General features: G+C 41.3%; 1 protein-coding gene and 1 long non-coding RNA gene across 4 annotated transcripts; both read right to left on the reverse strand.

Moving 5' to 3' along the window:
- Positions 1 to 6,256: 6,256 nt before the first annotated feature.
- On the reverse strand, positions 6,257 to 44,673 carry LOC140464754 (uncharacterized). The gene is made up of 3 exons (XR_011954976.1): positions 44,609 to 44,673; positions 6,606 to 6,734; positions 6,257 to 6,524 (listed from the first exon to the last, which is right to left on the reverse strand). It is a non-coding gene; the product is annotated as an uncharacterized lncRNA (long non-coding RNA).
- Positions 44,674 to 45,462: 789 nt separating this feature from the next.
- On the reverse strand, positions 45,463 to 97,854 carry LOC140464332 (complement C1q tumor necrosis factor-related protein 1-like). 3 transcript variants are annotated; one of them, XM_072559270.1, is made up of 5 exons: positions 97,742 to 97,829; positions 94,593 to 94,808; positions 84,688 to 84,915; positions 55,477 to 55,724; positions 45,463 to 47,245 (listed from the first exon to the last, which is right to left on the reverse strand). In XM_072559270.1, the coding sequence occupies exons 3-5, from the start codon at positions 84,807 to 84,809 to the stop codon at positions 46,692 to 46,694; spliced, it is 924 nt and encodes a 307-aa protein (XP_072415371.1). In that variant the 5' UTR covers positions 84,810 to 84,915; positions 94,593 to 94,808; positions 97,742 to 97,829; the 3' UTR covers positions 45,463 to 46,691. The 3 variants fall into 3 exon arrangements, with proteins under 3 accessions (XP_072415371.1, XP_072415373.1, XP_072415372.1); XM_072559272.1 differs by lacking the exons at positions 84,688 to 84,915; positions 94,593 to 94,808 and having other exon boundaries at positions 97,742 to 97,854; XM_072559271.1 differs by lacking the exons at positions 84,688 to 84,915; positions 94,593 to 94,808; positions 97,742 to 97,829 and adding an exon at positions 80,051 to 80,338.
- Between the last annotated feature and the right edge of the window lie 46,325 nt (positions 97,855 to 144,179).

Consider the following 144,179-nt stretch of genomic DNA (forward strand, 5'->3'; position numbering starts at 1 on the left):
TTGAGTTTGAGATATCTTTCCCTGGACTTTGCTGCAAAGTTTCAGGTAGTTTCCTCGTTGCCTGTCAATGTTTCATTCCAAGAGAGAAATGTGTCTCACAATGTCAAATTTGAGTACACCATGTTCAAGTCAATCTCTTTGAGATTGCACATTTGAACACCACTTCAAAATTCTTCAAATGACACAGCACTTACAAGGCCTAACCTGAACATTCTCTTGTGAAAACTGCTTTCAAACAATTCAAATCCTTCATTCAAACACTTCTTGACAGCGCGTAGGAAGTTTCAAAGTCTCGCCCATATTTTCCTGCTGCATCTGGTGATAATTGCTCTGATCTGCTACTCACTGCAAACCAAAAAACCTGTGAATCCTTCACTCTGGATTTCTATTTATGTCACCCATTGACCCAGATACTGAGAGGACACAGAACAACTTGGACACTAAAGCTTCAACATAGTCATTGAATAGTTTCACGGCATTTCTGAGAAAGGGAGCCAGCTCATTGGCTCGCCCTCATCACTGAAGTATCTTTATACTATTTTGGGGCAGCACGATGGTTCAGTGGTTAGCAATGCTGCCTCACACACCAGGGACGCAGGTTCGATTCCCACCTTGGACAACTGTCTGTGTGGAGTTTGCACATTCTTCCTGTGTCCCTACGTGGCTTTCCTCTGGGTGCTCCGGTTTCTTCCCACAATCCAAAGATGTGCTGGTCAGGTGAATTGGCAATGCTAAATTGCCCATAGTGTTAGGTGCATTAGTCACAATAAATATAGTGTGAGGAAATGGGTCTGGATGGGTTAGTCTTCGAAGGGTCGGTGTGGACTTGTTGGGCCGAAAGGCCTGTTTCCGTACTGTAGGGAATCTAATCTAATCTAATACCTTACTTACATTGGGAAAGTAATTTGTCATAGGTTTATAACATTTCAGCAATCTCTCAATAGCCATCTGGGGAGAAAGTTACCTAATCACAATGTACCTCAACAGAGTACACTGCAGCACTTCACAAACTCAGAGAATTTCAACAATTGTTGTATTCTGGTAGGAGAAATACTATAATGAGCATATACCTTGAGAATCTGGATACAGAACTGGCTCAAAGGTAGAAGACAGAGGGTGGTGGTGGAGGGTTGTTTTTCAGACTGGAGGCCTGTGATCAGTGGAGTGTCACAAGGATCGGTGCTGGGCCCTCTATGTTTTGTCATTTACATAAATTATTTGGATGCGAGCATAAGAGGTACAGTTAGTAAGCTTGCAGATGGCACCAAAGTTGGAGGTGTAGTGGACAGTGAAGAGGGTTACCTCAGATTACAACAGGACCTAGATCAGATGGGCCAATGGGCTGAGAAGTGGCAGATGGAGTTCAATTCCGATAAATACAAGGTGCTGCATTTTGGGAAACCAAATCTTAGTAGGACCTATGCTCTTAATGGTAAGGTCCTAGGGAGTGGTGCTGAACAAAGAGACCTTGGAGTGCAGAGTCATATCTCCTTGAAAGTGGAGTCGCAGGTAGATAGGATAGTGAAGAAGGTATATGGTATGGTTTCCTTTATTGGTCAGAGTATTGAGTACAGGAGTTGGGAGGTCATTTTGCAGCTGTACAGGACATTAGTTAGGCCACTGTTGGAATATTGCGTGCAATTCTGGTCTCCTTCCTATCAGAAAGATGTTGTGAAACTTGAAAGTGTTCAGAAAAGATTTACAAGGATGTTGCCAGGGTTGGAGGATCTGATCTACAAGGAGAGGCTGAACAGGCTGGGGCTGTTTTCCCTGGAGTGTCGGCGGCTGAGGGGTGACCTTATAGAGGTTTACAAAATTATGAGGGACATGGATAGGATAAATAGACAAAATCTTTTCCCTGGGGTCGGGGAGTCCAGAACTAGATGGCATAGGTTTAGGGTGAGAGGGGAAAGATATAAAAGGGACCTAAGGGGCAACCTTTTCACGCAGAGGGTGGTACGTGTATGGAATGAGCTGCCAGAGGATGTGGTGGAGGCTGGTACAATTGCAACATTTAAGAGGCATTTGGATGGGTATATGAATAGGAAGGGTTTGGAGGGATATGGGCCGGGTGCTGGCAGGTGGGACTAGATTGGGTTGGGATATCTGGTCGGCATGGACGGGTTGGACCGAAGGGTCTGTTTCCATGCTGTACATCTCTATAACTGTATGACTCTATGAATAGATAAGATTAGATTCCCTACAGTGTGGAAACAGGCCCTCAGGCTCTACAAGTCCACACCGACCCTCCAAAGAGTAACCCACCCAGACCCATTTCCCTCTGACTAATGTACCTAATACTATGGGCAATTTGGCATGGCCGATTCACCTGACCTCCACATCTTTGGACTGTGGGAGGAGGCCCATGCAGACACAGGGAGAGTGTGCAAACTCCACACAGACAGTTGCCCAAGGCTGGAATTGGCAGGGTTTAGAAGAATATGGGCCAGGTGCCGGCAGTTGGGACTAGATTGGGTTGGGATATCTGGTCAGCATGGACAGGTTGGACCGAAGGGTCTGTTTCCATGCTGTACATCTCCATGACTTTATGACTCTAAAAGTGAATCTAGTTTCCAACAGTGTTCTGATGCACATCTGTGTGCTGCCATCTATATCTTCTAAGTATGGGTTCTTTAGGGACTTCTGCGGTTCTGTGCATGCTAGGGTCGCCATCTTCAGTCAAGTGAGAAGAGTCTTGTCAGTTAAAAAGATGTGCAGTAGTTTATTGCATTACAGCAACTAATTACAGGTTATAAAAACAAGCTATGCATATCTACAAAGACTTAGTCTTACATTGGACTCCCACAAGATCCTACTTTACTCCCACCAAATTCTCAGGACATCAGCAAAGTGAATGGTACTTACTGCACTCATCCAAGTATTAAACATTTCAAACATTTCCACACCTATATGCAATATTTCCCCTGAAATGTTTTTGACACCTATGATTGTTACACATATGTTTAAATAATTACACTTCAAGGTTTTTCAAGGTGAACGTGCTGGATTCCTGCACAGTTGGAATGGAGGTTTACCTATGTTTTGAGGGTTTAAAGCAGATTCCAGCCTTTTGCATCTGTTATAGGGATTTCCCACCTTTGGCAGTTGTAATGGAGTCTCGTGCAAGAAGTTCAATATTGGATCAGAATTGTTCATTTCTTTAAATTGACCAATAGTTATCGACTCAAATCCCAGACTATGTAAGCTTTTCCCTTGGCCCTATTAATTCTTAGCTGTACATTAGGGAATGTTTATCCTTTGACAGCAAAGTCCAAACCAAAATCTTCTGACAAAATGTGGTGATTCAGTTCTTCCTTTCATCATTGCTGAAGCTAAAATCACAACAGCACAAAACAAAATCCTTTCTAGTCCTTTCAATGTTGTTGGTACCAATGTGGTTAGAGACATCTGGATCTTTTCCACCTCACTCCAAGTCCTTCTCCAGCCCTGAGGGCATGTTATTAACCTTGGCACCAGGCAGGTAACACAGCCTCAGGTCTCCCGCTAATGTCTACAGAGAACAGAATCTATTCCCTCTAATGATATTGTCCAATATCACTACTATGTTCCAATTTCCTTCCCCTGCTTGAATGGCTCTCTGTATCAAAATGCCTTGGCCAATTTGCTCATCCTCCTTTTGATGACCACTTTTGTCTGCACTGCTCACAGCTGGAGAATTGCAGAGGCCGTGGTTCCTCAAATACAACACCATTGGACTTCAAATCTGCCTCACCTATCGTCTCACCTTCCTGTTTCTAATCATGGATCAATTTTGAATGACATATTCTGAAGGGTGTGACCGCCCTCTGATCTAGGTAACACTTCCCTTCCCTGATGTGACACAATGACTGCAGCTCAAACTCCAGCTCCTCAGCTCAGATCTAAAACTCCTCAAACTGCAAACATTTGCAACAGATGCGTTCGCTTTGGATCACCTTAGTGTTCAGCAACTTCCACATGAAGCAGCAGCAACACATCAGCCATCCTGCCATCACTATTGTATTGTTTTAATGTACAGATTGATTACTGTAGATTGCCTGGACTTTACACTTTATTGTAATGATTGTTTTACTTCAAATTTTTTTAAAATCAGAAATATTAATCTTATTATGTAAGTTAGCTCACTGAGCTTGAAGGTCTGTTTTCAGATGTTTCGTCACCATGATTAGGTAACATCATCAGTGAGAGTCTCCAGTGAAGCACTGATGGTACGTCCTGTCTCTCTATTTATAGATCTTGGTTTCTTAAGGCGGGTGATGTCATTTCTAGTTCTTATTTTTATGTTTTTATTGAAGGAGTTCTGGTTAGAATGCCATGCCTCTAAGAATTCTCATGTGTGTCTTTGTTTCTGTCCTAGGATGTGTGTGACTAATGAACCTAAAGGATCCATTAGATACTACCAGCAAAACCAATGTCATTTACAAAATACAATGGAAGAACTGTAAAAAAACACTACCTCGGACAAACTAGCAGGAAACTTGCCTCAAATTGGCCACCAAAAGACATGACCCACTATCACTAGTTTCCAGTCATACAGACAAAGGAGGATACCACTTTGACTGGGACAACACACACATCCCAGGACAGGCGAAATTAAGGCACACTCGAGAATTCCTAGAGGTATGGCACTCGAACCAGAACTCCATCAATAAACACATCGATTTAGGTCCTATCTAGCTTCCCTTGAAAAAAAGACCCAGAAATAACATCACCCACCATAAGAAACCAAGACCTATAAGTAGAGAGGTGGGACATACCACCAGCGCTCCCACCAGAGACTCTCACTGATGATGTTACCTAGTATGGTGATGAAACGTCTAAGAACAAACCTTCAGGCTCAGCGAGCTAACTTATATACTTCTCATCAATCTGAGCTACCAATCTTCTCAAAAATTGCTATCAATCAAATACTTAACAGGATTTTTTAAAGGAAATGGGGAAGAAAAACAGAGAAGACATAAACACAAATTGAAGATCTTACTTTGAAGACAAGAACTCAGGATAAACAATTCACTGACTGCCCTTCCTTGGTCTTCCTCCTGCATCTCAGCACATTTTTCCCTATTCTATTCTATTATATATTCTGCATTGCACATATCTTTCTCCTCAGCATTTTGATTTGGTGACTGCAGGGATCAGGATGTACATTTGATGAGGACATAACTTATCTGGAAAGAATGGCAAATGCCTTGAATTGATACGTAGTAACAGCGTGCCATCTTGGAGCCACCCAGCCTCTAAGTGATTTTGCCAAAATTCATCTTTATATGGATAATCAGGAGCCGACAAAGTGACTCTTTCCTGTGGCTGAGCCACATGATGTTCCAAACGCTGTGAGCCAGTCAACTTTTGGAATGATGGACCTAGGGACATATGATCCCAGAACAGGCCCCAGTGCAGTTAAAGTTAGATTGTGTGACCCACCCTCATTGACGACATCAAGCTTGCTCCTTCCCAGAATGAAGTTTTCCCAAAGAGGAGAGAATTAATCATAGTTGGCATGCTCTTGAAAATGCTTTTAAGTCTACTTAAATGTTTGTTGAAAATTTTTCTTCAAAGTATTATGAAATTGTGCACCCACAGGCAATATACCACCTATTGAAAAGAAATAAATTGCATTTTTGTAGCATCTTTCATCACTTCGGGGATCCGAAAACATCTCACAGTTAATAATGTGCTTATGAATTACAGTCACTCTTCTAATCAATATTCCCTTTAAGATTTAGTCATTAAGCATGGTCAGGTCTTTTAGCCCATGGAGCCTACACATTTTCCTCTTTAATTACAACATTTAGCTTGAAAAAAGGCCTGCGGGCCATGTTCCAAACTGCGACACAACCACACATCCTTGCATCCCAACAGGAGTATTAAATGGAATTTAGGAAGGTTGCACACAGCAAAGCCCCACACTGCAATGCAATAATGACAAATAATGTTTTTTTGATGGTGTTTATCTTGGAATAAATGTTGTGCCTGAAGAATGCCAATCCTTCGGTCCAGCTAACCTACCCTACTAACCTTATGTGATGGAGACAGGCAGGATGCCGGAAGAACACAGCAAGCCACACAGCATCAGGAGGTGGATAAGTTGATATTTCAGGTATAACCCTTTTTTCAGGAAATGTTGACTTCTCCACCTCCTGATGCTGCCTGGCTTGCTGTGTTCTTCCGGCCTCCTGCCTGTCTACTTTGGATTCCAGCATCTGCAGTTTTTTTTTTAACTCTAACCTTATATGATAACAATGTGAGAGCAGATTTTATGTTGTTTTTCAAGTTTCAAGATAATTAAATTCATCAACTCAGGTCAGGGACTGTGTGTGGGATAAAACTTCATGGTCATGACAACTTCAGTGCACCATCAATTACTCATTAGCAACATTAGCTTTAGCTACAAGTCCCAAACGAATTAGATTTTCTACTTTAAGGAGCAAAATGAGACATAATTGTGCAGCAGGTTGAGTGTGGATGACTCATCCTTCCAGTGTAGGGTTTTAGCACATCTCTTTGCAGCAGAGAGACATCAACTGAAAAGGAAAGAAATGTATTTTAACAAGGACTGAAATCTGACTGGAGAATGTAAAGGTCATTTGAAAGGTGTTGCTAACCTTGATAAACTAATGTCGATCATTTTGAATCAAGCCTGGAAGTGAGTTTAATTCTGGTTGGCGTTCTCATTACTCACACTGGGCTGTGTGTTCCCGTTTTCTACCCAACAGGAATGTAAAATGGGTATTCTGAAAAAAATTCAAATAAACAGCAATTTATGCAGAGTGTCTGTGTTCCATTTGCTAACGGGACTTGAAGTCTTTAGACGTTACATTGAAGCCCTCTCCTTCCTGCCTCTCCGACCTGTGAAATTGTATCTGGTCAGGAGAGATTTATCCTCCTCTCAAACCTACTTCTGTAGATTTCAAATCTCTGGCTAAAAATGTGCCCGGGATACATGATTAAAGCATCACACGAGCCTGTGGAACTAATGGGATATCTTTGAGTTCGTGAAGATTGGCAGTCGGTAAAAATTACTCCTGATCGCCAAACTTTTATCACTTATCTTCTCCCATCCTTCTAAAAATAATTCTTCATTATTACTCCAGTGAGTACTCCTTGAAGAGCTGTGTGCTATTCGTTGTTTTACGGAATGTGGAGGCGTATTTTCCAGTGGCCTAACATCGGGATATTATATTTAAATGCATTATATAGCATTATATTTAAATGCTAAGCTGGTGCATGTTGTTGAGGTGCTTGCCAATGCAGCTATGAGCTGGCAGCCTCTACAGTCAATGACCAATTATGGAAGGAGGGCAGATTGTCAGAAGGAGGGCCAATGAGAGGTTTCACAGCATTGAAAGACCTGCAGGCTCACTGGGAGAAGTAGGTGCTGCTGAGGCAGAAAACCAAAGGCCTCTCCAAGTGGAGGCTCACTAAAGCCTGCGGAGAATTTAGAAGTTAAGAAGACTCACAGCTTCTACGGCAATGAGACTGCTGGGCAACGCTGCCATAGGAATGATGTGGCCCAAGGTTTTCAAACACACAGCTTATTCAGTGGGACAGAGAGAGGAGGCACCAGTCTGGCCTGCCCTTTCCAAGTTGTCACTGCCTTCCAGATACAATAGGGAGCTGCTCTGACTTTGGGAGAAGACATCCAAAAATCGCTTTCAAGTGAATTCTTATACATGCAATGCAACAACGTTACTATAAACTCCACAGGCTGCTCCATGCACCACACTCCCTTCACCCACTCACTAGCAATTGATATCAACGACAGCTCAAACCTCACAGCTACATGCTTTCCCTCACGCTCTGGCAACTATCACTGCTGGGAACCTCACACTCACAGCTTGCAGACACTGCCAACTTCTCAAGTGCCATGTTCAATGTACACAGTTCCCTCTCCCTTCCTGAATGAGCTGGCCCACAATAGCTTTCCAAAGGCAGCTAACCACAGTGGGTGACAAGGCTGTGTATACTCAATACCCATGGAGGAAACATTGCATGGATCCTGGTGATATGTATGTAGCCCTTCAATAGAGCTGGTCAGAAGACCTGGAGGGGGTGGAACTTGGATTTGACGAGTTGTGAACATCATCTATTAATAAAGTCTTCCTGTTCAGACTTACCATTTGTCTACCTGGTATATAACTCCTGGTTCCAACGGATCCACCAACTTAACATTCCGAACAGGTTCTGGGGAGGATATTGAAGCCCCCATTTCATGGTGTTCAGAGTTTCGAACACCTGACAGGGCCAGTGATACACAGTGAATTGTGAGATGTCACCATAACAACCACTGAACACACCGCCTTCACTCTGCTCTGAGGTTGCCAGTCCAGCTCCAAGATGTGGAACAGTTTTCTGAAGACATCTTGGTGAAATGCAGCCATTGAACATACAGGTCCTGGTTGAGGAGGCACTGGTAGGAAGACCCTGGGTCTGTAAAGCTAAAAGACTTCCTCACTCTCCCTCTCTGAACAGTTTGCCTTCTCTGCTATGTCTACCCATCTCCCTGAGGATGCAGCCCAGTTTGAACTACAACAATAGCTTTGGTGAGTGGAAACAAATGGCTTGCTCAGAGAACTTTAATAATCATACCATATCTTTCCCACTATCCATCACCACCTCCTTGCAGACAAGACAAATTTTCACAACGCCTTCAACAGCCAGCACTTTTGACTATTGCAAAAAGCAAATAGGTTGTCAAAGCAGCTAGGTAAAAACAAGGATGGTAGATGTTGGAAACCTCTGTCAAAGCAGCTAAGCAGCTGCCTGCTGACAGCTGGCCACATGGCCTGGTGTCTGTGATCAGGGTCTTAACTAAAGAAGCAAGGTCAAAAATGGCAGCTTAGTCACCAAATCAGAATTAGACACTGGCAGACAGCACAACCTGCGTATTCAGGCTGTTTTCAAAACAATCACACAACATTCTCACAACTGCCCTCCACACCACGGCAGTTAGCACAGATTGAAATGCCATTAATGCCATGCTCCAAACAAACCTGGCACACATTACACCAAATCCGCCAGAGCTAAGGAGCTGCCATCCTTCTCAGTGTTCAGAACCACACGCTGCTATTGAGCATGAAGTACTATTGGTAACCACAAGAACCTATTCTCAAGGTAAGATCAATATGTGGCCTCTGGCTCTAATTCCAGGCACTACACTGATGCATTTTGCATCCACCCTTATTTCCTGTTAATGCACAAAAAGGAACAATGTTGCCACTTAAAGTTCTGTTTCACAGTAGCTATGAATTTTAGCACTTTAAAGGCCCTTGGTAGAACACGTAATTGCTACTCTTTAAATGCTTCCTATCATCTCTCTGCTCATTAATTAAGAAACTGTCTGCAGCTAGACACAGTGGCTCTCCTTGTCATTGGTGCGACGGCTCTGTACATACAGTGAAAAAGGCAGAGCATATCCATAGTGATGTGATATATTTTCTATTACACCAGTTCCCTCCAGGCTAAATGTTCAATCCCAAAGCAGGAACTTGCAGTCAAGATTATTCCTGCCAAAAAAAACTCATTCTATTTTTCTTTCCTTTTAATCAACTTTCTGTTGGTTTTAAACAGTCCTAAAACTTTTACATAGTACCATTCTTCATGAAATTTTAAGCCTATTTAATCGAATCTTATCCTAAATTACTTTGGTAAGATCTTTCTCACCAAGCTTTGGTTGTCAATGGAATGTATTCTGTTGAACATTTTAAATTGTTTCTTCAAACCTTTTCCACTGTTTATTTACCACTCATGTTGTAGCTATTTACCCAAACAACAGCTCTCCATCCAGCTCTCCATCATAGCTCTGTCGTTGCCTTTAAAGTTAATATTCTTGTTTGTAATTGTAGTATGTTACTTTTAAACAATGTGAAATTCAATTGTATTATAATGCCTATTTCCCAACAGATCTTCTACTACAAAATTACTAATTTATCCTGTCTCACTGGGTTACTACAAAAATAAAATTACTCATCCATCTCAAAGATGTGTCAAAGAAAGTAAAGTCAGACATTTAGAAACCTTATAGTGAAGCAACTAATTCTGTGCCTGGGTTAAATAGCTGTAACTGAACCAATTTTAATTTAGCAACTCTCCAGCTTTGCAATATTTAGTTTCCTCAGAAATGCCCTTTTATTCAGACTTTGGCAAAAGGTGCTTGTGAATAATGGACATCTAGTACGATTGCAATGTCATAATCTGACTAAGGACTCTGATAACACAATAAATCACAAGAGGAAAGGCTAAATGATTTACAAGAGTCACATGAGCAACCAGATATATCACTGCCTTCTAGCCCACTCCCAATTACCTGTAACCGCATTGGATTTCATGATATTGTTCTGTCTCAGATCAATTCTTACGCTTGCCACAGCTTTTGGTCCTCTATAGATGCATCTCTATGTTCTTGGTGAATTACCCCCTACCCTTTGATGCAACAAACAACAACAAACTCCTTTTGTATGGGGCCATATCTTACCACCACTTGCCCATGGATCAGCATCGGTAGTTGCAAGAAAGTTAGGAAAATGCAGCAGGAATGAATAGATCTTGATGTCAAGAAAAGCTTTTCTCAATTTTCCCCTTAATCTTCCAATGGTGACTTCAGAATCTCATTATTGAATGATGGCAATCACCACATTTCCATGTCTTTGCAGCTCATTGTTAGGCCAACGCATGTTTTTTCCCTATGTCACCTCCAATTCTCCTCTCCTTCCCCAAGACACTAAACAGTGCAAATTCCTGACATGTAAGTTGGAGTGGTATACCTAACTGACATATCTGTATCCCCCCCAGACTTGTCACCTTTAACCTGCAGGACTGACAACCCAATCCTTGGATTACAAAGACATGGATTCCTGGTAGGTCCAAGTATCTGACTGTCTGTGGACAATGGAATTGAACAAGCCTCTTGACTGAGCGTGACTATACCCCCAACTAACATTCCCACAACTATTCCAAGGATCCCATCATGCCATTTCCACCTTTGGAATTTGTTATCGTGCATGTACCTTGGAGGTCTGCCTTAACAGGTCAGAAGAAAAAATCATTTGGAGGGAATTGACTCACCGTAGTCCTCTTGTACCCCACAAAAGGAACAATCCCCTTTGGCATTTAAGATTTGGCTTTGCTTGAAGCACATGCAGTATGTTTGCCACATCAACTGCCAGCACATGCTGCTAGTGTGGCATTGATATACCATTCTCCTGGAATATCCTACTCCTGTTTCATCCTGTACTCTTTGTTCCCTTTAGACCTAAGAACTGTGTCTGTCTCCTTGAAAAATAAATCAATGTTTTGGCCTCTACTGCTTTCTGTGGCAGAGGTTTAGCAGGCTCACCACTCTCTGGGTGAAGAAATTTCCCCTCATCTCAGTCCTACATGGCTTACCCAGTATGCTTAGACTGAACCCTGGTTCTGGACTCCCCCAGTCATTATGAACATCCTACCTCTGTCTAATCCTGTTAGAATTTTATAAGCTCCTATGAGATACCCCCTCATTCTCCTAAACTCCAGTGAATGCAATCTTAACTGATCCAGTCTCTCTTCATGCATCTCTGGAATCAGTTTGTTAAACATTTATTGCATTGCCTCAATAGCCAGAACCTTCTCCTTCAGATATGGAAACCAACACCTCACACAATGCTCCAAGTGTGGTTTTACCAAGACCCTGTACAAACTGCAGTGGGAGAATTAACATTTCAGGCATAAGCTCTTCATCAGGGCGTATGCCTGAAATGTCGAATCTCCTGCTCCTCGGATGCTGCCTGGCCTGCTGTGCTTTTCCAGCACCACACTCTTGATTCTGATCTCCAGCATTTGCAGTCCTCACTTTCTCCCTATACAACTGCAGCAAGGCACCACTTGAATCTTCTTGTAATGAAGACTAACATACCATCTACATTAATCACTGCCATTGGTGGCTTAGTGGTTAGCACTGCTGCCTCCTAGTGCCTGGGACCTAGGTTCAATTCCAGCCTTGGGTGTGGAGTTTACATATTCCCCTCATGTCTGTGTGGGTTTCCTCTCACAGTCCAGAGATGTGTAAGTTAGGTGAATTAGCCAAGCTAAATTGCCCACAATATTCAGGGATGTGTAGGTTGAATGCATTAGGCAGAGTACATGTAGGGGAATGGGTCTGCGTGGGTGACTTTTTGGAGGGTCAATGTGGGCCTGTTACCACACTGTATGGATTCTAAAACAAAAGGACAGCCACGTCAAATTACACCTCCCCCTTTCCCAATCTATTGCCATTCCCAGAATAACCTGCTTCCCTGTTTTTCTACCAAAGTGGATAACCTCACTTTTACCCACATTGTACTTCATCTGCCATGCATTCACCCACTCACTCAACTTGTCCAAATCACACTGAAGCATTTCTGCATCTTCCTGCCAGTTCACTCTCCCAGCTAGCTTTGTGTTGTTGGCAAACATGGAGACGCTTAGTTCTTTCCTCTAAAGCATTAATTTATTTATATAATGAACGTGCTGTGGTCACTGGCTGCCACTCAGAAAATGACTTATCCAGCAAGTTGATAGAAATCTTGAGGAATCTCCTTTTGACCCCTCCATCATCAGTAGTCCTTCAATGTTTCATAGTGCACATAGACTTCTATGATGTCCTGCAAAGCCAGATGGTCCTGCAGGACAACATTGAATGTGGAAAAGGCAGCACTTTGTGTACCTTTCCTTGATAGATCAAATCCTGAAGAGGGAGAATGAACATGTGACCTCTTCATTGCACATCTCCCAGCTTTGAGTGACAGTGTTATCCCTAGAAAAACTGATAGAATAAGCCTTTCCCTTCAGAGAAGTATGAAATCCCCACTCACTCTCTGCTCACTTGCACAAGATGGGTGTAAGTGTGGAATGAGGCCAGGCCAGGCCTTAGTACAATACCTGCACAGAGCATTTAGTTCAGTGTTGTTCACATCAAGGCATGATCTCCTTGACTGCAGTCAGCATCAGGGTTTAATAATCCCTGACATCTGAGGCTATCTCAATCTCAGAGCTGAGAGAGATAAGCAATATTTGGTCGTATAACATCTTTCATCCTTGCAATATCTAAAGAGGCATCTCACCTCTCATATGATGCAACATACCCAGGCCCAATAATGAAAATGATGTGACAGCAGACATGTTAAGGGGGCAAGTGAGAATGGATTTACAAAGCTGCCTGGATACTTACAAGATCATTTATGCATTACCCAGATGGGCCCTCAGTAAGTTTATTCTGTCTACTCCAGCTCACTTTGTCTCAATGCAGTTTGGATTTCCATAGCTAGGCGGGGACAGTCTGCTCTGTAGTTATCCCTGTTGGCCTGGGAGATTTCAGTAGTTGTCTTTGGGGCCATTTGGGTCTCAATGATTGAAGCCAGCTGAGAGTCTGGTTTACCCTCCTTGGTTTGGACTTCTGCAGGCCGTGATGCCACAAGCAGGAGGGAGGTGGAGGGCCCTGACTTCTTAGGAGTGTCCTGCAAATAAGTTTCTGAGGAACCTGAGTGTCACTCCTCCTCCTTATGGGAGCTTGCTGTCTCCTTGAGAGCAAAGGGCACATGGAGTAAAAGTTGAGGGCCCTCATCCACTGAGTACCTAAGCCGAGGAAAATGGAGTACAGGTATCAATGGACTGCACATATCCACCAGCCCCAATCTCTCCATTGAGAAAGCAAGACTCATACATTGCCAGCACCTGGCATTGGCAGATTCCTCTATCTTTTGATCCAGCTTATCAAGTGACTCTGGCACATCTGCTTACAATTCGTGTTCATTTGGTGAAGTGATTAATGGCCGAGACCATGGGATCATCCCATGCCTGAAGCTGAGCAGCTGCCTGGTCTGCAGTAGTCCTCTTGAGTGCCTGAGACCTGGGGTGTTTCTTCTTCAATCAGATGTGAAGATGTGTCAGTGATGCATTCACCAGATTGTCATCCTGAGTTTAATCTATATAAAGTGTCCTCTGAGGTGAAAGTCTCTGAACTGGGAGAGGATGCTGGCAAAAGCTTTGCCAGTCCATCCTCTGCGAGTGCCAGTGGCAATAGTTGACCACAAAGGAAAAGAAAACAAACAAAATCAAGCCAAATCTTTATGATTGGAGTATCATTTGTGTGACTTGAACTATTTGCTTGTACAAGGGCATAACACATCAGTTTCTGACTGATGCCTCCGTTCAGCGGCTTCAAGTACAATAAAGTGAACCACAAAGTTAAATGCTGCCTCTTAATCGATCTTAATGAATGCAATTTTACTTCCAAAAACCATTACAGTCCATTAGTGGCACAAAGCATTCTCTTTATCGATCCAAACAAACTGGAAGCCTGCCATCATATCACAGAGAGTGAGGACTTGGCTACATAAGTCAACTCTGATCAGTCACCTCCCTCGTGCAGAGATTGGGTACATTCACACGCATGGAGAAAATCCTGGGCCAAAGGGCCTGTTCCTGTGCTGCACTATTCTAAAGCAAAGAGCAGCGAGGGCAAGTGTCTCTGAAGGTAAGGAGCAACTTCACTCAGGTGTCCGTTAACACACCAAGGAAACGGGCAAGGAAATGAGGGATCTGTTGGCACCCAAATCACTCTCCAATTCAACTCATTAGTGGTAATTTGTCATTGGTTGATTTGAATGTTAATTGTCTTCTTATCCTCAAACTGGACAATGTCAGAATCCAAGATCGGAGCATGGGAACAGAAGGAGACCATTTAGTTAGATCGTGGTTTACGTATGACTCAAACTCATTTATCTAGGTTCAGTAGACCTTAATGCTTTTGCCGAAAAAAAATCTATCCATCTCAATTTCGACATTTCTAATTGACAACTTCGCCCTGGGAAACTACTCAAGATCACAACTTGAGCTCCAATGCACAGTTTTATGACATGTTTTGTCCAGAGTATATGACAGAAATTCAGCAACAGACTTCGTACAAGATTTCATCCATTTCATTTCAATGGTATGTGTTTCTAATATGCTTTCCCAATGCAAGGGTACAGTCGTCCTTCTCATGTTTCACATAATTACTGCCAAAAATTAAAAGCTATTATTTTAATTCCTGGCTTTCCTGATGAAGGACTTCTGCCCGAAACATTGATTCTCTTGCTCCTCAGATGCTGGCTGACCTGTGCTTTCCCAGCGCCACAATTTACGACTTTATTTAGTTAACATCAATCAGGCGCAGACGTAAAGCGAAAAATGTACATCTGTTTGGAAAAACAAAATTGAGTCCAGTTTTATACCCTTTTCCAAACATCTCATTCAGATCTGTGAAACGAACAAGAGATACCAAATAACCAAAGGTTTAAAGAACGTGCATTGATACAGCCCCGTCCTCAACCTTAGAATGCAACAAGTGCTTGACAACCTGAATGATTGCTGTGATTGTTGTAATGTAGAAAATTTCAAGTGAAGCAAGAAAGAATTGCATCAAACACTTAACAGATCATCAAATATCTGAACAAACAGGTTAACATTTCAAATGAAGGCCTATGATTAGAATTAAGAGCGATTATCAAAGCAACATTCAGCAATGCAGGGTTCACATTTACATTTTCTCTGCCACCCTCACCCTCTTAAAAAGGCACAATCCAATTTCACATTTAATATATGTAACAACCCGACACGTCGATTTCGAAGCTCCTTGGATGCTGCCTGGGCTCTTCCAGCACCACTAATCCAGAATCTGGTTTCCAGCATCTGCAGTCATTGTTTTTACCTATGTAACAACCTGGCAAAATGTTAGCTGCTTTAAAGATCAACATTCAAACTTTAAAGGGGAGAGGACTATTCACTTGGAAAAAAGAATGTGTTAAAGCTAAGGAAAATACAGACCAAAATTAAATCTTAGGTACAGCTGTCTTGAAGAAGAAGTTTAGTGAAATAGTTAAACCTATACCTACTCCCCTGATTTCGTAAACACAAATTCAAAAACCTCTGCAAATACACATATTGTGCCAAATTTAAGGGTCCCATTATAAAATTGACAAACTTAAGATATACCTTGAAGGAATATGAACCCAGTGATACTATCCAGTCAATAATATGTTAATTGGTGATTATAACAGGGATTTAAGTGGGACCTTGAAATGGCTGTGGAATGTGAGTGATTCTCTTCATCGACCCATTAAACATTGGCTTGAAGCTCAATTGCTGAGGATCCAGACGCACACTTTTCTCATTAAGCTGTCAACCTCTGGCTAATTTGCTGCCAGTTCTTGGCTCAGGTAGACATTCATTCTCAGCTTATCAACTGCTCTTTTGGCACAAGGATGCAACATTATGGGAACATTAAGAAGGCAAAAAGAAACTCCTGGATGGTTTGAATTAGAAGTGATGGATAACTCTGAGAATCTTCAAGATCACTTTTAAACTGTAGCAAAGGAACTAGGAGAAGTGAGCCAGAATTTAATTTGTGAGGCTCACTAACTCAATTATATGCATTTTTAAGAAGCAGCCAATGGGTATATAAGGATGGCAGCAGTTAAATAGCAATGAATATGGTTTCGTTCAGATTTGACATTCCAATCTCAAGAAGTAAATATCCATCATAAAACTTGGCATTTGACTAGATCTGGAAAATATTGAGGACCTGTGGGATAAAAGGGAGAGGTCTGAAGTCATGCTTCGATATCCCTTCATTTTACCAGTCATAGGGCCGGACATCCAGAATGACCGCACATCTTATCACTAGTAAAGCCGAAATATATAGCCTGGACTGATAGAACTCTGTTTCCCTCCCCACAGTTGCTGCTAGATCTGCTGAGTTTTTCCCACACTTCTGTTTTTATTTCAGACTTCCAGCATCTGCAGCATTTTATTTCATAGTTAGGGATCCTCTTGGAAGGAGTGATCACAGGTTGAATTTAGAACACAGATCGAGAGGGTGAAGATAAAATCCAATACCAGGGTCCTGTGTTTAAACAAGTGGGACTACAAAAGGATGAGCGAGGAGTTGACGAAAGTAGACTGGAAACAAAGACTTAATGGTGGGACAGTTGACAAGCGGTGGAGGACTTTCAAAGCAATTTTTCAAAGTCCTCAGCAAAGGTATATTCCAATGAAAAGGAAGGACTCTAAGAAAAGGGGTAATCTGCCAGGAATGTCTAAGGAAATAAGGGAGGCTATCAAATTGAAAGAGAAGGCATACAAAGTGGCCAAGAACAACAGGAAACTAGTAAACTGGGAAAACTTTAAAGGTCAACAGAAAGCACAAAAAGACCTATAAAGAAATGTAAGATAGAACATGAGAAAAAATTAGCACAGAATACAAAGACATACAGCAAAGGCTTCTATAAATATATAAAATGAAAAAGAGTGGCTAAAGGAAACAGTGATCCTTTAGAGGATGAGAAGGGGCATTTAGTTATCGGATATGATGAAATGACCAAGGCATTGAACAGGTATTTTGTGTTGGTCTTCACAGTGAAGAACGTTAATAACATGCCAGTTATTGACAAGGAGACAAAGGTAGGTGAGGACCTGGAAAACAATCATTACCATGGAAGAGGTAGTGTTGGGCAAGATAATGGAGCTAAGATAAGTCTCCTGGCCCTGATGGAATGCATCGCAGGGTAATAAAAGAGATGGTGGGAGAAATAGCAAATGCACTTGTGGTAATTTTTCAAAATTCACTAGACTCTAGGGCAGACCCAGCAGATTGGAAAACAGCAAATGTGACACCACAGTTTAAAAAGGGAGGTAAACAAAAGATGGGGAATTATAGTGGGGGAAGATGCTTGAGTCTATTATCAACGAAGAAATAGCAAGGCATCTAAATAGAAATTGTCCCATTGGGCAGACGTAGCATAGGTTCATGAAGGTCAGGTCATGCTTAACTAATTTTTTGGAATTCTATGATGAAATTATAAGCAACATGGACAACAGGGACGCAGTGGATGTGGTGTATCTAGATTTCCAAAAGGCCTTCAACAAGGTGCCGCACAAGAGGCTGCTGTATAAGATAAGGATGCATGGCATTATGGGCAAAGTATTAGCATTGATAGAGGATTGGTTGACTAATAGGAAGCAAAGAGTGGGGATAAATGAGTGCTATTCTGGTTAGCAATCAGTGACTCACCTACCTCAGAGATCAGTGTTGGGACTGCAATTATTCACAATTTATATAGGTGATTTGGAGTTGGGGACAATGTGTAGTGTGTCATAGTTTGCAGATGACACTAAGATGAGTGGCCGAGCAAAGTGTGCGGAGGGACACAATACATTGAGTGATTAGGCAAAGGTTTGGTAGATGGAATACAATGTAAATAAATGTGAAGTTATCCATTTGGGTAGGAGTAACAGTAAAAAGGATTATTACTTGAATGGTAAAAAGTTGCAGCATGCTGCTATGCAGAGGGACCTGGGTGTCCTTGTGCATGAATCACAAAATCACAGACCACAGGTTGGTCTGCAGGTACAACAAGTAATTAGGAAGGCAAATGGAATTTTGTCTTTCAACCATGATCTTATTGAGTGGTGGAGCAGACACAAAGGGCTAGGCGGCCTCCTCCTGCTCTGAGTTCTTATGTTCTTGCATATAAAAATACAACATTGCACATTTTTGAACAATTAACATCACATGTTGTAATCTGTAATCTGTTGAATGAGCATGCAGTGCTAACCATTGCCAACATGTGGTTGGGTAGATATCTGCCACGTTCCAACTACTTTGCATGGCCAACAGAGTCTAATGCACTGCAGTAATTCACTAAAGCTTCTTAGATAGCACCTTTCAAACCCCTTTCTGTCTTGAAGGACAAGGGCAGCAAATACCTTCAAGTTCCCTTCTGAGCCACTCAATACCCTGACTTGGAAATATATCACTGTTCCACCTGTGTTGATGGGTTGAACTCCTGGAATTCTCTCCTTAACAGCATTGTGGATTTGCCTACAGCACATGGGCTGCAGCGGTTCAAGAAAAGCAGCTCACCCCGACCTTCTCAAGGGCAACTGGAAACGGGCAATAAACACTGGCCCAGCCAGCAATGGCTGCATGTTATGAATTAACAAAAATAAAGTGGTAGAGGAAAACCACTAAGTAGTCTATCGGCAAGATAGCGCAGCAGGTCAGGCAGCATCCAAGGAACAGGAGAACCGACGTTTCGGGCATAAGCCCTTCTTCAGGAATCTGTGCCTGAAACGTCGATTCTCCTGTTCCTTGGATGCTGCCTGACCTGCTGCACTTTTCCAGCAACACATTTTCAGCTCTGATCTCCAGCATCTGCAGTCCTCACTTTCTCCTATTGGGAAAATACTCATGTCTTAAACTAGAAGTAGATTTTTGGATATTAGTAATGAGATACAAGTTACATAACAAAGATAAACATGATCATTAAGATGATTGGGAGACTCAGCTGGTAGGTCTGTCTCCATCAAGATCATAAGATGCTCTACCTTTTCCCATGTAATTCTTATGAAATCAGATTAGTTGGAGATTAATGCAGACTTCCATATTAACTCTTTCAGATCCATAACTTTATACAACAATCTTTCCCTCACCAAGTACCTCCATCAACCTATCCTTGATAACCTACATTGACTGATGGATCCCCAGTTTCTCCAATTTAAAATTCTTACCCTGTGTTTATGCTTTCCACCTTTGTTCTCTATCTGTAACCTCCCAACCTCCTCCAAAATTGTCTGATTCTCTCGCCTTGTGCGTGTCATCCTTCTCCATGCACTAAAACTGTATACTAGCACCAAAGCCCCCACCCCACCCACTGCCCCAGTAGCCCCAAAACCTGCCTCTAAATAATAGCTGTACTTTTGAATCCCTGGCCATGTGTCCTGGAATTACCCTCTGTTAAGATTTTCTGTAACTCAACACTGCCACTTGCCACTTCTCTTGCAGGGAAATAGGCCTTCAAGATGTTCTACATTAACTTTGAGAGGTTTCCCATCTGTTTCATTTACCTTTCTACCTCTCATGCTTTCCAATTCTGGTCATAGGTCAGCAAGTGGAAACAGTAATTGTTTCTCTCTCCACAGATGCTGCCTGGCCAGTTCAAAATCTCAAGAATTTTCTGTTTTTATTTCAAGATTTTCAATGCCCATCTTTTTTAAAACTCACTGGTTGACCTAATTTACGCTCCTGTGAAGCACCTTGGGACATTTGTTAGTGTTAAAAGTGCTGGACAAATGCAACTTGCAGTTCCTACTGAGATGAGATTGACAAACTGCTCACATTTGCCCTTTGTGACATCATTTCAATCCCTTATGTGCGTCAGCTCTGTAATAACCTCCATTAGCATCGAATTAAAGGTCAGACTGTGCTATGGAATCACACGCAGTATGACTTTGACTGACAGTGTTCAGATTGACCGCATTTGGGACTGTTAACAGTCATTACTAGAGGATGTCTGCATTCTGACCTGTTGACTTGAAATCATAGCTGTTTTCCAAAGTTGAAAGCTTTGGTGAATATGATGATTTGAAATTTAGCGTTTAACTGATCGTGTCTTGTTAATGATAAAGAATGGAACCTTTACAAATCTTTAGAAATAAAAATGTCATTCGCTTTATTGGCAGTTAGCTAAGAAGCACAGAGACATTAACATTTTGCTATCCCATATTACAACAGTGACTATAGTTCAAAAATACTTAATTTCACTGTGAAACACTTTAGGATATTCTGTAATTATGAAAAGTATGGCATAAATGCAAGATCTTACTTTATATCTTTCTTTCCTTCCTATTTTTCATGAAAATATAGAGCCCTATTTTTCTTTTATGTGTTTTCTACAGGCAACTAATGGCTTGTGGGCGGCACGGTGGCACAGTGGTTAGCACTGCTGCCTCACAGCGCCGGAGACCCTGGTTCATTTCCCGCCTCAGGCGACTGACTGTGTGGAGTTTGCACGTTCTCCCCGTGTCTGCGTGGGTTTCCTCCGGGTGCTCCGGTTTCCTCCCACAGTCACAAAGATGTGCAGGTCAGGTGAATTGGCCATGCTAAATTGCCCGTAGTGTTAGGTAAGGGGTAGATGTAGATGTAGATGTAGGGGTATGGGTGGGTTACGCTTCGGCGGGGCGGTGTGGACTTGTTGGGCCGAAGGGCCTGTTTCCACACTGTAAGTAATCTAATCTAATCTAATCTTATCTAAAGAAAGATATGCTGGCCTTGGAGACAGTGCAGAGAAGATCCATTAGGCTGATATCTGATATGGAGGGACTATCTTAAGGGAAGAATCATAGAGTCATTGAACTGAATGGCATGGGAACAGACTCTTCAGTCCAACTCGTCCATGCCGACCAGACATCTTAAATTAATCTAGTCCCATTTGCCAGCATTTGGCTCATATCCCTCAAAACCCTTCTTATTCATGTACCCATCCAGATGCCTTTTAAAAGTTGCCATTGCACCAGCTTCCACCACCTGGTCTGACAGTTCATTCCATACATGGACCACCCTCTACATGAAAACATTGCCCCTTAGGTCCCTTTTAAATCTTTCCAATCTCACCTTAAACCTTAAACCCTCTGTTTTTGGACACCCCTTACCAGAAGAAAAGAGGTTGAGTAGGCTTGGCCAATACTCATCTTCTGGATTAGTGGTGCTGGAAGAGCACAGCAGTTCAGGCAGCATCCAAGTAGCTTCGAAATCGACGTTTCGGGCAAAAGCCCTTCATCACTGCTGTGCTCTTCCAGCACCACTAATCCAGAATCTGGTTTCCAGCATCTGCAGTCATTGTTTTTACCGTCTTGGCCAATACTCAATTGAATTGAGAAGAAACATCCAAGATTCTTAGGGGACCCAACAGAGTTGATGTGGAAAGATTGTTCCCCTTGTGGGAGAGTCTAATACCAGTGGTATAACCTCAGAATAAGTGGTCACAAGAGATGAAGAGTAATTTCCTCTCCCAAGGGTCATAATTTTGTGGAATGCTTTACCACAGAGAGATGTTGAGGTTGGATTATTAAGAATATTCTGGACTGTGATAGACAGATTTTTAATCAGTAACAAAATCAAGGGTTATGTGAAAAAGGTGGATGAGTAGAGTTGAGGATTATCAGATTAGCCATGGTTTCATTGAATGAAGAAGCAGACTCGCTGGGCTGAATGACCTACTCCTATGTCATATGACCTTATGGTCTGACCTGATTGATTTTTTTGAAAGTCCTGGGCCCCACTTTGCAAGTACAAATATTGGCAGAGTAAAGTATTCCAGAGTGAAAGGTTCAACCCGAAATTTCAGGGACAAAGCCATTAAAAAGATGATACATTTTCACTGCATCAGCATATCCCAGTGCTGGACAGTCGATGAAATATTTTTGACCTGCCAACACTTCAGCAATGTGCGAAATGCTGCAGCCAATTTGTGCACAGCAATGACCTACAACAGCAATAAACTATCATGTGTTTTAGTGATATAGATTGGCCAGGACACCAAGGAGAATTCCCAAAGTAGAACATTGGATTATTTTATATCCCTCTAGCGTCATCTGGGGTCTCAGTTTAACAATTCATCCAGCAGGTGGCATTCTGACAGTGTGGCCCTCCCTCCAGTACTGACTCCAGGAATAATTACATGGATTACAGAGGAACCTTGATTATCCGAAGGACAGGGGCTGGGAGTATTTCGGTCGGTTAATTGAATGCTGGATAATTGAATGCCGGTTAACATAGTTAGCCAAGCATCGGGACCTTGCAACCTTGTTCAGATAATCTGAAATTCGATTCATCAAATGCCAGATAATTGAGGTTCCTCTGTACACGATCAAATCTCTAGAGGTGCTCAAAACATTTCAACCACATATAAAATGGTTTTGCAAAATGCAAGTCTCTATCAAGGTGGGCTTTCTGTTATAATATTTAAATAAGGGTCAGAAGCTAGAATTGACCTTCGCGTCTGGATGCTAATGTCCATTGGGACGTTAACTCACAACAGTGGTTTGTTGTTTATGGTTAAAAGCCATCTCTTTGAGTTAATATTGTTTCAGGAATAAAAAACAAATGAAGAACAATGAGTCTCCAGAGTCTGGTTCTGCATGTTTCCTTCATTACACCTTTTATTCTGTTATTGATTTGATTAGTCAAATACACTTTACAATTTGCCACCTCCACAGACAACCAAGCTAATGACATTCTCAAAGCTCTTCTCACATAATCATATTCAATCCCTTGACCAAGGGATATATCAAGGAGCAATCCGTGTGTGCAGTATTTCATGAATACAATGTAAACCGACTTCATTGCCAGAAAAATTAAGGTTACAAATTATAAGGGCCATAGTGCAAACCAGGGAGCTATAGTAATGCTCTAACATTTCCTCACATTGCTGCCAGTGATTCTATGCACAGAATGTTTCTGTAATGATATGCATTTAGCTGTCAAAATAATCTTGCTTTTATATGGAGACTGCTCTAGCTTCAGTCACAAGTATTTTGTGGTGATTCTATTCAGACAAGTATTGTTTGCTGAGTAAATGGGTATGTGTAAAGTAACCAATGGCATGCAGCAAGGCTCCACAAACAACAATGTGATTACAATCAAGCAGTCTTGTGGGCTTCTTCTTCTAAGTGATGACATTATGATGAAATGGATATCGTTTATAGATTTTAATTTGATTTCAAAATTGAAGCAGATTGGTTATTGCGGTGGAAGGTTTTCCTTTCTTTAAAAAAAAATCAGGTCAGACTCCTTCCAGAACAGCAACTCAATTCAGCATTTGAGCAGGTGACCACAAGCCCATAGATATATGAGCTGGATGAGGCCATTCAGCTCATTGAATGATGGAGGAGACTCGATCATGGCTGATATGTTTCTCAATTTTATTCTCCTGCCATCTACCCATAACCTTTGATCCATTTATTAATCCTAATCTAACAACCTCTGTGTTAGAGACACTCAATGACTTGGCCTCCATGGCCTTCTGCAGTAATGAGTTCCACAAATTAGCCACCTTCTGGCCGAAGACATTCCTCCTCATCTCAGTTCTAAAGGGTTGTCCCTTTACTCTGAGGCAGTGCCCTCAGTTCCTAGGCTCCCCTACTAGTGAAAATATCCTCTCCATGTCCACTTTAATCAGGCCTCTCAGTATTCTCCAAGTTTCACTCAGATTCTCCCCGCATTCTTCTAAACTCCATTGAGTGCAGATCCAGAATCCTCAACCCCTTCTCATATGACAAGCCCTTCATCCCCGGGTTCATTCTTGTATTCCTCCTCTGCAGCCCCTCCAATGTAAGGACATCTTTCCTTAGATACAGGGCTCAAAGTTGCTCGCAAAGATCCAAATGCAGTCTGACCGGAGCCTTATCCAGCCTCAGCAGTACCTCTCTGCTCTTGTATTCTAGTCCTCTTGAAAAGAATGTAAATACTGCATTTGCTTTCCCAACTACTGACTGAGCCCGCATGCTAACCTTAAGAGAATCTTGAACTAGGACTTCAAAGTCCCTTTATGTTTTAGATTTCTAAAGCTTTTCCCAGTCCAGAAAATAGTTCATGCCTCTATTCTTCCTGCCAAAGTGCATAACCTCACACTTTTTCACATCGCATTCCATCTGCCATTTCTTTGTCCATTTCCCAGTCTATCCAAGTTCTTCTGCAGCCTTCCCCCTTCCTCGACACAATCTGTCCCACTCACCTATCTTTGTGTCATCTGCAAACTTAGCAACAATGCCCTCAGTTCCTTCATCCAGATCATTGATGTATAACTTGACCAAGGACTATGTGATGTTAATGGAAAGATGTTTATACTGTTGCGTTTCCAAGAAGTAGGGTAAACATGTCTGGTAAATAATTTTGTTTGCAGTTCGGAAGAATACAGAATTGAGCTGGTTCATTTTGAACTTCAGTTCAGAAGATACCAAGCAAGAAAGTTTAATTTATCTCTTGAATGAGTTTAACACAGCCCGAGGAATAGTTCGCCTCCACAAAAGGTTTTAGTTTGTGAAACTATGAAACGTGGAGGGTTTGATTATGAATCTGTTCATTATTAGAACTGAGAGAGTTTAGGCTAGGAAATTTGTCAAAATCAGCAAATTTGTAAAGGATATATGAGTTACCTTCACATTGCATAGAAAAGAAACTGTAAGGAGTCAGTTAGGTATAAACTTAAAAGTTGAGATTTGGATCCAGATTTGAGTTTCTACAATGAATATTGTTGGGAAACAAGTTGAGACTTTGTTTTGCTGTGTATTTTAAAATCATTACACTTGTGTTCCATATTTAAATGGATTAGTTGGCTTTTCCTATTTTTTTCTTTTGTGCAATAAACTTCTAATCTGTTATTAAACAAAAGCTGCAGACTCATATAAATATGTCTCAATGATGTCCAAAGATGTGCAGGTTAGGTGGATTGGTCATGCTATATCATCCTTTAGTGTCCAGGCATGTATAGACTAGGGGGTTTAGTCTTGGTAAATGTGGGGTTATGGGAATAGGGTGAGGGCTGGATCTAAGTCTGGTGAGATGCTCTTCAGACGGTCAGTTTGGACTTGATGGGCCAAATGGCCCCTTTGTGCACTGTAGGGATTTTATGGTTCTGGGATGACTAACCACCACGTTAATTAACTAAACAAAGTACACATGATCTATCAAGTCAGTTTTCATTCTGGAATCTGACTTGTCCAGTAGTATCATCAGCTGGGGTCATAACAGCATAAATCTGAAAGGGCAGGTGCAGACTTGGTTGAACATCCAAAAGAGAGATTGTTAAACCATGACAGAATTGGCAGCCCAGATTTTATGCTCAAGTTTCTGAAGTGTGTCTTGATCCCACATCTGTCTGTCTGAAGGCTGAAAGATCTATCTACTGAGTCATCACTAACACCTAAAATGACAATAGCACTTAAAATAAAATTAATGCATAAACAATGACTGAATAACACCATGCAGTTAATCTACAGTGCCTAATCAGCTCATGAAAATACTTCCTTCTGCATTTCTTTAATTCATGAAGTGTGTTGTTTGGTGATAACACTTCAGAAATCTATTAAAGGAAATAAAGAACCTAGAATCCTGTGTAAATGAAAGAGGCGTGAATTTTGAGAAGCACTGACATCAAATCTGACATTGTTCTAACATTTAATGTTTTTGCAGTGAAGAAAGTGGAAGGAATCAGCACTAGCAAATTAAATCATCCGTTAACCCATGCGAGACGTTATCCCAATGATGGTCAAACTGAGATGCAGCTCAGTCACAATTAATGCAGTACAACCATCTATCGCTCAGTTAAATTATCCAGTGTGTATTATAATTCCATGGTCAGAAACATTCCAGCCATTTGGAGGTGGGTCTGGGGCCAAGCAAGGTTGGAAAGTTCAGAAATCCACAGAGGACTGGGAATGTAATGTGGCCCACCTTCTGTTGGTTTTTCCTGGTCAGACACTAGAGTCAAACAGGGAACCCCTTTGATGTTTAGTAATTTAATGGTTGTGGAGGTTATTGATATAATAATAATATTGACATACTTTAGCCTTAAATGCTGAATTTCCCAGCATGCATCTGAGCCTCCTTATCTGTCACCAAGGATCGCAGGCAGTGTTCCCTTTAATTTTCTATCTGGCTGCACAGGTCTTTGAGATCCATGTGCGGTAGAGACTTCTAGAATCGCAAGTCAATGCCATGATTGGAATGCCATTGCTGATTGTTGTACACAAAGTCTTGAATCTTAGAGAGAACATTGCTCACAGGGGTAAGTGCTCAGTGGGAGGACCTTCTTCAGTGGACAAATGATGTCTTGCACCCCACAATGGAGAAAGTGTCCACTTTGTTCCTTGCTCCTGTAGTTCCTGGTGTTGCATTGCCTGGGCCTGTTAATGGGATTCCCCGAGAAAGGTGCATATGTACCAGTATGGCTGTTCTTTTACTGGTTCCTGGATGTCTAGGGTAGATCAACTTAGCTCTTACTCTTTATAGCAGATGGCCTCAGAGATTTTTCAAACCAGCATTTCAATAATAACACTCCTGCCACCTTCTCAAGTGATCAGCAATGGCTGCCAATGATGCCCACATTACCAAGAATGAAGCGTCTATAACATGGGACATGAGGATTCATTACCTCCAACTGCTTTTTCTTGTCCAGGTGGAATTGGTGGGGGTTGAGATCCAGTTTTATCATTCGACATTCAAACTAACATCAGCTTAACTGAGGATTGTTCCCAGACCCCACAGCACTTGTTGAAACCGATTTCACACTACACTGCTGTCTCACGGAAGTGATATGAGGCTGCTCTGTCCAAAGATTTCTCGCTGTTTCAGTTACATTCTCGTGGAGTTGGGGACAATCAGGAACAGTGGGAAGATGGGAAGCAAGGATCCTAATCGAGGATTCTCGACCCCATTTACAACGTTTCCAGTTTTCGGGGGTGGGGGGGGGGGGGGAATTTAAGACTACATTCTGGCACATGACCTAGTTCTGTGCAACTCTCCTGCCATCAGGTCAGCCTTCAAAGGGCTCATGGTCCACAGCATCTCAACCATGTTAGGAATCATAGTCTCAATGGTGGAGTCTTTTGAAAGGCACATTTATAAGGGTTCTCCTTTGCCCATACAGATTATCCGCTGACTCCTGGGTTGTTCTGAAAATGGTGTGTGGTAAGATGGGGTGGAAATAGGAGGTAAGTGATGCAGAGCAGTCATTAATGAGGCAGCTTTGGAGAGACACTGCAAGACAATTTGATATGCCCTGTAGCCTCAGGTCTTTCAAAAAACTTACCTTTCGCCACTTAAGATTCAGCCTGAAGGATATATAAGAAGAGATTGTTCCCACTCATGAAAGGATCGAGAATGAAAGGGAACTGATTTAAAGTAATTAGTAAAAAGAAGCAATAATAATACAGGTGCACAATCTTTTATCCGAAATGCTCGGGACCAGCTGGTTTTCAAAATTCAAAATTTTCTGAATTTCAGAATAAGTGCCAGTTTGATGGTGAAATTTTTAAAAATCTTACCGGAGGGAAACACTCCCTTAGTAAAACAGGGCCTTAAAACAGAATTGAGGCCTGCTGGTGCTGGGCTGTGCCCTCCACGTTGCATCTGAGTGACACGCTTCGAGTGGGTGTCGATTTGGGTTAACTGTTTGCATGCCAAACAACCTTGTTAATGAGATAAAAACTTCACAAAAAAACTTTCGGACTTTGGAGCTATTCGGATTTCAGGATTCCGGATAAAGGATTGTCTACCTGTATAAGCAAAAACCTACTCATGCAACAAATGTTTAGGGCCAGCAGAGAGCTGCCTGAGAGTGTGATGGAGGCCAAATCAACTGAAAGTTTCAGAAGAGAATTAGACTGTTTTCTGAAAGGGGAGAATATGCAAAACTGGGGGGCAATTGGAACTAAGCTAATTTGTCATTCAGCAAGCTGAAGTAGAATGCTGGGGTATATGGCGTATTGTGCTGTAACCATTTTGTGATTCAGTGATTCTGTGCTGGCTAATCTGCTAACACTGCCTCCCTTGGCTCAGAATAAGGAGCTAGTCGTGGTAGAGTTTCATTAAACAGGAAGAACCACATTTAGAAGAGAACTTGAAAAAGTAACTCTATTTCTCCTAAACCCAAGGTGAATTTTGGACTTTAGCTGCTTGCCGGGTATGAGGAACTTAGCTGTTGTGTAGCAAGCAAGTGATCTTATTTTAAGATAATAATCAAGTATTTGAAGTCATAGAGTCATACAGCATGGAAACAGACCCTTCGGTCCAACTCGTCTGTACTGACCAGATATCCAATCCCATTTGTCAGCGTTTGGCACATATCCCTTTAAACCCTTCCTACTTCTTTTCTTACTGTTTGTAGATTCAGCCATACAGTTGGAAGCAATGTAATGATCATCTCAATTATTGGTTGCATTGTATTTTCTAATGGAATGCTTACCTATGAAGTTAAGGGTCAGAGATCTTGCTGAGATCAATCACTACCATGGATATCTTAGCAACTAATGTGCAGTGAATAAATGCCCACCCACATGCAACATACAAAAGTCAATGGCATTCAGTCCAAAACTTTTTCTTTCTTTCCAATATTTTCTCTTCGATTGTTTGGATATGTGTTTGTGCATTCAGTTTCCCCAGATACTTTGACCTCAAAGTTTAACTCCCTGGTGCTGGTGGTTTCAATGTTATAGGTGCTGTTCAGCAGAAAAAGAAAGTTTATGCTCTTTCCACCCAATATGTAACTAATCTCCCTCAGGTATTCTCTTATTATCTGATCTTCTTCTGTCTTTCCCTTTCCTCATGCTCCTACACAACACTAATCCAGTGGTTGCTGCAAGGCTGTGCCTTTCAGAGGTGGTAGGGGGATCTGTAGATGGCTTTACAGGATGCCTATGAGCAATGCTGGGCTTTGACGGTCCAGTTCTAGACTGCACCATCTCAACATGGACAATGGTAATCTAGCCTAAATGACTGAGAGGCAACAGCAAGGCAGAGTGACGGAGGGGAGAGCACATCTCTTGTCCCTCTGAAAGAGCACAGCAGAGTCATGCTCCACAGAGCTATTAGCATTTCCTGGGCAGTATCTTAGTAATTAGAATAATCTGTTGGATTATAGTGAAAGTCTGTAAACCCCTTTAAACATTGGTATCCACAGTCATGGTGAGAGCTTTCTGAGCTGGCTAACAGCAAGCTGTGATGTTATGGTCTTAGTTTGGATTCCAATGCAGTATCAAGATTGTCACGAATGGACAGTTATGAAACTGCATGTTTGTAAAGAAAGTTAACCCATCCTTAAAGTGGTCACAAGAAGGCTTACAAAATGGCTTCCCTGGAGGAATGAATAGCTCTTCCAATCTCACCAAAAAAATCAACAGATGACAGCCATCCAAACTAATGGCTGAGACAGCTCAAAAGGTTAAAATCTCAACTAAAAGACAATGGGTGGGTCTGTGCTCCAGAACATGGACAACCCAATACCCATTATGAAAGTACAATTCAACAATTTGGAACAGTAACTAGTTTGAAGTTTTGTTCTAGTATAAAAGTCTCACTGTGAGCTTGTGTGGAGATCTTCGGCACATAATGTGAACAGGGGGTGCATCCAAGGTGCTGTACTGAATATGGATACCAATAGCCACAACCTGTATTGCCATAAATACATACCCCTAGGACCTGTTCTGCTCAGTCCATTAGTGCGAGCAATGTCTAACTATTCAACTACAGAAGCTATCTGCAGCTGCTGAATCTGATTTCAAATTTTCAACCACTTCACTTTGAAAGAAAAATCATCAAACAAGCAGGCATGTGACGATTGTAAAGACTTACCTCATTTTCAGCTTCATATATAACTTTCTGTCTTCTTATTTGAATGACTTCCAGCCATTGTTGTGTAATAAACTAATCTTTTATCTTAAATTTAAACAAGGCTACAAATGAGCTTATACATGGCCCACTCTGAGGACATACTTCTTGTGTGGATGTGATAACATATTGAGTCTGGCTGCACTGCAGTTGGAGCTGAGGTATCGACTATAAGATGCTGCATTGTGATTGGGCCCATGAGTGGTTTGTGGAGTTGCCATTACTTGCACACCAGAAAGGTCAGGTTCCAACCTTCACACAAAGATCCAGCATAATTTCTAGAGTCTTAAAGACTTATTTGGCCATTTCTGTAGCTTTCACCTCATCTTTTGCTTTTCATCAAGCAGTTTTAGCTCCCATGTTAATTTCATCTATATTATTATTCCTGAACAATACAAATGTATCTGTTTCAGTTTTAAATTTTTCAATTGGATCCCACACAACAATTACAGGTTTTTAAGAGAGGCAGTTCCAGATTTTCATATTCTTTCATGTGAGGAATTGGTTCCTAACACTATCCCTGAATGTCCAAATTTATATTTAGTTTTAAGATTATGTGCCTTGTTCTGGACCGCCCCTCTCCTTTCTCTACCCAATCCTTTAGTCAATTTTAAATAAGAAGGTCATTAAAACCTACTTCTTTAACCAGACAACCTGTCCTAATGTCTCCTGACATTACAGCTCAACAGTAAATTTTGTTTGACAATTGTTCTTGCGTTCAAAACTGATGGCAGCAAATCTGGACATCAGTAAAACTAACAGGGATCTGTTAACTTGCAGTATCAGAGATCACAGAAAATAATAAAAGATTGAAGAAATTCAAAACAGACAACCAAGAGGTTATCTTTCTGCAGATTTTAAGTTGCAACTAAAGGTAAGTATAGAATATTACAAATATTCTCTGATCAATATTCACGCCCTAAATTAATACCGAGAATAAAAAGAATATTTGATCAATTAACAAATTCCTATTTATGGGATTGTCTACTGCGTTTCCAACATTACAACTATGACCACACTTCAAAAGTGCTTCATTGACTTTATAGCACTTGGATATCCCAAAGTTGTGGCCATTTTAAGGTATAGATGCGAATTCCTCCTTAATATGAATAGATCGAGAAGAAACATAAGGATAGTAAGGAATCGATTGATCAGAAAGGTCCATGTACAATGAATCATTAATCCATGGAATGGAGCCTTCGGCAAAAATATTGTTTCTGAAGATGTGGCATCATCTTGTCAGCTCTGGTGATATTGGTGATAGCATGTTAAAAATGTATGAGTTGGTTAATGGAAGCAGCAACAAATTTCAAATAAAGTATTAAATGGAAGCAATAATGTCTTTAAAATAAACAGGGAGCAATGGATATAAAAGTTTAAGGTAATAAATGCATATAGTAAATGACAGCAGTAACATATTCAAATTAAAACAAATTGTTTAACAAATAGAAGTCAGAATTTAGATGCATCTTTTTACAAAGCAAGTAAAGCAATGTCTTATAAATGCTTTCACCATTTACAATACTATTAACACAGAAGTAAATAACACCAAAACAATTTTTAATATAAGTAAAGTATAGGACTTGATTTATCTTTTCATCTTATTCAAATTCACTATAAATTAATGTAGGCTTGCAAAATTAATTGGAGGGGTGCAAGTCATTATAATGCATTAGAATCTTGGGATAGTTATTACATGACAAGGGCCAATATTGCTGTCATCATGGGCAGATTGTTTGAAAGAAAGAAAGCTGAACGAAGATAATATTGTTTGTTGAATTTATAAGTTAAATGTAAAACAGTGTTTACTTTGGAATGCATCAGTTAATAATCATCAGATAAAAAATCTGCAAAGCTTGGAATAATTTTAGTGTAAGCAATGAGTGTAAAATGGAAACATTGATATGGTTCATTGATGGAGAACTTATTGGTCAAATAAAAGCACTTTGGGATAGAAGTTGATTCTGGTTTGCTTTTTTAAGTGAAGGCTAGATGATGTTTGCCAGAACCTGAAGTTCTAAAGCTCAAACAAAATTATGTCCCAGATTTTATGTTAAAGACCCAAAAAGCTGTTGGCTCTTGTTGTATCTCCAGAGGCATCTCCACAGGTCATCAGGAAACCAAGACTGGCCCCATCCCTCACTGCCAGCAACCTTCAAATAAAAGTTGGTGGAGGACAGAGGAAGAAAAATGTCAGTGCAGGCCTCTACCTCACAAAGCCTCGAGTAGTCCTTAAATAAAACTGGCAGCCTGGAATGATATAAGCATTGTGTCTACTCTGTATCAGAGAGACATAAGCTCCCTAATTGTCAGGGGCCTAATGCCTGAGGAAAAGTGCCTGAGATGCCTCAAATGAATCCCTAAACAATATGGCAGTGCCAGTAAGTTGAGCACAGCTTAGGTGTGGACACCAAACCCCAAGAGTAGACCATTTTAAATGCTGCTCCAAAAACTTTCATTAGGATACTTGCAGCATTAACATAGTAAAATGAGAAGGTGCTTACGTGAGCTTTATCACACAGAAATTTGCACATTAGATCACATAAGGTGGGCAGCTGACCAAAGCTTTGACAAAGGGACCGGTTATAACGCAATTTTATAAGAGCAAGTTCAATGTGGTAGAAATATGTTTGGAGAGAATTGCGGAGTTCAGGGTCTTTAAAGTAAGGCATAGCTGTCACTGGTGGAGCAATGAAAATTTTGATTGTGCACAGGTTCAGGATTTAGAGTAGCGCGGAGAGCTTGGAGGGATGATCGGGATCAAAAATGGCCACACACAGATGTGACAACCACATGTATCTAAGATAATCTTTATATCTAAAATGAGCTTGAGAACTAGGTTCTCAATTGTGCAAGTAACAATGAATAGGACAGCTATCAGCAAACATTATTCTAATTATTTCACTACACACAGAATAACTTGTAGGCTTTGCAAAGGCACTTCTCTGTCAAAAGGCACTGTAAGCAAACAGAGTAGACAGCAGAAATACATTTTACAAAAAATTACATTTGAGTACTGGGATTGTATTATAGACCCCACAATAGTCAGAGGGAAATTGAGAAACAAACTTACAAGGAGATCTCAGCTATCTGTAAGAATAGTATGGTAGTTATGGTAGGGGATTTTAACTTTCCAAACATAGACTGGGACTGCCATAGTGTTAAAGGTTCAGATGGAGAGGAATTTCTTAAGTGTGTACAAGACAATTTTATGATTCATTATGTGGATGTATCTACTAGAGAAGGTGCAAAACTAGACCTACTCTTGGGAAATAAGGCAGGGCAGGTGACTGAGATGTCACTTGGGGAGCACTTTGGGGCCAGCGACCACAATTCTATTTGTTTTAAAATAGTGATGGAAAAGGATAGACCAGATCTAAAAGTTGAAGTTCTAAATTGGAGAAAGGTCAATTTTGACAATATTAGGCAAGAACTTTTGAAAGCTGATTGGAGACAGATGTTCACAGGTAAAGGGATGGCTAGAAAATGGGAAGCCTTCAGAAATGAGATAACAAGAATCCAGAGAAAATATATTCCTGTCAGGGTGAAAGGGAAGGCTGGTAGGTATAGAGAATGCTGGGTGACTAAAGAAATTTAGGGTTTGGTTAAGAAATAGAAGGAAACATATGTCAGGTACAGACAGGATAGATCGAGTGAATCCTTAGAAGAGTATAAAGAAAGTAGGAGTATACTTAAGAGGGAAATCAGGAGGGCAAAAAGGGGACACGAGATAGCTTTGGCAAATAGAATTAAGGAGAATCCAAAGGGTTTTTACAAATAAGTTAAGGACAAAAGGGTAGCTAAGGAGAGAATAGGGCCCCTCAAAGATCAGCAAGGCAGCCTTTGTGTGGAACCACAGAAAATGGGGGAGATACTAAATGAATATCTTGCATCAGTATTTACTGTGGAAAAGGATATGGAAGATATAGACTGTAGGGAAATAGATAGTGACATCTTGAAAAATGTCCAGATTACAGAGGAGTAAGTGCTGGATGTCTTGAAATGGTTAAAAGTGGATAAATCCCCAGGACCGGATCAGGTGCACCCGAGAACTCTGTGGGAAGCTAGAGAAGTGATTGCTGGGCCTCTTGCTAAGAAATTTGTATCATCGATAGTCATAGGTGAGGTGCCAAAAGACTGGAGGTTGGCAAACATGGTGCCATTGTTTAAGAAGGGCGGTAAAGACAAGGCAGGGAACTATAGAATGGTGAGCCTGACCTCAATGGTGGGCAATTTGTTGGAGGGAATCCTGAGGGACAGGATATACATGTATTTGGAAAGGCAAGGACTGATTCGAGATAGTCAACATGGCTTTGTGCGTGGGAAATCATGTCTCACAAACTTGATTGAGTTTTTTGAAGAAGTAACAAAGAAGATTGATGAGGGCAGAGCAGTAGATGTGATCTATATGGACTTCAGTAAGGCGTTCGACAAAGTTCCCCATGGGAGACTGATTAGCAAGATTAGGTCTCATGGAAAACAGGGAGAACTAACCATTTGGATACAGAACTGGCTCAAAGGTAGAAGACAGAGGGTGGTGGTGGAGGGTTGTTTTTCAGACTGGAGGCCTGTGACCAGTGGAGTGCCACAAGGATTGGTGCTGGGACTTCTACTTTTTGTCATTTACATAAATTATTTGGATGCGAGTATAAGAGGTACAGTTAGTAAGTTTACAGATGACACCAAAATTGGAGGTGTAGTGGACAGTGAAAAAGGTTACCTCAGATTACATCAGGATCTGGACCAGATGGGCCAATGGGTTGAGAAGTGGTAGATGGAGTTTAATTCAGATAAATGCGAGGTGCTGCACTTTGGGAAAGCAAATCTTAGCAGGACTTATACACTTAATGGTAAGGTCCTAGGGAGTGTTGCTGAACAAAGAGACCTTGGAGTGCAGGTTCATAGCTCCTTGAAAGTGGAGTCACAGGTAGATAGGATAGTGAAGAAGGCATTTGGTATGCTTTCCTTTATTGGTCAGAGCATTGAGTACAGGAGTTGGGAGGTCATGTTGTGGCTGTACAGGACATTGATTAGGCCACTGTTGGAATATTGCGTGCAATTCTGATCTCCTTCCTATCAGAAAGATGTTGTGAAACTTGAAAGGGTTCAGAAAAGATTTACAAGGATGTTGCCAGGGTTGGAGGATCTGAGCTACAGGGAGAGGCTGAACAGGCTGGGTTGTTTTCCCTAGAGCGTTGGAGGCTGATGGGTGACCTTATCGAGGTTTACAAAATTATGAGGGGCATGGATAGGATAAATAGACAGTCTTTTCCCTGGGGTTGGGGAGTCCAGAACTAGAGGGCATAGGTTTAGGGTGAGAGGGGAAAGATATAAAAGAGACCTAAGGGGCAACTTTTTCACGCAGAGGGTAGTATGTGTATGGAATGAGCTGCCAGAGGATGTGGTGGAGGCAGGTACAATTGTAACATTTAAGAGGCATTTGGATTGGTATATGAATAGGAAGGGTTTGGAGGGATATGGGCCGGGTGCTCGCAGGTGGGACTCGATTGGGTTGGGATATCTGGTCAGCATGGACAGGTTGGACCAAAGAGTCTGTTTCCATGCTGTACATCTCTATGACTCTATGACTCTATCTAGTGGGAGGATGTTATTATATTTTGGGTGCAACGGCATGGAAGATGTGAATTGTTAAGCCATCACCTGTTGGATTATATTGTATGCACTACTAATTAGTTAAACATAACAGGAGGGCTACTGATCAAAGGAAGCAGGGAAGGTGATGAAACTAAAAGCTGCAGACAATCCTCAGGAAAGGTTGAACAATAACAAATGTGGATTTTCATGTGATAATTAAATGAGAATAATGTGATATGGGAGCCACTGGGTCGGGCTGAAGGAACAGTCGGGGTAGAAACAGGATACAAACTTGAAGAGAGATCTCATGATCAAGGCATGAGGATAGGGTACCAAGAACATTCAGGGGATGTCACTCCATCACAACAAGTAGACTACCATCAGAGTTGTTCATTCAACTGTACTATCGCTAAAGAGATTGTATTAACTTTAATTATTCCATATTAATAAAGTCAACATCTTCAAACCTGCTAAATTGACAAGCATCAAAAGAACAACTGGTCTGTCAAACCTGGCCACATACGCCATGATGGTCAGAGCATCATGACTACACATGTCTTCCCTTCCTCCGCACTTACTCCCCTACTGTTCCTCACCAGAGATAAAATTCAAGGTTAACAAGGGAAATCAAACTCTTGAAACTTCCTCTGTGAACCCTGTGAATGATCAGAAATGCTTCAGGCCCATGCACCATCAGTACTTTCCTTTTGCCTCAGGCAGAAGACAAGGAATGAGAACTGACCATAGCCACATTCCAGGTGCCCAGTACTCTCTGGGGAAAAAAAAGCAGAACTGCTCAGTACCCTGTCTATTCCTAATCTTCCACACTTTGAAATCATGTCTTCAGGATTTTCCAAATCTGGGATTCTTACAGCACATCTTTAGGGAATGCATTTAACAGGTTCTGCCTCTCAATACTCAAACTGACTGCTGTGTTTGTTACATTATAGTGGTCTAATTTCAAAAGATACTTCATTGGCATTCCACTTTGGAATGTGCTCTGGTTGTAATATGTGCCATATCAATGAAAGTCTACTTTAATTTTCCAACTGAGTGCATGCACAGTATATGGCCCTGGATGATACATTTACATCACTTCATAGGGTAGAACAGAACAATACTACAACATGTCCATTATGCCTGTAATGCCTGTGCTAATTCTACTTAAGCTGGCAGAATGATTGAGAAGCTTAATCGTGATGTACTAGTAATATCTTGTTACTTAGACCAGCATAAGCTTGAGTTACTAGATTGTTTAATACTTTGGTCCAAAAATTGATGCAATCACAGATTTGGTGATGAGTGACAGAAATAGATTGTTCATATTCACTGAGGACCTTAACCTATATTTCTGCTGTGAACCACTGGAACATCAATCTGATAAAGAGCAACATCGGTGTCACATCTAGGAACGTCACTCCCAATGGCTCATGTCTGAACAATGGAAAGAGTGAAAGAAGCAGACTAAGTGGTAATGGTGCAAATGGAATGAGAGTCAAGTTACAGACAGAAAACAGCAAGGTAAAGAAAGTCAATAGACTAAGAGCGAATGAGGGGAAAAGTTACTAAAAGAAACAAAGAAATGGATGCAATGCATGGGGAAGAAGACATTGTAACCCAGTTATGTTCAGGAATCATTGTATTAGTCCTTGGAGAGTTAATGAGTCAATGACAGGTTTAGTGTGCAAAGCATATAAATGATCTTGATATCTGAAATATGGAACAAGCAGCCTTGTCCATCATAATCACGGAGAGAAACACCCAGTGAATATGCCAATACACTGCTTTCATAATCACATAACAAGTGATGAATGATAAAAGATGAAGGACCATCTCATTTACCTCCATCACCCTCGGTGGTCACATAATATAATTATAATGGAATTATTGACTATCATTAGCAATTAGTCTACAACAGAGCCAGACATGAGATGAGAAAAACTCCCAGTGGCAGTGGAGAGCTTCAGGCACCACAGATGCAAAGGTACCTTTATCCAGACCCACCTCTACAACCACCCCACCCTAAGCATGCTACACTTGCACACTTCCTGTCTCAAATTACTCAAACTGTGCATCCCAGAGTGTTACTTTTTGAAAGAAACCTATCTGATTTGCATTTCTCCCTATTACAATAGCTGTTCATCTCAAATATTATTGCCTTTCAACACGAGGGTTTGGTAGATAGCAAAGTTGGCACAAGGGAGAGTCAAGATTAATAAAAGACATATAAATTGCTGAAGTTTTCTTCAAATTAATAATCTAAAGCTACAAAGCAGCATCACTGCCCATGCAATTTCTGGTCCTCCAGCAACCAGATGCTACAGTGTTACTATTTTATAGTTTTTTTTGTCAAGACTGTTGCATTAACAAACATTAAGCAGTCAAACAGAGAAATGAAGTATCATTCAAAAATGAATTTGGAACCAGCTGAGAAATTCTGATCCAATGTCATAACTGCAATTGTGCAAAGTGAGATTTGAAAGCCTTTTGAAGCTGCAGTTAGCGTCTTTTTAATGTTAGTGAGGAATCATTCTGATTCACCCTTTACTAATATTCACAACAGGTAGCACCAGGATGCTAGTGTGTGCAGCATGTGTGCACAGAGCTACATTTACTCAAGCCAGTGTGGGAAATAAAGCTTAGCAGTTAGCTCAATTCAATCACTTGTAGCAGCAGGGGGAACAGAGAAGTTGTGAGTGGCACAGACAGGGGGAGATGTGCAATGGTGATGAATTATCAGTTAGACATTTAACCTTCAGTGATCTTGTGATTTCACTTCTTTTCCATGTCAGCCGGAATTTTGTGCATTCAATTCAGCACATAGCTGCATGTCTAGATTTCATCAGTTGTTCAATGTGTGTTTTAAGGAGGCAATTTATTGATTACGTGGTTTAGAATCTCATCCAGTTTAATCCAACGAAGGAATCTTTAACTGCCCGTGTTTTCAGTGAAAGTGGCACTGTGAAGAAATATCCCCTCCCTGAGTATTTGTAGATTATGTTGTGAAATTTTGTAGCCTCGACATGTGACTCCTAATCCACTTAAATTCAAGGATAAAAACTCCCAAACTGGAAGTGAGCAGTTTCATAGTGAAAAATCATCTCATTTGTCGGAAGCTCAACTGCTTGTTAGTTTCCCCCTGTTGTTGGGGAAGCTAAGTGTCTCACTCCTGTTCTTCTGGGCCTGAAATCTGGATCTGGAGCCTGTTTAGCAAAGTTTCCATAAAGGCTAACCCCTACCCCAGCCAGAGAAACTGGTCTTGTTCCCTTTAGAGCACTACAGCTTGTTAGGGCAAGATTTGATGGACATGCTCAAAATCATTTCACCAAAGGAGGAGAAACTATCTCCAGAGACAAATGGGTCAAACAACCAGAGGCATGGAATTGATAAAAGAATCAAAGACAAAAGAAGGAGAATTTCTTTTATTCAGTGTATTGTTGTGACCTAGTTGCAATGCCTGAGAACAATGGAGGAAATGAAATAATAACCTTCAAAAGAGAATTAGATGAACACTTGAAAGGGAACAAATTTATTTCTTGGGGAATGGAACTGACTGGATGGCTTTATCAAAAAAGCAGGAAATGCCACAATGAATTAAATTGCCTCCCTCTATATCATGGTCAATCAATGATTTTATAATTCTTTGAATGGATTATATTGGATATTTCTTTCAAAGGGTCAGAAAAGTAATAAATGACAAAATTATTTTACTTGGGAGAATCACCGATAGAGCTAGAATTCATTTGCCAATCTTAATTGCACTTGGAAATTAGTGAGCTATTATTTCAAGCCACTGTAGTTCACGAGGTGTAGATACATTGACAGTATTGTTAGGGACGGGGTTCCAGGTTTTTGATTCTGCAACAGTAAAGAAACAATGATATAATTCCAAGCCAGGATTCTGAGTATGGAGGGAAATTTGGACTTGATGGTGTTCGAATGCTGTTGCAGGTATCTGCTGCCCTAGGTTTTCTAAGGAGCAGAAGTTGAAGGTTTGCAAAGTATTTCTGAAAGCATTTTGGCACATTGCTTCACTGCATCTTGTATATGAAACACAGTGCTGTCACTACACAGTGGTGTATGTTTAATTAATGTTTAGGGTGGGTCCGATTCCATCAGGCTTCTTTCATGTTTATTGTGTTCAGCCTCTTTAGAGCAGCACCCATCAGGGAAGTGGAGAGTATTCTATCACAAGCCTGACTTGTAGGTGGTTGACAGGTTTTGATGAGCAGGAGAGGGACTAATTTGTGCAAAATTCCAAATCTCTGACCTGTTCTTATAGCCATAATATATGTCTAGTGCAGTTCGGCTTCTAGTCATTGATAACTTCTCAGGACACTGATGATGGAGGATTCGGTGATGGTAATGCCATTGAATGTCAAGGAGAGATTATTACATTTGCAATTGTTGGCAATATGTGACATTTCTGTGGTCTGAATATTATTTGTCACTTATCATCCCAAGCCTGTATTCTGTCATGCTGCATGCAGACATAGACCATTCCAGTATCTGAGGAGATGCAAATGGTGCTGAACACACTGCAATCATCAGCAATCATCCTCACTTCTGATATTATGCAGGACAGATAGCCACAGGTGAGGCTACTGAAGATGGTTGGGCCTAGGACACTACCCCAAAGAGCTCCTGTTTTTATATCTGGAGGCCTCCATTAACCACAACCATCTTATTTTGTGTCGTGTGTGATTGCAGGCAATGGAGTGTTTTGTCTAATTCTCATTGACATTAGTTCTATTAGAACTACCTAATGCCATACTTGGTCAAGTGCTACCTTGATAACAAGGGAGATTGTTACCTATCATGACCAGTAGGCATGCAGGACTTACATCTGCCTCACGGTGGAGGATAATTTATCTCTGTCCATCATCCATTGTATGGTATACATGTAGACATGTGTGATAGCTTCACCAAGTTGGCGTCCTCTTTTTAGTCATATTTGGTGCTGCACCTGTCATGCTCAAACACAGTCCTCGCCAAAGCAAACAGGATACCCTGACAAGAATGTATGCATAGAATTATTTTATCTACCTCTTCAGAGACAGCATAATGCAACTCCATGGTCATCACATCCTGAGGTGGACATGGAACTCAAACATTCTGAACCAGAGGTAGGGACATGAACATTGTGTCAACAAGACCTTTTTGGTATTAGAAGAATGGGATATGTATACACCATGAGATAATGGCTCCATAATTGTTGATGACCCGCAACACCACCTCAAGCCCAATTTGAGTTGCTGGATTTGTTCTGAGTCTATCCTATTTCAAGAGATGTTAAACATGGAGAAGGACTCATTCATCAGATGCGGCAGAGCAGAAGGAGGTTTCCTTGCCCAAGTTTAACATGACACCACGAGACTTCAAAGGATCCATAGTCAATGAGAGGATTCTCAGTGCTATTGCCTCCCAACTGATAAAACCTCTGGTGACTATGCTCTGCTGGGATAATCAAGGCTGTCGGGTAAAATTCAGCGGCATGAATCCCTGGATGTTTGAGAAGAGATCAAATGGATTTTAACCAAGTTCTGTAAAAGAGGAATAATTGGGAGAACATCAACCCCACCCATCCCACCAGCTAATTACCACCTTTTATTCTGAGAGCAGGTGAGGCAGTCTGATGAAGATGCTGACATTTTACCCATCAGTTTTGGTTTGCCATTTAACGCAATGCTGTGTGGTTTTGGAAGGACCAAGGTTAATATATTTGATGCTAATGAGGATTAAAATAAATAAGGACTTTATTGTAGTAGCTCAGCCTTTTATCTTGCCTAGAGATGGCGATAAGACAGATGGAAACTGTGGAGGAGACTGTACCAAGAAGGCAGAAGGAGTGGCAAAGCCTTGCAGTTACACTGGTCTGGAACTCAATACTTTCGCTTGAGGTTAAATGCAGCATTGACCCATGGGTGAGAGTTACCTCTTTCCGCCAACTGCACAAGTCATACATAAAACCAGGGCAGTCTCAATCCAATTGTAGTGAGTTGACATTGTTTACACTTTGTAATTGGGAGGTCACACTAAATGCTCTATTTGGGTAGGAAGTTCGGATCTGTACATATTGGATATAAGGACAGAACTTGCAGGGAAGATGTGGAGTAAAGGGCTAATGCTCAAATATGTAAAAGGTAAGCTAAATCTATAGCAGGGTATACTACCATGTGCACCTTATGTTAAGTCTAACAGTGTAAATAGTCAATAGAATATTCATCATACAGTAATCTTCAAAAGATCTTAGACTCCTGCAGCGTTTCATAAGTCATGCACAACACCAAGGTTACCACCTCAATAACAGAGGAGCATTTCATACTAGTGCATGCAGGGTTTAAATGGAGTAAAATACACAATCTTCCAAGAACTTAAAACTTGTTTATTTCTTCACGTACTTCCATCTTTTGACGACTGTCAAAATTGAATCCCAATCTTATCTATCCCTGACATGAATCAACCCTTGTTGCGAATGGTAGCTGATGAATAGGGAATGGTTTGAAGGGCTGATGACTTGCTCTTCTTCTTATGTTCTTTCCCAGTGCACACAAGATAAAAAGTCTGAATTCGTACAACATTTTTGAGTGTCTTACTAGAATAAGAAAATATATATTCTAAGGAAAGGAATTTATTTGTAGGAAATAGGAAACTTCCCACATTTTTAATTCTTTAAAAAAAATCAGGATGCAAAAGATTAAGAACATACAGTTAACTGTATGAATTTTATGAAAATAAATTTCAATGAATCACGAATAAAAATGTCTTAATGCTGTTGGGATGAATATTAATTGTCCATCATCTCAGAGGAGAAGAACAACCATGCAGATTGAATGCTTCCATGCACCTGCAGCAGTGGTCCATTCCATGAGTGAGATAGAGCTCTCATATTATATTTGCATGCTGTACATGCAAGTACTTTGACAGGATTATACTGTTGTGGTTGCACTATATCTTAGGATTCAATGTGATTTGTGAAGCCATGTGGTTTTATAACTCTAGGCTACTGTGAAGAAATGTGATTATACAATAGGAAATGTGAGTACAGTGATTAGTCATCTTTTTGCACAGTGCCAAAGCATATTATTCTGCAGTTCATCACTCATATAACTATCAGTACAAAAGGTCCAGATCAACAATTCATACAAAACCATTACTATAAGTCTGGTCTACTATCAATTATGTCTGATTATGCTCCTTTGAAGTACTTCACTCCTCTCTAGAACACTTTGACACCAAGAACAGCTACTTAAGAATCCTACTCATTGACTACAGTTCAGCCTTCAACACTATTATCCCCTCGAGACTGATTACTAAACTCAGTGATTTCAGACTAAGCCCCACCCTCTGCAACTGGATCCTCAGTTTCTTGACCCATAGGCCACAATCAGTGAAGATTGCGAACAATATTTCATTCTCACTAACACTCAACACTGGAGCACCCCCAGGGATGCGTACTCAGCCCCCTACTGTACTCACTCTATACCCATTACTGGGTCACCAGACTAATGCCATTTACAAGTTCACTGATGACACCACCATAGTTGGTCAAATCTCAGATGACGATGAAACAGACTATAGGCGGAATGTGAAAGACCTGAAAAAATGGTGCACTGAGAACAACCTAGCTCTCAATGCCAGCAAAACCAAGGAACTCATTATTGACTTTCAGCGGGATGTTACTCATTCCCCCCTAAACATTAACAGCACAGAGGTGGAACAAGTGTGAGAGTGTCAAGCTCCTCGGAGTGGTCATCCACAACAAGCTTTCTTGGATTCTTCATATGGACGCACTGGTTACAAAGGCCCAACAATGGCTCTTCTTCCTCAGGCAGCTGAGGAAATTTGGCATGACAGTGAATACCCTTGCCAACTTTTACAGGTGCGCCATTGAGAGCATTCTGTCTGGATGTATCACTATCTGGTATGGCAACTGTACCATTCAAGATCGGAGACAGTTACAGAGAGTGGTGAACTCGGCCCGGACAATCACAAAGGCCAACCTCCCATCTGTAGAATCCATCTACCAGGCCCTCTGTCAAGGAAACGCCACTAGCATTCTCAAAGATCCATCCCACCCTGGCAAAGTTTTTCTAAAACCTCTACCATCAGGGAGAAGGTACAGAAGTCTGAACACACACACCAGCCTGTTTTGTAACAGTTTCTACCCTACTGTTGTTAGAATACTAAATGGACTCACAAACTCTTAATATTCGCCTGGACCTGTGTTTTTGTTTTTGTAGTTGTTTACCTATTATTTACTTATCTATGTTACTTAACTATGTGACCTGCTTGTATTGCTCACAAGACAAAGTTTTTCATTGTGCCTCGGTACACGTGACAATAAATTCAATTCAATTCAATTCAATACTTTGGACTATTTTACCAGATTGCAGATGTTCCAGAAATGCAAGTTTTTGTTCAAATAGTTTTGCTTTAAAATTATGATTTGTTGTTTAATCCAACTTAAGAAGATTCAAATACAACAGCTAATATGCTGAAAAAGAATTTAACCTCCCTACTGTCCAATTTGGTTTTAGTAGCTAGATCTCCTTCATTTAACACCAAAAACTTTAGTTGAGCAACAAAGGAAATTGCACAATAACTTGGAGGTCTCACTTATTCTATTATTTCCTAACACAAAGCTTTATACCGTATATGTCGACACTATTTTGCTCAAAATATTACATCAGTGATTGCACAATTCCATGTTTTATTCATGGCCAGTGTCTTCACCAATCCAATAATCATAGCATTGCTTGTTAACTTCATTTACTCTGCAGTGGCTTTACTCACCTAAGTCTGAGGTTATTCTGAGGATTTCCAAAGGGTATCTTTACACATTGGCTGTCCTTCCTATTCTGTAACATTTTTAAATGACAAAGAATGACAAAATCATGTCTATAATACTTGTTAAATACCATATCATAAGCATGTTAACAAAACTGAAACCCTTGGATCAAAGGGATACAGGAGACATATATTGCATGTAATTGATTCAAGGACAGAAGGCTTTTGAAATGGTGAAAACTATGTTGTAGTATCCCTTGTGATAGTAATGAGATTAAACTTGCAGGGAAATTTAGTGATGTCCTAAATTTGGATATGGACAATATATGGCTTCTGTGAAACAAATTACAATTACCTAGATTGTAGGGCCTTTCTGTTTTCTAGGTAAAACAGCAGGCAAATTGAAACACAGGAGCACCGCAAAATAAATTAAGTTAAAGGAGCTCACATTATCTCATGGTGAATGACAAGCAGAGAACACTTATAAATTTAGTCGCTCATAGGAGCTTAGGTGATCCCACATGCTTTATAGCCGCTGAAGGACTTTTGAAGCAGTCAGTGTTGTAAATGTAGGAAAGGCGGCAGCCAGTTTATGCATAGCAAGCTCCTACAATTAAAAAAATGTGATCACAACTGGATAATTTAGAAAACAAAAAGCACATTAAGTGTAAATGGAAGGATAAGTGGTATCTTGGACATCAGGGAATATTTCCCTGCTCTCCTTCAAAACAATGCCATGGGAGTATTCAGGTGCACCTCGGCCTGGGCAGTCAAGGCCTCAGTTTAAAATCTCATTGATTTTTCTTTTGACACAGTCTAATGCAAAGTTAATGAATAAAATTAGGATAGATAAACAGTAAAAAAATTTAAATCTTTGCTTTTAATTGAGTGGCTTTGAAATATTTATCCTGTTGTACAGAATTAGTACTGTATTACAATTACAAAGCTGCTTCTGAAATCTGAGTAGCTTAATTACTATAATTCTTCTCTTTGCAGTAGTGCCACAATAATAACATATGAACATAAAGACCAGAGAAAGTGAAACTTCCCTGGAGCTACTAACAGGCTACTGATAGTCAAAGAAAAACACACATGGTCCTCTTTTATAATAGGAAAAGTAACATGTATATAAGAATATAAATGTGTGTCATACTGGATAGTGAGTTAGGTATGATCCACTACTTCAATGGGCAGCTATTTAAATTAGTCATTTTCTAATTATATAAGTGGATTCAGTGACAATATCATTGACTTATCCACTGGAATCCAGCTTGAGGACATGCAAAGCACTGCGGACTAAGTTCCATTCACTCAGCAACCCCTGCTTACTGACCTACCTATATTGTCTCTTGATGAAACACCCTAATTTGAAAGATTTATTCTTGTTTTCAAATGTTCATGTATCCGCAATTTCCTACAGTCAATCAATACTCTGAAATCTTGTTTGGGGGAAGTAGAAAGACAAAGGGGGACAAAGAAAGGTCACATGAACTAAAAGAAATTCAAAACACTGCAGATACTCAAAATCTAAAGCGAAAGTTGAAAATGCTCAGCAGGTCAGGAAGCTTCAGCAGAATGAGAAAAAGAGTGAATGAATCAGCTCTATGACCTTTGACAGAACCCAGATTATGAGCACTGCCTGAACACAGTAAGGTTCAAAATGCTGGCTGGGTAAAATTAGAGTTAGGTATTCAGGTTATAAACAAGGAAGCACTTTTATTGAAAAAGGTCATGGAAATCTGGAATCCTTTCCTCCAAAAATCAGTAAATTCTGGAAGTCAGTTAAAATGTTCAAGACTGAGACTGACAGATCCTCATGGGAAAAGAGCTTCACAAACATTACCCCTAAATGGCCTAATCCTAACATTAAGGTTACACTTACTTTGTTTTGGACTCTTCCACCAAAAGAATTTGCTTCTCTCTAACTTCCTATCACCTCCTTTAATCATCTTGAACCACCTCAATTAGATCAGCCTTTAATCTTCCTCAAATGAATACAGTCTCATCTATCGAACCTGTCCTCACGATGTCATGCTTTTCGCCATAATTTAGTTTGAATGATGGAACAGTGCATTGCTGGCTGCCCCTTCTAACCTGACTCTACTGCTGCCTTGATTAAATAGCCATTGAATGTGATGTAGATATCGCCTGCGCCACTGTAAATAGCGTTTTCCCTGTTCTCCTGGTAAAGGCGCACCCATACCTCATCATTCTCACTTAGATCCAGCATCACACTCTGACTCTGCATGATGCTGCGGTCACTGGGTTGAGCATACAAGATCACCACCTCCTCATCATTGTGCATGAGGTGAAGGTAGGTTTCCTTAAAGTTCCAGGTGTGTACGTTGAGGTTGAAGAAGTAAACCCCTGGTATGTAGCAGTAGAACCTGCCAGTGAACATGTTGAAATGGTGGTGGAGGTTGACAAACTCTGTGTCAAAGATCAACTGAGGTTGAAGCTCTTTGCTCTGGATCCCCTTCCTGCGACCAACCGAGAATGCTGCATAATGTTGCTTGCAGTTATGACCCGGAATGCCTGCTTGTCCTTTGTCCCCCTTGATGCCAGTAAGACCAATGGAACCATTGGGACCTGCTTTTCCTATTTTGCCTGGCATTCCTCTCTCCCCCTTCTCTCCTTTGGAGCCTGTATAAAGAGAATAATGTTCAATTTGCGTTAGCATTTTTTTTCAGGAGATGTGAATATTACATGGAATTACATTGAACCATAGCAGGGAAACAGACCAGCTAGTCCATACTGGTTTTCATGCTCTGCAACGTGCTCCTGCCACTATATTTAATTGTGACTTACCAGATCAGCTACGTGTGCTGACCCCAGACTGGAAGTAGAGAAAAGCCTATCCTCACCATCTGAAAATTGGACAACAAATCTCATCCAAAGTTTTCCCTGGATTGCACAATTTGATCCAGGATGCTGGAAAGTCATTGAAGTTCTGAAGGGTTTTGGTCATGAGGAGAGCTTGGATAAACTCGAATTGTTTTCACTAGAAAGACAGAGGTTGAGGGGCGACCTGATAAAGGTCTACAAAATTATGAGAGGCATAGATAGGACGGACAGTCAGAGGATTTTTTTCCCCAGGGTGGAAAGGTCAACGACAAGAGGGCACAGGTTCAAGGTGAGAGGGGAAAGGTTTAGGGGAGAAGTGTAGGGAAAGCTTTTCACACAGAGGGTGGTGGATGTCTGGAATGCACTGCCAATGGCGGTGGTGGAAGCAGGCATATCTTGATACACACATGAACAGAAGGTAAACAGAGTGACAGAAACCACGTGTGGGCAATAAGAGGCAGATCTAAAGAAAGATTAGGAATTGATGAAGGTTTTGTGGGCCAAAGGGCCTGTGACAATGTGTATTGTTCTCCAATAGCCACAACCATCTCCTTTTGTGCTGGGTATGACTCCAACCAGTAGAGTGTTTAGCTTCTGATTTCCGATGCCCTTGGTTTTGTGAGGCCACACTTGGTCACATGCTGCCATGAAGTGACAATAACTGGAATTCAACTGTTTGGTTCATATTTTGACCTAAGCTGAAATGAAGCTAGAACCAAAAACAACAGTAGAACCCAAACCAGGCCTCAGCTGAGCAAGCTGTTGCTTTTAAAGTACTACTTGATAGTGCAGTTGAAGACCACTTTCCACCACTTTGCTGTTGACTGAGAGTAGACTGATGGGTCAGTTCTCAAAAGGTGTGGTTCTGGAAAAGCACAGCCTGATAACATTCCTGATGAAGTTATTTTACTCGAAAACTTTCCTGCTCCTCTGATGCTGCTTGACCAGCTCTGGTTTTCCAGGACCACACTTTCTGACTCTGATCTCCAGCATCTGCAGTCCTCACTTTCTTCTGGATGGTTCAGTCATTAATAGGAATGGATTTGACCTAATTTTTATTCACAGGACACACCTGGGTAATTTTCCACATTGATCTCGGTGTAGTAGCTTCACTGAACAACCAGGGTATGGAGGGCTAATTCTGGATCTAAAGTCTTCAGGAGCACAACCTCAATGTTGTCAAGGCTTAAGGCCTTTTCTTTATCCAGTTTTTTCAGCTTTATTGTTTGATATCAACATGAAGCAAATCAAATTGTTTGAAGATTGGTGTCTGTGATGTTGTGGACAGGAGGAGGAGGCAGAAGTGGATATTTCATCAGCTCTTCTGACTGAAGATGGTTGTAAAGGCTTCAGCATTGTCTTATTTTTATACGGATGTGCTGAGCTACCCCATGGAGAATGTATATTGTGTGGAGCCTCCTCCTTGGTTTAACTATTTCATTGTTCATGACTATTCACAGATGAATGCAGCAGGATTGCAGGCATTGATCTGACCTGTTGGTTGTGAGTTTGCTAAATTCTGTTGCATACTGCTTTCACTGATGAACATACGTGTAGCTCTATGTTGTAACTTAATCAGGTTGGCACCTCATTTTTTGATACGCATGGTATTCCTCCTAGCATGTTCTTCTTTACAGAGTTTTATAAAATCATGAGGGGCATAGATGAGGTGAATAGCCAAGAGTAGGGGAGTCCAAAACTAGAGGACGTCAGCTTAAGTTGAGAGGGAAAAGGTTTAAAAGGAACCTGAGAGGCAACTTTTTCAACCCAGGGGTGGTGGGTGTAGGGAATGAACTGCCAGAGGAAGTGGTAGAGGCAGGTACAATGACAACATTTAAAAGACATTTGGGCAGGTTCAGAAGTAGGAAAGGTTTAAAAGAATATGGACCAAATGCAGGCAAACAGAACTAGTTAAGTTTGGATACCTGGTTGGCACGGAGTTGGACCAAAGGGTCTGTTTCCGTGTTGTATGGTTCTATGTCTCCATGACTCATTGAAACAGGGTTGATCACTTCAATGGTAATGGTAGTGTGGGGGTTACGGTAGGTCAGGATGCTACTGCTGCTGAGGGTGATCCTCCTGGATGCCCAGTTTTGAGCTTCCAGCTCTGTTATAAATCTTTCTCATTTCCTCTGGTGGCAATGTCAGACAACACAATGTATGATATTCTCAAACTGAAGGTGGGGCTTTGACCCCACAAGGACTGAGCTGTGGTCACTCTGATCAATGCTTTCATGGAATCATATGGTTGTGGTACAGCAGGAAAATAAGGTATGGAACTGTTGGGGAATGGAGAATGGGTGTGTTGTTAATTGCATTTACTGCTTTTGTACTCAAATAATTCAGTCACAGACAATCTGGGCAGAAAGTGTTGTCCAGATGATCTCTGACTTCCTCCTCCTCGCCCTGCTTATCTTCCTGCCGCTGCCATATACTCGGTATGGGGTGGCAAGCTCTTTGTCCTCGTGATAGTGAGGTTGTGCAGTATGAAATTGACCACCAAGTGTCTTGACCCAGGTTCTACTGTGCACTGTGGGACTCCATCAAATTCAGACAGCAGAGGCACATCACAGATCTGTTTTACTTCAGATTATGTGCCACCCCAAGTTCGGGTGCATTCTGCGCTCGAGTCACACGTCCTCAAAGGATTGCTCTTGTCTCCCAAGTAGCCACCCTCTGGTTTGTGGTGCTGATTCAAATATGGGTGCCACAGAATGTGACTAGCAAGATGCTGAACACTACCCTGTTCGTCAGTGCAGACCTACCCAGTGTATGTCAAGAGAATGGAATCCCTTTCAGTCACAATACTTTTCAGAGTTGACAAGTGGAGCACTCAGGGTGATGTGCATTCAGTAAATGGTATCACGTGCTGTGAAGCAGCCTGCAATCCTCACAGAGCCGTTGTTCTTTCCACTCCCTCTGTCTGCTAAGAGAGCAGAGATCGATTCAGCTGACTTGGATTATGAGGTTTTAAATGATATTCCTTAAGCAACAGTGAAGGAAATCTGGAAGACACTGTAAATCACAAGAATGAAGGGCTTATGCCCGAAACGTCGATTCCTCTGCTCCTCAGATGCTGCCTGACCGGCTGTGCTTTTCCAGCACCACACTCTGCCCTTGTCTTCTGGCTGGTAGCAATTGGAGATTTGAGCCCTCCAGTGGCATGCAAAGAGGGAGATGGAGGGTCTATTGGGGACGAGGGAAAAATGTGATGGAAGGAGAACAGCCAAGATGGAGGACTGATTTGGAATGTAATATTGGGATTGCAGCACAGTGTGGTTTGTGAGGAATTTCAGATTACAGTGATGTAGTAGAAATGGCAGAAACTGGATCATCTACAATAAGGTGAGTACTAAACTAATAGGGCCTACATCCTAGGATTTTAAAGGAAGTGTCTGTTGCGCTAGTGAATACATTGGTTAAATCCTTCTGAATGTTTTTGGATTCTGGAAAGATCTCAGCAGACTCACTGTGAGGCAGAAATGAATTAGAAAGTGGAAAACTAACACTAACATTAGCCTAGGCCTCTTGGCAGATACATGGAACTTATGGGTGTCACTGGCTAGGCCAGTATTTGTTGCCCATCCCTGATTGCCCAGAGGGCAGCTAAGAATTACCCACATGGAGTCACATTTCGGCCAAACTGGTAAATTTCCTTCCTTTTAAAAGGTATTACTGAACCACACGGATTTTTACAACAATTCCATAGCAGTTGCATGGTCGTCATTAGTTTTTCTTTGGTTCCAGAATTTAATTGAATTCCAATTTAACTGTCTGTGGCAGTGGGATTTGAACCCACATTCCCAGAACATCGGTCAGCAGTCTGGATTACTCGTCGAGTTCTGTTACCACTAAGCCACCACCTTCTCTCTCGCGCTCTCTCTCTCTCGCTCTCTCTCACTTCCCCCCCCGCCCCCAACCATGATTTAGAGGTTGTAGCAGGATGTTTAGAGATCAGCATTGTGATCAGGAAGCATTACCATAACACTACTTCTCCTTCATGAAACTATGTAGTTTTTATTTATTTTTGGACAAAGGATAACCTGTAGGTATGGTATACTTGAATTTCTAAAACTCATTCAATAAGGTTCTACATCAAAGGTGACACAAGGTAGAACATATGGTTTGAGGGGAGGGTAACATTGCATGGATAAAGAATTGGTTGTTTAATAGGGCTTTTGGGTTGAATCATAGAATCCTTAGTTCAGATAGACTACCTTTTAGCCTACTGATCCTCCAAACGGCATGCCACCCTATCCTCGTAACACCACATTTACTATTGTTAACTCATCTAACGTGTACGTCGCTGAACATTACAGGGCAATTTAGCATGACCAATCCACCATCTTTGGAGGAGGAAACCCCACCAGCATGGAGACTCTGCAAGTTCCACACAAACAGCTGGAATCGATCCCCTTCCCTGGTGCTGAGGCAGCAGTGCTCGCCACCGTGCTGCCCAGGTTGGTCAGCTGTAACCAGTGGAAGGTCACAGTCATCGGGGTTGGGGGCCTTGACAGGTGACAAATGGCTAATGTCGATGATTTAGATGTGGGATGGAATATACAGTTGCTAAAGATGAAAAGTCATCTAGACTCAATGTTAGCTTGCTCACTCTACATGGATGGTGTGTTTCTCAGTGTGGTCCCCAGCATTTGTCTTAACTGCTAATGATCAAGGTGGATGAGAAAGTATGTCCTCCAGAGGAGGTTGAGTCTTCAAAGGGACCTCAACAGATTAGGTGAGTGGAGAAACTTTTGGCATCTGGAGTATAAGGTGTGAACATTGTATTTTTCTAATGGCAGTGTGTTTCTATAAATGGAATTTGCATGATGAGGTGGTTGAGAGGTTACAGTGATGGGCTGCTAATCCGTCATGTTCGACATGCCTGGGTTCCAATCCAATCCTTGTTAGACTTGATGAAATAGTGACCTTGGCATTCAGGCTTCATGTTTATCCACATCTTGTATGAGTTGGGGAAGCAATGGCTCAGTGGCTTATCGAGAGACACAGGTAATGCTGTGGGGACCCAGGTTCAACTCCTCTGCAGCAGATAGAGGAAGTTGAATTTAATAAAAATCTGGAATTAAGAGTCTAAAGGTGATCATGTTGTAAAAACCCACCTGGCTGATAGTGCCCTTTTTAAGGAATGAAACTGCCCTACCTGGTCTGGCCAAAATGTGACCCCAGATGCAAATGTGGTTGACTTTTGGCTGCTGTCTGGGCAATTGGGGATGCACGATGGATGCTGGCATAGCCAGTGACACCTTCACTCCGACACCTTCACTCCGTGAATGAAAATAAAACATAGATTGCAGAACTCAGGATCTGGGTTTCCTAATACATGTATCTTAAAAGGTTCCTTTGCAGATAACAGCAGATGATTGGGAATGCGATGGGGATGGTTGTTTATTGTAAGGTGACTGGAATATGAAAATAGTGATGTTTTATTGCAACTGTACAGGGCCTTGGTGAGACCACATCTGCACTACGGTGTACAGTTGTGGTCTCCATATTTGAAGAAGGATATTGCATTAGAAGCAGTTGAAAGAAGACTCTCTTGACTCACTCCTGAGATAATGGGCTTATTATGTGACAAAAGGTTGAGCCTGTACAACATAATACAAGATAATGAGAGGCATAGATACAGTGGATAGCCAGAGACTATTTCCCAGGGCAGAAATGATTAATACGAGGGGTCATAGTTTTAAGCTGGTTGGAGGAAGGGCTTTATGCCCAAAACGTCGATTATCCTGCTCCTTGGATGCTGCCTGACCTGCTGCGCTTTTCCAGCAACACATTTTCAGCTCTGATCTCCAGCATCTGCAGTCCTCACTTTCTCCTGGAGGAAAGTATAGAGGGGATGTCAGAGGCAGGTTCTTTACACAGAGAGTTGTGAGAGTATGGAATGCGTTGCCAGCAGCAGTTGTGGAAGCAAGGTCATTGGGGACATTTAAGAGACTGCTGGACATGAATATGGTCACAGAAATTTGAGGGTGCATACATGAGGATTAATGGTCGGCACAACATCGTGGGCTGAAGGGCCTGTTCTGTGCTGTACTGTTCTATGTTCTATGTTCTAACACAGTGTGTTATATAAAGGAAGAAGTATTAAAATTCATGATCATGGTCCTCCTCACTGTTACTACAATGCCACCCTCATCCCACTCTGAGGCTCCAGTTTTAGCTGCAGGTACTGGCAGATTTCATCAGGACAGCTTCACTGAAATGCAGACAGCTCCCTTTGTTGCTCACTGAGATGCAAACTGTCTCTGAATAAACAGGGCTTGTCATTGTGATCAGAGTCTTCTCCCCTTCCTCCATCTCTTCCAGAAACTGGCCTGATCTATCTCCCCATCATGCAGCAGTCACCGGGTAATGCATGTTATGGCATCAATGTCCAGGAACAAATGGCTCGTGCTGAATTGTTGAAGTCAAGACAAAACTCTGTGAGCTTATGCTGCACTGGAGTTCAAGAAACCACCAAGCACAGCTAGAATCATAGTGATAGGCAGTAAAATTCAATCAGTTACAAAAGCCGCTGCTGATCTCTTTAGATAGAGGTTGTTGAAGGGTCCTTCCTGCTGCTGGAAATGTGTTCTTAAGGGACAGCATTAGCTGGAACATTGAGCTCCAAAACGATAGTGGATACCTCACCCGGCACACACTAACACCTTTTCCAAAATAAGACCATAAAGGTGTAGGAGCAGAAGCAGGTCATTTAATCCATTGTGCCTGTTCCACAATTCAGTTAGATCATGTCTCATCTTAGAATCCCCAGCTTCACTTTCCTACTTTTTCCCCTTAGCCCTTGATTTCCTTACCAATTAAAAATCTGTCCTCTCTCTACCAATATATTTATTGATGCACCCTGAACAGCCCTCTGTAGTAAAGAGTTCCACAGATTCACTATCCTCTGAAAAAAGAAATTCCTCCATACCAGGATGTTGCATGGGTTGGGGGGGAAGGTGTTACGAGGAAAGGCTGAGGGGCTGGAAGCCCTTTTCGTTAAGAGAGAAGAAGGTTAAGAGGTGACTTAATAGAGGCATACAAGATGATCAAAGGATTATATAGGGTGGACAGTGAGAGCCTTTTTCCTTGGGTGGTGATGGCTAGCATGAGGGGACATAGCTTTAAATTGAGGGGTGATAGATATAGGACAAATGTCAGAAGTAGGTTCTTTACTCAGAATGCCCTGCCTGCAACAGTAGTGGACTCGCCAACATTAAGGGCATTTAAATGGTCACTGGAAAAAAATATGGATGATAATGGAATAGTGTAGGTTAGATGGGCTTTAGATTGGTTTCACAGGTCGGGGCAACATCAAGTGCCGAAGGGCCTGTACTGCGCTGCAATGTTCAACGTTCTATGTCTCTGTTTTAAATATACAACCCCCTTATCATGAGGTGATGCCTTCTTGCCCTTGACTCTCCCTCAAGGGGAAACAACCTTCCTGCATCTACTCTGTCAGGTCCCCTAAGAATCTTTCAATAAAGTCGTTTCTAATTCTTCTCCAATCCAATACGTACAACCCCAATCTATTTAATTTCGCCTTATAAGACAGCTTGGTATGAGCCAAGTAAACCTTCTTTGGACTGCCTCCAATACCAAATATATCTTTCCACAGATAATGGACCCAAAACTATTCACAGTGTTCCAGCTAAGGTCTGACTATTGCCTAGTGGCTTGTGCAAAATCTCCCCACTTTAATACACCATTCCCTTTGAAATAAAGTCACCATTTCATTTACCTTCCCTATTACCGGCTGAATTTGGATGCTAGCTTTTTATGATTCACTTACAAGGACTTCCAAATCCTCTGTTCCATAGCTTTCCTCAGTCTTTTTCCATTAAATAATGTTCACCTCTTGTATTCTTCCTGTCAAAGTGCACAATCTCACATTCTCCCACGTTACAAAATGGTGACTGGTGTGGCTCACGACACGAGAATGGATGTAGAACAAATGACATTTTGGAGCTAAAATCAGACTTGTTTGCCAAAATACCAGCAGTCAAGAAATTTCTAGCCCTTACCTTTTAGTATAGTCATGTCTATCTTCGGCTTGATCTCAGGAATTGGGTAGGTGGGATGGTCACTTGCCATCCTTTGGCTAGATGACAGTCCGTACAGATACATTGGCTTCTCCAAAGGACCACAGCATCGGACACATGAAGATTGGAGCGTCTGCTTTTTAAAGTGAATTCTTTTGGACGAGGCCATAGCAGCTAGTAAGGAAACAATCAGAGCAATGGAAGCCTTCATTCTGCAAAAGCAGAATAGCCTGTGCAGGGGAAGATACAGAAAATAATCAACATTTACCCCTGGCAATATGCATAAAATAGGATGAGGTGACCAACCCTCCTCGATTGTCCATGCATTTACGACCATTGTATAGCTACAAGCAAAACTCCTTGGAGAAAGATTATAGCTGTATTCAAAAAATGAATCTACAAGGCACAAGTCAGGAGGGTGATGGAATACTCCCCACTGGTCTGGATGAGTGCAGCCTCAACAACACTCAAGAAGCTTGACACCATCCAGGTCAAAGCAACCCACTTGATTGACCCACATCCACCTTGACTAATGTGACCACAGTTGTTCAAGATGAATGCTCAACAGCACTCACATCTCTGGACAACACAATACTTCCTCATACCTGCACTGTTGGACCATAGGGTCTGTTTCAGTGCTTTATCACTCTCTGAGTCTATAGACTGTCAGTCCAGATGCTTGTGCTCAAGTTGATGGAATGGGACTTCAGCCTACATCTTCCAGCTCAGACGAAGAAGCCTGCCAACTAAGCAACGTCTGCCAGCCGTTCTTTGGGATGAAGAGAGGACAATGAAACTTTTCCAGTATCTTTTTTCAGATTAAAAGACTGAAGAGAATCTACAATTAATGTGGTTTGTGCTTGATAGTATAATAAGCTGTTTAAAATAAAATCCATGAGCTTCTTATATGTCAATGGGATTTGTTTTGTTCGATATCAAAAATTCTCACAATTTAAAACAAAGGCTGGCACTATGTTACTGTTGTAAAGTACAATTGTGGGCTTGGTTGTTATTAAAGGAGAAAAACTAAAGGGCATTTTTGAAATATGTTTTGCAGGCGATGCGAAATTATCTTGCGGACAGTCTTTGTTCACTTAGAAGCAATCAATGCTGATGGCAATGAACTCAAGTTGTGACATCTGCCAAACGTGGCAAAGAAAACAATCCTGCTGACAATCAAAGGGAAGAACCGATTCCAAACACAATTTGGAAAACAACATTTACAGACTCACTTCATTGTCTGGCTTTCATACCCTGAGGCAAAGGCTGTACACATTCATAAGAACAGGGATTTAAGACTTTTTTTTAAATGGGAAAAGGGCAACACATTTTGTGAAGATTATAGACTGATATCAGGAGAACATTTGTTCCACTTCATTTAGTACTGAAAGGGCTGAATTGTTTTGACTGTTGAATGTGTTATATTGTAGAAGTGTAATAATGAAATATAGAAAACCATCTAATACCTTCTCTTCAACCTGTTCAATGACAAACTTCCCGTATTTGTTGATGACTCTATTAGTCAAATCAATGTAATGTCTGTCATTTTGTCACATTATTATAGCTATGCTTGTGAGCTCACCATCCTCAAAATGAGATGTAATCATATCAGAATTACCCTAATTTGTCTCTCGCACCTGTTGTTTGAGAACCATGAAGTTCCTTCATTTCTTCTTCTTAGATAATCTCTTGAGATCAAGGCTGGCTTGTTTCCAGTCCAGTTCGATCCATTTCTGATCAGTCCAATGAGCAATCTGTAGACTATGCCACATGCAGAACAGGTGACACTTGAAGGGTTGAAGTGATGGGTTATTCAACTCTGCACTTTCCCAATGAAGTCTCTCGCTATGCCCAAGGCATTCTCCATTTCATCATTGACAAGCCAGCATGTCCCCAAGTCATGAGATATTTGGGCTCTTTAAGATTGTTTTGAGGACATCTCTAAAATATTTCCATTCATTTCCTGGGAGTCACCTGAAATGAAAAGTAGCTCACCCCGATCCAGTATGTAGGAAGGAGGATACATTCAGTTGATGTGTATTCCAAAGGTCACATTTTTTGAGTTGTGACTTGACATAGTAAGCTGCTATGGTCAGCAGTTGTGGTGGAAGTTTGATATCAGACACACGAATGAAATATCAGACCCAGCTGATTTTGTGTGATTAGTGTCTCTTTGCTGGTATTTTGGCTTAAAAGAAGACATTGCTGTTGAACTGTGTTCATTGTCATCAGATTTAAAGCATCTTGTAAAAACACCGTGTTTTGGAGCTTTTTCAGTGGATCCAGGTACCTGCTGAAGATTGCCCAAGTGGCTGAATTAAATAGGAGCACACAGATCACTTAGTCTTGGGATAGAGATACAGATCCTCAAATAATCTTCTTCTCAGGCGAAAGTGCAGATACTAGAGATCAGAGTCTAGATTAGAGTGGTGCTGGAAAAGCAAAGCAGGTCAGGCAGCATCCGAGGAGCAGGAAAATCGACAGAAAGATCCATTTCTCACATGGTTCAGAGAAGGAATAGACAATGTCTGAAGGGCTTTTGCCCGAAACGTCGATTTTCCTGTTCCTCGCATGCTGCCTGAACTGCTGTGCTCTAATCTTCTCCTCAGTCAACCAAAGGTAGAGCTGGCATACTGGAATTGAATTTGAATTTCATCATCCAATTAGGCTTCCATCAAGCCAAGCCTACCAATACAGGGAAAGTGGTGCATCTTGGCCACAAACTCACTTTTGATCTTATTTAATAGAGGTGTTTTGATATGGGAATGGGTTGGAGGAGGACATTAGTTTTCCTGGTGTTTTGTGAATGATCCATTTCTCACATGGTTCAGACAAGGAATAGACAATGTCTGGAGCTCAGTTTCTGAGAGTGTGCAATATAAAGGGTCATCAGCTTTCTGAAGTTCAATGACTGAGGTTGGAGTGGCTTTCATTTTGAGTTGAAAGCTTCATAGGTTGAATAGCTTCCTGTTTGCTCTGTCAGTTACCTCCACACACCTGTGGATACTTTAATGGAGTGAGATGCAGCACTGAAGAGAGGAAAATGGAGCAGAGAGCTGGTGCAATGGTACAGCCTTGTGTTATCCCTGTATTCACTGGGTTTAGGGATTGTGGAGATTGGTTGGTGAGAATCAAAGCTAACATGTCATTGTTCAGTTGGTCGGAGTGGAAAATTGTGACAAGTTTCTGAGGACAATCGTAAACCAGCACAGAGCTATAGGTTTTCATGTGGGTCATGGACGACTTTGGACAGTAATTGGTTTTGGTTGTCATATTTTCCTGTAATTTGCTGCCCAGTGAAAATGATGTCTGTGGTCCCTCTCAATTGGAGAAAACAGCAATGTGACTCTGGTTGGTGTTGTTCACTCTCTGGGAGCTGATGGTTGAAAGAATCCTTGCAATGATTTTCTCTATGGCAGACAGCAGAGACACCCCTGTATAGTTATCACATTTAGATTTCTGTCCCCCTTGATTATAGTCAAGATCTTGCAACCCCCCCCAGTAAGCACTCTTCTTCCCTAATGAGGAACATAAGGCTGTACAGCTGGGACAGAGCATATCCTGAAGAATTTGCCAAAGAAGCTGACCCTGGAATTTGGCTTCTTGAAAAGCTTTAAGAGATATGATTGATTGTGGGACATACGGCAATAGAGGGTGGTAGTGAATTGGTCTTATATCACTCCTGATTTTATTTTCTTTCAATGTTGATGGAAAGCAAAGTTGGGTGGGCTTGTAAAATGAACTGTTCAACTATGGAGGAGCTCTTTTGATACTCTATCTATCCTGGGAAGCTGGTTACAACACTCATTTACTTCATCTGTACTCAGCGTTTCAGATCTTTTTCAAAGTATCACAAAAATTTGGAACTCATTCTCTCTAAATCACTATGGTGCCTCAACTGAAGTTAGCATTCCTTAGATTGATACAAGGAGTATGGAGCAAAGTAGGATAAATGGGGTTCTGGTATAGATCGGCTATGACCTAATTATAACTGGCACAGTAGACTTGAAGGGTTGTGTTTCCATTTTCACGAATGGTACCGTGACTGATTGAAGGTCAGCAATGATGAAGATGAAGTTGTGCCTGAAATAGGGCCAACAGAATCTTTGATCTTGGAGGCCTGTGTTAAATGCTTCTCCATGGAAGGATGGAGTTATTTTAGTGTAACTAGTAGGTGTAAAACCAAAGAAGGATATTGTTTTACTCTAACACATATTTTGTATTACTCCTCAGTCCTACTACACCTGGTTAGCACTGCTGCCTCAAAGTATCAGGGATCCAAGTTTGATTCCAGCCCTGGGTGACTGTCTGAATGGAGTTTGTACGTTCTCTCTGTGTGGGTTTCCTCCAGGTGCTCCAGTTTCCTCTCACAGTTCGATGATGTGTAGATTAGATGGTAAGTTGCCCATTGTGTCCAAGGTTGCGCCGGTTAGATGGGTTAGCCATGGGAAATGTGTGGTTACAGGGATAGGGTGGGACACTCTTTGGAACATTGGTACAGATGGAATTGGTCGAACTCCCTCTTTCCACACTGTAGTGACCATCTCCTTGGGAACGCATGGCTGCCTCGGACACTGACTTCAGCTGACTTGCAGGTCTGCAAACCCTTGGTAGCTATGAGCTTCTCCTGTGGGCCCTCCTCTTCCTCTCTCTACACACAGCCTCCCTTCTCTGCTGCCTATGCTCCTTTTCCAGGTCACACTGTAGCTCTGAGAGGAACTGTAAGTGACTGAAGCTGACTTTATCTTGACAGCGCCCCCAACCCCATGTATCTCCTCTGATATCCTTGTCAAATTTCAGCACCCTTCCAAAAACTCAAGAAAATGAATTTCTCTAAATTAATAAATATCAAGGGGCATAGAAATCATGTGACAGAGTGGTATTGAGGTAAACCATTATCCATGATTAAAGTACATGATGAGCAGGCTTGATGGGCTGAATGGTCTGCTCACATTCTCATGTTTGCTTTGAATCAAAAACAACTGAATTTCTCCAGCAATATTGAACAGAGCAGCAAGAGGAATTCAAGTGACGCAAAGTCAAAGTGTGTTCCCTTTATTTAGCATTCATGGCATGGGTTCCTCATGCAGCTGAACACATGTTCATCTGAGAATGATTAAGAGAAAGCATTAACTGAACCTGGAGGGTCCAACTGGCAAATCAGATGCCAACTTGGATGCTGTTTTATGTCAGGAATCTGCCCACTGTGCATGTTTCCAGCATGCACACATGCTAGTGCCCTTACAGTCAGACAGTGCCACTTACAGTAGTCCTGAATGTCTAGCAGGTTCTTCTGAAGTTTGAAGTTTCCTTGGTGCCAGCACTTGCAACACAGTCAAGCAGAATTTTACAGATGATATTCCCATCAGAATTCAATGATAAAGCAGCTGCAACTAATATGCCTGTGCTCATGAAACTTCGGTTTCTGTCACTGAGCAACAGCTAAAGCACTATAAATACAACCCGCTGACACCTCTGCATCCCAGGTGAGTGTGTACCAAGATTCATTCAATGAAATATTCATCCAAACCAACAGTAATCCATGACACATTCTCTATATATACACACATTCTAAATTCGGGTCCTTGTTCTTCCTTTAGCACAGTAGGCAGCTGACATGCTGGGACTTGCTTCACTTTGCCAGTTTCTGAAGTTCTTGCTCGCTCCTTAGCCCCTCTACCACTTCCAGTGTCTCCTTCACATCTTTGATTACTCTCAAAGTGGCTCTTTCTTTATCTCGATGCTCTTCATAACTTCTTCCCCTAAATAATTTCCCTCATCCCTCCTTAACATTTTACACCTGGGTCATTTAATGTCTTCTCTCGTCCATGTGGTCAATGGGTATTATCCTTACTCAGTGCATAGCTCTGTTCCTGATTATCTACAACACAGTTATATTTTGAAAATGGCCTAATTTGGTCTATCTCCAGCCTTTTTTTGCCTCAGGTAACCAGCAGCTGCAGTATATCTGGCCACCATCTTGTCATGACTGAATTCTTTTCTTTCTCAGCCCATTAATGGCCTTCTGTACTAATCTTGTCTCATGCGCTCTCATATTCGGAGGGCAAAAAAGACCAATTTCAAACATGATCCTCAGATATTTAATCGCGTGCTGCATTTCTCCCAAGCTTAGGATATGCTTGCTGTTTAAATGAGGCTCCTCCTCCTCCTGCATAATTTTGGAAGAATATCATGCTCATTTAATCTGCCAAAATAAAGATTTTTTTTTTTAAAAAACTGAACTCAGATCTTTAAACTCTCAAAGTACAAGGCTACAGCATTTTTTTGCAACCAGAAGCATGCTACTTATTACATTTTTATATAGGTCGTAGCTTGGTACAAGACAATAACAGATAGCAGGAAACAGAAACTTAAGCAGCTTACTATGTCAGGTCACAACTCAAAAAATGTGACCTTTGGAATACACATCAACTGAATGTATCCTCCTTCCTACGTACTGGATCGGGGTGAGCTACTTTTCATTTCAGCAAGTTGCTTCTATTGTCAGAGTGGGAAGAGCAGAACAGGAAGGCGCTTGAAATTAATAAAGTGACATGAACTGGCTGTGCTATTGTTTCAGACTGATGACAAATTGTATCTTTTCATGTGAAACTGAACCAGGTATTTTTCAGGAAAGGGAATTTGTCACATGGATCCACGCACATGTCCTGTCATTTTTTGGGAAATTTCTACTTCCGTAGATGTAATTCTGTCTGTGCCAGCCTGTCATGCCTGTTACTACATTTGTCCCTTCTGGAGTGTTCCATTTACTTGAAGACCTTTGCTGGGTTTATTTATAACAAAGCTAACACATACATAGTACAGAGACATCTCTACTCAGAACCTACGCCTTGAGTGCTACAGTACAGAGGCTTATGGCTTATGGTCACGTGTTAACATCCAGATACTTGGCTTATTTGAATGTTGACTTCTCCGAAGGGATTTTCGGCTGCTTTCTTGATTTGGTGATGGTAAACCAACAATCTCATTCGGGAGGGAATTCTCAGATTTTGACTCAGAGACACTGAAGAAACAACGATATCTTTCCAAGTTAGGGTGTGAGTGGCTTGGAGGTGGTGGCATTACTGTCAATCTATTGCTCTTGACTTTCTAGATGGTGGTGGTTGTGGGTTTGATCCCTGCTTTCTTTTGCTTGGATTTAAAAGAAAGGTAAATTGGGGAATTTTGCTTACTTTTATAAAATTTTTACTTTTGGTGCTGACTCTGAGAAGACACTGTGCTATCCAAGTGAGACATAACATAGCCAACACTCACAACCATCCTCCTGTGTGTCAAGTATGACTCCTGATGCCCAGTGAGTCAAGTTTAATTAGGGCATCTTGATACCACACTTGGATCGATACAGCCTGGATGTTAAGAACAGTCAATCTCAACTCACCTCTGACATTAACTCTTATTTAACCACAGATGGATATCACTTTAAGAGTGAAGACACCAAATCCCTGTTTAATCCAAAGATAGCTCTTTTATCCTATTTCTGAAAGCAGTTAAACATTTAGTAATAGCAAACTTAGTCGTGCAGTTATAGAATTATGAAATTTACAAGGCAAAAGGCCAGAGAATCCATTGTTGTGGGGAAAATCACCAGCCTTGGAGTCAGAGTCGGGGTTCAATGACAGAGTTTATTGCACAAGGAAATACCGGAGCTCCAGAAAAAGAAAGACATCAACAGCACAGAGGTCAGCTGCAATTCTTCTCTCAGCCCAGAACACAGGTCAAGATACTTTTATACATTTTATAATATAATAGGTCAGTGATGAGGTTATTGTCTCTGGAACATAGTTTGTTTATTGTAAACATTTCAGAATTGTTGATAGTTTCAGTGCAGTCATTGTCAGTTCCAGCGCAGTCTGCTAATTTCAGCACAGTCTTTGTCAGTTTCAGCGCAGACATTGTCAGTTTCAATGTCTACGCGAAAGTCCATTGATGTAGTAATGGGCACTAATCGCTCTTCCTGAGAAAGACAATTACTGCATCCCTGGCTATTAGCACTTTGTATTGAGACAGTATCAAACTGTTAGCATTTCTATTAAAGGTGTTGGCTGGACCTCAGTGGCAGTATATGCTACTCATGTGTATTCTCTCCCCTACCTGCTTCAAACTAACCAACAAGATTGTGAGTGCACTGTGTTGGCATTCTGGTGGCCCCAGGCAGTATCTGTGTTTGCTCTGCTGTCTCTTTCCACGTTATGGTCCAGCGGCCATCTTGTGTGTCAAGTGGCCAACTTATGGTTCAGTGGCCATCTTGTGTGTCACCCTGCCCCATGCCATCGCCCACTTCACTCCTCCCTTTGTAGTCAAGGAGGCAATTTCGGAGATCTCCCACAAACCACTAATTTACATGCAGAGGGAGGTCATCTCTAGGAGTTCCTCCTCTTGAGGGGGGCCAATTTCATTGGGGGTTCTTCCGTGGTGACACTCGCACAATTCTCATCTGCCTTACAGCAGAGCTTTAACCATCCAAGACCCACACTGAATACCAACATGAGAGCAATGAGGAGAACTATCCTATGTGCCGAATATGGTCCCCAACATTTACCTACCAACCAATTTAGCCAGCTGTCTGTAATTGTGACTCCCTGTCGAAAATAATCTAGCTGGTCCCAGATATTCTTGATGGCTTCTTTGATGTAATAAGAGGCATCAATAACATGGGTGATACAATTGTCACCAATAATTGTACAAACGCTCCCTTGTTGTGCTAATTAATAACCCACTGAGTAACATGTCTGCTGTGTCTAGAGTCTAAGTTCAGCCAACTCTCCATTAATTGCTTCCAGAGCTTTTGAGGTATTATTGCCTCAGACAGTCAGACCACATACATGGTAAAGTGGTGGGGACCTGCGAGTCAGCACAGAACTCCTGACTGATGGAATGGGTCACTATCCTTCTCCAAACATGTCCCCCGCTGGGCCATGGTACAGTAAGTGGTGCAATTACCCCTATCGTGAACAGGTTTGGGAGGTCTGGTGTGTCTGTCACATAAGTCTCCTTAAATAGAAAAACAAATCCCTTCGCTGCTCAGCAACTGATATTGTCCTGTCCTTCCATCTGTCTGTCCACCCATGTCGTCCTGATCCCCTAGGTGTCCACCCCCAGCTGGAAGTGTTGAACGGGTATATCCATGTGGCAGAGCTGACATGGGTGCCATTGCACTGACCACATATAAATTGTCTGCCCGCGGTCACATTCAAGCACACCTGCTCGGTGCAGGTGCAGGTAAACTGTCTCCTAGTGACCATACAGTACTGATAAGTGCACTGTATCTGGATGCATGAGTCATGTTTGGGAACCAGGACGTAAACACATCCCCAGCCCTGCCTTGTGAAACAGAGTGGGTAATTACCAGGTCTTCTCTTCCCTAGGCTGGCGGGCCTGGCCCCATGGGCCAGTGGTCCTGCCCAGCTGCACACATCTACCCTGGAGTCCCCGTTTGTATTTTCTTATCTGCCCTTTACACGGCACTCCTGAGCTGTCTACTGTATACAGGTCACAAGGGGTCCACACTGAGATGGCCCCAAACAGTGATTCCACTGATTGTGCCAGTGGGTAGCAGACAGTTCAGTTCCCATGTAAATTTAGGTGGGTTTTATAGAAGAGGTTATCTTGAAATCCTGACATGCACCCAACAGTCGTGACACTTAAACACAGTGAAATACAAACAGATATATACATTTTGCAGTTGAAATAAAGTTATCAGTCAAAGTCTTTGTTTTCGTCAGGAGGTGCAGTCGTGCTGTATGGTTTGTACTGTTATGTTTTTGGTACTACCCCTGGGATGACTGTCTTGTCCACCATTCCTGTCTGCACCTGGGGAATGGTCAATGACATTAGTTTGGTCACAGGAGTCTTTAAACAGTTTTAATTGGGTCCAGTCCTTCCATGTGCCTTTTCCTTTAATATCTCTGCAGGCCCAAGTGTCCCCACATATGGTCCATTCCATTTTGGAGCAAAGCCTGGTTTGTCGAGCAGTGCTTGCACCAGGACATGGCTTTCTGCTGCTGGGATCTCAGGGAAGATTTCCAATTCCCCTGCCTTGTCCTTTTTGTCCTGTTTATCAATTTCAGATTTCTGCATCACTTTAAATTGGGCACTTAATTCTATCACATAGAGTCATAGAGATGTACAGCATGGAAACAGACCCCTTGGTCCAACCCGTCCATGCCGACCAGATATCCCAATCCAATCTAGTCCCACCTGCCAGCACCCGGCCCATATCCCTCCAAACCCTTCCTATTCATATACCCATCCAAATACCTCTTCAATGTTGTAATTGTACCAGCCTCCACCACTTCGTCTGGCAGCTCATTCCATACACATACCACCCTCTGCGTGAAAAAGATGTCCCTTAGGTCTCTTTTATATCTTTCCCCTCTCACCCCAAACCTATGCCCTCTAGTTCTGGACTCTCCGACCCCAGGGGAGTCTATTTATCCTATTCATGCCCCTCATAATTTTGTAAACTCTGTAAGGTCGCCCGTCAGCCTCCGACGCTCCAGAGAAAACAGAACCAGCCTGTTCAGCCTCTCCCTGTAGCTCAGATCCTCCAACCCTGGCAACATCCTTGTAAATCTTTTCTGAACACTTTCAAGTTTCACAACATCCTTCAGATAGGAAGGAGACCAGAATTGCATGCAATATTCCAACAGTGGCCTAACCAATGTCCTGTACAGCCACAACATGACCTCCCAACTCCTGTACTCAATACTCTGACCAATAAAGGAAAGCATACCAAATGCCTTCTTCACTATCCTATCTACCTGCAACTCCACTTTCAAGGAGCTATAAACCTGCACTCCAAGGTCTCTTTGTTCAACAACACTCCCTTAGACCTTACCATTAAGTGAATAAGTCTTGCTAAGATTTGCTTTCTCAAAATGCAACACCTCACATTTATCTGAATTAAACTCCATCTGCCATTTCTCAGCCCATTGGCCCATCTGGTCCAGATCCTGTTGTAATCTGAGGTAACCCTCTTTGCTGTCCACTACACCTCCAATTTTGGTGTCATCTGCAAACTTACTAACTGTACCTCTTATGCTCGCATCCAAATCATTTATGTAAATGACAAAAAGTAGAGGGCCCAGCACCGATCCTTGTGGCACTCCACTGGTCACAGGCCTCCAGCTGAAAAACAACCCTCCACCACCACCCTCTGTCTTCTACATTTGAGTCAGTTCTGTATCGAAATGGCTAGTTCTCCCTGTATTCCGTGAGATCTAATCTTACTAATCAGTCTCCCATGGGGAACTTTGTCGAACGCCTTACTGAAGTCCATATAGATCTCTGCCCTTATCAGTTCTTTGTTACCTCTTCAAAAAAACTCAATCAAGTTTGTGAGACATGATTTCCCACGCACAAAGCCATGTTGACTATCCCGAATCAGTCCTTGCCTTTCCAAATACATGTACATCCTGTCTCCCCCATTTTTTGTGGCTCCACGCAAAGGCCGCCTTGCTGATCTTTGAGGGGCCCTATTCTCTCCCTCGTTACCCTTTTGTCTTTAATATATTTGTAAAAGCCCTTTGGATTCTCCTTAATTCTATTTGCCAAAGCTATCTCATGTCCCCGTTTTGCCCTCCTGATTTCCCTCTTAAGTATATTCCTACTTCCTTTATACTCTAAGGATTCACTTGATCTATCCTGTCTATACCTGACATATGCTTCCTTCTTTTTCTTAACCAAACCCTCAATTTCTTTAGTCATCCAGCATTCCCTATACCTACCAGCGTTCCCTTTCACCCTAACAGGAATATGCTTTCTCTGGATTCTTGTTATCTAATTTCTGAAGGCTTCCCATTTTCCAGCTGTCCCTTTATCTGCAAATATCTGCTTCCAATCAGCTTTCGAAAGTTCTTGCCTAATACCATCAAAATTGGCCTTTCTCCAATTTAGGACTTCAACTTTTAGAACTGGTCCATCCTTTTCCATCACTATTTTAAAACAAATAGAATTATGGTTGCTGGCCCCAAAGTGCTCCCCCACTGACACCTCAGTCACCTGCCCTGCCTTATTTCCCAAGAGTAGGTCAAGTTTTGCACCTTCTCTAGTCGGTACATCCACATACCGAATCAGAAAATTGTCTTGTACACACTTAAGAAATTCCTCTCCATCTAAGCCCTTAACACTATGGCAGTCCCAATCTATGTTTGGAAAGTTAAAATCCCCTTCCATAACCACCCTATTATTCTTACAGATAGCTGAAATCTCTTTACAAGTTTGCTTCTCAATTTCCCTGACTATTGGAAGATCTACAATACAATCCCAATCAGGTATCATCCCTTTCTTATTTCTCAGTTCCACCCAAATAACTTCCCTGGATGTACTTCGGGAATATCCTCCCTCAGCACAGCTGTAATGCTATCCCTTATCAAAAACTCCACTCCCCCTCCTCTCTTGCCTCCCTTTCTATCCTTCCTGTAGCATTTGTATCCTGGAACATTAAGCTGCCAGTCCTGCCCATCCCAGAGCCATGTTTCTGTAATTGCTATGACATCCCAATCCCATGTTCCTAACCATGCCCTGAGTTCATTTGCCTTCCCTGTTAGGCAAAATTAAATGCAATTTAATTTATTAGTCCTACCTTGTCCCTGCCTGCCCTGACTGTTTGACTCGCTTCTGTTCTCAACTGTACCAGTCTCAGATCGATCACTTTCCTCACTATCTCCCTGTCTCCCCGCCCCCCCCCCCCCGACCTTACTAGTTTAAATCCTCCCAAGCAGTTCCAGCAAATTTCCCTACCAGTATATTAGTCCCCTTCCAATTTAGGTATAATCCATCCTTCTTGTACAGGTCACTTCTACCCCAAAAGAGATTCCAATGATCCAAAAATGTGAATCCTTCTCCCATACACCAGCTCCTCAGCCATGCATTCATCTGCTCTATCCTCCTATTCCTGTCCTCACTAGCTCGTAGCACTGGGAGTAATCCAGATATTACTACCCTTGAGGACCTCCTTTTTAAATTTCTGTCTAACTCTCTGTAATTTCCCTTCAGAGTCTCAACCTTTTCCCTTCAAATGTTGTTGGTTCCAATGTGGACAATGACCTCTTGCTGGCCCCTCTCCCCCGTGAGAACATTCTGCACCCTCTCTGAGACATCCTTGATCCTGGCACCAGGGAAACAACACACCATTCTGCTTTTTCTCTGCTAGCCACAGAAACGTCTGTCTGTACCTCTGACTACAGAATCCCCTAACACAATTGATCTCTTGGAAGCCGACATACCCCTCGTTGCATTAGAGCCAGTCTCAATACCAGAAACTTGGCTGTTTGTGCTACGTTGCCCTGAGAATCCATCACCCCCTACATTTTCCAAAACAGCATACCCGTTTGAAATGGGTATATCCACAAAAGACTCCTGCACTAGCTGCCTACCTCTCTTACCCTTCCTGGAGTTAACCCATCTATGTGGCTGTATCTGAGACTTCCCCCCTTCCTATAACTGCCATCCATCACATACTGTTGCTGTTGCAAATTCCTCATCGCTTCTATCTGTCTCTCCAACCGATCCATTCGATCTGATAAGATTCGCATCCAACAGCATTTATGGCAGATATAATCTGCAGTAACCCTTAAACTCTCTTTAAACTCCCACATCTGACAAGAAGTACATATCACTGCAAAGGCCATTTTTGCTTCTTCACAATCTACAGACCCAGAAAATAACATTGTCTTATTCCTCTACTAACATTGCCCCAGGTTAAATTAAAGCTTTGGCTTATATTTTAAGTTTAATCAAGAGACCTATCTCCAAAAACATATAATCAAGAAAGAATCCACTGTACCCACTACTGCAGCCTTTCTCTTGGACAGACTCAAAACAACAATTAATTTATCTGATTCTGTGCTGTGAACTTCGCCCAACAGCTCCTCCAAGATCAGTTGTGAATTTCACTGTTTGTTAATTTTCCCAGATGCACTCCGATGTCCAGCGATACACGAATTCAAACAGCAAAGGTGGTAACTGTGCAGGTCTTCTTTCTTTCTTTCTTTCTCTCTCTCTCTCTCTCTCCTGCACTGTCCTCACCATGTGCTTCCTTTGTCTGCTCTTCTCCCTTTTAAACTGCTGTTGTTCTGACGTTTTTTTCCCCAAAGTTCCAAAACAATGCAACAGCATATAAAACGGTAATTGCTGCTCCTGGAATTCGAGGAAATCATCTCCAACACCTAAAATACCTCAAAAAAAGGAGCAGCCTGTTAAAGCCAGAAATTTTTCCTGTCCTCCATCTTGGATGACCCAGAATCCTTTTATCTCGCCAAATTTTGTCTTTTAGTGGACCCACATCGGTGCCACCTGTGATTATTATGGCTCTGGCAATTGCATTGCTCGGCCGGTCATTAATTCAGATGGTGTTAGCCTGGTTGCCAAATTCGTGGTGGCTCTGAATTTCATTAGTATGGCTGGCAGCACTTCAGCCCATGCTCTGCCTGAGTTTTGTACAGCCTTAGCTAAAGTATTTTTGAGCGTTCTATTCATTCTCTCTACCATCCCTGAGCTCTGGGGTTGATAGGGAATGTGAAATTTTTGTCTAATGCCGAGTAATTGTCAGACAGTCTTCATGACCTTTCTTGTAAAATATGTCCATTGGTCAGAGTCGATCAAGAGGGGTACCCCCACCTTGGGGATTACCTCCTCCCCTAATATTCTGGCTACAGTGGTCGCAGTGCAGCTTTCAGTCAGAAATGCCTCTATCCCATACCACCAGAGAGTCAGGGACTACACTCAAGGCATGTTGACTGTCCTGTATATATACTGCTGTAATCCTTTTGCTAGTTCCAGTGCTTTGGTGACCAGACAGTATGTTTTCCCACAGGAGGGTGGTATTGACCCTGTAAAATCTATCTGAAGGTGTTCCCAGGGTCCCCTTGGTGTGGGCTGGTGTCCCATCGTAACTTTTATGGGTCTCCCTGGGTTATGCACAAATCATGCATCTGCGGCAGTACTTGGCCATGTCTCTTCCCATTTCCTTCCACCACCACATTCTCCCTAGGCTTGCTATCATGGCCTCTCTGCCTGTATGAGAGAGCCCGTGGTGCAGATCAAGCAATGTATTCTGTACGTACACTGGTGCCACCACCTTGTCTGCTCACCTCCAGACACCATCCTCCCCTTTGAATGCCCCCTGCAGTTTCCGTTGCTCCCTCTCTTCCTGTGGGGTGTCCTCCTGTAGCTGCTGAATTTGAATAGCGTCTTTTGCTAATTCAATAGTGGCTATTGCAGCCTCATCAATGGCTTCTTGTTCAAGGGCTTTCTGAGCTGCTCGGTCTGCTGCCTGATTTACTTTGAATTTTAGCCAACTTGGATTCTCTTTTGCTGGCTCCTTTTGAAGGGCTTTTATTTTTATTACTGCAGCCTCTTTTGCTGTTCGCTGGCACGCAATAGTGCCTGAATTCTTAATTGGTGTCTGAGAGGGATTCCCCCCGCGGTGGTGAACCCTCTTCTACCCCATGCCACCATGTAGTCATGGACTACCCCAAAGGCATATTGACTGTCTGTATATATATTCACAATTTTTCCTTTTTGCTGGTTCCATTGCTTTGGTGAGTGCTACCAGTTCTGCTACCTGTGCGAACTGACTTCCATCAATCCCCCCGGACATAATTGTTTCTAACTTATCATTGACCACAGCCCATCCTGTTCAGGGTGACCCTGCTACATATTTCACAAAGGGTTCGCCTCAGCTGTGTCTAGGGAGGTATCATTTACTCTCCCCCTACCCTCATCCCCATCTATATCACCACAGTTGTGCGGTTCCCCATGTCAAGAATTCCCTCAGCTGGGTTTTCTCCCATATCCCTATTACCACGGACTGCCTGGGGGGGGTAAAAGAATGGCCTCCCACTTTGCTCTTCTCATATTAGAGACGGCCCTCAGTTTCCCTGTGTTTAGCATCTCTACTAAGGTGTGTTTAGTGTGGAGGATGACTTTCCCTGTCATTACTATGGGCTCGCTAACCTTAGCACAGTCTAAGGCTGCTATGCACCTGGGCAACCCCGTGACTCCTGGCCCTTCATGAGTTGAGTAGTACCCTGCGGGCCTTCTCCTGCTACCATGGTCTTGGGTGACCACTGCAGAGTAAAACTCTCCCTCATTATTACAGTGGATGTAAAAATCCTTGCTGGGACCTGGCAGCCCTAGCCCGGGGGTCGATATGAGTCGAGTTTTAAGCTGTCTGTATGCCTCCTCCTGTTCTGGCCCCAAGTTACAGGTTTCAAGGCAGGCTGGCCTCCTTTAGTTAATCTCTGGATCAGTTCAGCCAATTTTGTGAACTCGGGGTATAAGACTCCGATTGGAGTTGAATAGCCCCGTGACCTTTCTGACTCCCCTGACAGTGGAAGGTCATGACATCTGTTGGATTGCCTTCTTTGAGTCCCTGGGATATAAGGTGTCCCAGGTATAAGACTTGTGTTTTGCCAATCTGTTCCTTTGTGGGGCTAACCTTTAACCCTGCGATTGCCAATTCCTGTAATACTGGACATAAAGCTTCCTAGTGTCCCGATTCAGACTCTGAGGCAATTAGGATATCATGTACATATTGGAGGATCCTCTGGTAAATCTACACCCTTCAGAATGTCGCTCATCACCCTGTGAAAAATAGTGGGGCTGTAGTGGAACCCTTGTGGCAGGTGAGTCCACATGTACTGCCTGTCTCTTACTGTAAAAGCAAATTTATTCTGGGACTCAGAGTATAATGGGATAGACCAGAATCCATTGGCTATGTCTAAAACAGTAAAAATCTTGTGTTTGGGAGCCAAGCCGTTTAGGGGTCTGCTACAATGAGGTGCAATTTGGGGGTGACCCTATTTAGTCCTGTATAATCAATGGTGAGCCTCTACCTCATAACAGGCTTTATTACTAGCCACATCGGGGAATTAGTTGTACTTGTGGTTTCTTCAGGATTCCCTGTTTCACTAGTCCTTTCACTATCTCCACAACTGCTTTTTCTGCCTCAGGTTTTATTGGGTATTGCCGGTGGGGCTTATGCTCTGGTCCAGGAACCCTTATTGGATCTGTGTTAACTAGACCTGTATCCACCTTTGTTTCTGCCCATGCTCCGGGGATGGAGGCGCAGATGGCTCCGAATACCCCTTTTTGAGGTTCGAGTCCCTACTGGTGACTGTAGCCATTTTAATAGTTTCAAGGTGACTTGTAAGTTTCCGAAGTTTGGTCTTTTGACCGTTCTACCTGGGCCAGCATGGTCATTGTCAGTTTGAGCGCAGTCATTGTCAGTTTCAGTGTCTACGCGCAAGTCCATTGCTGTAGTAATGGGCGTTAATCTCTCTTCCTGAGAAGGACGATTACTGCAGCCCTGACTATTAGCAATTTGTATTGAGTCGATATCAAGCAGTTAGCATTCCTATCAAAGTTGTTGGCTGGACCCAGGCACTTTGGCAGGCAGTTTATGCTATTCATGTGTATTCTCTCCCCCACCTGCCTTAATCAATGAGGTTGTGAATGCATTGTGCTGGTGTCCTGGTGGCCCCAGGCAGTATCTGTGTTTGCTCTGCTGTCTCTCCATTTTGTAGTCTGGCGGCCATCTTGTGTGTCCATGTGTCTAGCATCACCCTGCCCTGTGCCATCTTCCACTGCAGCATACAGAGGATCCTTGATTATCCAAACAAGATGGGCGGGCATTATTTTGTTTGGATAATTGATTATTCGGTTAATTGATTCAACGCCTCTCCTCTGGGGCTTGGGGTATTCCTCGCTCTGCTTGCCTTGCTCTCTCTCTGTCTCAGGGCTTGATTCTGAGCAGAGACATACTTGTATGTAAGGGATCTGCAGCATTGCTGAAGCCTCCCCCCCACCCCCCTCACCCCTCCCCCTCCATTAGTTCAATGGGATTGACACAGCAAGTACTTGCTAAGTCTGCTCTCCATTCAGGATACTAGGCAGCAGCACACCGTGTGCGAGAACCACACCCCCCATGGACCCAACCCCAAATCCCTGTCTGACGCCCCAACCCCAATCCCATCCAACCCCCCCCCAACTACCCCAACCCCGCCCTCCAGTGATAGGCTGAAGTGGGGGTGGAGGCGGAGAGGTCGGAAGAAGATTGCAGGTTAGGAAGGTGGTACTGAGTTCAAGGGATTTGACTGACACAAGGTGGGGGGAGGGGAAATTAGGAAACTGGAGAAATCTGAGTTCATCCCTTGTGGTTGGAGGGTTCCTAGGCGGAAGATGAGGCGCTCTTCTTCCAACCGTCGTGTTGCTATGGTCTGGCAATGGAGGAGTCCAAGGACTTGCATGTCCTTGGTGGAGTGGGAGGGGGAGTTGAAGTGTTGAGCCACGGGGCGGTTGGGTTGGTTGGTCCGGGTGTCCCAGAGGTGCTCTCTGAAACGTTCCGCAAGTAGGCGGCCTGTCTCCCCAATATAGAGGAGGCCACATCGGGTGCAGCGGATGCAGTAAATGATGTGTGTGGAGGTGCAGGTGAATTTGTGGCGGATATGGAAGGATCCCTTGGGGCCTTGGAGGGAAGTGAGGGGGGAGGTGTGGGCGCTAGTTTTGCATTTCTTGCGGTTGCAGGGGAAGGTGCTGGGGGTGGAGGTGGGGTTGGTGGGGGGTGTGGACCTGACGAGGGAGTCACGGAGGGAGTGTTTTTTTCAGAACATTGATAGGGGAGGGGAGGGAAATATATCCCTGGTGGTGGGGTCCGTTTGGAGGTGGCGGAAATGACGATGGATGATACGATGTATATGGAGGTTGAGCGGAAATGACGACGGATGCTATATCAGTAAGGCAATTGTTGTCATGAAGAAGTCCTGAAGAAGGGCTCATGCCCGAAACATCAATTCTCCTGTTCCACAGCAAGGAACAGACCCTTCAGTCCAACTCATCCATGTCGATCAGATATCTTAAATTAATCTAGTCCCATTTGCCAGCAGTTGGCCCATATCCCTCAAAACTTTTCCTCTTCATATAACCATCCAAATGCCTTTTAAATGCTGTAATTGTACCAGCCTCCACCACTTCCTGTGGTAGCTCATTTCATAGATACACCACCCTCTGCATGAAAAAGTTACCCCTTGGGTCACTTTTAAATCTTTCCCCTCTCACCGTAAACCTATGCTCTCTAGTTCTGGACTCCCCCAGCCCAGGGAAAAGATTTTGTCTATTTACCCTATCCATGCCCCTCATGATTTTATAAACCTCTGTCAGGTCACCACTCAGCTTTCGACACTCCAGAGAAAACAGCCCCAGCCTGTTCAACCTCTCCCTATAGCTCAAATCCTCCAACCCTGGCAACATCCTTGTAAATCTTTTTGAACCCATTCAAGTTTCACAACATCTTTCTCATAAGAGGGAGACCAGAATTGCCCATACTATTCCAAAAGAGGCCTAACCAATATCCTGTACAGCCACAATATGACCTCCCAACTCCTATACTCTAAGCTCTGATGAATAAAGGAAAGCTTACCAAACACCTTCTTCACTATCCTATCTACCTGCAACTATGAACCTGCACTCCAAGGTCTCTTTGTTCAGCAACACTCCCCAGGAGCTTACCATAAAGTGTATAACTCCTGCCCTGATTTGCTTTTCTAAAATGCAGTACCTCACAATTATCTAAATTAAACTCCATCTGCCACTCCTCGACCTATTGGCCCATCTGATCATGATCCTGTTGTACTGAGGCAACCACTACATGTCCAATTTTGATGTCATCAGCAAACTTACTAGCCATACCTCCAATGTTCACAACCAAAACATTTATATAAATGACGAAACGCAGTGGACGCAGCATCGATCATTGTGGCATGCCAATGGTCACGGGCCTCCAGTCTGAAAGGCAGACTTCCAACACCACCCACTTTGAGCTAGTTCTGTATCCAAATGGCTAGTTCTCCTTGTATTCCTTGCTAACCAGTCTCCCATGAAGAACTTTGTCGAATGTTTTTGTAAGGTCCACATAGATCACATCCACTGCGCTGCTCTCATCAATCCTCTTTGTTACTTGTTCAAGAGTATCAAGTTCATGAGACATGATTTCCCATGCACAAAGCCATGCTGACTGTCCTTATTCAGTCCATGCAAATCCTGCTTCTCAGGATTCCCTCCAACAATGTGCACACCACCAATGTCAGGCTCACTGGTCTATAATTCAGTGTTTTCTGGAGAATAAGGGAGTTAAGTGAAAAACTCCTGGTCCAGAGATAGGGACACTACTACTGCTCCACAAGTGTCCCAGACCTATTTTGAATCAACCTATTTTGACATTTTATGACACATATCTGGAGCAGATATGGCCTGTATCTGGGGCTCTTGGCTGAGAGGTACAGTCACAACCAGTGCACCACTAGAGCCCCTTAAAGGTTATCCTTCAAGATCTTTTCAAGCCAACCTGTTCAGAAAGGTTATTACACAGGTCTGGAGCAGATGGGAATGATAATGTTCTGTATTGCATTTAGTTTGTAGGCCATTAACTGTTTCGGATTGAGGGTTCCTCAAGCAGCTAAAATGTGTGCCACTGTTTATGGAAACCTGCTATCCATTGCTCCAACCACTGCCACCATTTAATAACATTTTTGTGTTATACAAATGTAACGCAAATGAGGTACTTCAATTCTATGTACTCGAAGATTTCTGGTGTGCTTGTTCGCAACTAGACCGATATAAGCGATACAGAGTGATCTCCAAACACAGTGCTACAAAAAAACTGTGGTCATGTCTTAACATCTGGGTACTTGGCTCATTTCTATATTGAGCTTTTTAAAGGGAATTCACTCCAAAGATCATAACAGAGCAGCACTGGCACTAATGCTAACTTAATGTTTGTAAAACAGGATTTGCCATTAACTGTTGCCCTGAAACTCACTTCTCCATTTTCACTAACAATACTTCATTTGTGGCTACTGATTCAAGCTAAATACAATAAGGGAAACATTAAGCCCCAAAACAGGTGAGTTTGGGGCACATGGGATAGAAAAAAATCTTTAAATTTCAATCTCAAACCTAACTCACCATAAACCCACACACTTTAAGTTTTAACTGAGTTATAACAAGCAACCAACCTATTCCCAGAAGGTGGATCTCTCAACTTAATATTTATACATATCTGTATGTACCAGCTGTTATCTGTCTTCTAGATTGAAACCTGATTGACTGGTTTGGCAGTTGACTATCAGAGAATGATCAGACACAGAAGGAGCCCATTTGCAAATTCATCTTTTGAATGAGCTACCGAATAATCTAATTTCTTTGCCCTTTCTGCATAGCATCGAACAAATTTTCTTTCAACTCTTCATCCAATTCCCTTTCCAAAGATGTAATTAAATCTACTGTAGAGCATTATTAAAACATCTAAAAATTGTACTGCATTATTAGTTAACACACGGTGACTGTAGCTAACCAAAATCCCCTGCTCCCCTGTTCTAATTTGTTGAACCAAATTTTAATGCCTTGGTTTACAAAAAAGGTTTCTCAGAAACTGATCGTATGTTAATATTTCACACCATGACTTCATTGCACTAATCCAGAATCTGGTTTCCAGCATCTGCAGTCATTGTTTTCACTTCATTGCACTTCAGATGAACACTATAATCAAACCTGATTGAAAAATTGGAACAGTATGAGGAAAATATTTTAAAGTAAAAACATCTAAAGCAGCGGGTAATTAAGAGGAGAGGATCGTTAATTTGTCGGCAATGCCTTCAAAGGCAGCAGATGTAGATCCAATCATAAGGTTACATTGGTTGCACAGTTGCAAAGGAAAACAATGCAGAGCTGGAGGGGAAAAGCATGGAGAGTAAATCTGAATTGTTAACTCTTTGATTTGGGCCATCGGAGATGATGGGGCAAAACACCTCCTTATATACTGTAAAAATCTCTGGTCCTAATTGTGATGGGCAGCTGAGAGTTGGGCAGCATGAGAGAATGTTGTCGGGTAAGGGCTGCTGGAGATGAGGAGGTGCAGAGTACTGAGGGGCTGTGGAGTAGAGGGAGCTGTTGCATGAGGGGGTACTGAGTTCTGTTTTGTAGGTGTGTACGAAGTTTTGGGGTGAGGGGATGTTGAGGGAGTACTGGGTGCTAAGACTGTCATACAGTCAGAAAACCCAGAAGAATGAGTTTACCTCTGGTCCTGTCAAGTTTGACAGCAGGGCTTAATCCAGGTTGGTATCTCCATTTACCAGGTGAAGTGACTGACTCTCAGAGGGAGGACCTGCAACACCAAGCCTGCCACTGAAGTGATGAGAGGAGGGACAGTTTGAGGTATGTAGCAGGGTGGTCCATTTTGATGGCTTAAAACTCCTCACAATGATTTTCTATGGCACTAACAGTGAATGAACACAATGTTTGGTCACTAAAAGTGATAATAGACACAATTGCTTTTTCACAGAATTGTGACAGCACTTCCAGAGACCATTCGGCTCATTATGTCTATGTCAGCTCTCCAAATGAGTGGTTTACTTCATGCCAATCTCCCACCCTGTAACCCAAGCACATTCTTCCCACTAGTTAATAGTTGAATTCCCTTTTCATTGCTTCAGTTACCTCCACCAATCTTTTAGTTGGTGCATTCCAGAATCTAACACTTGCTGTATCAGGAATGTTAGTTTTACTTCCTTTATTAGTTACTTTTAATCTGTACTCTCTTGTTCTCAATCATTTCATGAATGGGAATAGTTTCTACTGATATGCTCTGGCCAGCCTCTGGGATTTTATATACTTCTATCAAATTTCTTATCAGCTTTCCTTTCTCCAAGGAGCATTCCTAACTTCTCCCATATCCTTGATAACCGAAGTTTGTCATCTTTAGAAAGACTGGCATTGTTTTTTTTCTCTCTGCACCTTCTACAATGTATTCACATTCTTCGTAAAGTATGGAGCCAAGAGCTGTATACAATATTCCAGCGGATGACAAACTAGCATCTTATATAAGTTCAATATCAGCATTTTGCTCTTGTACTCTATGCTCCTATGAATAAATGTGTTGCTAGCTTTAATGACTTCTGCCCATATTTACTGAGGTCTCTTTGCTTCTATACTCCTTTTAGAGTTGTGTTTTTTATTTTGTTTTGCTACCCCTACCAAAATGAATCACCTCATTTCTCCAACCATCATCAACCATCTGTTTGTCATTCCATCAATTTTTCTAAGTCATTTTGGAGTTCTACATTATCCACCACAGTTTACAAATTTCCAAGTTTTGTATAATTCATAAACTTTGGAGTTATGTTCTTTGTATAAGTTCAAGGGTATTAATATTTAACAGGAAAGACACTAGTAAATAAAACAAGTGATCTGAGATTACACATAGTTTAATCAATCAAGAAAGATCAACCAAATAGCCCCATAAGAAGACTTGTGAATTTAACATGATTTGCAACAGCTGTAACTGAGGACTCAAACATAAATATTTTCCTTAAACTATCTCTTGTCCAGCTGTGCAATATTTTATAATATTCAGAATTTCATATGTTGCAGAAGAGATTGCAATTAATGTGCAACGGCAGTATGGGTTTACATTGGAGGTTTGCTCTGTACTTTTTCTTGTGCACTGATTGGAAACAGTTGAGATTTTAATTCAATCAAAACACATCCAGTAGTAAGCAGTTAAAATCAGGCCCACAGAATCTTAGAGCACAAGGGAAGCCATTTTGTCCATTGTGTCTGTGCTATTGGTTTGAAAGAGCTGTATAATTGGTTCAACTAAAACCTGCCCTTTCCCTGTGGCGTGCAGCTTAACCCTTTAAAAAGACCTGTAGAAACTGCAAATCTAAAATAAAAACAGAAATTGCTGGAGAAACTCAGGAGATCTAACAGTATCTGTGAAGAAAGAACGAGAGTTAATGTTTCGAGCCCAGTGATCCATCTTCAGAACCTCACTTGAAATGTTAGCACTGCTTTCTCTCCACAGATGCTGCCAGACTTGCCGGGTTTCTCCAGCAATTTCTGTTTTTGTTTCCGCAATTTACTCCACTCGCTTTTCAAATTTTCATATGATTCCCTTTTAAAGTCATTTACAATATCTTGTAATCTTCCAATAATCATTCACTATTACATATTTTGCTTTAGTCTTTTCTTTAGTGGGAGAAGGTAAATTCTTTAAACTACACGGAGATGTGAAAGGATGCAGCCAGTGAGTTAAATTGGGTAATATAGTCTCAACCCAAGCAATGGCTCACTGAACAGCATCTTTATTAATCAGACATTCATGGGCGAAAGACTCAGTCCAGACAGCTGAGTACAAAATGCTCGACCGACAATCCAGTGCAGTACTGAAGGACTGCCACCCTTTTGGGTGCAGTTTAATATACCTTCTAAGATAAATACAAAAGATCCTGTGACATTTTTCAAAGAAGAGATCAATATTAATCCCTCAATCAACATGATTAATTATCCAATCACTGTTACACTGTGTTTGTGAGAACCTCTTAAGTGCACTTGGCTGCTTTCATTACCACAGTGACTACAATTTAAATAGTATCTCACTGGCTTGCAGAGGTTTAAGATGTCCTGAGGTCATAAAAGGTGCCACATAAATGCAAGTCTTCATTTTTTTTCCCCTCATGTTATACTTGAAACAACTTACCCAAGGACTTGCTATTCTTCCTTTCTCTTCTTCAGTGAGGCATTTGTTGTGGACTGGTTTCCTCTCAGCACACAGTAATCTTCTTCAGTCTGTCTCAGCCTCAACCTTCACAATGCCACAGTCAAGCACCGATCTGATTATCGTTTCTGTTTGCACTGGCAAGCAACTTCTTTACATTGAAACCTATTTGCTTTGGCTTTAAATTCTAAGATTGCCACCCTTCGAATTAAGGGAGCCAGTCTGGGACTTGTGGTGTTAAGTCTCCAGAGTCACAGATGCCCATTGTTCAAGATCCAACAGGAAAAATAAAACTCATTTAAAACAGAAGGTAAAAACACCCCCAGGCAAAGGGAAAAACAAAAATGTGGTAAAACCAGCTGGAAGTGATTTCAGAGTAGGAAATGTCAGCAGTGTGTGTGAGCATGGAGCTGCTGCCTGGATTCTGGAACATTTGGGAAGAACTTTAGATTAGAATATAGAAATAAAGCAGTCACAGGTTCATTACCATTCAGTTGCTCTACGCATAGAAGCATAGAACAGTTACAGTAGAGAAGGTGACCACTGGGCCCATCATGTCCATACTAGCTCTCTGTAAGAGCAACTTTAAAAAAAGACACTCTCCTAAACTTTCCCCATTGCCCTGCAACTTTTTTAAAAAATCCATTCCCTATTTGAAATCCCTGATTACCTCCACCACGTCCTGAGCCAAAATATTCCAGATTCTAACCACTCACTACATTAAAATAGTGTTTTTCCTTGTGTCAACATTGCTTCTTTTGCCACTCACCACAAATCAGTGTCTCCGAGTGCTTGACCTTCTCTCCCCATTTACTTTGTCAGGCCCTTTTTAAAACTGCCCTGATATTTTTAACAATTTGTGCGTACATGTCACAGGTCTCTCTGATCCTGTACCCTGTTTAGAATTGGATCCTTCATGTTACGTTGCCTCGCCTTGTTCTTCCTACTATAGTACAACACGTCACACCTACATCATAGGCAGAGAATGGATGGCTGACCAATCTCAGAACACCCTGAAGTCCTTCACATCAACTACTGGGCTTGGGAAATTCATACTTGGTTATAAAGTATTTTGGAAGTGCATTTGTGTTGTACAGAGAAAGATCACACAAACACAATTAGAGTCATAGAGATGTACAACATGGAAACAGACCTTTCCATCCATTTTGTCCATGCTGACCAGATATCTTAAATTAATCTAGTCACATTTGCCAGCATTTGGCCCATATCCCTCTAAATGCTTCCTATTCATGTACATTATGTACCAGATGCCTTTTAAATGCTGTAATTGTACCAGCCTCCACCACTTCCTCTAGCAGCTCATTCCATACACACACTAGCATCTATATGAAAAAGTTGCCCCTTAGGTCCCTTTTCAATCTTTCCCTTCTTACCTTAAACTTTTGTCCTCCAGTTCTGGACTCCCCCACCCCAGGGAAAAGACCTTGTCTATTCACCCTATTCATGCCCCTCATGATTTTATAAATCTCTATAAGGCCATCCCTCAGCCTCTGATCCTCCAGGGAAAATAACCTCAGACTGTTCAGCCTGTCACCATAGCTCAAACACTCCAACCCTGGCAACATCTTTGTAAATCATTTCTGAATCTTTTCAAGTTTCACAATAGCCTTCCAATAGGAGGGAGACCAGTACAATCACGATCAGATAATTTATTTGTACCAATGTTGATTGAGGGATAAATGTTGGCCAAGTGACAGTTGAGAACTAGAACTCTCTTCCTCCTAATCGTGCTATGAGGTAGTTTACATGCAACCAAGTAGGTAGATGGAGATGAAATTTGCCATCACACCTGAAGACAGCACCTCAGCCAATGCAATATACCTTCTATTCTACACTGCAGTGACAGCCCCGACTTCATGATAGAATCTCTTGAGATGGGTTAGATTCTCTGGTGAAAGAGTTGTAAATGAATATCTTGTATCAATTCATTGGGGCAGTAACCACCCTAGTCTAAGTGAACACTATCAGCACATTAAAGAATTTAATTGCATGTCATAATAATCTGAATGCACCTGAAGGACTAGAAACAAAATCAATTCTGTTGAGGGCTTGATAGAACAGGTGCAATACAGTTATATTAATGATAGAGCTCTGAAACCACTTACATTTTATTACTCAATGATTCAGTTGATTACAAATTTCAATGCAGATAGAACCTAATCAGACAAGTAGGTATTATATAATAATCGGTACAGCGGCAAAGAAACAGCAGAAAACCAATTAAAGAAGATCTTAGAGTGGTAGCATGTCCTAGCTCTGGGCTGGGAGACTCAGTTTCAAACTCCCAACTGCTCTAGAAATGTGTACTAATACTGCCCTGAACAGGTTTATTAGAAAAATAGGTTAAATGAAAACTTGACATTTAAGGATCTGTAATTCTGTGAATACAAGTTGAGGGCTGGTCAAACCTTCCAACCCTGGCACAAATGCCTTCTTCACTATCCAATTTACTTATGACTCCAATTTCAAGGAACTATGAACCTGCACTCCAAGGTCTCTTTGTTCAGCAAATCTCTGTAGAATCTTACCATTAAGTGTACAAGTCCTGACCTAATTTGCCTTTCCAAACTGCAGCACCTCACACAGAGATTCTGACCGATCTCAAGAGATTCAATCATGACGTCAGGGATGTCACTGCAGTGTAGAACAGAAGGTATGTTGCAATGGCCGAGGTGCCACAAAATACCTTGGCTTTGCTGTTTTACAAAGTCATCTAATTATTACTCCAAATATGGTTAAAACCTAATTATTGATTCTAAATAAGCTTTAGAATGTATTTTTTAATTAATGCCTGAGTCATGAACATCACTGGCAAGGCCAGTAATTATTATTCATCACTAATGCCCCTAGTGAAGGTGGTGGTGAGCTGCCTTCTTGAATTGTGGTTGATTGTGGTATTTCTTGTTTCCAGACAGATGCAAAATCTGATGGTTTTTTTCAGTAACACTCAAATTCTGTGCTGCCAAACCACTATTTACATCCAAGTGTTGTAAGAGAGGCTTTTCCAGGATTTTGAGATCACTGACACAGTGGGACAGTTCCAAATCAGGATGGTGTTTCATTTACAGAGAAACTTGCAGACAATAATTCAAGTCAAAGAACTGGGAAAGGCATAATGGACCAAATGGCCCACATCTGCTGACCTTGTCCTTTTCGGTGATAGATGCCATTTGGAAGGTGCTGTCATGGAACCTTGATGGTACTGCAGTGTTCTTGAAGATGGTACGCACCACTAGCCCAGAATGTCAGTGATGAAAAGAATGCATGTTGAATGGGGTACCAATTAAATGGGCTGGCTTTCCTTGGATGGTGTTGAGTTTCTTGAGTATTGTTGGAGCTCTACTCATTCAGGCAAGTGAAGAGCTCCCAACTTGAGCCTTGTAGATAATGGAAAGGTTTTGGAGAGGCAGGAGGTGAGTCACTTATTGCAGGATTTCGAACATCTGACATAATCTTGTAGCCTCAACATGCATATGAACAGTCCTGTTCAGTTTCTGATGACTACTTTGTTGGTACTCAAAGTGTTGATGATGGTAGTTTTTTTACTATAATAGCATTGCATGTCAAGAGAAGTGATAGAACTTATCACTTTCATAAGTGAAGTAGATGATCACTGTGAAGCATTTGTGTGATGCAAACATTCCCTTATCAAGCCAAGTCTCAATGTTGTTGTAGTATTGTTGCACAGGGACACAGATTGCTTCAGTATCTGAGGAATTGTGAACAGTGTTAAACATTGCGCAATCATTAACAAGCATCTCATCTCTGATCTTACGATGGAACAAAGGTCACTGATGAAGCAGCTAAAAAGGTTGGGCCTATGGTACTGGTCCGAGAAGCACTTAAAGCAATGCTTTGAGGATGAATTGATTGATATTACTGCCATTTTCAGATCTGCAATTCAATCATTTTGTCCAGGTTGGACAAACATTATAATGAAGTCTGGAGCTCAGTGGTCCTGACAGAATCTAAACTGAGCATCAGTGAGCAGGTTCTTCGTCAATCAGAAACACTTTACAACACTGGCAAGTGACCTTTCTGATACCTTGTACTAAGCTTTGTGCAATGATCAATAATCAGCCACTTCCTGAAGTCACATAGAATGTAATTTGGCAGAAAATTGGCATCTGAGATGGTGGGACCTTCAGGAGAAGGCCAATATGGATCATTCATGGCATTACCTGCTGAGATTGTTGCAAATGCTCTGTCATTGCAATAAGTAACAAAATGCTGGGTGTGGTATAGTGAAATTGGTTTGAATCATGACAACACAACTGATGACATGACTTGGTTATTGACAAGAGAAAAGACATTAGGCTAGAATGAGTATGTAAGGAGAGACGTCATAAAGAGAGCTACATTAGATAACCTACTGCAGCTATTTATTTACACAATAGTTAAGTGCAAGAAATTCACTGCATGAAGTGAAATGTACATTCCCATAGAAACCCACATAAGTGTTTGGATTATATTTCAAGAACGTCAAACAAATAAATAATACAAGCACACGGTTAATATAAAACACCAAAATGGATATAAAAATACATGTGAATAGAATATTTTTGAATGTTTCTTGCATCATATACAAGATTGTTTACCTGGAAGGGGACTGATCTGCACCTCTGGAAGTTGAAGGCCGAGGAATCATTAGACTGCCCTTTTGCTTCTTTGGAGATGGAAGGTCGTGTTTCATTCTGGACAGCATTTTTTTAAAAAACATATCCAGCAGGCAACAGCCAAAACAAGCTGAACGAACAAGAACGTGCTCAGGAATGCTGTGTCTGGGCAGGTACTCATTCCTACTGCTGTTGGGAGAGGTGTAAAACCTGTATTGTTACAAATCAGGCACGTGTTATTCAAATCATGAGCTGTAAAACTACATTAACCAAGAACCATCTGTATGTACAGACATTAAAAGGAAATTGTTATAGTACATATTGAGTTGAAGAGCCATATAATGATAAGGAGAAATCCCATGATACTCCAGTCAGACATCCCAATGTGCTATAACAGAAAGCAGCAAGACAATGAAGGAAAAATCTCCAGAGCCAAAATGTGAAGTTAAAGCAGAGCCCAAGAGATACAGCTGAAAAGGGAAGACTCCAAAGGCAGGATAGAACTTTGGATTATATCAATGTAGCCTAGCATACAGCAGGAGGGCACCAACGCAGGCCTTAACCGCAGGAGACTTCACAAGAAAACTCCAAAGGCAGGAAAAAAATTCTTGGAAGATTTCAATTATATGGCCACAGGATGGAATTCTTTGAAGGGGTGGTTGTGGGGAAGGGAAGACTTTGACCGTAGCCGCAAACTTATCTAGAGTGGAAAAATCTAAGTACTGTCGCAGCTCAGACAGGCACAATTGCCCACAGTGAGTTCCAGTAGAGACCTTGCCATTACCTCAACCAATTGAAAACACAGAAGGCTTGAAGTGGGAGAGCTTAAGTACTTTCAACATCATTGAATGGCTTCAGGCTTACACACAAACAAACACCGCCACCTAGTCAGCACATTTTTATATGATACAGGGCTAATGATTGATGATGTTCTGGAAAGACAAAGTTTAGAAAAAAGTATTACAAAGTATGATGGATTTATTTAAAAATTCAACATATAGTTTAACCCAGAAAGAAATTTAACGACAGCATTCTGGTGAACCAAAGAAGCAATTTTAACATATTTATATTGTTGAGCAGGATACTGTGAGCATGGAGTTTTGCAAGATGAATTAATTAGAGACTATTTGGTAATCAATGAGAGATATGTGAACTTATTGAACTTTCTTCAAGGAAGAGTTAATATTGAAATGAGCAGTCAAATTCGCCACCAGGGAGAATCTCAAATTCAATTCGTACTATGAGGAAACATTGAGGATTTTTCTGACACAGTTAGAAGTGTAGGCCTTAAGTTGGAAGTTGAACTCTTGAAAGTTCACCAAAATGTCAAAAATGTAGGAATCAAAGTCATTGATATGAGGTTGTATGAGATGTCGCTCCAAACAGAATTATGCAATAAATAATGAACAGGAATACTTGAGCAATAAAGTGTGGACAGTTGGGACAGTCCAGAAAATATTGAGAGTGAACAGCACCTTCAACACTGAAAAACAAAAGATCCTGCAAAAGGAACATTTCCAGAGAAATGCACATCAGACAACAAGGAAAGAGTTCAAGAGGTTATAAATATTCCCGGGGTGGGGGGTGCAGGTGATGGTGTGGACTAGGTCTGGACTGTCAAAAGGCTTTGAAACAGAATTTAATTTCATGCAGTTTGCCATGGGTGAAGTCTGTGAGAATTAGACCAACTAACACAACACCAAGGGCCAGGAAGTACAAATCTTCAGGTGCACAGACAAATCAGCACAATGCTTAGTCACAGAGGATGAAATGTCAGCGAAACACTGTATATTTTGATTAATTAAAATACCCCATTGTTGAGCAGAAATGTATGCATTTGCTCAGGTCTCTCAGAGAAAGTAGATACTTCGAATCAAAAGCAAGAGAAAATTTCGTCAAGAATTTTGATTTTATTGTCACGTGTATTTAACAGTAAGAATACGATAAAAAAGAAAAGGTTTCATTTGCTGTCACAAAAGGGTGTCATTTTGAATAATTTAACAATAAGGAAAAAGTAAACATAACTGAAAGAGAGTGCATCAGTCCTGAGGCAGCTCATCACAGTCAACAACACCTATGCCACCATTTCACTGCTGCCAGTGCCAGACCCAACCAACATCAAAGTCACCGATCTTGAGGGGTCATCATTTGCTGCTGAGCCTACCTCACCAACGTTGCCTCTGCCAACGTAGCAGCCGCCAATTCTAGGTCCTGTGCTTGCTCCTGATGCCATCCAGGCTCAAGACAAGGTAAGTCAATAAATAACAAAGAAAACAGAGAGGGGGAGAAAAGAGAAATAAAGCAGTCGGAGTGGATGAGCTCCAGCACAGGAGCCCTACTCTGCTACCATCCTGGGCCAGAATTTTCCATACTCTTTGAATGCTTTTAAAACTTGAAGCAGGAGAATCAGATTACATTACACATGACCCTAACCCTAAACCCATCTCCACATACTGTCCCAGGAAATTCCTCATCCTCTGATAAGAAAAGCAAAATCTCAGTATGACAGCATGATTGAAATCAGGGTCATATTTCTAGCACCAAAACTGACACAAAAGTGCTCAGGGCAAGGTGGGTGATAGTCCAGGGGGAGATAGGAGGAGGTAGCTGAGGGCTTGGACTCAGCCTGTGCAATGTAGAGGTCAATGTGCCAGACTACAACAACACCACCCTTTTTGGCAGGCTTAGTAACAAAGTTGGATCTGAGAGCATAGAATGCATCAATTTAGAGAAAGATAGGTTGGAATGGCAAAGGGAGGCAGAGAGTTGAGGTGAGCGATGTCATGTTGACTGTTCTCGATGAACAGTTTGAGTGCAGGTAAAAGGCCAAAGGGAGGGGTCAGGTGAGGGAGAGTATTGGAGGAGGGTGAATGGACGGGGACAGGACTCTTGTCCAAAGGAATGGACACAGAGGTGAAGGTGATGAAGAAGAGTGTAACATCACGTCATGCCTAAAATTCATTAAAATGGGACACTGAGAGATTACTTTAAGACCTTTTTGGGGTACAAAACATTCAGCATCATAGAGTGGAAGGTCAGAAGGGATAGTAAATACACAGCAGGAAGTGGGTTAGGAGACAGAATGGAGTCAGAGAGAAGAGGAAGGGATGAGGTTTTCGAAAGACTGTGGGGCATCTCTAAGCTGCTGCATCTTGCATTCCTTAATGCCTGAAAGGAAAAGGAAAAGGTTTGTTGTTAGAACATTGAATGAGCCAGAGGATAAAGTGAAACTGGGGATGCAGGGCAGCTCTGAGCCAGCGTAAGCAGTGCTGATGGAGAGAAAAGTTGAGAGTGTGCATATGGCAATGCATGGCACTGAGCATGGATCTCAGAATGTGGAGAGAGCAGCTTTCTGAGGAGCATTGTACATCACAGATACAATTTGGTTTGATAATAGCTGATCTGTATCTTGGATACACTTTGGTTTTGCAGCTCTTATTTTCATTATCCAGCAAAAATCAATCGATCTAGTTTTGAAATTTTCAGTTAGCTCCAGAACCTTTTTTAGGATGAGAGTCCCACATTTCCACCACTCTTTGTGTGAACAAGAGCTTCCTGACCATCCTTGTAGCCTTCAGGATTCAATATCGAGTTCAGTCCTTTTAGGACCTGAGCACTTTCTCCCATGTCCTTGTCACAACCCATACATAACAGGGCTGTTACCACAACAACCCCTTGTCAGCCACTCATGGTCTCCATCAGCTGCTCTTGATTCTCCCAGGCTGACCGTTACCCACTCCTTTGTCTGCCCAACAATTGTTCTCTCGCTCTCTCTCTCGCTCTCTCTCTCGCTCTCTCTCTCGCTCTCTCTCTCTCACTCTCTCTCACTCTCTCTCTCTCTGGGTTCCATCTCCACCTATTATCTTTACTCCTTCCCTTTCCCCCACCCATACACCAATCTTTTGTTAACTACAATTAGTTTCCGAAGAGTCACTGAACCCAAAACATTAACTCTGTTTTCTTTCCACAGATGCTGTAGATATTTTTTTTTCATCAATTTCTATTTTTGTTTCTGATTTCCACCATCTGCAGTTCTTTGGTTTCTCATGTTTCAGGATGGAAGCCTAATCATTTCAAATGTATTAACACCTCTGTTCCAATAATAAAAGAAGGACTCATGATAGAATGTGTTAAGTATTTACAGCCTGATACTAAACACATTTAATATCACGTCCAATTTTTTTTCAGTTGCAGTGTATTTCCTTGTATTCAAATCTATTTATGCAATCTATTGAAGCTCAGGCCAGAATACATTGCAATAGACCTTACCATCAATATGCACCTTATTAACTTTGCTCTATCAATACCTTTAGTAAACCTTGAAATTCATGTTAGGCCATTCAAGGATGGTCAGGAAGCTCTTGTTCACACAAAGAGTGGTGGAAATGTGGGACTCTCATCCTAAAAAAGGTTCTGGGGCTAACTGAAAATTTCAAAACTAGATCGATTGATTTTTGCTGGATAATGAAAATAAGAGCTGCAAAACCAAAGTGTATCAAGATACAGATCAGCTATTATCAAACCAAATAGGGAAACAGGTTATTAGTCTATTACTGTTCACCCTTTTTGGGGAAAAAAATATGTCTGCGTGGGTTTCCTCCGGGTGGTCCGGTTTCCTCCCACACTCCAAAGATGTGCAGGTCAGGTGAATTGGCCATGCTAAATTGCCCGTAGTGTTAGGTAAGGGGTAAATGTAGGGGGATGGGTGGGTTGCGCTTCGGCGGGGCGGTGTGGACTTGTTGGGCCGAAGGGCCTGTTTCCACACTGTAAGTAATCTAATCTAATCTAATCAAATCCAAGTTCCTCTTCTTGGAGGGAGTTAGGAAGATTCTTCCATCATCCGCATGTTCAATTTATTTGAAAGTCACATTGAACCCTTCTCCATATTGTGAGCTTTTTCCTTTAAATATAATCAACTCATAATTAGAAAAACATGTTGTTATTTATTGGGCAAAGCTTCACTGTTTCTCCTGAATAGCAGCTAATTAGATGTCATCAACATCTTCACATTGACATGTTAATATACTTCAGCATCTTGTGCAGTCCTCATCGGCTGAACATTACTTTAACTCATTGAACACTAAAGAAAGACAGCAACATTTGACAGTTGAGCCTAAGCACTCATCCATCCAAATGATGTAATAAGATATTGGCAAGTGTCATACCATCCAATATTTTAGATGGGTGTTTCTTGCACATGTGCTGAGGCATTTTTATAATTTTAAAATCAAATGCAAATAATGGTTGCAAGTTAAATGTTACTGTCAGCATAGTGCTGGTTCGTATCCTTCAATCTCCGAGTAATGATGGGAATGCTGCCTTAGAACTTTGCCGAGATTAGATGAGACCATCTGCTGTATTTGTTAAGACACAACAAACCCCTCATCTCTGGAATCAATCTAGTGAATCTTTTCTGAATTGCCTCTAAAACAACTACATCCCTCCTCAAATAAGATGCTGGTGGCTTAATGGCTTAACAAACCAATTATGGAGATGGAAAATCTGCTACAAATACCATATATGATGCTGCCCCTTTCCAGTGTTGCAGGATACTATCAACTGTCATAACCACTGACCATCACCCTGGATCATTTATGGACATACTGAACTTAAGACAGTATATTTTAAAAATATAATTTATTTCAGTGTTTGGAATTTAAAATAGTCACATTGGGTTTTGGCCTGTGTGTACAAAGAGGATTAATGTCAACATTTGTCAGTACTTCTGGAGCCTTTTTTAAAACTAGCATGAGTAAGACTTCTTGGATAATAGTGGGAATTTGTTCATATTGAGAGAATTTTACAAATGGACAAAGCAATCTTGAAGGGCATAATATTGCTTTTAGTTAGAAAAATCAGGATTTATTTTGATTATGAAAAAAGTCAATAGTTTAGAAAGCTTTTTGGCTTTGATATGTAGAGGTCCTGGCTGAAGTTATTCAACAAATTCTCCTAGTCAAAGAAGTTAATTGAGAAAATAGTTTATATCAGTATTACAGTTTTAGTTGAAAGCTTCAGATTAGATATGTTTGTTTAGAACCCTGAAGGGCATATTCAAAGATGAATAAATCTAAACTCAGCCATGTGCATAATTAAGAAAGAGGTTATCAAACTCTCAGGACTAAACATTGGAAGAAACAATTAATTCAGGCCAATAGATATGATAAAGATAGAAATTATCTCTGGTGTTTGCCTCTGGTAAAGTGATGGTGTTGGGATAGATGGGATTGTATTTTAACATTTATATCAAACATTTTAAAATTATATTATAAGTAAGTAATTTGGTTAGCTCTATTTTATCTTCATTTGTTTTGTGTAATGAACTTCTGTTTTATTGCATGCTTGTGTTCCAGTGAAAAACTATCCCGTTGAATAAAAAGAATTTATCAAGCCAGTTTTTCTTCTGGGACCTGATTTGTCTAGACATAACTTCAGTAGGGATCATGACAAATTGTAAGATATAAATCAAATTGAGATGGGCAGCAAAAAAAAAGTGAGCTTTCTATTTCACCCTTGTGACTGAGAGTCTTAAGAAATGTACCTTTAAGAGTCAACGATTCAATAACTGTTCAGTTACATTTGGGATATAAAGTTCAGTCAGTCTGAAAAATGAAGATCATATGGAGATATGGAAATGGGACTGTTGCTACATAGGATGCAAAGCAATAGTGTCAAATCTACTTGCTTTTCCCTTTATTATTTATTGTTATATTATTGGAATCCCTTAAACAATGACCCTGAAACAATGCAATGGGCTATTAGTGCAAGAACATGTCTACCTGACTTCCATCTTTTCATTAGTTTATCCAAACTTTTGTTCTATTTGTTTTAAACATGTTAATGCAAAATTAAACAGCAAGGGACCAATTAGTTTATCATGCTGGTATCTCACAGCCCATTTCAAGGAAGGAACAGCATAACTTTTTCAGTCGAGGATGACTTAAACTATAATTATGAAAGGATATTGAGGTACTACCTACACTTAGCAGAGGAGGGGAAATTTAACAGCCATTTTTAATTGTATGAGATTTTTTAAATTGTAAATCAGGAAAGATCAGTGTTGGAATGGGATTTGAATAATGTTCAACCATAATTTCAGCAGAAGGTCAATGGAAACCCTGGAGAATACACATAATGAAATAGTGACCATATCCACTAGTCACAATACATGTTTATATTGTTCTAATGAATTGAGCTCTCATTATGAAAAGCACTAAAAGATATTCTGAAGACTCTATAATTGTATTGCCTAGACTGAAACTGTAGAAGTCCAAACATTAATAGTCTCAGGTTCAGTTCCAGTTTAGCATTTGCTGATTGATCTTAGCTGAGGTTAGAAGTACCTCCTTGATAATGACCCAACTGCTCTCGATCCTATTTTCTCTGACCTTCATACCGATCATGCCCAGTGGGGCTGACCCTGCTACTTCTCTCTCCTTCGTGTTTAGTAATGAATTGGGGACAAGATCGGGCCTCTGTTTAAAACTCCTGTTGTTCACGGTCTCCTTTGAAAAATAGCTGCATGATATTATACAGGAGGATGTTGGCATCCAGCATGACCTTCAAGAGAAAAAACAGTGAGAACTAAAGACAGCAAGAGCACCAGTCCAGATAATGAAGTGCTGCAGTTTGACCTTTTGTAGTTTGAAGATGATGATTTAAGCGTGCAGTGCAGGTAATCAAGAACAAAATAAAGTATATTCACAATTGCATTACTTAGATCAGAAGCATTTTCTATCTATTAGATATTTGCTGGAAGTAACTGGCTGACAACGAAAAAGCTGAAGAACATTCTCTATATGAATCTCCCATCAGTGGCCACATGAGAGAGAGAAGATTCCTGATCTGCGCTAAGGATATATTGTGCTTCGTTATTATGTAAGCATTTATATGGTGCCTTTGATGAAATATTTTTGAGGTGTAATTGCTATTTTTAAAAAACATTTTAAGGACTGTGGTCATCACTGGCATTGTCCATCCCTAACTACCCTTGAGATGGTGGTAAGCCACCAGTTTGAAAAGGCATGAAGGGAAAAGCCCCTTTCAGAATTGATGTGTATCCTTCATAAACTATTTTACTGTAACAATATCTGAACTTAAAAACTGGATTTACTATTAGAATTAAAATTACAGCTTCTCTCTTTTCTTGAAACATTTAATACTGTGACCTATTACCTCAATAAACTATGAATTGCATGTCTGATTCTTTAATTTAGAATTCGCATTGTCTAACAGAGTCTTCTGTATGACTAACTCATGAAACCAACTTGGTGGGGTAATACATAGTCGAGTTATTCCTGGGACCTAACAATGTCATGAATATTATAAACTGTGTGAAACTTTTATAAAGGTTATTTGGGGGATGATAACACTCTCAACTAACTCCTCATCTTTGGAGAGAGATAGATCATTTCTTGAGGCCCATTTTGCATCCTTAAATAACAGATTAGATTTTTCTTCTTTAATCTAAAGTTACGAGGAATAAACTGAGAGCTATATTTCATCAGGGATTATCTCAGGCACAAAGCAGCGCCATGGTTCAGTGTTGCTTCCCTAGAGGTTGTTCTGAAGAAGAGAAGAGACATGCTCCACCACTGTCTACTCAATGCTCCTTTGAGCATTAACATTATAAACTTGCCAATACGCAGGACTATCACTCACAAAATTGGGTGCCGAGCATCCCCATCAGACACCTCAAGTGCTATCAACGTCTGTCGCTTCACTGAAGCTACCAAGGTATTATTGCCTGCACTATAGAGCAATGGCTCGCACTTATCTGGCAGAGGTCACTCAAGATATAAAAGGAGCTACAGCACTCAATAGCTCATATATCAGCAGCTCACCGACTTCCTATCACAATTAGGAGAACGTGCACATCTGATAGCTTTTCACCAAAGACTTCCACCACATGACACTGCTTCGGGATGATCACCGAAGCTATCTCAGAAACACACGTCATATAATGATGGATCAATTTGCATTAACTATTGCTTTTACCACTTTGAAAAACCTTTCAATCAGAGATATTTAACTCTTAACTTTGTCCATGCCACATACTTCTTATTAGAAATGTGCATGGACAATCACAGCTCCATCTGTATCAATTAACACAGGTCTAATCCTCATATACCCATGTATTCAACTTAATACTTCTCTCCTGCAAGAGAAGAATATGCTAACGTGCATGAACATGTACATACCTGAGGCTCCTCACCCTCTTTGAGAAGTCAGCTGCTAAGTTGACAACGAACAAGGAAATATGTCAGTGCTGTAGGGCTGATTTGGAAATGTACAGCCACTCAGTGATAAAATCTCCAAATAGTTGCTCTGGCTCCACATCAAGCAGCAACATCTGAATAAAACCTTGGGACAGGGTGGTAGCTCCCAGCACTAACAATTTTTTATGAATTTCTTTGCAATCTCCAGTTCTTACTCATAAGCCAGCCTCAAAAGAAAAGTTTCCAGCATCCCACAGGCCCAAATCTACCAATACCTTACAATATAAGATTAGATTAGATTACTTACAGTGTGGAAACAGGCCCTTCGGCCCAACAAGTCCACACCGCCCTGCCGAAGCGCAACCCACCCATACCCCTACATTTACCCCTTACCTAACACGACGGGCAATTTAGCATGGCCAATTCACCTGACCTGCACATCTTTGGACTGTGGGAGGAAACCAGAGCACCCAGAAGAAACCCACGCAGACACGGGGAGAACATGCAAACTCCACACAGTTAGTCGCCTGAGGCGGGAATTGAACCCGGATCTCTGGTGCTGTAGGCAGCAGTGCTAACCACTGTGCCACCATGCCGCCCACAAAGTCTGAGGAAGAACATGAAAGGAACCTTTCCTCCTCACCCTACAACAACACAGTTGACACTTACCTCAGAGGATGATGTACCTAGTGTAGGCTTGGGGTCACATTATGATGAGCACTGCACTGGCATGGGTCTGCAGCTGAAGGAGAGATCAATGGCTGAGGTCTCTGAGACTCAGAAATCTACTGGAGAACAGGCCTCTATTCAGCTCAGTGCAGATGTTGAATCTCTGGACTCAGTCATTCATGATCTAACTGAGATGCATCAGCAAACAGGGAACATCTGGAAGAGGTATCAGAGATAATGATACTGGACTGGAGCAAAGTGGATGAACAACTCATGCTCAAAACATTGACTCTCCTGCTCCCGGATGCTGCCTGATCTGCTGTGCTTTTCCACGCTAATCCTCACTCTAATCTGACTCTAATCTCCAGCATCTGCAATCCTCACTTTCTCCTGGAAGGAAGTGGACAGGAGTTTGCCCAAGGTCGTACTGATGTCATGGCTCTGGCACTGGGGAACATAGCTATCTCATGGTAGAGTTAGCAGCCATTGTGGATCCAGTACAATGATCAGCATCTGCCAGATAAGCATAGAGCCTTTTACTCCATTACTCATGGGGATGGGTTTGATGCTTTTATTCACTGGCTCAAGCAAGGAGAGTCAAGAGTCTCTAACCTCTCCCCTCAAGAAGGGAAGGAGGTGCCATTTGCACTAACAGGGAGAAGGAATGACAGCCAAGCACGCTGGAATTATAATCTCAGTTCACTCCGAAGAAACCCTTCCACACCATCGCTTCTCCACCCGGGACCTAAATACCTCCATCAGGTCAGGCCCAAGGAGGTTACACTAGCACCAAGATACCCAGCAGGTTAGAGTTATCCAGGCCACAGACCACCAGAGAACGCCCATCATGGTCATCTGAGGCAAAGTGACAGCACAGTTGACAGGCTTCCATAAGCTCAGTTGCAACAACCGCGATATAGCAGGAGGAAAAGTAGGATTAAAGAACATTGAAGTCACAAGCATCAACTTTCTGTATGACATTACATTTGTCACAATTATTCAGCAATTTGTACGACTGTTCTGTGGTTCCCTCCAATCTGTTATGACTTCTGACTATTCATGCTTTCCTTGCAGACTAACTTGAGTGATGATGATCACCCTAGAACCTTACATCAAATGCACAGTACAAAGAGGGGCTAAGACTCTCAGATGCCTCTATCCTCTGGGAGGAGCTTAACCTCTGGAACGTAAGCTAGATATTTGGATTTTGGGCATCAATCAGCAGAGATAGACATTTATATCTCAGCGATAGATGGATATGCGTTTATAAACAAAGTTTTGATTGATATAAGTAATCCCTAGTGATGTTCTAGTGAGAAAAGTGAACTGAAGGTTAATGGTGCAAAGGAAACAAATTAATTTACATTTTTTGCTGAACAAAATAACTTAACATTATAAAGTTATGAACCAAACATTCCTTTGACAGCAAGAATGTCTCTGCACCATCATTGGCTTAGAGTTCTGAGTACACACATATGTTACTACAAAATAATTTGCCTTCAGTTCTCTGCTGTCATGTTCTCTTGCCTCGTCTCAATACTACCCTGAGTCCTTCAGCTTCCCCATCATCAGTAATGAATCCCTCATCATCCCCATCAGACTCCTCTTTTTCCTTGTCCGAGCAGACATTTCTCCACTTCCAATTTCTAACTGCATCATAGAGATAAACTGACGATTTTGTATCTGTCTGAGGGTTTCACACTGGAATTATCAGCTACCTCTTGTCATCCAAGAGATGGTCCTGAACATTGAGGGTATGACATCCTCTCTGTTCAGAGTCTGGTTAGATAATGCCATGGAGCTCCGAGCACCACACGTATGCAGACAGTGTGCCCTTATACCCGAGGAGCCCAGTGATGCTACAAGTCCAACACCTCAGGCACCTTGTGCCCATGGTGAACTGGTCAAACTGTAAAGGGCCTACCAGGTACACGCCTCCTATATGTAGTCTGCTTTATGAGCGTGCATGTTTCCTGTTTTTGGCTGACAAGATTGTGCCCATGAATATAACTCCAAGTTTGGGGAGTTAATATGTGGTCATAATAAGTTAATGAATACAGAACAGGTTGCCGAGCATGGAGTCCCTGGTTCTCAGGACTCACATCCAGCATCCAGACACTCCACTGCACCCTCACACACCAACATTGTCACTGGCCTGATCCTCACTTCTCATGGTTTCCACACACCAATAACTATTCTGCTATAGCAGGTTCATCACCCCGTGGTACATACAGTCACTGACCTCCCACCTATCAAATCAAAGTGACATGCAATAAAAGGCAACTGATTAAAACTAGTGAAGGATAAGGATGCTCGTGTCATAGAGAGGAGATGGTTTCTCATATCATGGATGGATTATGATGGCAATCCTTGGAATCCAGTGTCAGTGAGACCATTGAGGATGATTGCATATTCCTGCCTTATATCCTTTTGCCTCCCAACTCAGCTTCATCCTACTATGTGGCATGCTAACTGCAGACAGCATGATAAAAGCATTTCTTGATTTCCTCTTTATTCCTCTTCCCTCACCCCTTGGAATTCCCACTTCCAGATACCCATAAACTGCCACATGCCCAAACACACCAAACCCTGAAGGAAGAGAGAGCAAGAGAGAGAAGCAAGACGTTGTGAAGGTACATTGTTATTTGCTCTGACACTTCAAATACCTAAGAGGCTGGGAGACATGATCATTCATCCAGATGCATATAATCTGCAGATGGGCCACGAGGAAAGGATGGCTCATTTATCTAGCTCCCTTTGGGGTGAAGTCACAGTAGTTCTGTTGCAGAGGACTCACATGAAAACCTCAAATGGGGCAGCAGACAGGAAAACATTTTATGCATCAGCTGGCCTGCTTTGCAGATTGCCTCTTGTTATTGTCAAGGAACATGGAGACATCTGGTACCATGTTGCCTGAGGGCAAAAGGTACAGCTTGTCCTCAACGCAGCCATCTCATTGAGATGTTACATTCGTAGAGACACTGTTGCTACTGTATTGCCCTTACAACTGTTGCAGCTGTTATGTAGGTAGGTAACCTATTCCTCTATGACGCCACTGAGAATGTAAAATTGAGGAATTTGTCCAAACACACTCCACAGGTATTTTCAAATAACCTTACAAACGAAAAGCTTTTTGAAAATGTCCTTACCTGTAATTTGTGTGCCTGGCCCTTTAAGGGATGTTAACACAGGATCCATCTGTAAATGCTTGTACTACTGAGTGTTCTACAAAGGCAATGACTGGATGTGTATGGTTTAAATTTCATATCCTGTCATAACATCAGCCAAATGGAATGTGTGACGACAGTATAGTATCGATTCAAAGCTTTCCAGCAAGAGGCATACTCTACATGGCCCCTAATCCTCATAGAACACTGTGCAAGTTGCACAGGAAGAAGCCAGAGGAACGAAAGCTGCACCAATACCCTTCGCCCCACTGGAGGCAGTGGTCTGGAAATTAATTTGGTATTCTCTAACTGCAGAACTATCGGGGTCATTCTAAGTTCTTCCTGATAACAAGTCTATCAATAATTACTGCAGGAAACCTTGCTTCTGGATATCTGAGTGGAAATCATCTGTCAATTATAGTTTCCTGAGATTAATGGAGCAACAAGGCTTTAATTAATTAGGTTTACAGCCTCTTTTAGTGCCAATCCAACATGCCAGTTTTGTTTATGTTTTATTTTCAGTGTTATAAAAAAAGACAATCAATGGGAAAGGATTGGAACACAGAAAGTGTCCAGATAAATTGTTTTTACATGAAACATATATGAGACTCATTGTCTCAGATATGCTGAGCTGTATCTTGTGATGAAAATTAAAACAGAGGAACCTATGTTTATTGTTGCGGTTGCCAATTATACATGGACTGCAGCTCTGAGACAGAAAGTTCTGTGTTAGTAGTTATTCAGGCTGATATACAGTGCAACACAAGAAAATGCAGCCATGCTGAAGGTACTAGCTTCTGGCTAAGACATTAAACAAGGTGTTTTCTAACCTCTCAGGTGGGTGTAAAAATTCCATGGAAATATTTTGAATGACCGTAAGGGAATTCACCATAGTAGTTGCCAACCCATATCATGTAATCTATTACCTTGTTTTATCACATTCCATTTTTGAGCTCTTATTGTGCAAATCAGTCTCTTAATATGCCTGCCTGGCATTTCGGGAGGCCATATGGTGCCCAATAAATGGGGATACTTGGGAATAATCAATTTGGCATGGGTCTGAACAGGGAGTATGGGAGTATGAGTTGAAGGACAGAGGTAACAATGTGAAAGCCGCTCTCTGTCCTGTGCTCCTCCTGAATAAAGCACCCTCACTGGGAACACTAAATAAACTGGATACAATCACCTCAAAGGAATAGTAAAAGGATTAGCACCAGTGGAAAACTTCTTAGATTTCATAACATCAGGAATCTCTCCTTTATAAACAGGTTTCTGATTTGTCACGCACCAAACCCATTTCATGCTACCACTTGTTTCTGAGCTTACACTTCAATGATTCCTGACACCTGAGCTTTTTTTCTGACTGTGTTTCTGGTAAATAAGCTTCCACATGGTTATAAAAACACTTGGCGTGAAACTCTATCTTTCGTTACTTTTAAGTACAGATAGTATAATAAATTCAGAAATGTGCATTACAAGTGCGAATTAACATTCATAAACAAGAACAAAGTATGGCATGATAATGGAACAGAGCTCCTGATAATTTTGAAGTGTCAGAGGAGTCTTCTAGTTGCACATGTCACAGAAGCGATGAATGTTTCTATCGTTCCATCATCATTGGGTCTTATCCGGAGACAGGTGCGTTTTCTTTGTACAATTGGAGAGTGATTCATTGGTAAACTTCTGAGAGTTTAAAATATTATTTATTCTCACACACTTACATCAAATTAAATACAACGTTGTACACGTTAATTTTCACTCATACAATCACACACCTAATGACTAGCTATAGGTAAACATAATGCAGTTTTACAGGTTACAGTTAACTTGGTCTTTGGCTTATGATTACTGACCTCCCCATAGGCCAGCTGATGGTTTCTTGAGACTTTTAAGTGATTTAAAATTGAAGTGAGGGTCTTATAAAGTGAAGGGTTCATGATAGGCTATGAAATTTCTTATAATTCAATTCTTAAGCCTTTGGTTCTCCACTGATCTTTGGAGCTGGAACACATCTAGATGCTTGACACCATGCAGCTGAATTCTGAGTCTCGTTCACAGACTGGCTGAACTGAGAATTTTGATGACTTCTTATCTCTTAGGTAAATCTTTAAGGACAAAGGAAACATGGCTGAGTTCCTTGTGGTTTTTCACAAACTTATAGTCTTTTTACAAGTGTTCAAGTTGATTCCACATCATGTGTTGTGGGTTAACACTTCTTAACGTGGATCCATCCAGTCCAGTTGAATGGGAAATACCTTCATAATAGAATGGGAATTAAGAGTGACCATTGTCTTTACTATTCCATAAATTGAGTTTCAATCTTTCTATTTACTCATTCTCAAACTTGGAGAAAGGCAGTTTAGAAATCTCCACATTCTTTCCTTTTGGCCCAACCTAAAACAATCAAAAGTACAAATTCCCTGGATGGCTGTGAAAGTTCACATTTACTTAATACAGGTCGTTCTCCTACAATGTGTGTTTCATTCACACGAATTCACTTTAACGCAATTGATAAATTGAGCTCACTGTTTCTAAAGTGCGAAGTTTTAAGGCATGTATTGGTTATAATGCAATTCCAGCCCCATTAGTTTAAATGGTGGTGCTATTACATGATTTTTTTTTCATAAAACAGGATTGCACAAGAACTACATTAAAGCAGTACTGACTGTACTAAGACTCAAGCCAATACCTATTTGTCTCAAATACCAAAGTTCAGCTGATTTACTTCAGCCGTTTTACCAGCTTATGCCAAACTTTTAAAAACATTAAGTATGTAAGTTAGCTCACTGAGCTGGAAGATTTGTTTTCAGACATTTTGTCATCATATTAGTTAACATCATCAATGAGAGTCTCTGGTGAAGCGCTGGCTTAAAAGCATTCTTTGAAAGTTCATAAAATGTCTGGCATGACACAAAACTGAATCCAGGTGTAAGCCAGAAGGGGAGTTACATTTTATTTTTTTCCCGAGTAAGAACACAATGCAAAATTCAAAGTTTTAAAAGCGATCTTTGCCCTTTTATCCACATTAAGTGCTAGAGACAGTAACTTGCAATGTTTCACAACTGTATGACTCTATCTGATATTCTAATGATTGAATTAAGACAACTAAGCTATTTCTTTTCCTGGTTGATTTAATCCCTGTAGTCATGAATTGAAGATATACTGGCTGCTGCATCACACTGAACCTGGCACAGAGGTGAGTGACAGTTTGGCCAAGATTTTGCTGAAACAAGAGTGATGAGGGTATCAACACTCATGAGTCTTGCAGGTTAATCTAATACGAGTTTATCGGAACCCCATAAGCACAGTTGAATTCAGAAATCCTGAAATGTCAGTCAGAGGTGCCCTGCTCCTCCGCAAGGCCCATCGTTGTGGTCCTTAATGATAACTCAGTAGTGAAATCACTGTAATGGCCTGAATATGTAATGCTTAACTAACAGTTCTGCTGTAAAGACAAATAAAAAAATAGGACAAGGTCATTCAGGAGTAAATGAGTTTTTAACGGCTTAATAAGAGATTATTATACTAAACAAACCGTACGGTTCTGAAAAAATAATGTAGCATTTATGGCATCTCATCCTCCGAAAATAAAATTAATACTGAAATTTTTTAGTTAAATGTTTTTGTGTAGTTTTCTGTTTTTCCTTTTTATCTCTCTATTAATCCTATACCTAAATCATAATCTTTAGTTTACAACCAAAAGAATGGTTTAAATATGATTTATGTTTCCTAATTTATAGGAACTCTGGTTTGTAGTCTGTCAGTCGCTGTGAGGATCAAGTTGATGATTTGCACTTTGCTTGGCCTGATTACAGATGCCAGAGATTCCCATGTAGAGGTTACTGTGCTGATCAGTTGCCTAATCATTGGAAATCTCTGTTGACAAGACTCTGGGCAAATGCATGTAAACTGAACAGCACTGATTCCTCACTACTGAGAAAGAAAGTACAAGCCATTGCAATAGTGCCACACTTCTGAAAGAATGGATTGAATTTTTCTGCCTGTGGCATAAGTGATGACAAGAACATTGGGTTAATAGGGAAAGACTGAAAAATTGTGAATCTAGACATCAAGAAAAATGTTTGCTATTTTCACCTTAAATCTTAAATGGCAACTTCAGAATCTCACCACTGAGAGGAGATTACCTTATTTTCATGCAATAATATCTCATTAAAACCCTCATCTCACCTTATTAATGCATTACTTCAATTCTTCTCTCCTTCCTTAAGAAACTAAATGGTTGAAAATCCCAACATACAAGTCAGAGCAGTTACCTGGTGGCGGGGCTTACTGATTGCTTGTCCGTCATCCAACTCTCACTCACAAGGTGAACAGAAGTGAGGAACGGCCTGTACAAGGTACATAATCCCTGCACATTGTGTTTAGCCTCCATGTTGCCACATTGAAGTGCAATGCTTTGACTGCTGTCGTCAATGTCATAGCTTTTAAAAAATCGGACTGTATGAGATTATAATGTAAGAGAAGAGCAATGTTTGGTCACTACAACTTTTTTCATTCTCAGGCTAGCTGAAAAGGCTGCTCACTTCTCACATGGCTTCAATTTAACCAGATCCAACAGTGAAAATTGTACTATGGCAGATATTTTAACAGTGCAAATGAACATATGCTTAGAAAGGTGAGTGTTTATTTATAATGATTATGCACAATGCCACCAATGAGCCCTTGTTAAGCTTTTCTTCCTCTGCCTCTCACTCTGGCAGTTCTCTGTGTGCCAAAAGGCATTAAGACACAGGAGCAGTAGACCATAAGACCATAACACATTGGAGTGGAACATGATACTTATCTTTATTAGCTGAAGCATAAAATTCAACAGCACAGAAAGTAAGCTGGACCTCTATACAATGTTTGTTAGGCCACAGCTTAGGCAGTTCTGGTCACCATAATATAGGAAGGATGCAATTGCATTTGAGATGGTGCAGAGGAGATTTACCAGGATGCTGCCTGGGCTGGAGGGTCTGTGTTCTGAGGGAAGACTGGATAGGCTGAGTTGGTTTTCTTGGTGCAATGAAGGTTGAGAGTTGACCTGATAGAGGTGGATAAGATTATGAAGGGGCGGAGGCAGGTTGGATAGGGAGGCACTTTATTCATTAGTGGTGGGTCAATAACCATGCAGCACAGAATTAAGAGGTAGAAAGCTGTAGAAAGAGGTAGAAAGGTTTGAAGAAAAATGATTTCACTCAGAGGTTGATGGAAGTTTGCTGCCTGAACGTGTGATTGAATCAGAAACTTTCATTACATTTAAACAGTATTTAGGTAGTCACTTCAGTTGTCCACCTCTTGGGCCATAGGCTATGGCCAAGAACTGGAAAACAGGATTAGTGTAGCCAGACATTTGCTGACCAGTGTAGACACAGTAGAGTGGATGACCTCCTTCGATGCTGTAAATATCTATGACCCTGAGTTTATATTAAAAAATGAAGGGTAGGAAAATAGGAACCATTCAGGAGGATGTGTGGGAAGAAAGGAATTTAATTAAGTGAAGAAACAGGACTGAAAGAAATGAATGAGATGAAGAGAGGAGGATGCTGTAATAAGTAGGTGGGTGAATTGCTAAGCAACGTGGATAGGGTTGATTTATTTGGAGACGATTTGCTTGGATACTTGTCCTAAGGGCCAGTTGTGATGTGTAAGATTGCACCCAATGCTGTACACTAATCTTATTACATTAGTGCCAAGCAAATCGAACTACGAAGCATGTATTTCTGCTCTGCAAAGCACACAGGAAATTCAGTCTGCTTTCATAAATCTCCCGTTTAATTTCTATTGAGGTACATTTCTGCAAAAAATCTGCTATTTTGTGTTTTGTTAGGTACAATCCTCTGCATAAGATTTCCTAGGTCAGAATATATTTCTAAAGATAAGATTCCATTTAATTTGATCATAGAAAGTAAAATGTGCCTCAATTACACATTCAATCTGTGTCAGGTTAGGCTGTATGTGCAGATGTGTATTTAACTGATAGAAACAAACTTGGAAATGAAATTAGTTGAGAATGTGAAAGAAGCTGCCAACTCACTGTAATCTATTTTGAATAATTGAGTGTGTGTGTGGGCACAACATATGAGTGACGTGTATGAGTACAAGGGTGGATGTGTGTATCAGAAATTGAGCAGAGATGAGTGTGTGTGTCAGAGTGTGAGTGTGTGTAGGTAAATAGGTATATGTGGGATGTGGGTATGAACGTATGTGCTTGAGAGTGTGCCAGTGAGTGACTGTAGGGATAAGTGTGCTTGTGTGTATGTGTGGGTTAGTTTATGTGTGGATGAGTGTGTTTTTGGAGAATGTGCATGAGTGCTAGACTCAGTCAAATGTGGCTTTGATTTTTAAGGGCAGTGACTCTACCTCATCCGTAGAGTTCAGCTCTTTTGTCTGTGCTCTGACCAAGGCTCGAATGGGATCAGGAGCCAAATCTGAACCTAAACCTAACCACTTATAAGTAGGTTATTGCTGAGGATGTGTTGCTTTATAGCACTGTTTACGAATCATCCTATCGTTTTACAGATAGAGTCATAGAGTCATAGAGATGTACAGCACTGAAACAGACCCTTCAGTCAACTTGTCCATGCTAATTAGATATCCCAACCCAATCTAGTTCCACCTGCCAGCACCCAGCCCATATCCTTCCAAGACCTTCCTATTCATATACCCATCTAGATGCCTTCTAAATGTTGCAATCATACCAGCCTCCACCACTTCCTCTGGCAGCTCATTCCATATACGTACCACCCTCTGCATGAAAAAGGTCCCTTTTAAATTTTTCCCTCTCACCCTAAACCTATTCCCTCCAGTTCTGGACTCCCCTACCCCAGGGAAAAGACCTTGTTTATTTAGCCTATCGATGCCCCTCATAATTTATAAACCTCTATAAGGTCACCCCTCAGCCTCCAACGCTCCGGGGAAAACTGTCCCAGACTACTTAGCTTCTCCCTGCAACTGAAATCCTCCAGCCAAGGCAACATTCTTGTAAATCCTTTCTGAACCCTTTCAAGTTTCGCGACATCCTTCTGATAGGAGGACTTGTCTTAGTTGAGAACATAATCTTCAGTTAATCGCTAAATTAAACAAAAGCTAGACTTTACATAGAAATTAATCCTTAAAACATTTCCATTCACCAACTCTCAGTACAAAGAATCTTTTCCATTCTCGGGACACTTGTAAAATACCCTTGGTGCATTGCTGCAGTACCTACTCTAGATACAGTGTGCCAGTGGGACATAAGGTGGATGTTTCAACTAATTTGACAATGTTGACATTGATAAGAAAGTGTAAGTATGCATTTCCACAATTGTGCATCAGTGTTAGTGTTCACTTTGCATTATCATGTAAATATAGCCTCAATAAGAATCAAACTGCAAATTGACACTGAACCGCCAAATGATATTTCCCAAATTTTCCCTTCAATTCACTACAGATTTGATTCCCTTTAATGCCTAATCTTCACGAAACAAAAGTTAGAATGTAATTGTGCCGAAAGAACACAAGGAACGGGTCCAAGGGATAATCCTACATTTCCACTAATTCCAATTAATAGGCCTGAGACCTGTTAACCTCCAGCTCATGCTCATAAATCTAATGAGCTACCTGAATGTGTGGCGAGTAAAGTGGAGATGAATTGCTGTCAGTAGATTCGGGAACAGAGGTGGTGACCAATAGAGGAGAGGACAGAGCCTTGAGCTGGTAACACCACACAGCTTTGCTATATTTTACATATTTTAAAGGTATATTTTAAGAAGTTAAAATAAAAACATTTTGCCAATTATCATCAACTTTCAGAATTCTCTTTCAGTACCATTGCATAGGCATCTGGAGAACTGAAAACCTAGTCAAAACCTGTATGGTCTAAACTCTAACTTGCTTTTGGCAACATGGGGCCTAAAACAGACCCTAGGTCTGTGTGTCAGGAGTCAGACAGACCATCTGAAAAAAGACCCAAACATTTCCTTCCTTAAAGGGCACGGTGATCTAGTTGGATTTTTCAATGACAGTCCAGCAGCTTTATTAGTATTTTATTTTGATTTTTTTAAAAAACCTCAGTTCAAATTCTCAAACTTCTACAGTAAGATTCAAATTCACATTCTATGTAGTATTAGTCCAGACTATAGTAAATCAAATGTTGGGACTAACTAGCAATGCTTTATTTAGCTCGTCACGAACCATTACATTGACCTTGTGTGTCTCACGCCTGGAATTGTTTGATTTATGCTCAGAATTTCATTGATTTCATGCCATTCACTTTGCCACACAATGCCATTGTGACGGAATCATATGGTAACAGAACACCTTGATAAATAGTGTAGTGCTCTCTGTGACCTTGTTGATCTATGTCAAAACCCACACAAATTCACATCCATCAGGAAAACACATTTTTTGCAATCAAGGCACAATGAAGAACTTGCAGCTTTGATTTAGCACAATTATTATAAATGATATTTTAATGTATACTGTCGTCCTTCAAACAGGCTCCATTCTGGCCTCCTACACATGACCAATCTTTAAGTTATTTCCTTCCTGGCCTTGCGTTAGCGCATCCCTGTGCAATATATTTAAAACAAGTCTGCTAAAATCATGGAAAAATTTGAAAAAATGTTTCAGATTGAATCATAATTTACCTCAAGATAATTGGAAAAGTTTTCCCTCCATTGACTGAGAACGTACTGAGACAGAAGGTTCAAGTCAACTCCCATCTGTCCCAAGATAGTGTCACTAATGGTAGTTCTCATTTTAATTCCAGTTGGGAGTTACATTGAAGTGGGAATCTATGGCATAGATTCCAGACCATATAAGCCTTTACATGACTTCACAATATGTGATGTGATCGTATAAGTGTACCTGTCTTGCTTTCACTTGTTCTTTCTGTGTAATGGAGTCAGTGTAATCAGTCAATTCTGTGTAATGTAGTGAGAACCGAGACTGTGTATGCAAGTCTGTGATATTTTAGCTACCAAGCATTTACACTTGTTCATAAACTTCAAGAACTTGACTTTGTCATGTATGTCAAGCAAATTAACATGAAGAAAATCGCAATCTGCTATGTGGCACCAGTAAGTGGGCACGAAAACATTGCCTTGAAAGTTAGTTAGTTAGTTAGTTTGCGGTAGATGCTAAATGCTGAAAAGGTGACAGCAGCATGGCAGCTGAGAAAAGTCCAAATTCAAAGCTGAAGTTAAAACTACAACCAAAAATAAAGACTACAAACCCATGCTGAAGTACACTGTGCTCTCTACCTCTCTCATATTTTTTTCAATTAAATAAAGCATTTTGTGAGAGACGCAAAGCAGCTCCAATTTAAAAGTGATAATTCCAAAGTGCTGAAAGACAGTTCCAATCTAAGACAGTGATCCTGAGTCAAAGTACCGAAATATAAACTAAAGAAAATGGTTTTTACACTAAACAGGCCTTAACTGTGTCCAAACATTGGTCGATTCAGCCATTGCTTTTCTGATACAGTATGAAAATGAGAAAATAATGCAAGTGACATCATCACTGCTTCTTCTTTTGCATGAATGCCACCTATTAGCATCAGCATAACTTTTAAAGGGGCAACAAAAGATAATGAAATAAAGAGAAGTCAGCAAACAATAAACAGAAAAACATTACACTATTGTATCGTCTTCTATACTAACTTTTTAGAGCACATAAAGCTAAATCCAAGAGAGCATAAAGCTACATAAAAGAAATTTGAACAGCATAGATCTAGCCATGGACAGGCAATTCATTGTCATTCTGTCAGTACTTTAGGTACTTAAAGAAAGAATCAATCTCTACTGAATGAATCAGGAAGTAACTGTGAAAAAAATGAGAGACAGTCAAGTTTCTTCTCACTTTACACACGCTGAAAGGTTAGGAAGAATAAGAAGTCAATTATATCAACCTCAACAGATGAGAGAACTTCTCCTTCCACATCGGAATCATTCTGAGCCATGGTACAAATAATATTTTCCATGTTCAAAGACTTGAATACTTTTACTAAATTCCATTTTAAATCAAATATACCACCAGCACAACAGTTTGAACACATTGATCGCCACATTCAGTATGTTCAGTGTTCCTCAACAAAGTGTGTCATACAGTCATACAGTCATAAAGTCGTACAGCACAGAAACAGACCTCTCAGGCCAACATGCTGACCATAATCCCAGACTAAACTAATCCCACCTGCCTGCGCCTGGTTCATATCCCACCAAACCTTTCTTAATCATATACTTATTCAAATATCTTTTAAATGTTGTAACTCTACACACATCCACCACTTCCTCTGGAAGTTATTCCCACACATGAACTGTGTGGAGTTTGTGCATTCTCCCTTTCTCTGCGTGGGTTTCCTCTGGGTGCTCTAGTTTCCACCCACAATCCAAAGATGTGCATTGGTGTGCATTAGGTGGATTGGCCATACTAAATTGCCCATAATGGGATGCATAGGTTAGGTACATTAGTCAGGAATAAATGCAGAGTAATAGGGTAGGGGAATGGGTCTGGGTGGGTTACTCTTTGGAGGGTCGTTATGGACTTGTTGGGCCAAATGGCCTGTTTCCACACTGTAGGGAATCTATGAACACTCTGTGTAAAAACACATGCTCCTCATCTTTTTAAAAGCTTTCTCCTCTCAACAATATGTCCCTACTCTTGAAATCCCCCATCCTATGGAAAAGATACCTGCCATTGACCTTATCTATACCACTCATGATTTTATATACCTCTATAAGGACACCCCTCAACCTCCTGCAGTCCAGTCAAAAAATCCATGCCTCTCGAGCCTCTGCTTATAACTGAAACCCTCCATTCTCAACAATATCCTGGTAAATGTCTTCTGAAACCTCTCCAGCTTAATAATATCCTTCATATAACAGGGTGACCAGAACGGGACACAGTACTCCAGAAAAGGCCTCATCAATATTTTGTCCAACCCCAAAGTAACATGCCAACTCCTATACTCAAAGTTCTGAGCAATGAAGGCAAGCATACTAAATGCCTTCATAAGCACCCTATCTATATGTGACACAAACTTCAAAGAATTACACCCCTGAACCCATAGGTTTCTCTATTCTACAACACTGTCCAAGGCCCAACTTTTAGTTGTGTAAGTGCTAGCCTTATTTGTTTTACCAAAATGCATTATATAATTCAACTCCATCTGCCACTCTTCAGCCCATTGACTCAATAGATCAACACCAAAATTGGCAGTATAGTGGATAACCTTCTTCACTGTCCACTATACCACCAATTTTGGCACCATCCACAAACTTACTAACCAGACCTTCTATATTCTCATCAAAACCATTTATATACTGTAAATGACAAACAAAAGTGGACCCAGCACCGATCCCTGTGGAACACCGCTGGTCAGAGGCCTCCAGTCTGAAAACCAACCCCCCACTATCACTCCCTGTCTCCTGCCATTAAGCCAATTTTGTATCCAACTGGCAAGCTCACCCTGAATCCCAAGTGATCTACCTTTACTAATTAGTCTACCATGTGGAATCTGGTCAAAGGCGTGACTAAAGTCCAAGTAAATAATGTCTACTGCTCTGCCCCCTTATCAATCTTCTTGGTTACTTCCTCAAACAACTCAGTCAAGTTTATGAAACACAATTTCCCTTTTACAAAACCATGCTGACTATCCCTAATCATTCTTTGCCTCTCCAAATGCATATAAATTCTATCTTTCAGAATCACTTCCCAACAACTTACCTAACACCAAATTCAGATTCACAGATCTGTTGTTCCCAGGTTTCTCCTTACATCTCTTTTTAAATAATAGCACAAGATTAGCCACTCTCCAGTCATCCAGCACCTTACCTCTAGTCATAGATGATACAACTATTTCTGCAAGGTGTCCTGCAATTTCCTCCCTAACTTTCCACAACATCCTGGGATACAGGTCCCAGAGATTTATCCACCTTCATATTTTCTAAGACCTCCAGTTTTTCCTCTTCTGTAATGTGAAATGATTTCAAAATGTCAGTATTTATTTCCTTGAGTTCTCTAGACTCCATTTCTTTCTCCATAGTAAAAACTGATGTGAAATATCCACTTCATATCTCTCCCATCTCCTGAGATTCAACATAAAGATGACCTCTTTGATCTTTAAGGGGCCCTACTCTCGCTAGTTGCTCTCTTGCTTTTAATGTACTTGTACAATCTCTTACGGACTCTGTCCTTAATATTATATATCCTTGGTATTATTTGCAAAGGCTATCTAATGGGCCATTGTACACGAGTGCACCCCACCAAGACATGTGCAAAAAATGGGATGTTTACCATGTGTCCTGTTCTCCTCACTATTCTAAGTCAAGTGGTCTCACAGAACACGCTGCTCATATGGTAAAGCCTATGATTATTAGTTGTAAAGGAACTTGCCCAAGATTTTCAGATAGCTAGGTCAAATCTATGTTCTATTTATAAAGACAACGATTGGCCCTCACCAGCAGCTCTTGTGTTTGGAAGACAAATTAACATTGTTCTCCCCTCTCACATTCTCATCACCTAAACAAGGTGCACAACACATTGTTGTAAAGAAGGGGAAAAAAATGGCTTAAAAGTATAATCAATACAAACAGTTATCCCAATTCGAACCAGGACCAAAACATATGGGTTTGAGATTTTTATGTGACAGATGTGTTCATGGAACGATATTATGTCATTGTATCCAACCTAGATCATATGACATCATAATGATAAATGTCACTTTCTGCCAAAAAATGTTGATATATTTGAACTACAAATCATCAGTCACCCATTACACAGGATGACAAATTAGATACTGAAAATATCATGCCAGAAAACAACCATCACATTTACAACAGGTGATGCACATACATCCATGACACAAGACAGCATACTGCTTAATGAAGTTACACTGCCAAGTCATGATAACTGTCTTGAGATTAGATATAGTTATGCTGTAGGTCTATCCATGTGTTATCTGAAATATAAAAAACAAATCTAAACCTTGCAAATGTTTATCAGAAAGGGGTTCCCATTCTTTAAATAGAAAAGTTGGGGTGGGAGGGGGCATAGAATGGCCAGACAGGCTGATACTTTAAAAACAGTTACATGTCATCACAGCATGTAATGTTCTGGTATGACTGCCTTCACCCCTCCCTTGGTATAATGGAGTCATTGTAGTCAGTCAATTACGCATGTAACAGACAACAAGAGCAGTAACACAGATCACAGAATATTTGTATAAATCAAAGTTGTGTAAATTGGTAATGTTGTGAATAAAATTTAAGACACCTGTCTCAACAAGAACCCAGGTATTTGTAGTATATGTTATTTGGACTAACATATAGAAAATCACAAACCGTATCTGTGGCTAACCCTCAAGGAATCTCATTAGAGCTCATTGAATTGAGAACAATACAGTATACAGGCTGAGAATGAAATCAAACAGTCATTTTAGGTCTGGTGGAGTGTATCTGCTATATGTCTCAGGGACCAGTGCTTGTTGCCTCAGTTATTTACAAACTATTTCAACGGCCTAAATGAGAGAACCAAGTTTAAGATAGCTAGTACTTACTTACACTCCGAAGCTCGATTGGAATGTAGGCCATCAGGAGTTTGCAAAGTAGCTGTAAAAGAATATTCCTTAGTTATGAGGAGAAGGCTGATGAGTAGAGAGACAGTAATATAGTGGTAATGTCACTGGACTATTAAACCAATTAATGAAAATCTGGAAATGAAAACTTAATAATAATGAACATAAAACTATTATCAATTTTAAAACCCTATTTAGTTCAAAAACATCCTTTAGGGGAGGATATCTGCAATCTTGGTCTGACGTATATATGACTCTAGACCCATAACAATACAGTTGACTCTTAAATACCCTCTGAAACAGCATAGCAAGGCACGAGTTCAATGGTAATTAGAGATATGCAATAAATGATAGACTTGTCAATGACTGCCTTTGCCCATGAAATAAAAAAAATGAGCAAGATGGTGGCAAAACAGGAATCTATCTACATGGGTAGGAAGAAAGGAAGTCCAGTGATGAGTTAATATTGGTAATCAGAGGGATTTGGGTATCCATAGTTGCAAGACATGAAACAAAGGAAGTTAAGATGCAGGCATACTAAACAATTAGGAAGACAAATGGCACTTTTTTTTGCAAAAATGGTCAGAAGTTTAGTTAAGATAGCCTTGCTTCAATTATATAAGGAATAAGTAAAAATACATTTCGAGTACTGCATAACATTTACATTTCATTACCTAAGGATGTACTTAATTCAGAGGGAAAACGGCTAATGTTTATGAGATTCATTAATGGAATGAAAGAGCTACTCTGTGAAAAAATGAGTAAAATGGGCTGTATTCTCTGGCAGTGAGGAGGCTAAGACGTGATTGTGAAAGCTATAAAATCTTTCGAGAGTTTAACATTGTTGGTGCTGAGAGGCTGTTTCTCCAGCTGGAGCATCTGGAATTAGAGCTCCTACAACATCAGCCACTTTGAAAATTCCTACAGATTTGAGAATCTTATTGAACTCTTTGAGGATATGACAAAAGATGCTGAAGAAGGTCGAGCAGTGGATGTGGTGTACATAGATTTTAGCAAGGCGTTTGGTAAGGTTCCCCACGGTCAGCTCAGTCAGAAAGAGGCAGGGGATACAAGGAAATCTGATTGTCTGGATGCAGAATTGGCAGGTCCATAGAAGACAGAGGGTAGTGGTAGATGGAAAGTATTCAGTCTGGAGCTCAATGACCAGTGGTGTTCCGCAGGGATCGGTGCTGGGACTTCTGCTCTTTGTGATCTTTATAAATAACTTGGAAGAGGAAGTGGAAGGGTCGTTTAGTAAGTTTGCCGATGATGCGAAGGTTGGTGAAGTTGTGGATGGTGTGGAGAGGTGTAGTGGGTTGCAACACGACATTAACAGACTGAGAACTGGGCTGATAAGTAACAGATGGAGTTCAACTTGGAAAAATGTGAAGTAATTCACTTTGGAAGGTCGAATTTGAATGCAGAAGACAGGGTTAAAGGCAGGATTCCTGGCAGTGTGGAGGATCAGAGGGATCTCTGGGTCCATGTCCATAGATCCCCCAAAGTTGCCACCCAAGTTGATTGGGTTGTTAAGAAGGCATATGGTGTGTTGGCTTTCATTAGCAGGGAGATCGAGTTTAAGAGCCACGAGGGTATGCTGCAGCTATATAAAGCCCTGGTCAGACCATATTTGTAATATTGTGTTCAATTCTGGTCATCTCATTGGAGCAAAGATGTGGAACTTTTAGAGAAGATGTAGAGGAGATTTACCAGGATGCTGCCTGGACTGGAGGGCATGTCTTATGAAGAAAGGTTGAGGGAGCTAGGGCTCTTTTCATTGGAACGAAGAAGGATGAGAGGTGACTTGATAGAGGTGTACAAGATGTTGAGAGGCATGGATAGAGTGGATAGCCAGAGACTTTTTCCCAGGGTGGAAATGTCTATGATGAGGGGGCATAATTTTATGGTGATTGGAGGAAGGTTTAGGGGAGATGTCAGTGGAAGGTTCTTTACACAGAGAGTGGTGGGTGCTTGGAATGCACTGCCAGCAGTGGTAGTAGAGTCAGATACATTAGGGATGTTTAAGCAACTCTTGGATAGGCACATGGATAGTACAATGAAGGGTATGTAGGTTAGTCTGATCTTAGAGTAGGATAAAAGGTCAGCACAACATCAAGGCTGAAGGGCCTGTAGTGTGCTGTACTGTTCTAAGTTCTATGTTCTAATCCCCTTTTGAGTTCCATAGCTAAAGCTGTGATAGTCAGACAATGAGCATATACAGAACAGTAGTTGATAGATTTTGAATTCTAAGGAAATTGAGTGATGTGAGGAAAGGATGAGAAAGTGAAGTAATGGAGAATTCAATTTTATTGAATGATTGAATAGGCTCATGGTGCAAGAGTCAACTTATTCGTAACTTGTAACAGCTTTTCCTTATGTTTTCTCAATATTTTCAGAAGGCTTCTCTGCTGGTGAGGTACTTAGGGAAGTGCTGTGAGCTAACCATTCAGGATAGCCAACATAGGCACAGCAAGATCCCATATTGATACAGTCTGTTTATTTTAATGTAAATGCTGACCAGGGTACTGTACAAAACTCCCAATTCTTTTCTACAAATCGTGCTATGAGATCTCTCTTATGCACCTGACAGGGTCAATGGGGGCTACTAGTTTAATATTCCACCCCTTCAAGAAATGCCACTCTGGCAGAGCAGAATTCCCATGGTACTGCATGGGAAATGCCAGCTTGGGTTCTGCACTGACTATTCGCGTTGGACTTGAATCCATAACCTTCAGAAGCATGAGTACAATCCTTGTGGTTACAGCTGAAATCTATGAATGGAGGCTGATTTAAGTTTCAATGTGATGCCTTTGATAACAACTGACCTGCTGAAGTTCACATATCAGTAACGGGCAATCGAAAGACTGCAGTCACTCATGAAGATACACACTAGCCAAAGGCTAGTGAACGTCATTCCTGCAGAAGAGGAGAAAAAGCAACAATTCCTTTTTCAAAGGAGCTCAAATCCAGCCCCAGACAAAACCACATATTGACTTATTTTCAGTGTCAGTGTTAGAACTTTTCAATGCAGAAATGAAATAAAGCTGGTAATTAAATTGATATTATGCCTAATTTGCAGCTTAATGCATAATTGCACTAATGATTGTTTAATGTTTTGTGTCATTTTTATCCCTTTAAGCAAGGTTGATTAAATAATAAACTGTTTAGTTCTGACAATTCCTGGAGACAAATGCTCCACATATAAATCAACATTTGAATGTTGCTTGCTGCATTTAAAGCTGAACACACACAAAAGAAAAATAATAAATATTGTTGATGCTGTACATATATTAGGCAGAGATAACATTATTTTGAATTGGATTTATTTTACAACATGCTCTTGTAAATTGCAAACTTGTTCACTTGAATTGGACACTGATGATGCTCCTTTGAGGGAAATATAGAAGTGTTTCCAGCAGTTTTTGGTCTTTTAATTTTCTCAGGGTTTTACATTATGCAAACCGGATGGAGCTGGAGCAGAGTGTCACCAGTCATCAGCACATCCCCAACAGCCAAGGTGTTGCTTCCATGGAAACTAATGTCAGTAAGTTGCTGCAAGTTCTATCCTCTTCACTAGTACTGATTCAAGAAATTAATCCCATTCCCAGCCATAAAACATTTTGGGATGTTTTTATTGCTGCAATACGTCACATATACAAGCATTCACACTCCTGTTTGGTGCAACATTCAAACATTTGGTGTGACCACACTATGAGCTTGTGTGATAAATGTGAACTTGCATTCACATTTGCTTTGCAAACTATATGAATTTTCATTAATTTAACATAATTATGAGAACCACTTCAAACTGATTTAGACACTTCCATCTATTGAGTATCCTAGCCTACAAAAATTCAAGCATTCACAACATGGAAGCAGACAGTATAGAAGTCAACCAAATGGCTCATTGTATCATTGGAATGATTATTAAGTACATAAGATCTATAGCTTTAAGAAAATATTACCCTGCTGTTGATTATTTTGTAAATTAAGCACGTCATCCATTCACGTGATAGATAGCAAATATGCTTTGAACTGGAAAAGAACGACCATCTGTCTTCAAAAAGTAGGCCATCTTTTTTAATTTCAATAAAATGGTGTTTTTCACTGAGTATATTATGAATGCTTGGCTGTTTTTCAAATGCCCAACAGCCACTTATCTGAAAAGGAGCTGTGATTACATTTTGATTAATAAGATTAAGAGGCTATTGCCTTTGAAGTGGGAAGTAAATAAGTGATTTTATTTACAACAGATGAACCACTTGAGGGAATTTAATGTTTTTATGTGATAGTTTTACTTTGAAAAATGCTTCAAAAACAACTCCACTTGATTTATAGAAACTTATTTTAGAAGGTCCATTTCATAATTTTCTAAGGTGTATACATGGTGTATGGGGTTTACATGGGGAGAATAAGTGAAGTCAGAGCCCTAGGGACTGTGAGGGGGCATAGGAAAGTATGACAATGCTGGGGAGTATGAGGGAGTATGGAGAATATCAAGGAGCAAGAAGCAAATAAGGGAACATGAGAAGTATGAGGGAGCATGATGAGCAGGATGTGGAGTCAAAGACTGTGGTATAAGAATTATGTTGGGAGCTGGGTGCTGTCCTTGAAAGCTGAGACAAGCCTTCTAATGAACCAGCATTGTCACCCTTATTTTCCCACACTCCACCAGAGCATACAACACCCAAGTTCTCCCTGTCCACGTCTCTCAGAAACAGCAATGCAGTACAGTTCTGACTGGGCTTGCATTTCAGAAATGACAAAATGGCTCAACTCAGTTTCCCAGTCCTACACAAAAAGCTGGGCCAAGCTTGCATTTATATAGTGGCTTTTTTAACCTCAAATACTTGCAAATACTTTAAATGTGTTTCACCTTCAGAGAGAGCAGGAGAAATGATGGGAGGATTTATTTTCCCTCAGTGAGGTTTCTGCTGGGGATTGGTCAAAGAGCAATATTGGTAGAGTCAAGTTCTCTCACTTCAACCAGTGTGTGGAATTGGAAAATAAATATTTCTTGTTTCTCTCCCAGGAGAATTAAGCATCACAGTGCTCTGGCTAGTGTAGCTAACATTGACAATAATCTTACTTTCCACCATATCACAATTAATGGTGACAATAATGAGCTCTACTAGTAGGTGACTTGAATGCACCATGAGAATACATATATTCTTTTAAAAAGGATGATGTGAAAGTTACGTTTGAATGTGCGCAAGGGAAATACAGCTATTATTATTAGCTACTTATCTTTGAAGATCTACACTTTGATGTTTACTAGTAAATATTCAGCTTATGTAAACTTGCAAAAATAGGATGTGTCTGAAATAACTCCACAAACACTGATGTCTCATCACCAAGTGACTCTATATTCACACGTGGAGAGCCGCTGACACTGATCCTGCTCCCTCAGAGCCAGCTCTCAGAGTGAACACCGTGTCTGATACTGCTGTTTATATCTGTCTGTCAGGGTTCCCTCATTGGATCACATTATCAGCCCCAACCAGGGGATTCATACTCCATGAGGTCTAACTGGCTGACCTCATTACAATCACTACATTCCTCCCCCTTTGAGTCCAAGGAAATAGGCCGGTTCTATTTATTGAAGCTCCTCCTCAGGTGTTTTAACTTCGGGTAAAAATCCTCCAAAACTGTTTCTCATACAGGCAGCACGTAATGCACCGCCACTTGCCTCTTGTGCCTGGAGCATCTCAGAAGAAATTCTTTTCCTTCTTCAGGTGGTGAAGGATTCAAGGTGGTGACTTTGCCATGTCTTTCCCAGATTTCAAGATATCTTCAATGCTTGAAAGGGAGAGCCCAGGGGTTCTGGAACAGTTGGAAAGGCTGTTGATGAGGTGAGCACATTTTGCTCCCGCATTGTTTGCAAGTTTGCAGCTTTCATATGGTTCACTTGTTTGTTCAGTACCATCGCACCTACCTGAACTTTATACATCACTGGACCTGACCTCACATCATCCATGCCTCTTATCCATGCAGGACCATTTATAGAGTCAAAGAGATGTACAGCATGGAAGCAGATCCTTCGGTCCAACCGTCCATGTCGACCAGATATCCCAGCCCAATCTAGTCCCACGTGCCAGCACCTGGCCCATATCTCTCCAAACCCTTCCTATTCATATATTCATCCAAATGCTTTTTTAAATGTTGCAATTGTACCAGCCTCCACCACTTCCTCTGGCAGCTCATTCCATACATGTACCACCCTCTGTGTGAAAAAATTGCTCCTTAGATATGTTTTATATCTTTCCCCTCTCACCCTAAACCTATGCCCTCTAGTTCTGGACTCCACCACCCCAGGGAAAAGACTTTTTCTATTTATCCTATCCTCATGATGTTATAAACCTCTATAAGGTCACCCCTCAGTCTCTGACATTCCAGAGAAAACAGCACTAACCTATTCAATCTCTCCCCATAGCTCAAATCCTCCAACCCTGGCAACATCCTTGTAAATCTTTTCTGAACCCTTTCACATTTCACAACATCTTTCTGATAGGAAGGAGACCAGAATTGCACGTAATATTCCAACAGTGGCCTAACCAATGTCCTATATAGCCTCAACATGAACTCCCAACTCCCCTACTCAATACTCTGACCAATAAATGAAAGCATACCAAACGCCTTCTTCATTATCCTATCTACATGCGACTCCACTTTCAAGGAGCTATGAATCTGCACTCCAAGGTCTCTTTGTTCAGCAACACTCCCTAGGACCTTACCATTAAGTGTATAAGTCCTGCTAAGATTTGCTTTCCCAAAATGCAGCACCTTGCATTTATTTAAATTAAACTCCTTCTGCCACTTCACAGCCCATTGGCCCATCTGATTAAGATCCCATTGTGATCTGAGGGAACCTTCTTCGCTGTCCACTAGATCTTGAATTTTGATGTCATCTGCAAACGTACAAACTATACCTCTTATGCTCACATCCAAATTATTTATATAAATGATGAAAAGTAGTGGGCCCAACACTGATCCTTGTGGTACTCCACAGGTCGCAGGCCTCCAGTCTGAAAAAGAATCCTCCATCACTACCCTCTGTCTTCTACCTTTGAGCCAGTTCTGTATCCAAATGGCTAGTTCTCCCTGTATTCCATAAGATCTAATCTTGCTAACCAGTCTCCCATGGGGAACCTTATCAAATGCCTTACTGAAGTCCATGTAGATCATGTCCACTGCTTTGCCCTAAGCAATCCTCTTTGTTACTTCTTCAAAAAACTCAATCAAGTTTGTGAGGCATGATTTCCCATGCACAAAGCCATGTTGACCATCCCTAATCAGTCCTTGCCTTTCCAAATATATGTACATTCTGTCCCTCAGGCCTCCCTCCAACAAGTTGTCCACCACCGATGTCAGGCTCACTGATATACAGTTCCCTGGCTTGTCCTTAAACAGTGGCACCACGTTAGCCAACCTCTAGTCCTCCAGCACCTCACCTGTGACAAATATCTCAGTAAGAGGCCCAGCAATCACTTCCCTAGCTTCCCACACATTTCTAGGGTACACGTGATCAGGCCCTGGGGATTTATCCACTTTTACCCATTCCAAGACATCCAGCACTTCCTCCTCTGTAATATGGACATTTTTCACGATGTCACCATTTATTCCCTACATTCTATATCTTCCATGTCCTTTTCCACAGTAAACACTGATACAAAATACTTGTATAATATCTCCCCCATCTCCTGCGGCTCCACACAGAGGCCACCTTGCTGATCTTTGAGGGGCCCTATTCTCTCCCTAGTTACCCTTTTGTTCTTAATGTATTTGTAAAAACCATTTAGATTCTCCTTAACTCTATTTGCCAAAGCTATCTTATGTCCCCTTTTTGCCCTCCTGATTTCCCTCTTAAGTATAGTCCTACTGCCTTTATACTCTTCTAAGGATTCACTCGATCTATCCTGTCTATACCTGACACATGCTTCCTTCTTTTTCTTAACCAAACCCTCAATTTGTTTAGTCATCCAACATTCCCTATACCTACCAGCCTTTTATTTTACCCGACCAGGAATATATATTTCTCTGGACTCTCATTATCTAATTTCTGAAGGCTTCCCGTTTTCCAGCTGTCCCTTTATCAGCAAACATCTGCCCCCTATCAGCTTTTGAAAGTTCTTACCTAATACCTTCAAAATTTGCTTTTCTCCAATTTAGAACTTCAACTTTGAGATCTGGTCTATCCTTTTCCTGCTCCCCCACTGACACCTCAGTCACCTACCCTGCCTTATTTCCCAAGAGTAGGTCAGGTTTTGCACCTTCTCTAGTAGGTACATCCACATACTGAATCAGGACTTTTTTTGTGCACACTGAACAAATTCCTCTCCATCGAAACCCTTAACACTATGGCAGTGCCAGGCTATATTTGGAAAGTTAAAATCCCCTACCACAACCACCCAATTATTCTTACAGATAACCGAGATCTCCTTACAAATCTGTTTCTCAATTTCCCTCTGACTATTATGGGGTCTATAATACAATCCCAATAAGGTGATCATCTCTTTCTTATTTCTTAGTTCCACCCAAATAACTTCCCTGGATGTATTTCCAGGAATATCCTCCCTCAGCACACCTGTAATGCTATCCCTTATCAAAAACGCCACTCCCCCTCCGCTCTTGGGTGGCACGGTGGCACAGTGGTTAGCACTGCTGCCTCACAGCGCCAGAGACCCGGGTTCAATTCCCGCCTCAGGCGACTAACTGTGTAGAGTTTGCACGTCCTCCCTGTGTCTGCGTGGGTTTCCTCTGGGTGCTCCAGTTTCCTCCCACATTCCAAAGATGTACAGGTCAGGCGAATTGGCCACGCTAAATTGCCTGTAGTGTTAGGTAAGGGGTAAATGTAGGGGTATGGGTGGGTTGCGCTTCAGTGGGGCGGTGTGGACTTGTTGGGCCGAAGGGCCTGTTTCCACACTGTAAGTAATCTAATCTAATCTTGCCTCCCTTTCTATCCTTCCAATAGCATTTGTATCCTGGAACATTAAGCTGCCAGTCCTATTCATCCCTGAGCCATGTTTCTGTAATTGCCATGATATCCTAGTCCCATAGTCCAACCATGCCCTGAGTTCATCTACTTTCCCTCTTAGGCCTCTTGCATTGAAATAAATGCAGTTTAATTTATCAGTCCTACCTTGTTCTCTGCTTTGTCCCTGCCTGCCCTGACTGTTTGACTCACTTCTGTTCTCAACTGTATCAGTCTCAGATTGATCTATTTCCTCAATATCTCGCTGGGTTCCACCCCTCCTCCCTCCCCCAAACCTTACTAGTTTAAATCCTCCTGAGAGCTCTTGCAAACCTTCCTGCCAGTATATTAGTCCCCTTCCAATTCAGGTGCAATCCATCCTTCTTGTCTAGGTCACTGCTACCCCAGAACAGCCTCCAATGATCCAAAAATGTGAATCCTTCTCCCATACACCAGCTCCTCAGCCATGCATTCATTTGCTCTATCCTCCTATTCCTGCCCTCACAAGCTCATAGCACTGGGAGTAATCCAGACATTATTACTCTCGAAGACCTCCTTTTTAAATTCTAGCCCAACTCTATGTAATCTCTCTTCAGAATCTCAACCTTTTCCCTTCCTATGTTGTTGGTTCCAATGTGTACAATGACCTCCTGCTGGGCCCCTTTCCACCTTGAGAACATTCTACATCCTCTCTGAGACCACCTTGATCCTAGCACCAGGAAAGCAACACGTCATTCTGATTTTTCGCTGCTGGCCACAGAAACGTCTGTCTGTACCTTGGACTGGAGAGTCCCCTAACACAATCGATCTCTTGGAACCCGAGATTATTCTTTTTTTTAAGTAGATCAAGCAGTGGTTTGTGGTCCACTGTTATTACAAATTTATATTCATAACGGTATTGGTGAAACCTCCTGATTCCAAATATGACTACCAAACCTTCCTTCGCTATCTGGGTTTATTTATGCTCTGCATTAGCCAAAATCCTGGATGCATATGTTTTTGGTTGTTCCTAACCATTGGGCCATCTTGGAGCTAATAATACTCCGATGCCATATGGGGAAGCATCGCATGTAAATACTAGAGCTCACTTGGAATCATAGCGTGCCATCACCTTACAAGATGATGGATGTTTCTTCACTTCCTTGAAAGCTAGAGCTTGGCTTTGTGACCATTTCCAAGGCTGACCCTTTTTTAGGAGTTGATGCAAAGGTGCCAGGATGGAGGCCAGGTTATGTATGAACTTCCTGCAATAATCACAAGCGGTTTACTGTTCATTTAAAATCCCTACAAAAGCGAACCGACCTGTTTGGCTTCACAATCAGTATTCTGCAAACTTGATTAGTTTGATAATTCCTTCAAGTGGTGTTCTGCTCTCCATTTGCCACATTTTCCAATGATAAAGCCAGTTGTATTGTCTGTTTGAAGTCCAGGTGAGCTTCAGCTATTAGGCACATTCACATGATTACATCATTAATCCCCATACCAAAAGGTCTCTCAGCATCTCATTAAGGATTAAACTAAAGTCAATGCCTCTGCCAGTTGTCTTAACGTAGTCAAAAATCCCAATATGGATTTCCCTGATTCTCAAATTGTTGAGTAAAACCAATAGCACCTCAGAATTATAGGAGGCTTGAGGTCATAATATTCCTGTACTAATAGTATCTGGTCCCTCAGAGAAAATTAGGCTCCTAATAACAAAAATGTTGCAGGTCCACAAGCTGTCAGAAGAATTATTTTATCTGCCTCATTTTGCCCAGAAAAAATAATGCATTTTCCACATACTGGACCCAGTCTTCAATGGCAGGATCCAATGAGTGAAGCTTCCCAAGTAAAGGGATGATGCCAGAAATGCTTACCCCCAACTCAAAGAGCCTGTTGCGAGTGAATTTCTTCAGGAGCCATGCTTTTCACTCATTGCCACTGAAATAACTTCACAGAAGCCAGTATCATGTCACCAAGTCATTCTTTATTCACAGTTAGAGTCCTTGACACTGATCCAGCTCCCTTGGAGCCAGCTCTGAGTGAACAGGATGTCTGACACTCCTGTTCTTTTTTTTCTTCTTTTTTTTTTCTTTTTTTTTCGGGGAATATGACAAATTAAATTTTTTTTTTCTTTTTTTTAATATATTTTTTTTTCCTTAACCCCCACACTACCGCCTAACTGCGGTATGCTTATTTTTCCCCAGCACCCATGGTGTGTGTGTGTGTAGATGTGAGACACAGTGAAAGACACAAAGTGCACGAATCTTTATTCAATTTCCACCACCAGGAAGATAGGAAAAACACCCGAGTGGCCAGTGACACTCCTGTTCTTATCTGTCAGCTGGGGCTCCCCGATTGGGCTAGTTATCAGTCACAATGAGAGAACTCATTCTATGAGGTCGACCTGGCTAACCTTGTTACAATCACTACAACCTCAACTGTTAACACTAATCGTGTACCTCCACATGTTTTATATTAATTGGTGTGTTAAAACATTTTGTGGTCTCTGCTGGCACAATGTTGAATGAGGATATTGGCTGAGTTTTATCAATTTGAGGCAAATATGGTGATGACAAGAATATAAATGACACAATAGTAATTTATACATCTCACTTTTCAATGTTGATAGCCCAGTAAATATATACTCCGACATTTTAGCATTAGCAATGTTTATATGTAGATTTGCACAAATGGTTATATGAACAAGTGGATATTTGCATGCTTAATTGAAGAATGCTTCCAAGTGAACAAGATTGTCATATAAAAATGGACAAGATTATTACGGGCAAGTGAATTAAATGGATAGCTTTTCCAAAGAGCTAAGACAGCCAGGATGGACTGTTCAATACAACAAAATTCTATAATTAACCACCTATAGCTTCTACAATAAAAGACCATGGACTTGAAACAACAACTCTGATTCTCTTCAAAGATGCTGCTTGATCAACTGAGTCATTCCAACATTTTCTATTCTTATACCATAGTTTTAAAAAAGCAGGCTGTTAGCTGATGGTTGTTTCAATTAACTCTGAAGACAAAGGAACACTATAACAATCCCAACAAATCAATATGGATACTATGGAGCAGACTGTGGGGCAAAGAGAGTTTTATCTTTGTCTATGTCAACTGAGGTCTCCTCTGTTATATAGCTCAGTATTGGTTGCTGCCTGTGCAAGACGAAGAATCCTGTGACTGGGACAATCAAAATAATCTCCAAGAGATGGAGTAAGGTGGAATGAGTTGAATGGATTTAAAATCCTTACTGCTTACGATAAAATCTCTCTTTAAAAGTGAATCCAATGGTAAAAGTAAAAAGCAACAATAAGAAATGTGAAAAGATTTCCATTCCCTCTGGAAATCGTGAAAGAGTCTATCCAAGTAAGTCAGGTTTATTAAATAAATCCCAGTATGTTTTTCCTAATACTCTTACAGAGTCCCTTCCAAATTGTTTGAAATTAAAAACTGTTTTCCAAAAGCTACAAAGTATTATGTTAAAGCTGGCTGGTTGGCTGAAGAACTTAAATATTATTTAGCTTCAAAACAGTTCCTGACAGAAATTAATAAGGTTAAAGCACACCATTAATAAATAATGATAGTCATTCTCAATTGCTAGCAAGCAGCCAACTGTCTTTCCATGAATTATGGCTCCAGCTTAAATCCACACAGTTCAGAAAATGGTTACTCGTGATAGTCAGTAATATAGTCAAATTGCAACTCACTTCTCCACTGTAACTATAAAAATGCCATGGAATATTTTGTCATTTAAACATCTATAATAGTCAACTGCATATTTCCCCGCTGTGAAAATGTGGATCACAAGCTTTCACTTCAGTAGTTACTGTTCTGAACTGGGTACCTCACAGCCCACACACCCATGTAACGTGATCCGGTGAGGATCTGTAAACTAAAAGAACCAATTTTTCCAGATGATCCTTAACTGAATAAATTATCAATAAGATTTCACTTTTTCTAACCTCTAGTTTAACACGTCAGAATCTACATAAATTCACATGTAAATCGCAGTCAGCACAAATTAGATGGATGAGCAGATCTCTCAGAATTTCTAGGAACTCTGGTACCAATTTCCTTCCCAAAGTTCTTCTTAAGGGCAGAATTCCAGTCATTTCCCTTTCAAGAATTTAGTCAACTCTCTCCAGCCACAGCTTCCGCATAAACAGTAATCTGAAAACCATAGAACTGCAGAAGTTGGAAATCTGAACCAAAAAGAGAAATAGCTGGAGAGACTCGACATGTCTGGCAGCATCTGTGGAGAGAAAGCAGAGTTAATGTCTCAGGTCCAGTAACCTTTCTGTGGTTTCTCCAGCAGCTTCTGTTATTGTGAGCAGGAATCTGCCTGTTCAATTCTTTGTAGAAGCCTTTCGTTTTTCGGCTCCTATTACTCACGGTGGCATGAATCCACTACAGTTTCTTTCTATTCACATGGTAGGACTGCAACAGAACATTTATGTATTTAGAAATGAAAGAAACAATGACAGAAGTCCTAAACCTGCTTGCTGACTGCTCAACCATCCAGCTCTCCAACTCCATCTCCACCCTCCAGAGCCTTTCCTCTTTTATGCCCGTCAAGTGACCTCTATATTTTAACCAACTTCTTGTAGGCATTCCTTCCTTCAAGGGTCACCAGGTCACATGAACCAACTTTCTTTATTTGTCCAAAACTTATAATTGAACCCTTTACAGTTGATATGAACTCTTAAAACTCCCATTTCAAATACTGTTAAAGATAATTCAGTTTTCCCAAACATTTCAAGGTACACTCAGTCCTCATTATCCACTGATTTGATGCCCATGGATCCAGAAATTTGTGAAGTCAGTCACAGACATTTTTTTTCATAATGTCTTAATTGGTCTGCCTCGGTAAACATTGCACAGTCCATTGTATGTACACAGGAGATATGTAAGAGCGGCATCAGCAATTTTTATTATCTGTGGGAACTCTGTGCCCCCAACCCTTGTGGATAATGAGGAATGAGTGTCATTACCAATTTTTCTTATGACTACTGGAGCTGGGCCAAAGGTTTTCACAAATGTTTGACCCTTGAAGTAACAGCTGGATTGAAAATCAATGTTTCCTGTAATGTGAATTTTGACCTTCTGGTCTCCAGGTGAATAATGGCTTATGAATCATTAAGGTGTATATTCTGTAAATAGGGCAAGATTCAAAGATTCACTGATTACTTATTCCTACATCATGTAAAGGCTTCATCCCTTGGAATACTTATTCTTGTCCAACTGAGCAGGCAATCACTGAACTAAAAAATACAAGGACGTTTCCAGAATATTCTGGATGCGAAGAACTTGTCAAGCCAACTGGATTAGTGTTGCAAAGTGAAGATTGACACTCCTCTGATAATTAAAATGGTGGCACGGTGGCTCAGTGGTTAGCACTGCTGCCTCACAGCACCAGGGACCCAAGTTCGATTCCAGCCCATGGCAGCTGTCTGTGTGGAGTTTGTACATTCTCCCTGTGTCTGCATGGGTTTCCTCCCACAATCCAAACACGTACAGGTTAGGTGAGCTGGCCATGCTGAATTGCCCATAGTGTTCAGGGATGTGGAGGTTAGCTGCATTAGTCAGGGGCAAATATAGGGTAGGGGATTGGGTCTGGGTGGCTTACTCTTCGGAGGGTCAGTGTGGACTTGTTAGGCCAAAGTGCCTGTTTCCACACTGTAGGGATTCTAATTCTAGTTCTACAAAAGATTGCCTTGCTTTGTAATCTGATAAAAATAAGCATAAACAGTGGTGTAACCTACCTCTTATCACCAATCTGTAACAGAGGAGTGTTTAAATGAAATGGAATCCTTTCACTCACTCTACAATTAACAAGGAACAATTTATTTATCTAACTCCAACAGTGAACAAATTAACAGAATTACTAACAAAGAGAATAAATCTCTACTACTACCTATTCCCTTACTGAACTCTATTCTAATTGGTATGCTGTTTCAATAACACAGGTCCCACTTATATAAATCCAATTAATAACAACAATAAATTAAAACTCAGTCTCTCAAAGTTCACACAGAAAGAATCCTCCTGAACTTTCTAAATCTTCTTGCATCATCTTCCTCCGTCTAAAAGGCGTTCTTAGTAATTTTCTGGTGTCAAGAATATTATCTAAATATGCCTTGTACCTTTATAGATAAATGACGCTTTTTTAGAGAGTGTGGAGACTTCTTGTGAGAGATGGTAGTTGGCTCTCCATCTCAGTTCAATTGCCCCTCTATTACATACCCACCTTTGACACATCAAATTCTTATAATATGATTGATTTCAGGTTGTCAACACCATCAGATTTGAATTTAAGTGGCCCTTTCTCTCCAAGTGCCTTTTTAAATTATTTGGCTGAATTTAAGCTGTTGTTTTGGTAAAAATGCTGCTTGTTTCAATTTTAGGGCTTTCAGTACAATGTTTGCAAACTTTCACACACAGACAAAGCACAATCTCTTAAAGGGACCACACACTGCATTTTGATTCATAAGTATTCTACACAACTTTGTAACAATTAGCAATGGGTCTGTCTGTTTAAAAACAGGAAAAACGGGATAGCCAGAGTACACAAAGACAGTTCTTCCAAGTTTCATGGCAAAGTAATCTGGCTTGCCATCAGCCTTTGTCAACTCCATCTCCTTCCCAGCCTCAGACTGTAGGCCATGCGTGATTTATCCCCCACCCTGGCTATCAGCCTTTGTATGGTCACCATCCCCAAGCCTCACACAACTCCCTTTGTCTGCTGGCTGGAGTGTTACTGTGTCACCAAGACAGAATTCCTAAATAGGACAGAGTCAAGTGGCTTTGAGTAAAAGCTAAGAAACTGACAGCTCCCTCTGCACCTGAGTTTCACCTGTGAGACCAGTATCCTAAGGATGCCCATCCAGTTGCATGCCCGCTTGCAGATAACTCAAGGCTTGACATCTGCATCATTTAATGGTCAGTTTGCATGCAATTTTCATAATGCTTTTTCTGTGGTGTCACTGATTCCAAGAAGCCAAGTTTCTAACACTGCATAAGGACTGTGCAATGCCATCAAAATTGTTTTGCCTTTGGAAAGCGGCTACCAATTGCCTATTTATCAAGTGAAACCAGCTGCGTGCTCCTGCCAGGCGGGCTGCAAGCATCATAGAGGAAACGTGGGAGAAGGAACGAACATGCTGGAGAAATGGTACAATGCACCCCTCTCTGGTTTTGTTCACTTCCTCAACCCAATATCCATCTCCAAGGTTGTGGGAAAATTCCTCCCAATATATTTGACTGATTGATGGGCAGAAAAGAACAACTTGGTCCAACAAATTCAGAAATGGATTGTTGAAAGCACTGGATCAATAAGCTTCCCACGAGCAACTGGGAAGCAGCATGTCTTGAAAGAGGCAAGGCCTGGGTGAGGGCATGTTTCTGGGAATTTGGAGCATCATGGGAACTGGGGACAGAGGTGAAAAGGTGTGTTTTGCATTTTTGTTTGGTTCATAGATTGTAAGTTTTTTTCTGTGGTTTATACTTTATAAAGCTACATTCTTCAGCTTCAACTGAGCAGAGAGAGGGAGTCAGCAACAGGACAGATTGTGGCCAGGATCAGGAGCCCAGCAATTCAGCTTCAACTGAGCAGAGGGAGAGGAGTCCTAGTTCAACAAATGAACCTTCAGGGTGGGGTGGGGTGGGGTGAGGGGGGGAGGGGGGGGTCTGCAGATTGGGAAAACAAATCAACCTGTGACATCACAGGAAGGTTTGGGAGAAGATTTGTAGCTCGGGTGCTCATTGTTGTGGTTCTATTCGCCGAGCTGGGAACTTGTGTTGCACTGAGGATGTCACCTAGACAGGGGACGAAACGTCTGCAACACAAATTCCCAGCTCGGCGAACAGAACCACAATCACAGGAAAGTGGTGTGTTGATTAGCTTGTGATTTCAGAAAATGTATTTTTTGGAAGAAGGGATTAACTAATAAATAATAGAATAAATGAACGTCAGGGTCAATATAATAAAGTTCTTACATAAGCTTAATAAATATTTCTCTTTTAAAAGGGAATAATTAAGAGGATTAAAGGAGGGTATGGCAGTAGAGATCACACCCTAGATATCTTCCTCTTGTGCTATGTGACAAATCATGGCAGCTTCAGTTCTCCCTGGTCACCACATGAGCAGGAAGTGTGTCCGGCTGCTGCTACTGGCGAACCACGTTTTGGAGTTGGAGCTGCAGTTGAGTTGATTATGCAGCATCCACGATGCTGAGCATGTCAGGGGTAGCATGTTCAGTGAGATGGCCACACCACAGGTGAAAAATGAACAGGCAGAAAAGGCATAGGTGACCATCAGGTAGAGTCCCCTGTAATCATCTTCCCTTCTAACAGATATACCGTTTTGGATACTGCTGGGTGAAGATGATTGTGCAGGGAAAGCAGGGAGAGCCAACTTCATGGCACCATGAGTGGGTCTGCTCCACAGAAGGGAAGAAAAAGAATGGCAGAGCGATAGTGGTCAGGGATTCCATTGTAAAGGGAACAGACAGGTGATCCTGCCGCCATGAAAGAGATTCCAGAATGGTCGGTTGCCTCCCTGGTGCCAAAGTCACTGAATGGCTGCAGGGCATTCTGAAGGGGGACAGCAAACAGTCAATGGTCATGCTACATATTGTTACCAACCACATTGTCATATAGTCATAGAGTCATAGAGATGTACAGCAGGGAAACAGACCCTTCGATCCAACCTGTCCATGCCGACTAGATATCCAAACCGAATCCAACACCTGCTAGCACCCAACTCATAACCCTCCAAACCCTTGCTATTCATATACCAATCCAAATGCCTTTTAAATGTTGCAATTGTACCAGCCTCCATCACTTCCTCTGGCAGCTCATTCCGTACACGTACCACCCTCTGTGTGAAAACGTTGCCCCTTAGGTCTCTTTTATATCTTTCCCTTGTCACCCTAATGCCCTCTAGTTCTGGACTCCACCACCCCAGGGAAAAGACTTTTTCTATTTATCCTACCCATACGCCTCAAGATTTTGTAAACCTCTATAAGGTCACCCCTCAGCCTCCAACGCTCCAGGGAAAACAGCACCAGCCTGTTCAGCCTCTCCCTATAGCTCAAATCCTCCAACTCTGGCAACATCCTTATAAATCTTTTCTGAATCCTTTCACATTTCACAACATCTTTCTGATAGGAAGGAGACCAGAATTGCATGCAATAACCCCACAGTGGCCTAACCAATGTCCTGTACAGCCGCAACATGAACTCCCAACTTCCTTAATCAAGACTCTGACCAATAAAGGAAAGCATACCAAATGCCTTCTTCACTATCCTATCGACCTGCAACTCCACTTTCAAGGAGTTTTGAACTTGCACTCCAAGGTCTCTTTGTTCAGCCACACTCCCTAGGACCTTAACATTAAGTGTATAAGTCCTGCAAAGATTTGCTTTCCCAAAATGCACAACTTCACATTTATCGGAATTAAACTCCTTCTGCCACTTCTCAGCCCATTGGCCCATCTGATCAAGATCTTGCTGTAATCTGAGGTAACCTTCTTTGCTGTCCACTACATCTCCAATTTTGGTGTTATCTGCAAACTTACTAACTGTACCTCTTATACTCGCATCCAAATCATTTATGTAAATGACAAAAAGTAGTGGTCCCAGCACCGATCCTTGTGGTACTCCACTGGTCGCAGGCCTCCAGTCTGAAAAACAACCATCCATCACCACCCTCTGTCTTCTACCTTTCAGCCAGTTCTGTAGCCAAATGGCGAGTTGTCCCTGTATTCCATGAGATCTAACCTTGCTAACCAGTCTCCCATGAGGAACCTTGTCAAACGCCTTACTGAAGTTTATATAGGTCGCATCTACTGCTCTCCCTAATCAATCCTCTTTGTTACTTCTCCAAAAAAACTCAATCAAGGAAAGAGGGTGAGGTTCTGCAAGCAGAATTTAGGGAGCTACGAAATATATTAAGGAATAGGACCCAAAACGACATAATCCCCAGATTACTTCCAATGCCATTTAGAAATAGAAGTTTAGTCCAGATGAATGCATAGCGAAGAGATGGTGCAGAAGGAAGGACTTTAGATTTCTGGGACATTGGGGTGGTCTTTGGGTGAGGTGGGACCTGTACAAAGTGGACAGATTGTACCTGGACTAGAATGGAACCAGCATTCTGTGTGGTGAGATTTAATAGTGCTATTGGGGAGGGCTAAAATTAAATTGCAATGGGGAGGAAATCCAGAGAGAAGGTTCATCAGGAGTAGATGAACTGCCAAAATTAGAAGAGACAGCAAGGAATTCAAGAAGGCATAGAAATTATAGGCAATTAAGGCACAAGGGACTTTGGATGGTCTTTATTTTAATGCAAGATGCCTGATAAACAAGGCAGATGACTTGAGGGCACAAATTATATTATGCGGGTATGACACATTTCCTGTCACTGAGAAAATGTTGAGTGAAAGGCAGGATTGGCTGCTCAATGTTCCAGGAAATAGGGTCTTCAGGCAAGACATGGAAGAAGTATCAGGAATCAATTAAGGCAGTATGGAGGGATAACATCTTCGAAGATTCTCATATGAAGAACTTAAAAACCAAAAAGGAGCAATCGCATTGCCAAGAAGTGTATGAGAAGCCTCCCAACAGTCCAGGAGAAATCGAAGAGCAGATATGTAGGCAAATTTCAGAGAAGTGTAAAAGTAATCAAGTAGTGGCTGAAGCGGATTTCAACTTTCCCAACATTAGCTGGAATAGTCATAGTGTGAAACTTATCCAGGGAATGGAAATCTTAAAATGCATCCCAAAGAGATTTTTATGCCAGTATGTATTTTAGGCCATACAAGAGATGGGACAGTCCTGGACTTGATTTTAGATAATGAAGCTGAGTAAGTCATTGAAGTAACAGTTGGGAAGCATTTTGCAGACAGTGATCATAATTCTATTAGATTTCACGCTTAGTACAGAAAAGGACAAGAATGGGCCTGAAATAAAAATTCTAAACTGAGGGAAGGCCAATGTTAGTAAGATCAGGTATGATTTGGCCAGTGTGGACTGGCAGCAGATACTTTTAGGTAAATCTATGTCAGAGCAGTGGGAAGTATTCAGAATAGAAAGACAAGGGTGCAACCAACAAATCCTGCGAACCCTGGATATCAAGGGATATCCAGAATAGGATAAAGAGAAAAAGGGAGGTTTAGGGTAGATGTGGAAGGTTCAAAACAGCAGAAGCCTTAGAGAAGTACAGAATGTGCAAGAGGGAACTTATAAAGGAAACTAGGAGAGCAAAATGGGAGCATGAAAGAATCATGGCAGACAAAATAAGGGAAAATTCTAAGTTATTACACAAGGATAATACATTAAGGATGAAGGGATAACTAGGGAATTGTAGGGCCCATTAAGGACCATAGTGGTAATTAATGCGTGAAGCCAGAGGACATGGTAGGGGTAGAAATGAATACTTTGTCTTGGTTTACACTACAGAGGGATGGTGTGGATATAGAAATCAGAGAGCAGGACTGTGATATACTTAAAGAAATTAGCATAAACAGAGAGGAGATTCTGAGTGGTCTGGCAAGCTTAATGTAGATAAATATCCAGGGTCAGATGAAAAGTATCCTACACTGCTGAGTGAGGCAAGAGAGGAAATAGTAGGGGCATTTGTAATAATCTTAAATTCTTCTCTGGCACAGGAGAGGAGTCAGAGGACTGGAGGACAGCAATGCGGTACCACTAGTCAAGAAAGGAGATAGGGATAAATCAAGAAACTACAGGACAGTCTGTCAAACCTTGGTGGTGGATAAACTATTGGAAGCAATTCTGAGGGATGGAATTAATCTGTGCTTGGAGACATAGGGGATAATCAAGAATAGTCAGCATGGCTTTATTAGAGAGTTCTTGTCTGACAAATTTGATTGAATCTTTTCGATGAGGTAACCAGGTATGTAGCTGACGGCAATGCTTTGGACACAGTTTATTTGGACCTCAGCAAGGCTTTTCATAAGGTTCCACATGGAAGACTGATAGTGAACATAAAAGCCCATGGAATCCAAGGAAATTTGGCTAATTGGATCTAGGAGTCATATAGATTAGCCTTTACTAGCTGAGGCATAGAGTTGAAAAGCAGAGATGTTATGCTGGAACTTTGTATAAAGTTGGTTAGGTCACAGCTAGAATATTGTATGCAGTTCTGGAATCCACATTATAGAAGAGGATGCAGAGGAGATTTATCAGGATGTTGACTGGGCTGGATAGGTTTAGTTATGAAGAGAAACTGAATAGACTGGGGCCATTTTCCTTGGAGCAGAGGAGGCTGAGGGGGCACCTGTTTGAGATGTAAAACCATGAGGGGCATAGACGATGTAGACAGGAAAAAACGTTTCTTCTTGGTGGAGTGATTAATGGCCGGGGCATAGATTTAAGGTAGGGGCAGAAAGTTTAGAAGGGATGAGAGGAATTGGGTGCTCATTGCCTGTAAGGGTGATAGAGACTGTCACCCTCATAACATTTAATGAGTATTTAGTGATACACTTGTGATGTTAAAGTACACAAAGTTATGGTGCAAGTGCTGGAATATGGGACTAGAATAATTAGGTGGCTGTTTTTGACTGACACTGACGCAATGGGCTGATGGGCCTTTTTCAATGTTGGAGACCTTTGTAACTTTATAAGTCATTTTCACACCATGATAACCAATGCAAACTTAGCTAAACACGGCTTTCTACCCAACCCTACATGCCCCAAGCAATGTAATTTCTTTGGAGAGGGAAAAGGAAGAGATCAAACACAGGGCCAATAACGAAAAGAATACTTTGTCAAATTACTCTCTGACACGATCATGTGGTTGAAACCACCTTGGAGATCAAAACTACCAAATGTTTCCCTTCTGTCCGCTGTGGTCTCTGCCACAGTCAGGAACCAGTCCAGCTACCTGTAGAAAGCAGACAGGCTCAGCAGCAGCTGGCAACATATTACAGACGCCCCATTACTCTAAGGGAAAAGAATATTAAGTGTTATTTTGGTGTAGACGATTCAGGTAAAACTTTTTGAATATCAATCTTGCTTAAGTTGTAAGCCAACTTTGCTCTTATGGGGTGATCTGGTGATCTAAGATCAGAGAGAAAGACAATAAGCAATCCACGGACAAAAAAAAACAACATGCCTGAGTCAACCCAGGTCAATTATGCACCCCTCTAATTATTCAATCATAAAGCTGCCTCAAGGGATTGAATGGACCAAGCAGTTCACATGTTCCATGTGAACATTGAGCAGATTTATAACAGGACATGGAGGACGTTACCTGTTGTGTTTGGTGACCGGTGTGACTAACCATAATGCTCAGTGGAGGGTTCAATCTGCAAGCTCTCTCAATTGTTACAGGTTCATAATCCAAGTGGGATTCACTGCAGAGAGAGGCAGCAACACCAGGATGAGATGCAGGATCCAGTTACACACGTGCACCCCAGTGTTCCATCTAAACTGCAGGAACCCAACACAGCAGCCCTGCTTCCTAACCAACATTGATGGGAGCTTCATGAAGATATAGAAGGTAGAGAAAGCAACACGTGTATCAAACTGAGGCACTGTAGGGGTTGTGAAGAAGAAAAGTGATTCTGTACTCTCCATGATTTGGAGATGCCAGTGTTGGACTGGGGTGTACAAAGTTAAAAATCACACAACACCAGGTTATAGTCCAACAGGTTTAATTGGAAGCACACGAGCTTTCGGAGCAACACTCCTTCATCAGGTGATTGTGGAGGGCTCGATCGTAACACAGAATTTATAGCAATAATTTGCAGTGTGATGTAACTGAAATTATACATTGAAAAATTGATTGTCTGTTAAGCCTTTCATCTGTTAGAATACTAAGTGAAACTATCACTGTATTCTAACAGATGAAAGGCTTAACAGACAATCAATTTTTCAATGTATAATTTCAGTTACATCACACTGCAAATTTTTGCTATAAATTCTGTGTTACGATCGAACCCTCCACAATCACCTGATGAAGGAGCGTCGCTCCGAAAGCTAGTGTGCTTCCAATTAAATCTGTTGGACTATAACCTGGTGTTGTGTGATTTTTAACTTTGTACTCTCCAGGAATTGAAGATTAACTTCCTTGGCACTGTTACAATCAAATCAGGTTGAGAAGTCATTTTCCTTGAACCTTTTAGTTTAATAATTAAGAAAATATCAGAGCTGAAAGCTCAGCTGAATTAAGAATGGGATGTCATATGATTAGACCTTCTAGAATACATCTATCCAGAAATGGTGACCCTAGTAACGTGCTAATCTGTAAATAGAGTGAAAATCAACATCAATATAATATTTGGCACCATTATTCCAGCTTGTCAAACAAGTTCATTTTTCTCTGGTAGAAAATAAAGAATTGCAAACAAGACGCAAGTCTGACAAGGTGAGTAATTATGTTTGTCATGTTTCCAACGTTAAAAATGAGGTTTGACAAGATGGTAATGAGTTTTTCTTCTCTTTATCGTTTTGAAATTCTATGGCAATCAATAGCTTCACTCCTAAATATCTTTTAGTCCCAGCTTTTCATCATTTCGATACAAAGAGACAATACAGTAGATGCTCCATATTCTAGTAATGGGCTGTTGTATCAGTCTGGACAACATGTGAGAGGAATTGCAACACATTTATCACTGAACCTATCACTAAGGCTCATTTGATTTATTTGATTGTGAATGTGTTTTCCTATCCATAACGTCCATTCAGTATGAACAGAAATATTTCTAATAATTTTTAAAATACAATAAGGATAACAACTTAATCTGTGGACATTTCTCACTTTCTTTTTATCTATGCCCAAGAAATGTTAGACATATGTGTATAAAGTACATTGATGCATGATTTATATAAGATCTGAATTCAAGCTCTAGGATTCTATTAAAGCTCCTTCCATCCTGTGCCAACAATATTTTGTTAACATTTAAACACAAAAGGCAAGCCTATAATACCAGTTTGCTTTCTTCCTGCATTTGGGAAGCCCAAACCCTTGGTACCTGACGTTGGTATTTGATGCCAACTGTTATCATTTTAATTCATTGCTGTTGTAATTGTTTATGATTAGATTGAGTATTAATCCCATTTTGCTAAGAACTGAAAAGTGGTGAAAAGAGAATTCTCTTCTTATCTTGCCAGTCTGAGAGAAGAATGGACAGAATGCCAACTCACTTAGCCATAGGGTCACTCAGAGAATCTGAGAACAATCCAATTATTAGAACAGATTAGAATGGTGCTGGAAAAGCACATCAGGTCAGGCAGCATCCGAGAAGCAGGAAAATTGACGTTTTGGCCAAAAGCTCTTCATGAGGCAGGGAGCCTCCGCGGTAGAGAGATAAATGGGTGCAGGGTGGGGCTGGGGAGAATGCAGCCAAGAGAACAATAGGTGGATGGAGGTGGGGATGAAGGTGATAGGTTGGAGAAGAGGGTGGAGCAGACAGGTGGGAAGGGAGATTGGCAGGTAGGACAGGTCATTAGGATGGTGCTGCTGGTAGGTTGGAAGTGGGATAAGGTAGAGGGAGAGGAAATGAGGAAATTGGTGAGGTCCACATTGATGCCCTGGGGTTGAAGTATTCCAAGGTGGAAGATGAGGCATTCTTCCTCCAGGCATCGGGTGGTGGGGGAGTGGCAGTGGAGGAGGCCCAGGACCAGGACAAGTGTCCACAGGAGCAGAGGGATCTGGTGTGCATATGTGCACATCATTGAAGTTAGCAGGGCTAGTTGAGAAATTGGTTAACAAAGTGAAGGAATCCTGAGTTTCATAATTAGAGACAAAGAATAGAAAAGGATGGAAGGGACAGTGAGCATTTACAAAACTGAGTAATACACAACTGGAGTGACCCTTCTTCAAAACTCACAACGTTGTTCTGAAGAAGGGTCACTGGACCCGAAATGTTAACTCTCTGGTGCTGCCAGACCAGTTGAGCTCTTCCCGCAATTTCTGCTTTTGCTTCTGATTTCCATCACACGCAGTTGTTTGGTATTATGGCTGGGCACCATATCTTGGGAAGAATGGGAAGAAGTTGTCAGGGATACAGAAACATTTATGAGAATGCTTCCAAGGATAAGATATTTTAGTTAGGTGGCTAGATTAGTGAAGGGTAATGAGGGATGGCCAAACGCTGACCTTTCCAGTGACAGTCACCTACCAACAACAACTTGCATTTGTATACAGCCCTTAACATAGTAAATGTGTCAATGGACTTCACAAATGTTGTCAAATAAAAACTTGACTTTAAAGCACAAACAATACATCAGGGTTTCAAAAACTTTAAACTTTAAGGAATGTTTTGAAGGAAGAATGAGATGTAAAGTGAATTAGTGAGAGAATTTAGAGATTAGTGCTTGTGTATCAGCTAATGGTGGATTAATTAAAATTAATCCATGCTCAAAAAGCAAAAATCTGGAGGAGCATCATGATCTCAGAGATTTGGGATTGGAAAAGATTATAGAGAAAGGGAGCTGCAAGGCCAGGGAGAGATTTGAAAATAAAATTGAAAATAACATAAAATAAAATTGAGGGGCGGCACGGTGGCACAGTGGTTAGCACTGCTGCCTCACAGCGCCAGAGACCCGGGTTCAATTCCCGGGCGACTCTCTGTGTGGAGTTTGCACATTCTCCCCGTGTCTGCGTGGGTTTCCTCCGGGAGCTCCGGTTTCCTCCCACAGTCCAACGATGTGCCGGTCAGGTGAATTGGTAGATGTAGATGTAGGGGTGTGGGTGGGTTGAGCTTCGGTGGGCGGTGTGGACTTGTTGGGCCGAAGGGCCTGTTTCCACACTGTAAGTAATCTAATCTAATCTAATCTAATCCCAAATGTGTTCCACATGGGACAATACAGGCACTGAGTCAGTGTATAACAGTCCGGAGAGGACAAAAAGTGCACAGTTAAAGAGCCTTTCAAAATGCAGGGGAGTGGAGAAGTTTTGGAGAAATACAGCAGATCTGGCAGCATCTGTGGAGAGAAACAGACTTTTTTTCTTGAAGACACATTTCAGACTCAAAACAATCTCTTGCCACCGTTAGGCCTGTTGAGTTTCTCCAGTACCTGAAGGCTCTGCCTCTACTGAAGGACAAAATTGAGGAAGAATTGAAACAAAATCCCTGAACTATAGGACCAAAGGACAATGACTAGGACTAAGGACTGAAGGTAGAAAGATTTAGAGAAAAGGAGACATGTTGTCAGATATCTGTCAGCAGTTAATCTCCTTGTGCAATGAAGCTCAGGTGGTGCTGAGGAAATCAAAAAGAATGTACAAACTATTTTTGGAAATAAAAAAATGAGTCATAGGATAAAGGTGAAAAGGGGAATAAAACCTTGAGATTGCAATGTTTAAAGTATTTATAAGGCAAAGGAAATTAATTAAATGCCTTCATATACATCACTGTTGAGACCTAAAATTTAAAGAAATAATATCAGAGAAAGATAAAGATTGAACTGTGATCCACTCAAGTGGAGAACAGTATGGGGGTTGCTAGGAGACTCCTGTCAGTCCATTGCTGTGTGTTTGACTAGATGTGAAATCCTTTGAGTTTCATACTTTTGACGTGTTTTTTTAAAGCTATGACTCACCCATTTTCTTTTGTAGTTCATTGATCATGCTGCGTATTCAGTGTCACGTCACTCCTGCTCTATTGATAAGTGGCATTATGCAGTTATCTGAATTAATCCACTTGTGAACACATTCACGTCCCCCGCTTGATAAATTAAAGCTTATGTTAAGAAATGTCAGCTTCAGTAAGTTAGCAGAAGTGTAAGTCAACATCAGCCTGAATTCCAAATACTTGGATGATCACACTTGAAAAAAAGTCACTTTGTCACACAAAGATATAGAACTCACCACACCACAGCAAGAACCATTCCTACAGAGTCTGTCTTTGCACTGAGCAGAGTAATGACTCTTTCCCCTCACTTCAGTTACAATAATTATTATTGAATAACTATTATTATTTTGCTTAATTCCAAAAGATAACACAGAATTATACCATCCCTTTCATGACTTCAGGACATCCCAAACTGCTTCACAAGAAATGAATTGCTTTTAAAGGGATTATCGTGTAATGTGGGAAACACAGCATCCAATTTACACCCAGCAAAGTTCCACAAAGCAGGAAAATGCAATCATTACCAGCTAGTCACACACAGAAAACTATAGTCCACAGAAATGGACCTTTCAGGCCAGCAGGTCTATATTGGTATTCATGCTCGACGTGAACTTTTGGCCACATCACTGCATCTAACTGCATGTCCTTCTGAAATAAAATTAGAAAGTTTTGGAGAAACTCACCATGTCTGGCAGCAATTGTGGAGAGAAGCAGAGTTAACGCTTTCTTTTCTCTTGAAGAGTCATCTCGGACTCAAAACACTATCTCTTGTCACTGCCAGACATGCTGAGTTTCTCTAACACTTTCTGATTTTATTTCAAATTTCCAGCATCTGCAGTATTTGGTTTATATTTGCATGTCCCCCTACTCTTTTCTCCATCTTGTGGTTGTCTAGCTTCTCCTTAAAGGCATGCTTTCCATTTCTTTTTCACTTACGACAAAAGTTTACTTACGACTGTGGCACTGTGGAAAAAAGATCATCTCTTCTTTACAATAATGCCATTGGATCTACCACGTCTATTTTAAATTCTGGACAGGGCTTCATTTTAACTGTTTGATGAAAGATGGCACCTCCAACAGTGCAGCACTCTCTCAGTACCACACCGATGTGTCAACCTTGATTTTGTGCTCAATCTCTATGACTTTAACCTGTGAGTGCTATGCACTGACCCATGATTGCCACAAGCAGCCAGGTATCTCAATATATGTTCCTGTCAAACAAGATTTAATGACCTCTACCATCACCATAAAGGGCTAGCATTACAGTGACTTAAGTGGTAATGCAAGAGGAAGTGAGCACTGCAAACACTGGAGAGTCAGAGTCGAAAAGTGTGGTGCTGGAAACACACAGCAAGTCAGGCAGCTTCCAAGGTGCAGGAGAATTGATGTTTTGGGCTTAAGCCCTTCATCAGGAATGTGTCGCTGTTTGCGGTGTGATCCCTGTATCAGGTAATGCGACTCTAAGGCCTGAGCTTTCTCCTGGAGACGTGGGGTCAAATCCACCATGGAAGCCAGTGGATTTAAATTCAATTCATAAATCTGGAATAGAAAGCTAGATGCAATACTGCTGACTATATCAACAATCACCATTTTTGTAGAAAAATCATCTTGTTCACTATTACCCTTCCAGGAAAAAAATGTACTGTCCTTATCCAGGCTGGCCTGTGGCTCTGACTTACAACAATGTGGCTGTAATTTCTGTAAAATCCTCGGAAACCATTCGTTTGAAGGGCAGTAAGATTAATTTTGCTACTTCCTGGAAAGAAGAAACCATAGTGGGGAGAATACCTGCAGAAATTCATCCTGCTTATTCCTAGCAAACAGCGGGGGCACAAGCTCAGAAACAGTCCCACTTCCATTGGAGCTGGCAGTAAGTGATTAGACAGATAGCAAGCAGCTAATTCCCTGTCTTGTCCCCAACCTACTTCCAACTGTCTGTGACATGCAGATGTCAGAACATTTTGACTTGTGAGAGGGTGCCACTGTTTTGAACAAGGACTATACCAAGACACATTTAAAAAAAACTTGCAACTACATAGCACTTCCTGCAATCACAGAATATTCACAGCATTTCATTACAATGAAGTATTTTTAATTTTTATAACATCCGAAGACATGGTAATCAACTTGCATATGGCAATATAATCATAACTGGACACTCTGTTCAGGGATATTAATTGAAGGAGAAATATCAACCCAGAACCCTGGAATAACTCTTCCTATTCTTCCCCTAAACCATGGAATCTCTGTCTATTTGAGAGGCAGGTATGGCTTTGGGTTAACATCTCAGCCAAACCACGAACCCTCTGACAGTACAGCACATTCTCAGCACTCCACTAGAGTGCCAGCTTTGGTTTTTATGTTTCAGTCCACCACATCAATAAGCAACATGTTCTGAAACTTGCTTCTCATTCATAGTACAAACAGCAGATTAATAAATGGTTTAGAGACAATACTGCAGGCAGAACTCATTGAGCTACTCTGTTGAGTACCTGCTGTAGCTTATTCTACCTGCCAACAGGACTGTAATAGTCCATCGCTGTGCTGAACTCAGTGAGATCAAAAGTAATTCAAAATGAACAGAGAATTTCTATTCAGTTAGTGTTTATTTTGGCTCCACATCCAGCAACAACCTAATTCTAAAATACTTATTATGGTTTTCAAGTCCTTCTATGACCCCTCCATAAACTCTCAAATTCTTACCCTAGCCCACTCCACCTTTCTCTCCTCCTTTAAGATATAAATTACTGTCTCAATATCCTTAGATGTCTCAATCTCAAATTCTGACCAATAATACTCTTGTGAAACACCTTGGCCATTTTTCTGTGTTAAATTGGCTTTATAAACACAAGTTATTGTTGTTTCTGTCATCATAAAATGTCCACAGAGAGGACAAAAGGAAGTGAGTGCTGAGCTAATGTGGTGGTATTACAAGTGGGGGTGTTGGCAGCTCAGATGTGTTTTTGAAAGACTTTAAAGGTATACAAATTGACTACCATCTTACCTATTTCACAAAAGTGACAAACTCTAAATCTAAGAGCACTAGGTGGCTGCAAGGCATTTTGTGACATTTTGAATTTGTAGAAGATATACTTCTTAGAACATAATAGCGCAGTACAGGCCCTTTGGCCCTTGATGTTACACCAACCTGTGAAATCAGCCTTAAGCCCATCTATCCTACACTATTCCATTTTCATCCATTTGTCTATCCAATTACCATTTAAATGTCCTTAAAAGTTGGCAAGTTTACTACTGTTGCAGGTAGGCCGTTCCATATTAAAGAGTTACCTTGCTCTGCTGACCTGCAGGACATTGGATGTTCCGTGGCTAGGGTGGGATGCCTCTGACTTACAGATAGATTGTCATGTGTATGCTTACTTATACTCATTTTCCACACCTGCTCTTTACAGGCCAATTAAGAAAGGAAGACACTTTAAGATCTCAACCTGAGTTAGTGAGGCTGCAAAGCAATATTCTATTTTGGATTCATAATCTAGGGTTTTGCAAGCATTGCCATTTTTAAGCAGATTCCTGTCTGCACAAAATTGATCTGTTCACATTTCCAGAAGAACCTCTAAGTTGTCAGTGCCCTCAGGCAGCCAAGGATCAGCATATCCAGAGATTGACTTTTCCAGTGTAATTAATATCTATTTTTCTATATTTATCCCAACTCTTTCCATACATACTGTACTCACTTTCTACAGGGTGCATCAACAAGCTGGAATGACTCTGAGATCTTACATTATGTCATAGCCCTCATAGATTTATCAAGTTATACAGCATAGAAACAGACCGTTCCATCCAACTTGTCCATGCTGACCAGATATCCTAAATTAATCAAGTCCCATTTGCCAGCATATGGCCCATCACCCTCCAAACCCTTCCTGTACCTATGCCCTTTAAATGTTGTAATTGTAGCAGCCTCCACTATTTCCTCCGGCAGGTCATTCTGTACATACCTCCCTCTGCATGACAAAGTTGCCCCTTAAGTCCTTTTAAATCGTTCCCCTCTCCTCTATCCAGAAAAAGACCTTAGCTATTCACCCTATCCATGCCCCTCTATAAGGTCACCCCACAGCCTCTCACGCTCCAGGGGAAGAAGTCTCAGCACTTTCAGTCTCTTCCTACAGCTCAAACTCTACAATCTCTGCAGCATCCCTGTAAATCTTTTCTGAACTCTTTCAAATTTAACAACATCTTTCCTATAGCAGGGAGACCAGAATTGAACACAGTATTATAAAAGTGGCCTCACCAATGTCTTGTACAGCCACAACATGACCTCCCAACTCCTACACTCAATGCGTCAAAAGTGAGGATTGCAGATACTGGAGACTGGAGTCGAGAGTGTGGTGCTGGAAAAGTACAGCAAGTCAGGCAGCATCCGAGGAGCAGGAGAATCAATGTTTTGGGCAAATGCCCTTCATCAGGAAGGGCTTCATCATCCTGCTCCTCGGATGCTGCCTGACCTGCTGTGCTTTTCCAGCATCACACTCTCGACTCCTATACTCAATGCATTGACCAATAAAGGTAAGCATACCAAACACCTTCTTCATCACCATGTCTACTTGTGACTCCACTTTCAAAGAATTATGAACCTGCACTCCAAGGTCCCTTTGTTCAGGAATATTCCTCATGATCTTACCATTAAGTGTGTAACTCCTGCCTTGATTTGCCTTTCCAAAATGCAGCACCTCATATATATCTAAATTAAACTTCATCTGCCAGTCCTCGGCCCATTGGCTCATCTGATCAGGATCTTGTTGTACTCTGAGGTAACCTTCTTCGCTGTCCACTATACCTCCAATTTTGGTGTCAGCTGCAAACCTACAAATTATACCTCCTGTGTTCACATACAAATCATTTATATAAATTAAGAAAAACAGTGAACCCGATACAGATGCCTCCACCACCACCCTCTGTCTTCCAGCTTTGAGCCAGTTCTGTCTCCAGATGTCTAGTTCTCCATAATGCCCATGTGATCTAACCTTGCTAATCAGTCTACCATGAGTAATCTTGTTGTACACTTTACTGAAGTCCATATAGACCACGTCCACCATTGTGCTTTCATCAATCCTCTTTGTTACTTCTTCATAAAACTCAATTAAGTTCATGAAACATGATTTCTCACACACAAAGCCGTGTTTACTACCCCTAATCAGGCCTTGCTTTTCCAAATACATTTAAATCCTGTCCTTCAGGATTCCATTCAACAACTTGCCCATCAACGATGTCAGGCTCACCGGTGTAGAGAAATTGGGGTTTTGGTCAGGAATAAGAAGGAAGTATGTCTGGTATAGACAGCCAAAATCGAGTGATTCCCTACAAGAGTATAAAAGCATACTTAAGAGGAAAGCAGGAGGACAAAAAGGGTGACATCAGATAGCTTTAGCAAATAGTGTTAAGGAGAATCCAAAGGACACTACAAATACTTTAAGGACAAAAGGGTAAGTAGGGAGAGAATAGGGCTCCTTAAAGATCAGCAAGGCCACCTATTTCGGAACCACATGAGATGGGAGAGTTACTAAACAAGTATTTTGCATTAATGTTTACTTTGGAGAGGAATATGGAAGGTAGAAAATGTGAGGAAATAAATAGCGACATCTTGAAAAATGTCCACATTACAGAGGAGGTGGTATCGGATATCTTAAAACACATAAAGGTCAGTTGACCAAAGCCTTGTTCAAAGATAAAAGATTCAAGAAACCTGTTAAAGGATGAAAGAGAGGTAGAAGACAGAAAGGTGTATGTTTTATTCTTTAAAAGGATGGAGGTATTGTTCACAAGACCAACACCTGTCACCCATCTCCAACTGTCCTGGAGCTGAGCAACTTGCTAGGCCATGTCAGAGTTAGTCCCATTGCTGGGGGCTAGAATCATGTATAGGCCAGACCATGTAATGATTGCAGATTTCCTTCCCTAAAAGACTTAGTGAACCAAACAGGTTTTTTTAATAACTATGATATTTTCAAGGTAAGCATTATTGAGGTTCGCATTACAATTCCAGATGTATTAACTGGATTTAAATTACATCACTTGCTGTGGTGGGTATGGGGAGCTGTGTGTAGGGAGAGTATTGGAGAGTCTGGGGTCTAAGGCATGATCACCAATGCTGGAGGAGGACACAAGAGGTTAGAATTAGTTGGGCACAGAAAATATCTGGGACGGATGTGTGGTTGGAGGAGATTACCCCAATAGACAGGGGCAGGCAGTGGGATTTTAAAACTAGAATGAGATGACAAAGTGAGGTTCAGTTGTGAAATTGTGATAAGTTAATTTTCCCTGGAATTTATAAATG

This window comes from Chiloscyllium punctatum, chromosome 40, assembly GCF_047496795.1.
Source record: "Chiloscyllium punctatum isolate Juve2018m chromosome 40, sChiPun1.3, whole genome shotgun sequence".
Taxonomy (NCBI): domain Eukaryota; kingdom Metazoa; phylum Chordata; class Chondrichthyes; order Orectolobiformes; family Hemiscylliidae; genus Chiloscyllium; species Chiloscyllium punctatum.

What these genes read in the sequence shown, in the direction of transcription:
- LOC140464332 (XM_072559270.1), bottom strand. Translation starts at nt 84,809, where the DNA reads ATGTTTTTTAAAAAAATGCTGTCCAGAATGAAACACGACCTTCCATCT. An exon ending in GCAGATCAGTCCCCTTCCAG is followed by an intron (nt 55,725 to 84,687) that starts GTAAACAATCTT and finishes TCCCCTGCACAG; the next exon opens with GCTATTCTGCTTTTGCAGAA. An exon ending in AGACATGACTATACTAAAAG is followed by an intron (nt 47,246 to 55,476) that starts GTAAGGGCTAGA and finishes CTCTTTATACAG; the next exon opens with GCTCCAAAGGAGAGAAGGGG.